Source organism: Podarcis melisellensis, assembly GCF_964234715.1.
Source record: "Podarcis melisellensis genome assembly, chromosome: 6".
In the NCBI taxonomy this organism is placed as follows: Eukaryota; Metazoa; Chordata; class Lepidosauria; order Squamata; family Lacertidae; genus Podarcis; species Podarcis melisellensis.
In genome coordinates, this window is record NC_138538.1 from 28,767,422 (window position 1) to 28,891,403 (window position 123,982).

General features: G+C 43.4%; 4 protein-coding genes and 1 long non-coding RNA gene across 8 annotated transcripts; 3 read left to right on the forward strand and 2 right to left on the reverse strand.

Moving 5' to 3' along the window:
- Nucleotides 1-38,413: 38,413 nt before the first annotated feature.
- On the reverse strand, nt 38,414-49,734 carry CHMP4B (charged multivesicular body protein 4B). The gene is made up of 5 exons (XM_081914527.1): nt 49,135-49,734; nt 41,570-41,747; nt 40,853-40,967; nt 40,388-40,514; nt 38,414-39,222 (listed from the first exon to the last, which is right to left on the reverse strand). Exons 1-5 carry the CDS (start codon nt 49,322-49,324, stop codon nt 39,155-39,157), a joined length of 678 nt encoding a protein of 225 aa, XP_081770653.1. The 5' UTR covers nt 49,325-49,734; the 3' UTR covers nt 38,414-39,154.
- Nucleotides 49,735-52,002: 2,268 nt separating this feature from the next.
- ZNF341 (zinc finger protein 341) lies at nt 52,003-73,810 on the reverse strand. 2 transcript variants are annotated; one of them, XM_081916783.1, is made up of 16 exons: nt 73,658-73,810; nt 70,425-70,535; nt 68,032-68,219; nt 66,399-66,548; nt 65,452-65,688; nt 63,576-63,771; nt 62,434-62,518; nt 61,318-61,508; nt 58,688-58,881; nt 57,460-57,668; nt 56,251-56,347; nt 55,602-55,734; nt 54,680-54,791; nt 53,646-53,716; nt 53,461-53,528; nt 52,895-53,038 (listed from the first exon to the last, which is right to left on the reverse strand). In XM_081916783.1, exons 1-16 carry the CDS (start codon nt 73,686-73,688, stop codon nt 53,033-53,035), a joined length of 2,079 nt encoding a protein of 692 aa, XP_081772909.1. In that variant the 5' UTR covers nt 73,689-73,810; the 3' UTR covers nt 52,895-53,032. The 2 variants fall into 2 exon arrangements, with proteins under 2 accessions (XP_081772908.1, XP_081772909.1); XM_081916782.1 differs by lacking the exon at nt 53,461-53,528 and having other exon boundaries at nt 52,003-53,038.
- Nucleotides 73,811-75,432: 1,622 nt separating this feature from the next.
- Nucleotides 75,433-86,577, forward strand: PXMP4 (peroxisomal membrane protein 4). Of its 3 annotated transcripts, XR_014169563.1 has the most exons (6): nt 75,433-75,716; nt 77,411-77,473; nt 78,194-78,392; nt 79,185-79,375; nt 84,573-84,691; nt 86,387-86,577. XR_014169563.1 is itself a non-coding variant. In XM_081916249.1 (5 exons), the coding sequence occupies exons 1-5, from the start codon at nt 75,604-75,606 to the stop codon at nt 84,592-84,594; spliced, it is 588 nt and encodes a 195-aa protein (XP_081772375.1). In that variant the 5' UTR covers nt 75,433-75,603; the 3' UTR covers nt 84,595-84,918. The 3 variants fall into 3 exon arrangements, 2 of the variants coding, with proteins under 2 accessions (XP_081772375.1, XP_081772374.1); XM_081916249.1 differs by lacking the exon at nt 86,387-86,577 and having other exon boundaries at nt 84,573-84,918; XM_081916248.1 differs by lacking the exons at nt 84,573-84,691; nt 86,387-86,577 and having other exon boundaries at nt 75,436-75,716; nt 79,185-82,157.
- LOC309372577 lies at nt 82,576-84,529 on the forward strand. The gene is made up of 2 exons (XR_014169564.1): nt 82,576-82,803; nt 82,903-84,529. It is a non-coding gene; the product is annotated as an uncharacterized lncRNA (long non-coding RNA).
- Nucleotides 86,578-94,485: 7,908 nt separating the features above from the next.
- Nucleotides 94,486-119,557, forward strand: E2F1 (E2F transcription factor 1). Its single transcript, XM_081916149.1, has 7 exons — nt 94,486-95,403; nt 104,050-104,140; nt 105,980-106,199; nt 107,689-107,841; nt 108,976-109,090; nt 110,163-110,373; nt 113,939-119,557. Exons 1-7 carry the CDS (start codon nt 95,176-95,178, stop codon nt 114,181-114,183), a joined length of 1,263 nt encoding a protein of 420 aa, XP_081772275.1. The 5' UTR covers nt 94,486-95,175; the 3' UTR covers nt 114,184-119,557.
- The last annotated feature ends 4,425 nt before the right edge of the window (nt 119,558-123,982 follow it).

A 123,982-nucleotide genomic window follows, 5' to 3' on the forward strand; every position in this document is an offset into this window, starting at 1 on the left:
TCACCAGTCCCATCCTGTGGGTTACCCTTCCAGCTGAGATTCAGAAGGCATCCTCCCTGCTAATTTTCAGTTGTCTCTAGAAGAAGAAGCTTGTGATAGACATTTGGCTCCCCTTGGTCAGTACAACAGAACTTTGGATTCTTATTTAATTCTCAGAAGATTTCAATTATTTAGAAGCTAGCAGCTTCTATATGTGAACATTCTGTTTGTAGACATATTTTTTAAAGAATCACACTGATTTTCATGACGATGTACATTTTTATTACAGTACTTGCATTTAACTTTAATTTTACATTTTTAAATGGGGAAAATAGGTATAGTAATATATCTGAAGCAAGATTTTGTGTAGTTTTATGCTGCAGTTCCAATTATTTTATGTCTGTACCATCTATGGATACACAATAAATTAAATTTATCTACTAATACTACATGAACTGAGACCTATTTCTTTATTTGGCTGTACGAGACATGGGCTTTGGTGAATGAGTTTTGGGAAGGATTAATTCCCTTGTACAGATAATTTCCTTCACAATTGATGTTGTGCATTAATGTTTTATTAGGGGCTTCCTTTCTGAAGCCAATTTTATAAAACTGATTTATTGCCAGTTCCAGTGATATTCAAGTCAAGGCTTTATGGAGAGGTCAGCATTATCTGATTTAGTTTATGGAGGTTCATAAAAACAATGAGAATCCTTAATGTGGTCTGTGTTAAAACCAAGATGTACTTTATCAAGAGTACAATAATGCTGTGCGCTTATCCCGGGGGCCTGTGTTAGCCCCTGGCATCCTTGGGCAACTGCCAGGTCCTCATTATCTGGAATGGTTCGCTGCTAACACCTGGCCTGGACCCTTTTATTTTAAAAGATGAACATGCCCTGGTCCTATGAGACCACCTGGTGGCTGGGTCTCACTTCGTTCTAATTTCCCAATATGCATTCAATAAAGTACCACATATTAGGGCATTGTGGATAATTTAAATAGTGGTACTCAACAATGCTTGGCGTTCTGCTGCCACCAGGGCCCATGAAATAGATGCGGGAAGTCAACATGTGGCATTTTGTCCTGGTCCAAGAGCAAGAGAAATGTTAGAGGTCTAAGGAAGCCATTCATTAATTTATTTAGAGGCTAGGTCCACCTCCTTAATGACTCTGCAATTACATTATACAAGAAATGGCCCATTTTCATCAGCTGAAGTATTGTGGATGAGGCATTTACCTAAAAATGTGTAGTTAGAAACAAAACACAGGGTATCTGACTGTAGAGGACACCCAAAGGAGTGTTCTGATCATAGATGATTGAGGGGGTTGCTCTGTTCAGAATACAGAATTTGTCACAGGAAGCTAGACCAAAAATATATATATATATATATATATATATATATATATATATATATATATATATTGCTTCTCTCCAACAAGGATAGTAACAGGAAACGCCTCACTCCATCTAAATACGGCTAAGTCTGGTGCCACCTAATGTGTAGCCATGTATTGACACTATCCACAAATCACAGAAGGCACTGATAACCACACCACTACTTAGCTGATTGCATAAAACCCTCTAAAATAGCCCTTTAAGATTGCAGGCTATCCATTTATTTTTTGTGTGCAGTTTTAAGGATTGGGGGTTTAGGAGATATCTCCAATCAGGCCCAACGTCAACACTTGGCTAATGAACAAATCCAAGAGCATGGAGTCGGTTTGTTGTCGCATATCCCTGACTTCACTCCTACAGTCCATGTTCCATTGGTGCTCTGCTTCCCTCTCCCCCTCTCTGTCTCACAGCACAGTGTTTCTTTACTTCTAATTTGCAAAGCAGGAGTCATAGCTTGGATAATTAAATCTGTCTTAATTAGTATGTGCTGCCACACGCCATTGTATTGCCAGAGACGGTTTTCTACGCTGCCACAGAATGCTTGCCACGTACCTAATGCCTCATTTCCATCACTGCAAGCACAATCTGTTGAAAGAAACATTGTAACCCATCTCAATCGGGCTCCTTTCAGTGAGCCGATTAAGTACAGGGGATTTTTATGCAAACATGCATCAATAAATTATCAAGGTAATGTAGCACAACGCATGGTGGAGCTGAGCATGAAATTAACTGTAGGATCGATTTACACTGTAGCCTTAGAGTTATTGGTGAGTCTGGGAAGTGGTGTGGAAAAGAAAGAGAAAGAGAGAGCAGGGGCCAGTGAAAAAAATAATCCAGAGGGTTAGGCATGAATAAATAAATAAATAAATAAATAAATAAATAAATGCTTTTAAAAAAAAACAACTAACATGCACATACTTTGGGCCACACTTCTTCAGCAATAGTTAGATCAACGAACCTCAAAGGAACGGAATTATTTATATATTTCTTCATATGTAAGCAATATATATAATATTTGTCTCCTTCAGGCTGCAAAAAACACACTTTATCAACCTTGGGTTCCCAAATGCTCTTGAACAACAGCTTCCATCATAACTGACCACTGTCCATGCCAGCTAGGAATGATGGGATTTGGGAGCTGTGGTACAAGAACATCTGCGGACCCAAGGTTGAGAAAGACTGGGCTACACATTTACCTAGAAGGATGTCCTATTGTCAAGAGCTGCTGGTTCTGTATGCAGATTCCCCATGTGGTGAATCACAGAACTGCAGGTGGCATCTTTTCTGTGGATAAACTTCTGGACACGGGCTGCCCATCCAGACTGGACATGGGACCTTTCTGGACAGGAAGGGCTACTAAGTTTTGCTTGGACAATATAGTATTCCTGTGCTCTGATGTGTTCCTGGATTTTTGGATAATCTTTAGTCCTGACATGCTCTTCAGACCTGCCTCCTAGTTTGACTGTTGGCTCCCAGGGCACTTGTCGCTCATTCCAAAGTCCACCACCAGGAACTTTGGGAGAAAAATATTTTTTTCAAAATTCAAATATCTATATGGTCCAAGCAAAATACATCACATTAAAATCATACACAAGGTTGCAAATAACACAACCAACTGCTAGTTAGTATATCAAATACAATTTTTAAAGCAAAGTCCAATGCAAACACAGCTGGCTTAAGCTATTGTGATTTTTATTTTTATTTTTTGTCCTTTGTGTTTTGGATAATACTTTTAACAACTGAATGCTCCACTGCCTCTTTGGTCTCTTCTTTCAGAAAATTAGGGTGCTTCAGTAATCTGCAAAGAAAACCATGCCTTCTCTCATTACACCATTAAAAGGACTACTTAGAAAATAATTTCTGTCATAGTTTTGGGTCAGGGGACACGATTCAACAACATTTTTGTATTTCTGGCAATGCATCAATATACTTTCTTCTCAGTTTTTCAGTAGCCTTATCAAATATACCCATGGTTGAAAATGGCAGTTCCTACTTCAACGATCATCTTCACCAAAACCCCAGATCGTCATGGAATAATGCAATGGTTGGAGCATTCTGTGACATAAAACGACGGCCTCCAGAAATGGTCACAGAAGTTAGCTCTATTGATCAGTGCTTGAATAGACATGAATAGACACGAAGAAGAAAAAGAAGAGTTTGGATTTGATATCCCACTTTATCACTACCCTTGGGAGTCTCAAAGTGGCTGACAATCTCCTTTCCTTTCCTCACCCACAACAAACACTCTGTGAGGTGAGTGGGGCTGAGAGACTTCAGAGAAGTGTGACTAGCCCAAGGTCACCCAGCAGCTGCATGTGGAGGAGCGGGGAAGCGAACCCGGTTCACCAGATTATGAGTCCACCGCTCTTACCAATGCACCACACTGGCTCAGACCATTTGTTTCTCTGGATGTTAATTTTGGGCTACAGGGCAATTAAGCTGAATGGGCTACATTCAATTTAGTGTTTTCATTCATTACAAAACAAATACAAAACTAGGTATGACTACAACAGGGTAAGGAAATATTATTTCTTTTTCTTCTGCTCTCATTATGAAGAGCTGTTGGCACATCCACATGTCTATTCCTTGTGGCATCTTGGAGATATAGTTTATGTTTTAGAAAAGAAAATTTAACATTCAGACTCCAGGTCAGCAGCCAATCCCAAACTTAATATGCTGCTAAGAGGCAAGGAATGGATTTCAGCTGCTCTCTAAATATTTGAGACCTGACAGCCTGGAATCCTAATGACAGGATAAGCCTTCTTGGAGGGAAATAATAATGAGATAAAATCTAAATGAAGCCCATAGTGTTTCATTACAGTAAAAAAAGCCTGCCTGCCTGCCTGCAACACACTGAGCTATGACTTGAGCTATACACAGTGTTAATTCCACATCCATCCATTAGGACCAAAACACACCTGATGCAGAAGATCCATGATCAGATCTGCCTTTTTTTAACCAAGGAGCCACAGACATCTCCAAATTTGATAGGAGCAGTAACATTGGTAGTTAGTGTTCAAACCTTTCATCCAAGGCTGTGTTCCTAATTATATCCCCGCTCTCTGAAGCTGCTCTTATTTACAGAGGGTAAAAAAATGCAAAGAAACAGTTTTGAGCCTGTATTTTACCTCCTGGTCACAGCTCCAATCATGCACTCTTGTAGCAATTTTAAAGGCTTATTGTTGTTGCTGTGTGAGAGGGGGGTCAATGGGCTGAGTCAAACGTAACTCTAAATCATGGCTTAGTGTTATGTGAACAAGCCTCAGGCTTATGCAGCCACCCCGCCCCTGTCTCTCTGTCTCTGTCGCTTTCTCTCGGTCAAAAGGCCACATTCACCTTGACCAGCCTTCAATAGGTTGCGCACCAGAGGTAGAAGCACGGGTGGCAGAGCATCTACTTTGCGTACAGAAGGTCCCAGATCCAATCTCTATCATCTCCAGGAGGGCCAAGGAGAGACTCCTGTCTGAAACAATACTGAACTAGATGGGACCAATGGTCTGACTTGGTAGAAAGAAGCATTGTCAGAATTCCTGGTCTATGACTGCAGTCATAGGATTGTTGTCTTCTTTCACATGACGGTATATGTTTTGACTCCACAGAGTGGGAAGTGATGGAAACAGGATGTTTGTGTTATGTGTTCCATGAACTCCCATTGGGGCTAACTTCTAATTAGACAGGTTTACAGTTGTACTGCTAGTTGGTTTCTGCATTTTTTATTTTTTATTTTGCAGCTGGAAGTTTGATATGATTGATGTGGTTTTGTCCTTACCTTTGTTTTTCTTGTTTTGGTTTCGATACTGTTTTTAAACTGTACACTCTGCTAGCTGCTTTGAGTTATTTTACAAAGAAAAGTGGGAAAGGATCTTGTCAAATATTTATTATTATAAGAATGTTCCGAGAGCCACTCATTATTCTACCTTATGATGAACCAAAGTGGAGCCAACCTCAAATAAACAATTTGGTGTTAGGGAGCTCTAGGCTGTAAGGACCCGTCACACCTTTTTGTAGGACAAGTGTACACAGGAAGGCAATGCCAATTCAGCAGCCACTAAGGCTATTTTACCTGCTATTTACACCTCAGGCTCCCAAAGCCATTAACACATTACCCAGCAGATGCCAGCTTCATTCTTAGTGCATTCAAGTTAATGGAACTGTGCACTGAAGTGCCATTGTGGTTATTTGTTTAACTGACAGGAGATGGGGATATTGCTTGAGACAACCGTATAAGAAGCACTCTAATTAAATTAGTGGCAAGGGAGCAGCAGCACAGGTAGAGAGTCCTCAAAGCAGGGTGGGAGAAGACTGTCCCCTTTCACAGGTTCACATGAAAATGTTGCATCACATGGTCCTTTGAGCTGATCCGGCGGGGCTACTTTCATATTCTTATCTTCCATTTATGTAAGAGCAGCATATACTAATTGTCCTTGCTCTCACCCAAGACTGAACCTCAAAGCAAAGAAGTAAACTCTAATGGTACAAACTCGGTGCCTAGGAAAGTGCAGAACTTAGTCCAGGTACTCTTACAAGGCAGCAATAAATCTGGTCTGAGAACAAGGCCAAGGTGCCTGAGTTCAATATTAGTAGCAAGAATTCCAGGACTGTATGGGAGCTGCAAAGCTGTCCCAACAATTGCCCCACCTACCAGCCAAGCTTTTAAGCAGAGAGTCCCTTTCCCTGCGGGAATTCCTGCTCTGAAGATGGGTACTCTTCCTGATGATGGGAGTCTCTTTGCTTGGCGACACCTTTCCCTGGGAGACACCAGCAGGAGTGCTTCTGTCAGGTGTACGTGCAGGAGCCAGTCCCTGTGACCAATAGGACTTTACAGAACTGGGGCCTTCCTAAGTTTGTTCTGAAGAGGCAAGGCGTGGCTTCACAGGTGAGGCTGATTGGTAACTCACAGCACCTGGTGGCAAGAGCTGGGAAGGGATATAAGGTCAGCATTTCCCGTCGGCTCTTTGCCACAGCAACACGTTCCCTGCCCTGCTTTATTTGGCTCCTTGACTCCTTGCTTCTTGATCCTCGCACCCCTGATGTCGTGACTCCTTGCTTCTTGATCCTCAGACTCCTGACATCATGACTCCTTGCTTCTTGATCCTCGGACCCCTGACTTCATGCCTCCTGGCTCTCTGAACCTCAGACTCTTGGCTTCCTGACTCCTGGCTTCTGGACTCCTGTTCCTGCTCCCACCCCGCCATCTTGCCCCCGGTCCCGACGTCCCCAGCTGGGACTTCAATCACCCGTGAACCGGACCATGACAGCTTCCTCTTCTGAACTCTCCTACTCTTCCCCAGCTAGCTGGGCCCATGAGTGTCCCTCATCCTCCACAGGCTGGGAAGGGGCAGCCCCTGGGGCTCCCATCTCATGTCTGGAGGCAGAAGGGGGCCTTAGCAAGAGGGCTCTGCAGCATAGTCTTCCCTCCCCTTCCTACTACTAATTGCCCTCATCCTTAGGTGCCTCCCACACCTAAGGGAGCCCAGGGGAAAAGGGAAACATGATGCTATTACAGGGTTACAGGACTGGGGAGAAATCTCACCTGTGCAATGTTGCCCCTCTTTAGAGAAGAAGCCCTGTTGTAAAAGAAATGTGATGATCTTACTATCAGCCACAAAAATCTGCAAAATCTGTACTGTGCACAACTTCTTCCCCACTCTAAAAACAATTACGCACAGATCAGTGTATTCATAGTCCTCCCATTTCTCTCTCTCTCTCTCTCTCTCTCTCTCTCTCTCTCTCTCTCTCTCTCTCTCTCTGTGTGTGTGTGTGTGTGTGTGTGTGTATATATATATATATATATATATATATATATATTTCTCCCTCTCAGTTGTGGGAAATATTCTTAGTTGCTCCCCATGTCAGAGCCTTGCAGGCTGTAAAATCCAATGAGGGTGCTTTTTAAAAAGAGTGTGAGAGACAATCATTGTTAATGTCTCAAGGAACAGACTAAGGCACTGCCATTTTATTCACAAGCCAGTTAGAGGCAGAGGCAGTGAAACTGATGGAGCTTGTTCAAGCTTTATGGGTTTGACAGGCACTGCAATCATGGCTTTAGACTCAGTGGGAATCCAGAGTGAGAATACCTGCCAAAACAAACTTTTGTGGCTGTTTAAAGCCATTTCAAATAGCAGTACCAACCAACCTATTAAACCTTCAACTTAAAGCAGACTGTTACTTTCATCTTCAAGGCTGTTTGTTACTCGAAGCAACCCAAAAATATGCTCTTCACTTAAGAAATCATTTTTCTCCCAAGAGAACTCCACACATTCAAAAAACCCCAGATACTACTGTGATACATCTGAAACTGCCCCTAGACCTAGCTACAAGCTGCTTGGGTAGCAAAAATGTCTTCCATAACAGCCACTGATTGTTCACTTTGACCTGAATGAGCACCCCAGCAACTTTCCACTTGATTCCTCTACTCTCTTGCCCAAAAGTGACCAAGTCAGTCATTCCATGCTATGCTATGCATGAGCGTGTGGTTGTGACCTTGTAATGACATCTGGGAATGAACCTGACGGAGTGTCTGAAAAAGACTTTGCCTCACCGACTCACATGTTGTTTCCACAGAAGGCAAAGGGATGAGCACATGTTTTGAATAAAGAATGTTCCAGTTCAGTTCTTAGACTCTCTGTGTAAAGGGTCTCAGGTAGCAAGGCCTTGGTGAGTCGTGTTCAAAGTCAAAGATGGCTCAATCGTCTTATTCACTATAAATACAACTTTCCAGGGGGTTAGAGGTCATTGCAATGTGTGGTTGGGAGAATATCTCTTCTGTGGAGCCTGTTTCAGACAGTTGAGCAGCTACATTTGAACTACTTCCACATCCATACTTCCTCAGAGCAAATCTAAAGCTATACAGAGGATGTTAACACATACCATTTTATTGTGCAGAATATGATTTGATGTGTCACGTTTTTATGGAAGCTTTCCATACAGCATGGCCATCACTTTGAACTGCTTTGTATACCTTAAAACACGTGGTGTGCGTTTTATTATTCTTTTGAGGTTTACCTAAATAATCTAAAAAATGCAGAACTCTCCTGTTCCGCAAAAAGATCTGTTTTTCAAACCAAGCTTTCAAGGCCCTTGAGAAATCATACAATAATGGGCGAACATAAAAAAAATACACCCAGCTTATGATCTTCTCTTTATAAAAGGAAGAACCTTCCAATACATTCTTCCCAGAGTTTTTTCCAGGATAGATAGGTAGCAAAAGTACCGTACTGCCATTATAGTAGAATTGCCACACACAAAAAGATGGCATTACTGGAACGATTGTCCTATTTCCTTCCTTTCCCCATGTTTTTGGTAAGTTGCCTGTGGGCCGATGAGGTGAAAACAATCTGTAGAAATCTAATCAATCAAGGATTTTTTTAAAAAACAACAACAACCACCTAGAGGTACTTTAAAACTATCATACCCAGCAAGCACAATATTCAAAAAAGGAGCTAGCAGAATGATACGCACATCTTCTGCTATTTAACATCTTGGATTCCAGGTTTAGCTGGCCATGTTTTCTTCACCCTTGTCCTTATTTCTGCAGAAAGCTTCACTTGCCTTGATCTTTCTGTTGCTCTGCAGGATCCACAGATAAAGGGGATGACATTCCAATAATCACTGAAAAGGTGCAGTCCATGGATGCACAACTCTCATTTTACCTTGAGTGGCAGGCAGCCCGGTCTTGAGTGAGGGTTCAGCCATCTACTGTTCCATCAGAAAGATGCATATAAGATCTACCAGATCTGACTTTTATGCTCTGAAAATACAGAATGGTCTCCACTACCACCACCACCCCAGAAAAGAGAGCCCTGCATAAGACACCCATCATTTGAGCCCCTTATCACTGGTCACTGTACAAAACCTTAGACCCCGGATGTTTGGAGGTTCCTGTCATTATCTTTATATTAAGCATCTTTTTAATAAAAAAACAACAACACACAAAACACCTTTGTTATTGCGTTTTACTCAAATGTCATTTCTTGGAAATGTCAGACATCTTGTTTATTGGTGACATTTCAGAGGTGTCTGTCACAGCTGCTTCAGTGGGTGTCCTGAGGCAATATTTATTACTCTCATATCTATGTAGTTAGGGAATTTCATCCGTAATGCCAGGATTCTCACACCTGCTGCTCCTTTTCAGAGTACATCCTTGCAAATGCTATGCATTCTCCTGGGCCTCAGCCTCTCTGTTCTGGGTGAAGGAGACATTTGCCCATCAGATTATTGAAGGGGTTCTTCATTCTGTTTTGCTTTGATGTGGCTGTTTCTACTCATAGTTCCTTTGGATTTCTCAGGCTGAATGAAGCTCCAGCTCTGGGCTCTGGGTGGCGCTGTGGTCAAAACCACTGAGCCTCTTGGACTTGCCAAACAGAAGGTCAGCAGTTCAAATCCTCACAACTGGGTGAGCTCCCGTTGCTCTGTCCCAGCTCCTGCCAAGCTAGCAGTTCAAAAGCATGCCAGTGCAAGTAGATAAAGAGGTACTACTGCAGCAGGTACTTAAACGGCATTTACGGGCACTCTGGTTTCTGTCACGGTGTCCCGTTGTGCCAGAAGCGGTTTAGTCATGTTGGCCACATGACCCAGAAAGCTGTCTGTGGACAAACGCCAGCTCCCTTAGCCTAAAAGCAAGATGAGTGCCGCACAGGGCCGGATTTAGGTTTGATGAGGCCCTAAGCTACTGAAGATAATGAGGCCCTTTTTATCTCCAGCTGTCCTTTGTCAACAACAAATTGTCACTGTTTTTGTTGTTGAATATATGCTATATTCCTGCCAACCTAGCAGTTCTAAAGCACGTCAAAGTGCAAGTAGATAAATAGGTACCGCTCCAGTGGGAAGGTAAACGACGTTTCCGTGCACTGCTCTGGTTTGTCAGAAGCGGCTTAGTCATGCTGGCCACATGACCCGGAAGCTGTACGCCGGCTCCCATGGCCAATAAAGCGAGATGAGCGCCGCAACCCCAGAGTTGGCCACGACTGGACCTAATGGTCAGGGGTCCCTTTACCCTTTACCTTTATATGCTATATGGTAATTTATGGACCTAATAGGTATCTATTACTTACATCATAGGAGCCTATGCAACAAAGAACACTGTTACTGTATGTAGGTTTTATTTTTATTTTTTTATCTTATATTTTAGGAATGTAAATCCAGGTTTTTTTCCCTTTAAATATTTTGGGCCCCACCAAGAGAGTGGGCCCCCAAGCTATAGCTTGTTTAGCTTGTACATAAATCTGGCACTGGTGCCATATCCCATAGTCGCCTTTGACAAGGCTTAAACGTCCAGGGGTCATTTACCTTTTTACCTTTACCTCTGAATTTTTTCCATTTCCACCCATAAACTTAAGCTATGAAATATATATATATATATATTGAGGAGGTGTTGATGTTGTGCAGGTCAATCAAGTCCTTCAGAATAGTGCTTGATGGTGGCTCTTTGATATCATTTCTGGAATGACTTCATACCTCTTTTACAGTATTTTTCCAATCCATGTGCATTGCAAACCACCCAGGAGCCGCATGCCCAAAGGGGGTGGGACACAAGTTAAAAGTGGGTGGAGTTGTACACACAATATGTGCGTGCATGCATGCACACACACACACTTATATAGACAAACCACGCATATTGCACAAATGCAGTTACCATAAATATAGTGTGTGCACACATCATAGTTCTCTTTAAAGAATGTGAAAGAAGAACTGACAAGAAATATCTCCTAACTATGAATTTTGTGTCAAATAGAACAATATCACTCTTACTGACATTTGAACAATTCCTGGTCAACAGTATCTGTTTGCATAAGAAGTGAAGTTTTCACAGCTAAGCACAGAGCAGTGGCTTCTCCACTTTTATGGAACTGCCTCCCAATGAAGATTTATCAGGCCTAAACTGTCATTTTTTAGGTGCTCAGTGAAAACACCAAGCCTTTTATGGTCCTTGAACTTGCCGTTTTATCTCTTTGTTACTACTAGCAGCTTTAAATTTTGTAGTTTCCAATTGTGCTTGATTAATTGGCTTGTTTTATTTCTTTATATTTATTGATGCCCTGTTTCTCAAGGAAGGCAGCCTTCCCAAAGCAACTTGCAATATAGCCTAATCTAGTATAAAAGCTAGTATAAATAAATTGTAAAGCAATTTTTAAATCATTTTAGAAACAGTTCCTTGGTACTTCCAGATTTCACAGCTGAGAGAGACTGGCCTTGGCAACCTTGAAATTAGTAAGTGTGTGGATATGTGATTGCTTTCAAATGTTTAAAACATGTTTTGTTTTTATGTTAAACTAGTAGGGAGTGCCCAGTGCTTCCTGGTAATTTGTAGACATGCACAGTTTGCAAAGCTCCCTGAGCAGTCAGTGAGGATTTGTTAAGAAAGTGGGATGAGCTGTCTATCCTTGGGAAATACAACCCTTTCCAGTGATCTAGGACTTGGAAAACTCCAGCAGGAACCATGCACAGCCTAGTCCTCGACTGGTCTATACACTAATCCCAGGTAGTTCAACATGTAGCCCTCAAGGACTTTTGGGTGGCCCTCTGCAACGTTTGACACCACCCCCGCCTTCACACTGCCTTCCCAAGCTGGGTAACCAAAGCGCTGGGCTTTGGGAAGGAGTCGTGAGGGCTCTGATAGGGTCCTAGTGGCATCCCGACTCCTTCCCAAATTCTAGTTAGTGCTTTCCCAGCTTTCAGAAAGAGGTAGGAAGGCTCTAGGACCCTGCCAGAGCCTCACACCAGCCAAGTTTAGCTGGCTTTGGAAAGGCAGTGTGAGGGCTGGTGTGTGTGTGTGTGTGTGTGTGTGTGTGTGTGTGTGTCAGATTTTGGCCTCACTCCCTGCTGCCCCCGTGCAGCCCCCCCCACCGCATGACAAGACAATGTGTGGTCCACAGGTACCATGCCAAAGTACTCTTGCAGCCCACTCCACTAATCCAAGCTCTTTGGCAGGACGAGGTCCATATACCGTTCCTCAGGGAAAGGTAGCCCCATGTTGAACACCATGCTCTTGAGTTCCCCCCTGATCATGGCCACCTATGACATCTTAACTGTATTGGTGCTTTACGGCATTTTTTGTTGTTGTTGTAATCAGCTTTGAGGGCCATTTGAGGTGGAAAGACGGTGTATTGATGTATCTGGCATCACATTTGTGGCATTCCACAAGTTTGGTATGCTGATTTCAACACTGTGCTCAGTCCTTTCTTTCATAAATGGTAGCCAGCAAGCAAATCTAAGTAACAGAAATGGTAGACAAAAATCTTGGCTTTACACATTGACCGCATGCATAACTACACACCAACTGCTTCTAACTCTACAATTCTATGATTCTATGTACTTGAACAATGGAGATTGCCTTCATGTGTAGTTTTCTCAGGTCCATGACCATTACTTGTGCAACTGAGTACTGGGTACGTTTTGCTACAACCTTCCCCATAATCACTTGTCAAGATTAGACCAATGAAGAAACAGCTATACCATATGAAAAAGCAAACAAGTATAGGACTAGCCTAACTGCTTGCCTTCAGACAGGTGCCTACAGCTTCTCATAACAAGAGAGAGAGCACAAAAAACAGGAAGTGACAGGAAGTGAAACAGGAAGTAGATACATTGGAAATCTTCTACTCAGTCCTACAGAGTTGTGGTGTGGAATAGGATGTCAAATTGTAATATGCAATCAACGTTCGTTATGAGCCAACAAACCTCCTATGAGAATAATTAGCTGGTAGACAATTTACTCCCTGCCAAAGTCTTCCTGTGGGCTAACAGCTCTGATTAGCTCCTCATCACACGATGGATTTGCACCTGGCAGATGGCTAATATCTCATTGGTGCAAGATTATGAAAATTATTGCAAACATTTTTTGTAAATAATTTGCAAATTTTAAATGAAAATCACATCTAGTTAGCATATCAAAGTTCATTTTAATTAAGAAGATTTGAACGGCAGCTAAAACAAATAAGCAAATGAGCAAATCCTTTCTCCCCCTCCCCCGGCAAAGAAAATGGCACCAAGTTAAAATGCTCCTTGAGAAAAAGATGCCCTTATTTGAATTCTCTGTTTGTAAGCAAACACATTGATTAGACAAAATGAACATTGTCCCTTAAGGCATTTTCCTCATGCATGTTAACAATTTAAAAGTTTAAAGGGCAGAAAACTTGGCAAATAGAGGAGGAAAAGGAGGAAAGGGAGAAAAAGAAACACTGATGTTAACTCTGCTGAGGTGTAAACCTATTAATGGATAAAAAAGCAAGTGTTCAGTCACCCTAAGGGCTATCCTTTCAGGTGCTTCCTGGGACTTTCTTATTCTGACACTCTTGCTGTTCAACGTGTCTCTCCCCAGAGAGATAATGAAACACACCAGATTAACATATCATCAGTGTGGTTTCAGCAAGGTAAAGCTGTGCCACAGTCCCACACAGTTCGTTTGGGGCAGTGATGAACATGATGCATACTTGCTCGCACCATTGGCCTTTCTAGCCCCGAACTGAAAGTTAGGAGGGATCTCAAAGGTCTTCTAATCCAACCCCCTGACCCTGCCAGTGCAGGAAATCCATCACAGCATCTCTGAGCAGTGGTGACTCTGTTTCATCTATCTCCCTCTCTGTACCTGCTCTGAAAGGTAGGTGACTAATCTGTTGTCTACTCTTACTGGCAGCAGTTGTCAGATTTTATAGCATTTGATGATTGGAAGTCACTGTTCTTGGCAACTCTTGAGATCTTGGTTGACACATCAGGTCACCCTGCCCTGAGTTGACCTGGGGACTACCATCCCTGCCCTAGATCCCACCCCCTGAATAAATTTGGGGGCAGGAACAATGTTTAATTGGGGTTTTAAAATGTTAATCAAACATATAGCTGGGAACTGAGACTAGAGGTCCATTCCCTATCCCAGCCAAGACCAAGGGTGCTGAGATGCCTCCTCCTTCTCCCTCATATCAATGCCATTGTTCAGCAGAGGGGTCAATCCTGCAGGATGTGGATGATACTCCATGAGCAGAGGGATCTATCCTGTGTGGGTGATGGGGGTTAATCCTGTGTAGGTGATGCTCCTAAAGCAAAATCATCTGTGGACCATCACCAGCATCCCTGTAGGATCAATTCCTCCACTGAACAGCTCTTGAGTGGAGAGGGTCAATGCTGGAGAAGGAGGCTTCAGGCAGGCTGGGAGTTGGCCCTTCCACTTCCTGGAAGATGCATGAAACAATCAGAGATAGGTCTTGGGCTTTTTTGAAGGATTTTCTGCCCTTCCTATCTCTCTCCCTTCTTTATGCCCTTACCCCTGACAGCTACGGATCAATGTGAACCACCCAACTCATAGCAATCCATGGCTATCTGAACCCAACTCACTGAACACCCTAGTCGCTCTGAATAGGCCTGATTTGGGTTGACACTCAGCCAAATCTGGTGCACAGCCCTAATAATGACTGGTGAGTTTGTTACCCTGGGCGCCTTTGGAAGGAAGAGAGGAATATTAATTGGAAAAAAAGAAGCAAAATAGTCAATTCTCCTCTGCCAATACCCACCTTTCCTGTTTTCATCATTCTCCCAATTTGGGGGGGGGGCAGAGCCTCAGATGCAATGGGTTACTTGGCAGGCACAGCAGGACCAAAGCATCCCTTCCTACTGTCAATTCTTTCTTTCCCACACATTTGAGTTGGTTTGTGACCAGGCATTTTCTGAATTAACACACAAAGGAAGAATACTAGAAAGGAAAGGAGACGATGCATTAACTTGACCTGCTGCATGGGATCCGTGTTAGCTCTGAAACCTCAGGTGAGGGATGACATTGTCTTAGCTCAGATAATGAAAATGACAAATAGACTCAGTTCTCTTGACAGAGCTTCCCACTATTTATTTATGAAGCAGATTTTGGGCTTGCGAAGCAAGGCGACATTTTAAGCCTTTGAGCACACATTGCTTGTTCCAGTTCCTCTCTTAATAGCAGCAAATCTTGGCGCTGAGTTTAAAACTAAGTTACACTGTGGTGGGATGTTCTCCAGATCTAAACCAACATGCCAAGGAGATGTGTGTGAGCTTCTGTGTGTCTAGTTTGTTTAAACCAGTTGTGCAAAAACAATGTATCTTGTGCTTTGTTTCTTAACCATTCTCCACCAACTAACAAGAAAAGAAATGACATTCAAAAATTATCAAGGGGGAGAGAAAATTTCAGTGAAATATTCAGGAATGAGATCCAGGGGTTTTGTCATGCTTACTTTACTCTTGTGATGGCCAAGGGGTATTTCTGGGCGCCCTTGCTTTTATTCTAAAAGTAACCTGGAGAAGAGGAGGTTAAGGGGTGATATGATAGCCATGTTCAAATATATAAAAGGATGTCACATAGAGGAGGGAGAAAGGTTGTTTTCTGCTGCTCCAGAGAAGCGGACACGGAGCAATGGATCCAAACTACAAGAAAGAAGATTCCACCTAAACATTAGGAAGAACTTCCTGACAGTAAGAGCTGTTCGACAGTGGAATTTGCTGCCAAGGAGTGTGGTGGAGTCTCCTTCTTTGGAGGTCTTTAAGCAGAGGCTTGACAACCATATGTCAGGAGTGCTCTGATGGTGTTTCCTGCTTGGCAGGGGGTTGGACTCGATGGCCCTTGTGGTCTCTTCCAACTCTATGATTCTATGATTCTTCTATGATTCTATCTTGCAGCCTTCCTGGCTTCCCACACTTCAATTAAATCCCAGGGGAAGACATCATGAAGTCACTCTGCCCATGGCACTCTCCCCTGACAGAGGCCTTCCCAAGTTTCTCCCACCCTCTGGAGAAGCTGAGTTTTTTCTGTCCTCTCCTTGCTTCCTAGCCACCCTGCTTCCGATTAGCCTGGTTCTTCTAAATGTCTACTCTGCACAAATCCTAGGAGACCTTGTGTGGCCTTGCTTCCTATTTTCCAGGGAGTAATCCAGAGCCGCACTTTAATTGCAAATGTATATCACCTCTTCCTAAGAGCAGCACTTTCTCAGCCCCCTGCAGATTTATTTGCGTTGTTCTTCTGTTTAATAGAGACAAAAGAGGGGTTGCAGTCTGCTTGTTAAAAGAAAGAACCGTACAAGGAAATACAAGGACACAGAGAGCAGCCAGTGTCAGTCCATCAGGAGAACTGTTCAGATTAAATAGCTGTATCTTCAAGTACCAACGCTGGCTCTGAGCCGAGTTTTTAGCTGAAAGAAAAGCAAATTGATGCCTGGCTTGCAGTGGCCTAAAAATAAAATACTTTTATACAGGTCTTCCTTCTTTCCTTTTCTTTGAAAGGGGGACACCGGTGCTCCTGTAACACTTTAGCTGTAATGGATGCAGACATCTTCTTTCCAGATCATGCCAACTTTGCTGTGGACCCAGCACTCCGCCATGATTAAATGTTGGTCAGTAATGGCAACAATCCATTCCCCCCACCCATCCAGCCTTACTTGCCATTAAGCTGTTCTATACACCATGCAGCCTGGCTGGCCCTGAGCTTCATGCAGGCTAGGAAGGTGACTTACATGAAGTCAAACTATCTCATTCGGGATGATCAACACCAGAAATGCAGAGTCTTTCCCAGCCACTTCCACATCTCCCGGTTTCTCATTTTTCCAATCTGAAATCTAGTTCTTGTTACAGCAGTTTGCAATTATTATTATTTAATAAAAATCCTCATGAAGCTTCTATAGCATTTTAGTGTGCATTTTTCCTAATAAATACCTTTTCTGTGTGCATATTTATTTATTTTTGCAAGTGATGCCTCCTAATATAATACATGTTTGTATGTTGTTTTCACTCATGCATTCATTTGTATGCACTTTTTAAAAATTACCTAATATATGCATTTTTGTAAACACTGGAGAATAATCACAAAATCCTGACAGCTCTGAATTTCAAAGGATGGCTGCATATTTGTTCTCATATTGTTTCGGAAGGGGCGAATGATCGATTCACCTTTAAATACCAATTGGTTTGAATTTCTCCCCCATCCCTGGTACAAGGCTGTGTTCTGTTCAGGCTAGTTTTCCAGGGCCTAAAAGCCAGAGGTGGAGGGAGGAGGAAAATGTAATAGCTGCTTTCTATACACACTCGCACATTCTTCTCTTTCCTCCAATGAAACAAGCAAGAAGCATCATGCGAGCTCAAGGTCATATCCCAACCAGGCAAAAACCCTTGAGGAGGGTGAGGGGTGTGGCCTGGGAGTCCCACAAGGGCCAAATAAAGAGGACTGGAGGGCCACATTCAGCTACCAGGCCTGGGGTGCCCCATCCCTGGACTACATAGACAGACAGCAGCTCTCCAAGGTTTCAAGCAGCAGCCTTTCCCAGCCTTCCTTGGAGATGCCCAGATTTGATCCTGGGACCTTCTGCATGTTCTGTGACCCAGAGCTATGGCCCTCAGGGATGTTACCAGCTGGTGCAACACTGCTGCTCCCACTGCAGTCAGGAAACAAAAGGGGACTCCTGTAAAATGGGGATGCGACTCTGTGCCATCTCTTACAGGGCTGTTGCGAGGTCTAATGAGATAACGCATTATGATATGGTGGCCTTGGGAAAAGAGCAGTAGAAATCCTAAGTAATAATATAAGTGGAGGCAGGATTAGCATTAGTCAGGAAAAAGCCAAAGGGAAAGTATCAGGGTTGCTCTTTAGAGCTGAATAGACCAGGAGGCACACAATGCGTTTGCATTTGCGAGTCTATGAGCTTCCTAATTGGGTTTGTGCCCCTGTATTGTCGCCAGAGACAACAGCATCATCTTAGCAGGCAGTGATGAATGGGAATGATCTGTGCTGCCAGCCAGCGCTTTCATTTGCTTCAGCAAAGTGCCGAATGGAAGATGGCAAAGAAGTTAATGCTGATGGAGAGGCAGGGTGTGGGAACAAACATATTGTTTGCTGGCGCCATGGGAGGGGAGGCGGTCTCTCCCCTGCTTGCTTATTAAGTAAAAGCTTCACCTGCAATTTGAATAGCATTAAATTCCGAACCACATAAAGGGGCAATCTGTACATTTGAATCAGGAGGACCCCTGTCCACGCTCTAATCAAATGCATTTTTCTTTCTTTTGCAAGCAGGTGTAGAAATCAAGTTATGGCAAGTGGTAAAGAACAATCAGATTAACACACGTAATAAACTTGATACCAAGATGAAGGGCAAAATTAAAGCCCATTAAATGTGACATAGAATATAGAGGTATATTATATATAAAACCAAAGGGAGCATAGATTTATAGGCTGCCTAACACAAGGGCTCACAGTGAGTTACATATACATTCATATATTAAATGCTGTGCTTTAAGTATCCCCAGAAGGAAAACCAGTATTGGTTCATCTAGCTCAGTATTGTCTGCTGTACAGGCAGTGACACTCCAGGGTTTGGGGCAAGTGACATTTGCAGCCCTACTTGGAGACACCAAGAATTGAACCTGGGACCTTCTGAGTGGAAGACAGATGCTCTACCACTGCACTACAGGTCTTTTGCATACCACAATATCTCTGACACTCCTATCCTGCTTTCCTTTATGCTCAGTCCACTCCATCTCCAGTGACAAGCAGAGCCAATTAATTTTACCATTGTCCCCATGCTCCTCTCTGCAGTGTTCAACAATGGCAGTGCTGAGACTGAGGAGGAGGAAGCAGATGGGGGATGCTGCCCTCTGGGCTGTGTGTGAGAATGAAGGCTGGTGGGAGGCTGGCCAAAGGCAAAAGTGTGGTTGGTGGGGCAATGCCCTATGATCCCTAATGGATCAGCCTGTGTGTTTTGTTTTGGAGTTGGAAGGCTTTTTGTATGAAACAGCACTACTCTCTCATTATGTATGGGATGGCAGTGGTGGTGATGAAGCCTGTTCATCACCACCACTGCCATCCCTCCATGCATTCATATAACATATGAAAAGGGCTTTTTAAAGAACTGTTCCTGGGGCCCCATGTCCAAGTGAAACTATATTCTCAGCTTCTCTAGCAGTTGTGATCAGTTTCCAGAAAGAGGTTTGATCTGGCAAAGAGGTCAGATCAGGTTTGATCTGATCTGAACCAGAGGCTCTCTGGTTTGGTGTCCCATGCAAACTGCTGCCATCTCATTATTGCAATGTAATGAGATGGTTCTGGGCTCCTTTCCCCAATAAGGTCATCCCTTTACTGGACTGATTTCCACAGCGTTGGCTGACCTGGCTCAGCTCTTGCTGCCTTTTGATCATCTCGCATGGGTAAATTGCATGCTGCATTTCTACAGCTTCAGGTTTATCAGTGTTGTGGGGAAGGAGGGAATGGGAAGAGAAAATCCCGCCATACCTGATATCATTGCTCTGCTCAGCCAAAAGGATGAAGCAGCTTCTGCAATGGGTTACAGGGAGCCAGTGCTTGGACAGAGGCCTGATAGGCAAGGCATCTTCTGCCTCTGGTCATGATTTTTTTAATCAATTTTTCGATACAAACATCAACCGCAAAAGACACATACAACAAAAACCATAATAATAGTAATAACACAATTTGACACCTTTTTAAACAATATTTTCCCACCTCTCTCTCCCCCTTCTACTTCCCACCACTATCCACCTTATCACTTAAATATTCATTCCAGATTTCTTCATATTTATCCATTCTTATTTTGCATCAACATGCAATTTGCTCGTATGTAGCTAATCTGTCCATATTATCAATCCATGTGCTCAGTGGAATCTATGTCAAAAGTCACTAGAAAGGTAGCAACAGGTTGGGGAAGCTGCCCAGCTGTGAAGTCAACCCACCAAGGTCTAAAACAGAGATCACCTTCTGCAGCTCTGCTACGTACGGTCATTTAACTATATAGAACCCCCTCTTCAAGTGAACCTGGAACCTCCTGCCTGCAGAGCATGTTTCCTACCACGGAGCTAAGTTCTCTCCCTTGTGTATGTGTACAAAGCTGAGGAAAGAAGATGCATTTCAATTTTCTTACAGTGATCTTGCTAATTAGCCCCATGCAATTTAGCACAGGCTTGCTTTTATCTTTTGCAGGCTTTCTTAATTGAGAGTTTGATCCAACACCCGTTTCTTCCATGGCACAGAATTTTACTGCCCAAAAAACTGACGAAAAACAAAACAAAACCTCCAACCCAACACTAGCAGCAAGGGAAGTTGCATTTTTCATCACATCAATTCCATTTCAAAGCATTTTCCAGTACCAGCTAATCCCCATAGTGATGCCTTGGTTGTCAATAACTTCTCAGCAGGAACCTGGCTGTGTAATTCAGGAACAAATTCCTTGGGCTATCTTTCTTCCTGGGGCGTAAGAGAAGCAGTGTGCGCTTGAATTACAGAGTCTCTGGTTCTCCCCTTCACAGAACAGGAGGGGGGAAACTTCTTGTGCTCCAGGAGGAAGCAAATGGCACAGCTGTAAAGTAGGTATAACATACAGGTTCTGGCAATGGTTCCAGGTCAGGACTGTTAAGCACAATCAGAAGGGCAAAGAGTTTCCTTTTCCCTCAGGGATGGGGTGGTAAACACATGGCTGTCCAGTCTCAGTCAGTATGGCCAGTGGTGAGGGATGATGGGAGTTGTAGTCATACAACATCAACAGACCTACAGGTTAAGTCACACTTGCACTAGGGCAGGGATGAGGAACCTCTGCTTCTCCAACCAGTAGATAAATAACAAGGAATTATGGGAGTTGTAGGCCAACAACATCCGGAAGGCCAGAGGTTCCTGCTCTAAGACACCTCTACCCTGAAATTCAGAAGCTCCAGTTCATTACGGCACAATAATTAACAGCCTATAGACATTAAGTCCTGGACTGCTAACAACTGATGCCTTGATTTGGTACAAATGAGAAATACAGAAGCAGCTGTATTTCAACGGAACTCTACAAAAACTCAGTGGAGAACTTTAAATCTGGATGACGACAGATTTAAGATTTTAAATGCGGAGGTAGTTTGAAAGCACCATTCCTGCTCTGAAAACACGTATACATTTTTTCTGTCTGGGGAAAAAAGTGGTTCTGTAAGTTTTCAGTATGCTGGGGGAAGTGTTGGGAAGCTTATGAAAGGTGCCAGGTTCAAACTGCAGCATCTCTGGGTAGCACCTGTCTGAAACACCTCAGAGTCTCTGTCAGTTAATGTAAACAATACTGAAAGAGATGGACATAAGGCAGCATCCTATGTGGAAAATCTTTTCCAGGAATGTGTAGGGGAGTGCATTTTGAACTCTGTCCCTTGGTTTTCTAAGTGCAGAGACTGCTTTAAAAAGGGGGGGGGGAGGGAGCATTCAAACAAACAAAACATATCAATTAGCTGGAGTTGTACACTTTTAGGGGTCAGGTATTTGGAACACATAATAGCTATTCTGTACCAGAGATGTAGCTCAGTGGTAGGTAAAGGTAAAGGACTCCTGGACGATAAAGTCCAGTCAAAGGTGACTATGGGGTTGCGGCACTCATCTTGCTTTCAGGCCAAGGGAGCCAGCGTTTGTCCACAGACAGCTTTCCGGGTCATGTGTCCAACATACTAAACCACTTCTGGCACAATAGAACACCGTGATGGAAACCAGAGTGCACGGAAATGCTGTTTACACAGCAGTACCTACAGTGGTACCTCAGGTTAAGTACTTAATTCGTTCTGGAGGTCCGTACTTAACCTGAAACTGTTCTTAACCTGAAGCACCACTTTAGCTAATGGGGCCTCCCACTGCCGCCGCGCCGCCGGAGCACGATTTCTGTTCTCATCCTGAAGCAAAGTTCTTAACCTGAAGCACTATTTCTGGGTTAGCGGAGTCTGTAACCTGAAGCGTATGTAACCTGAAGCATATGTAACCTGAGGTACCACTGTATTTATCTATTGCATTGGTGTGCTTTCGAACTGCTAGGTTGGCAGGAGCTGGGACAGAGCAACAGGAGCTCACTCCGTCACAGGGATTCAAACCGCCGACCTTCTGTTTGGCAAGCCCAAGAGGCTCAGTGGTTTAGACCTCAGTGCCACCTGCATCTTTAGCTCAGTGGTAGAACAGTTTCATGGCACACAGAAAGTCCCAGATTCTGTCCCTGGGATCTCCAGGTAGAGCTGGGAGGGATTCCCTGCCTGAAACCCTATGGATCCACTGCCAATCAGTGTAGACAAAACTGAGCTATATGGACTGATATTTTGCCTGACCTTTCCTTTATTTTGCCTGACCAAAGGTGGCAACACTGTGTCTTGGTTTTATTTTTAACTGCTATTATCTCATTTGCCCTTTTTGTTCCACTGCTTGCTCCCTTTCATGTACTTCTACAGCAGCTCCAATGAGATGCAGCAGACACAAAAATAACTCTTCATCAGGGCCTGAATTAAATCTGCTGCAGTGTTCTTGTTTGCTTTCATTTATTAAATGTTTTTATATCCTGCCCTTCCTCCATTCTGAAGCACAGGGTAATTTCAGATAACTAATCATTTAAACACCTGTTTATAACGAGGCAGGCAGTTGACAACTTTCCCTCTTATCGTCTGGAGCAGTCCTCCAGCCCTCTCCCTCCATGGTGTTCTTCCTCAGCAGACTTTATAATAATTTAGGAAGCTGACACACAATCCAAACTTTTCTTCTGGATAATTAGTGAATCAAATGGCCGAAAGACGAAGGTAATTTTCATCCTCCTTGGAGACTTCTTTGCAACAGACATTTTATTGCATGCACAGCTCCAGTCATTACCCAGATGAGCTCTAAAATACCTGAGACAATAACAGACTCGTTGACTTGTAACAGTCTGTCAGTTACCTATAATAAGCCCCTCTGAAGTCGAGTTAAATCCCTGTGCATGAAAATGTTTGCTGATTGTGTTTGTGAATTACAGACTTCTTCCCTGAGTCTGGTCGCATGTTCTACAAAGCTAAGCAGGGAAGAAGAGCTCAGCTGGATGAGGCCAATGGACCATCTAGTCCAGCATCCTGTTATCACACTGGCCAAGCAGATGCCATTATTATTATTATTATTATTATTATTATTATTATTATTATTATTATTATTATTAATACAACTAGTACTACTATTCCCATTTATATACTGCCCTTTTTCAAAAGATCTCAGGTAATAAAAAAGCATCATAATATACATTATCATAATAAAATAATCATAGCAACAGTCTCCCCACCCATAGTTTTAACAGGCCAAAGTTTATTTCATGGCCAAAGGCCTAAGTGAAGAGGAATGTTTTAGCCTGTTGCTTAAAGACCTCTAATGATGGTGCCAGGCAAGCCACTCTGGGGAGAGCATTCCACAGATGGGGAGCCATCACAGAAAAGGTTCATTCTCATCTTGTCACTCTCTGAACCTCTCAGGGATGGGGAACATAGAGAAGGGCCTCAGATGAAAAGCTCAGGGTACGCACGCTCTGGCTTCTGTCACTGTTGCACCAGAAGTGGTTTAGTCATGCTGGCCACATGACCCAGAAAGCTGTCTGTGGACAAACACCAGCTCCCTCGGCCTGAAGTGAGATGAGCGCTGCAACCCCATAGTCACCTTTGACTGGACTCAACCATCCAGGGGTCGTTTACCTTTTTTTTACCTAAGGTATTGACGGAAAACCAAAAGCAGATGCACCATGGCGTTTATGGATACACAACCTGTCTGTCTATCTGTCTGCAGTCATCTGCAAGGGATTCCACAATGAGGGCAATTAAATTTATCTCATTGCCCTCAGGGGGCAGGCAAAATTTAAACACACACCTGTCCTTGTGTGACTGCAAACAGCTTTCAGTTCAGCAGGCTTATGGGCAGGGAAAAGGCTTACCAGTGTGTAGAAGGAGGAGCCAGAAAGTAAAACTGATCCTGTTCATTTCTGCCCAGGTTGCCCAAAGCATCCCAGTCTGAGATCCCTCTAGAAATGACACCCATCCTTCCATCTTCCCAGCCAATGTAGCAGCTTACAGAGAATAACAGAAATGCTAGCAGTCTTGCCACAGCCGAGAAAGGAGGAAAGCAGAGGCCTGCATACAGAAGTCAGTGCTTGGAAGGAGGGTTGCTGCTTCCGATCATTCGCTTGCTGCTTCCCTATTCCACGTCCAACATTCTATTGGCAACACTATGCTGTTTCTTCTTATCGATTGACAGAATTTCTCTGCTGCCTTTTGATACAATTGAGCTCAAGGTAATTGAGCTCAATGGCTTGTTTGGGTTGTTGTTGGGTTTTTTTAGAAAATCAAAGCATGCAATATAATATAGCATGGAGAAGAACGTGACAATTACAAAGGTAATATTGGGGAGGGGGGAATTAAAAATCTACAGAAGAAGCATTAAAAACAACAGCAGCAGCAGCAAGGCTCCAGCCATCAAAGAGGTGACCAATCATGTTTTATAACTATGGCTAGGGGGGAGGGAATATATCCTGAACAGAGCATCATTTAACTCAATGAAAAGATGACACATGGAGCAGGACCTCTAAGGATGCTCTTATAGCATAGGAAATCTAATGGGAAAGTAAACAAACACCTGGCGTTTGGATGAATCTCCAACTAGACTTGACAGGCTCATAGGAGCCACAACAATTTTCATCCCTGTAATAAAAAATGTCACTTGGCCTTTTAGAAAATGTGTGATCTCATGGTCCCTAGGAGGACATCCCAGGGGGCATAGGATATAAAGGAGCAAGCGCTCGCTTTCTCTTTCTCTCTCGTTCTCTTTCTCATCAAAGGGGAGATCTGCTCCCGGATGCCTCCCCAGAGCAATGGGGGAAACGTCTCCTTTGCCATCAGTGATCCAGCACAGAGAGGGGAAAGGGGGTCATTCCACAGGCAGGTTGGGGCAGATCAGGCAAGGCTCTGGATCCACTAGCTGCAAACCTCTTCCTTTGCTGGAACACCCCACCACCACCACTCACACAAAAAAGGGAGAGGGAATTTGCCAGGTCTGAGACTGGCATATGTTACCAATAGAAGGGCAAATACATCCCCCCCCAAAAAAACCCCCACCCAAAGATAAGAATGGGCAGATCAATAAGAAACAGTGGTAGAAAAGTTACAAAGTATTCACACATAATAATAATAATTTAATAATAATTTATTATTTATACCCTGCCCATCTGGCTGGGTTTCCCCAGCCACTCTGGGCGGCTTACAAAAAAATATTAAAATGCTGTAATACATCAAACATTAAAAGCTTCCCTAAAGAGGGCTGCCTTCAGATGTCTTCTAAAAGTCTGGTAGTTTTTGTTCTCTTTGACATCTGATGGGAGGGCGTTCCACAGGGAGGGCGCCACTACCGAGAAGGCCTTCTGCCTGGTTCCCTGTTATTCCCACATAACATTTTTGCCCTGCTAAAGGGAGCCCAGAGACACTTTGCATTTAGCAGTTCTTCTGCTATGGATTTTCCCTCCCCATAGGATTGTTCTGTAAATATGAAGAACTTCCAGAACACCTGGTAGACTCTAATCTGCTCCTTGTACTTGCCAGCAATTCCATGTAAAAGAACTTCAGTATCAGTAGGAACAATCAGAGTGACCACTCAGGTTTAAGATTCTCTTACCAGTATCTCCGTAGGCAGACATTTCTTAAAATGGTGAAAATTTAGCTTACAGCTAAGGAGGGGGGAAATGCCCAGTGAAATTAACACTGGAGCTGTCCCAGCTCTGACTTACTCAATGGGTATAATTAAGTGGTCTGATGAAGACTTGAATTAGCTCATCAGTCTGCACATCCGTGATGAAGTTCAGAAATCATCAGGAAAATCTCTCAGTGGAAAGTCTATCTGCCCTGAGATTTGAAAAAGGTAGAGTCAATAAGGCACCTGATCACCCAGTTTTCCAGGCGGTGGCCTAGGCTGATTAAACTGTCACCTCTCTAAAACTCAGTGATGAATTATTCCATCCGCTCTCAGTATCAATAAAAGAAAGCACCGAAACAGGGAATCCCAAAACCCTGCACTGGGAATAGTTGTGTAGTGGCAAATCCAGAACTGCAGGGTCCCTTTATGACAGTCACAGCCACAATCCTCATAGCCATGCCCTCTTCTAAGATTACCCAACAATTGGATAATCATACAATGATAATAATTAGGGATGCATTGCAGCCATCACTGCATATTGACTCTTTAGAGCTACACCAATGACTGGCAATACCCAGACAGCTTTAGCAATGGAGATGTGGGCATACCCTCATCAGTGAAAAGTCTAAAGGCAGGTCAATTTAAAGCAGAAACTAAAGGGTTTGTCTTTGCCATCCAAAGCTCTGTACTTGCTGCCAGTGAACAATGACAATGGATACAGATACCTGCAGAAAATGCAAATATAAATCAAGAACAATAGAACATGGAGGTGTCTTATCCTGTACATTATATCTTATCAGATATACTGAGGTTGCAAAGCTCATTCCCAATCAACTGGATAGGAAGTACCAATGAATCAGTTCCTTACTATAAATAAACTCTTCAGCCTGTTCTTGAGAAAAATGGTTTCATTGTGTATTTGTAGAAACCTAGCATAACAGATAAAACTATATATTACAATGAACTAGGCATAATTCTAGTGCAAACCCTACCCCCAAATACCCTACCATAATAGATATTGCAATATTTGTCATACATAACATGTGGAGCCAGGAGAATACAGAGATTTTTTTAAAAAAATGAAAATATAACACTGAAGAGAAAGCACACAGAGAAAGACAAGGTAATTCATATACACCTGGAATATTGTATCCAGTTCTGGGTGCCACAACTTAATACCTGTGGGTAAAGGGTGGTATACAAATTTAAGAAGGATAATGACATGCAGAGGAGGTCAACCAAGATGATCACGGATCTAGAAACTAAGCTTTATGAGGAACCATTGATGAGATGGAAAAGAGGTAGCTGAGAGGATATATGATAGCCATTTTCAAATATCTAAAGGGCTGTCACATAGAGACAGGATCAAGTGTGCTTCCTTCTGCTCCGGAGGGCAGGACTTGAACCAATGGATTCAAGATACAAGAAAGGAGATTCTGACTAAACATCAGGAAGAACTTTCTGACAGTAAGAGCTGTTCAACAGTGGAATTGAATCCCTTGGGAGGTTGTGGGTTCTCCTTCCTTGGAGGTTTTTAAGCAGAGGTTGGATGGTCATCTACCTTGGATGCTTTAGCTGAGATTCCTGCATTGCAGGGGGTTGGGCTAAAAGACCCTCGGGGTCCCTTCCAACCCTACAATTCTATGATTCTTAGGGTCCACTCTTGTCACAATGTCCTAAACTGCCACCAGGAGTTAGGCACAGAAGGAAAGGATCCAGCTGAATTCTTCTCTTCCACATTCACAGCAGAGAAGCAGCATCTCTAGAATGCAGAACTCTTGAACAAAGACAACCAAAGAGAGTTCCTCCCAAGCCAGACTCCCCTCCAAGGAACCATGTCTCAGTATCCAAGAAGTGCCTAAAAGGCTCCAGACCAAGGATCACAACTCTTGAGTCATGGGGCTGGGAGGGGGATGTCTTGGAAGAATACAAAGTGCCCTTTGAAGCTTGGATTTCATTTCCGTGCATTCCTTGCCCTCAGTGATCTGTCCATGGTCCTGCAAGCTTGATGACTGATCCACCACTTTAAGTTCTCTTACCTCTTTCCTCCTCCCAAACTACAGGGCAGATTCCCCTGCCTGCCAGGCTATCTGTTGGCCTCACCAACTCAACGCAAATCAATTATAAAGCAGTCATGGAAGCAGAGAATAAATACTTTCCCCGACACCGTTGCAGTGCCTTCCTGCAAAGCTATTCTGAGTGCTCCAGGCCTTTTTCAAGAGGGCATGCAGCTGATCTTAAGGAAACTTCAGTGAACCCATTGTGAATTGTTTGCTAAGCACTGTGACAACACAGTTGCTTGAATCTGTCTTGACTTGCATGCCATCATGTGGGCAGAACAGCCACAGCAAAGTCATATTTCTTTGGATGAATTTCGGTTATTGCAGCCTGAGGATGCAGAAAAGGTGCTTGGAAAGGAATGGCTTATTACTTGCCTGCTTGCCTACCTGACTGATAATATTGAGCAGGAAATAGATGAATAGATGGATCCAGAAAGAGATTAATACTGCATTATGAAACTGAGTAGTCCCAGCTATCTGGAAGGAGGTGATAATGATATTTCTCCTGAAGAAACTCTTCTGGGACCCTAAAGATTTTTCTACTCGCTTATATCCTGTGCTTGTATAAGGTGTTCTAAAACTCTAGGCAATCTTGGGTGACCCTGATTGTATACATCCATTTCAGCCTTTCTTCTGTTCTGGGTTTGGCAATGAACCTATCTTGGTTGCCTGTGTTGGATCACATATATGGGGAGAGTATAATCCTATTTGCTCACTCTCCACCTCTCAGGAGCTTTCAGTACCATTGACAAAGTTATTGTTCTGGACCATCTGTCTCAGATGGGAATTGGGAGGCGTTCAAGTAAGCTTTTCTCAGAGCTGACCCACTGAAATGAATGAACCTACATTAAACAACCTAAATCAACAACTGCCTGACTTTTAGAAGGCAGCCCTCTATTGGGAAATTTTCAATGTCTGATGTTTTACAATTTTTTATATGTGCTGTAAGCTGCCTCGAGTGGCTGGGGAAACCCAGCCACATGGGCGGGGTACAAATATCATCATCATCATCATCATCATCATCATAGGTTTGCTTTGAGTAAAAATTGGCTGAATAACTTCCACTGTGTTCCATGTGAGTTTGGGTATACTGTGTAATGTGAAACAACCAACCATCTTGCTATCCTTCTTTGTTGGTGCTTCAAGCTGCAAGGCCATTTATTCCCCATTCGCCATTTTGTGTAAATAAACATTGTAGATTTGTTAAGATTGGTATTGGTTCTTGCCAATTTCCCCCAAATAAGCAAGGCAATGCTGGTGTTTATAAACTAGTGACCATATCCATTGCAATATCACCTGAGGCACAAATCACTTCCAGCAGTTTCCCCAAATTAGTTCCATGAGCACGTAGGGAAAACACAAGCTCATATGCTTATAGACACACATGCAGATACAGTTGATGCTTTGTTTTATGGCATTGTTTTTGCTGCAGTTTCACTCAGTTTTGATTTGTATCTTGAAAGCTTTTTTAAAATAATAATAATAATAATAATAATAATAATAATAATAATAATAATAATAATAAAAATTGTAAGCCACCTAGGAAGGGGAAAGGAGATAGTGTGGAGCCTATGTTTGTAAAATACATATAATTATAAGGGGTTCTGACTCTCGCAAAACAAAATGGCTGTGTTCAATCCTTTGCATTTGTTAATTCAGTTTAATTCATATGCAGATCTGAAAGAAGTCCCATTGAAGTTAAGTGGGAGGTCAAACAAAACAAATCCCAACTTCACCCAATGCAGCAAGATTCTCTCTGCTGCCCTGGTGATTAGTCAAAAGGCAAGATGGATAAACTAGATAAACAAGCTTGGCAAAACCTTGGTCCCAGAAACTGGAAATAATTGCTACTGGCTGAAAATGTTTCCTAGTGGGGCAGGTTAGCACCCCTCTTTGCCTTTCCCATCACTGCTTTAAGCTTTTCTCTCTTTTCTGAATTTGAGAGAAGGGGAAAAATGGTTTTAATTAACAGAGATGACTGGCGAATTTCTCTCCTGTAATGAGACATGTTTAAAACATTAGCCTCCAATTTATGAAAATTTAATGTGCTTTAGAAGAGACATTGAAAATATTTTACAGTTGCAAACATTGCCAGGAGCTCTCCTCAGTGAGTGGGCTCTTGCCAAAAAAGATGCTGCAACGTTCCAAGTCGCTACCACTAATAGGATTCCACCCAGATGAAAGTGTAAGGGTGGCTGAGCTCACACACTGGGTATTTACTCTGGGATTATCACTCTTTGTTTACTCACTTTCTGAGGGCATCTGTATAACATCATCCCCAAATTATTGCTGGCCTGTGTTTTCCCTGTGGTTCTTCCATATCCTTGAGACTTCTGAATGGGTTTGGGGTACAGAAAGGTTTCGCCACAGGCAAAGATTGCCTTCTTGAAGAGGCATGGTTTCAACATGCACAGTGATGTTTCAGGCAGTTCAGCCTAATGCCTCTTCATATCAGCACAATTTTAGAGGTGTGGGGTTCTGGAAACAATTTTTAAATTTGTGCTGAAATGCTTTTCCACCTTTTTTTTTTTTTTAAAAAAATGCCCTACACCACTTAAAAGAAGTATTTTAAATGCAAAATTTAAAATGGCTATGCTGCTAAAATGACATACTTAGGTGCAGTGACACATGTAGAAATGTGCAAAGAAAATAGCAGGGTGGATGCTCACAATTGTACCTGGAGACACCGGGAACTGAACCTGTAGCCTTTTGCATGCAAAGGACCACTAAGCTACAGCCCTTCCCTGCCTTAATGTGAGGTGTACCTGCAGAAATGCCCTCTTCTGCACAACTCCTAAAGGTGCAGCAGCCCTGCTCTCTTTTGCTTCTGCACCGCCGCCACCCCAGATGAGCCGTAATGTGCTATGGGTGGCATACATAGTGGCTTCTGTATGGATGTGGCTTCTGTATGGATGTCACTCGTACTTATAGAATCATAGAAATGAACAGTTGAGAGGGACCTCAACAGTCAGCTAGTCCACAGCTTCTGAATCCATGCTTGATTGTGATCTAACATCTTACTGAACCCTTTCAAAATAAGGGCTCTCTCTTTCCTCCCGCAGACTGTGGAAAGTCAGGTGCGCAGCCTGGGAGTCATTTGGACTCCCAGCTGTCCATGGAGGCGCAGGTCAATTCTGTGTCCAGGACAGCTGCTTAACAGCTCCATCTGGAACACAGGCTGAGACCCTACCTGCCCATGGACTGTCTCGTCAGAGTGGTGCAAGCTCTAGTTATCTCTCACTAGGATTACTGCACTCTCACTAGGATTATGTGCTCTATGTGGGGCTACCTTTGAAGATGACCTAGAAACTACAACTAATCCAGAATGCGGCAGCTAGACTGGTGACTGGGGGCGGCCGCCAAGACCACATAACACCAGTCTTTCAAGCCCTAAATGACCTCAGCCCAGTATACCTGAAGGAACGTCTCCACCCCCACCTTCTACCCAGACACTGAGGTCCAGCACCAAGGGAGTTCTGGCGGTTCCCTCACTGCGAGAAGCCAAGTTACAGGGAACCAGGCAGAGGGCCTTCTTGGTAGTGGCACCCGCCCTGTGGAACACCTTCCCACCAGATGTCAAAGAGAACCACAACTACCAGACTTTTAGAAGACATCTGAAGGCAGCCCTGTTTAGGGAAGCTTTTAATGCATTACTGTATTTTAATATTTTGTTGAAGGCCGCCCAGAGTGGCTAGGGAAGCCCAGCCAGATGGGCAGGGTATAAATAATAAATTATTATTATTACTACTATTATTATTATTACTATTGTTATTATTATTAAACATGCAGCTTACAGCACAAAAGCAAGGACAGGTTAGCACCAAAGGTTGGCCACTGGAAAGCAGCCTGCAAAAGGAGGTGCTATTCAGCATCTCCAGGCATTGCCTGCAAAGTAAGCAACACAACCCCATGCCCAGGACTTATCACCTATAAATAACCTGAAATATACTCAGAGTCGAGAGTGGATAACTCAGTACATAACATAACCATTGGGCAAAAACAAGTTCAGCGAGGGGAGGGAATGCTAATCACCAAATCTGAAATCTGAATGAGCCAAAGGGAAACGGGAATTACTGTCGGAGCTGACATTCATTTGTCTTTATCTGCTTCACTTATGGCTCTCCCTTCTCCATTTCCACTCATTGCCAGATATGGACATTGATTATATCCTCCTTTTGTCCTCCTTTTATCACCCTGTTGTCCAAGAGAGATTATTCTGAATTGTTCATCGTGAGCACATTAATTCAGCCTAACAGACCACTACAACTCTTCCTCATGTAACTTGCACAGCTGCATGAGAAATCCTTATTTGTTCACGCAGTTCATTCAACAAGTGTACGATCTGTGCACACAGATAGTTGAGCTGTACAGTCCTACAGTTATTCACATGTTAATTCAACAAGTGCATAGTCGGTGTACACAGTGATTGAGTTGTACAAATCAACTAGTCTACACTCTTTCCCACAGATACTTGCGCATGCAAAGTTGCCTGTGTGTTCAATGTAATGTGTGAGCAAGCCTTCTGCTTGCCGCCATGTGCTATGCACAATCCAGGCTGGTGGTTTTCTATTTTTTATTTTATTTATTTAAGATTTCACATGGAGAGGTTGCGTGAATGAACCTGAAACCCCTTCTGCACCTGTCTCATCTGTCAAAATGCTTATGGGGACCAAATTCCACTGCAGTCAATGAGAATTTTGTGCCATTAAAGTCTAAGTTAATTGCTTTTCAACAGCGCTCTACTTACTGTTAAAAGAGGAAACATACCCCCCAAAGGCTACAATATTGTAGGGATGAACTTTCTGCTGACAGAAGCCTTGCTTTCACATCACTGTTCCTATAATTACCTGACTCTTGCAATAACACAACGCTACCCTGTACTGCTGGGAATGTACAGCAGTGTACATAAGACAGAAACCCACTGCTGAAGTGAAGGATGCTGCTATACAGCCAGGACACGAGTGGCATCTACAGGTGGTTTATCAATACTGCACGTGTGCTTGTCATTACAGTAAGCCCACAACCTACAAACATTTAACTCGTGCACATTCTGCTTTACGCACCAGGCAACAATAATTAAAGAGGGGGGCAGAAAGGGAAAAAAAGACCTGCCCAACATTGCACCCAATGTGTTTTGACTATACACAATTTTGGCTTTAGGCGTGGGCTTACCGTATTCTCATTTTGGTACTGCAGCAAGAATGCGAGTTACTACATGGCATGCACATTCAGATTCCATTTGTATCATGCCGACCTCTGAAACCTCCCAACATGGACAAGACCCTATTTTAGTAGGCTGTACCAAAATCCATTAAATAAACCAGCTTCAGTGGGAGTTGATGAGCAAGAAATCTAACATGGAGGAGGATAACAGTCTGTTGGATACAGGTGTCTGGGCCAAAAATGGAGGGGTGGCTCACCTATGCATGTTTATGATTTCAGGAGCAGAGCACCAACTTGCATGTATGAATGATGAAGGTCATACGTATAACACTAACGTAGTAGTTTGAAAATATTTCACTATTAAGCCAGATCTTCTCAGATCCTTCTAAACATAATGCTTTTCACTGGAGTCAGTTCACACAAAAAGCTTCAAGTAATCAAGCGAGGTGTATGACTTTGAGGAGTAGCCTCAGTGCTCATTGATAGACCACACGTTTTGCTATCAGACAGTCCTGGGTTCAATCCTCAGCATATCCAGGTATGGCTAAACCAACTGAAACTCTGGAAAGCCATCACCAGGGACAATAGTAAGCTAGCAAAGGGCAGGATTTGTGAAGCTGCTATTTGCAGAGGAAAGCAAGGAGTTTTACTGGGCACAGACAAGGAGTATCACTGAAACTTCAAGAGCATTCCCAAGCTATGACCTCCAAGAGAAGGGTAACTCCATCCAGAACAGACCAGTATGGTCAAACCTTGGTTGTCAAATGTAATCCATTAAAGAAGACTGTTTGATTTCCAAAACGTTCAACATCCAAAAACTGAAAGCAGAAGCCTCAATACATTAGGGAAACTCAAAATGGAAGCCTTGTAGCATTTTGGCTTCTGGAAATCGTTCAAAAACCAGAGCAATTACTTCCGGGTTTTTGGCATTCAGGAGCCGAAGTGTTTCAAAACGGAGGCATTCAGGAACCGAGGTTTGACTGTAACTAAACTCCATGGACCCAGGAAATGCTCCCCAAGAGTACCTTCGTCTTAGAAGTTACTGCCTTTCATCTGGCCCATTATTGCCTCTAGACCAGTGTTTCCCAACCTTGTGCCTCCAGCTGTTTTCGGACTACAATTCCCATCATCCCTTGCCACTGGTCTTGCTAGTCAGGGATGATGGGAGTTGTAGTTCAAAAACAGCTGGAGGCACAAGGTTGGGAAACACTGCTCTAGACACTGGTTGAGCTCCTAAACAGCCTCTCCTGATTCAGATGGAAGAGAGAAGTTTGGTGTTGTGTTAATGACACTGCATTCCAAAACCCCAATTACTCCCAGTGGCTACATATAGATATCAAACAGCATTGACAACAATATGGTATCCTGCAGGACAAGGAGCAGGGGACTGAGGAACTTCCCAATTCTCTCTGGCATTGATGTTGTAAATAAGAGCAGAACCACCATATTACAGTGCCTCCAACACCCAGTCCACAGAGCCTACTGGTACAGAAAGATCAAGAACCAGCAAGGTTGCACTCCAGCCCACCTTCCTGTAAAGATCATTTGATCAGGGCAACCAAGGGAAGGGATGCAGCTCAGTGGTAGATGCAACCGCTTTGCATGCAGAAGGTCCAAGGTTTGACCCCTGGCATCTCTATATAAGGCTGGGAGAGACTCCTTGTCAAACCATGGAGAGCCATTGTCAGTCACTGTAAGACTATACTGCGCCAGATGAACTAACGGTCTGACTTGGCAGTAAGGCAGCTTCCTACACGCCTAACTATTGCAGAACAGATTGAAAATATGCAATCGGGAGAATTTTAAGACTCCACTGTCAACACTATTTCTTGCACAGGACATAAGCACATATCAATAGCACAGATCATGTGAGTTGGTTGCCCACTGGTACTAGCTCACAGTGCAGTGCAGATCATGGCAGGCAGTTGTACCAGTGCTGCAGAGGATTCAACAGATCTATAAATTACACATCCCACTAGTCACACATTATATTCCAGAGTGTTTCCGTGTGCTCTGGTTTCCTTCATGGTTTTCGTTGCGCCAGAAGCGGTTTAGTCATGCTGGCCACATGACCTGGAAAGCTGTCTGTGGACAAACAGTGGTTCCCTTGGCCTGAAAGCAGAGATGAGCACCACACCCCAGTGTCTCCTTTGACTGGACTTAACCGTCCAGGGGTCCTTTACCTTTACCTATGTTCCTTGATAAAAAATACTCCACTTAATATACAACAGCAAATAACCTGACTGGCCATGTATAGCTAGTTCCCCTAAACTACCTGTACTGAGGAACTACAGGAACATAAAAAGAAAATAATAATATATAAGCTTTCAAAATTCATCTGATTTCCTAAGGAACTACACATTTTACATGGAATGGTGTAAGGTTGCCACCCAGTGTTCAAATACAGGAATTTCATTTCTGTGGCTCAGTTAAGTACTGTATTCCATTGATTTGTGAATGGCCAAGGCTGAAATGCAGATACGTACATGGATCATCCCACTGCATATCTCATGTGAAATCTTAAAGCTTAAGCATTACACAAACCATCAACAAATAAACATCAGTGATTACTCTGAAGGCTAAAATTCCTGATTACCAACCAGCTCTGGTAAGTAAGATAAATCAAACTCTGAAAAGTGGAGAGGCAGAGAAATAAAATGCTTGGAAGAACATACAGTGCCACAACTATATGATCTATTCTGAACAGCCATCAAATTTCAGAGTAAGGAAGGACACTCTCAAATATGAGCATCAAACCAAGAATACTACTTTCCTGACAAAGGCATTGTAAACAGTGATCATGTTTGGGAGAATGATTTTATGAGTATCTAATTATTATTATTAATTAAATTTCTATACTGCCTTCATTCAAGGATCAAAGGGCGGTTTACAATATAAAACACAAAAATACATAACAAAGTAACAAACAAAAGCAATAACCACCCCACACATTTTAAAAGGCCATAGATTGTTTAAATAGCCAAAGGCCTGGGAGAAGAGGAATGTTTTTGCCTGGCGCCTAAAGATATGTAACAAAGGCACCTTAAGATTAGACTACATGCACCTAAACTGTATGATTTGTTTCATACAGCTCTAGATGAAGCTGTTAACAGGATGGATCTATTTTTGAGAAGTACAAAGTCACTGATGTTATAGAGATGTACATTCTAGAAATGCGAAGTTGATTTTATTAAACTGTCTTACATTTGTAATCCAGAGGGAAGGACATGGGATAATTTAATACATTGTGCCATTTCTGTTTTTACTGATGTTTCTCAGGAAAATCAATAAAGTTATAAATTCTTTAAAAATTGATCATATCATGTACTAGGATGAGGAATATAATCATAATGGTTGCCCTTTTACAGTCAGACCTCGGTTGTCGAACATAATGTGTTCCAGAAGCCCGTTCGGCTTTCAAAACACTTGACAACCAGGGCACAGCTTCCAATTGGCTGCAAGAGCTTCCTGCACTCAAGCGGAAGCTGCGTTGGACATTCAGCTTCCAAAAAACGTTTGAAAACCAGAACATTTACTTCCGGGTTTTTGGCATTCAGGAGCCGAAACGTTCCAAAACGGAGCTGTTTGGGAACCGAGGTTTGACTGTAATAAGTTGTCTGCAAGATAATATACGAAGGGAGCTTGTAAACAAGACTTAATTTGAGAAGCCCTTCCAGCCTTTGATTGTACTTTTCCCCATAATTTTTATAATGAATTTTGTATTATTTGTAATTAAAGAGAGAATTCCAGGTGAATACAATAGTATAGGCAGGAAAAAGGGGAAAGGAAAAGGTAGAACAACTGTGAAAGCCATATACAGATGTGACTCTGGGACTTAGTCCACGGAAGCAGAAATAAGGGGTTTAACATATTCATTATATTGATTAGACTTATTACAGCTCTCTGGTTCAGAAGAATCTCATTTAGGCACTCTGGCTAATTTTCTAAACCCTTGCAATCATGGTCCTCAATAGGATGATCAGCTTTAATAACAGAGTGGGGATTACTGCAAGTACAAATCTACAAAAGGGACCGGCAATGTAGCGTGTATCACTGTATTCCAGCCATCTTTGAAAGAGACAAAATTAGACAATTTCCACTGGAAGCCACGTGACAGGGGTTCGAGATGACCAGACAAAATTGTAGCTACTTCAGAACTACATGGAAGGAATATATTTCACATTAAATCATACTGAGATAGACTAATTAAAATCAATGGACTTCAAAGCCCATTCATTTTAATGGGGCTACTCTGATCATAACTAGCATTGGAGATCAGCCCTTGACTTTTGGGGGGGGGGGGGGTTGCACATCCCCTATGGTGCATGGGGGCAGAGGAATGCATGAGAACATTAATTACAATTGCATAATTTACCATTCTTGAGAACATGAGCACACAATCCTGAGGAGGAGAACATCCACGGATATAAGAAACACAAGGACACCATTAATAGGAAACAAGGGTATGCTGAAAGCAGCAGCAACCATAATGCATATCAGACTATAATCTTCAGCTATACCCCAGGGAAATTTTCAAATGAGTTTTTTACCATATTATGGAGAAACTGCCAAGACAGCTGCCTCAGCCAGCACTTGGACTAAGCCTTTCCAAAACCAATACTAAGATAGTTACTGTGGGATGTTGTGTATTTTCAGTAGCGGTTGTCTGTTTTCTTTCTTTTATACAAATACTTGGCGGCAGAGTTCCATATAGAATGCTGAAAGACGTATGATGTACTTATGCAGAATGAAGAGCAAAGGCCCTTCTATTATTAACCAAGGCAATGCTTCTGGCTCTGGCACAGAGTTGTTGTTTGTAGCAAATTAATGAACACCATGTGGCAAATGGATTCAACATCAGATGGGCTGACACAGCAGTAAGCTTTCAAAAATAGGCACGGCTTAGCACTATTCAAACTCTGTTCATTTGGAGGGAGGGGAGAATGTATTAGTATTTCTAGCAGATACTATTCTGAATACAGTGGTACCTCGCAAGACGAATGCCTCGCAAGACGAAAAACATGCAAGACGAAAGGGTTTTTAGTTTTTTTAGTTGCTTCGCAAGACGATTTTCCCTATGGGCTTGCTTCGCAAGGCGAAACGTCTTGCGAGTTTGTTTCCGTTTTCTTAAAACCGTTAATACCAGGGTGCATCCGTGCTTCACAAGACAAAAAATCCGCAAGACAAAGAAACTCGCAGAATGAATTAATTTCGTCTTGCGAGGCACCACTGTATTCAACTTAAGAACCAAAGTGGCACATATGGCACTACTTGGATATCTACACTTCTGCCTCGAAGGAAGACCGAAGTACCAGAGAATGTACAAAATGGGGTGGGGGAAATCCCAACAAGGTTCTCCAAGTTTCTGTTACATACATGCATAGTGAAGACAGCAGGCAGGTACGAAAATCAATCAAGGTATTTAATACAGTGCAAACCATAGATCCTTATTTAAAATAAATGTATGTTTGTGTCTGAATGGGAATTGGATATCACAGATAGCAATCAACATTCCAGGTGCTATGTAGAAAAATGTACAGCTAGTGTCAATTTCACCTATTTCCATCATAGAATTACTTCAACATTCCAAATCCACCTCACCAAATCCAACTGGGAACAGCGACCAAGTGAGTGTAATGCGGAGAGAGGAGTGTCAATGCCACCAATGGATATAAATAGAGACTTTAAAGAACTAAAAGCCTAAGTGATGCATTTGTACATCTAAGCATAATAAGCCAATAACGGCTTATGACTTTTCCTTTTGAAATACTTTACAAGACTTCTAAAAGCGTTTCCATCAAATTAAGTTACAGGCTTCGTATCCCGAGTCAGATTTAGCATGGCCAGTACTCTGAAAGATGGTGATCCAGCAGTGGCATTACCATAGTCCAGAAGGTGAATGTTGGAATTTTGCCAATAAGGTTTATTATTTAAAGTAAGTCAACACCCTAAACTGCAGGCAACTTTCTTTGGAAACTTTGTTTCCCTTGCTCAGACCATGCTATGCAGAATGCAATTCCCACAGCTATGGGATTAAAGAAGTAAAGGCGTTGCGCTTAATGATGTCTCCCACCCATACATGCACCTGTAGCAACAGGTGAGCAGAGTCTCAGTTGTTTCTCCAGCTGGGCAGCTGGTGTAGTTATATGTTTTCAGCCCAGGCTTCTAGCTCTTTCATGTCATCATCCTCTTCTTCTTCTTTCTTCTTAGCTAGAAAAAGACACAACACCACAAGATTAAGCACTGTGTTGTGATTGTCTGCAGTTGCTCAATGTATTTATTTTAGTTTAGGTATTTTACGCACTCTTCATCTGGCCAATACAAGAGCAGTTCATGGCATGTAAACATAATACAATAAAATAAAATAAAACAAAAACTATCATCATCAAATATTTAAAATCACAACAAAATTATGTCAGACAAATACACACCCCCCCCCCCGAAATTATTTTAGCAACCAACAAAATACCTGAGTGAACAAGTACTAAGCATGTTCTGAAAATTCAAGAGTTGCTTGCCTTATTTCAGAAAAGAGGAAGCTCTACAAGGCAGGGGCCACCAAAAACCCTCTCCCAGATTGCTGCATAATGTACATCTGTGACAGTGGCACAACCAGTGACAGCCTCTTCCAATGATCTCAAGAAATGGAGAGGCCTAGATGGGAGCCTAAAAGGGATACTTTCAGGTATCCAAGCCCTAGTTCTCTAGGGATTATGTCAATAGAAGCTCCTTAAATATGGCTTAGTAGCCAAATGGCAGGCAGTGTTTTAAAGTGGTGCTTGCTTCCCTGGGGTGGTATGCCAGGTTATATGGAAAAATGGAGGGCATGTTTAAAAAGCTCCTTGCTGTGTTGTCCACACATGGGCAACATCTGCATGCTGCCATCAGAACTGTGCAATGCTACAACACAATGGGAAAGGGATTTTAACCAGAACCACATCCATTTATTCTCATACCCAAGACAGTGATTCTCAAACTAAAGGTATGGGGGAAGAATTTTGTCACCCAAGTTCCTTTTTTTCAAGAGACAATTGTTCTCATCCCTGGGGGAATAAAAGCAAATGAAATATTCCAACCTGGAAACCATTGATTAGTTGGAATAGGCGATCAGAAAACTGCTTGTGGGGTCTAAGGTGTCAGAAATATACCCTGAGGAAGCCCCCCCCCCCCCAGCTTTGAGAACCATGACTTTAGATCTGTAGATAAAGATAACCAGGGAACTTAACTGGCTTTCCTTCTGTGAAACAGATTAGTATGTGTAAATTGTGCACAGTAGTTGAGAAATAAAATCACAAGAATGGCATATTACAATGCTTTTTTGACAAATAGACTTGTTATAAGATGCTCATGTCTTTAGCATTTGCAAGGCACTCACCTGGTTTTGAAGGTATAGATATTGAGGGCACATTGGGAAGTGGAACTGTTTCAGGACCACTGATCTCCAGCAAGTTTTTATCCAATTCTTCCTGTTCAAGTTCCTCTAGTTCAGCCATCAGTTCATCCTATTATTGAAGGAGAGAGACGCTGCAGTTACAGATGCTAGCACCAGAAATCACTGTTGCCAATTTTGTAACATCATATAATTGTAAGAAACCTTCATGTCCAACTCAACACAACTGGGCATTCTAGGTGTCTCAAAACGTTTACATATCCAAATTATTCTGTTGTTCCTAAGAGCAAGTCAGAGTACTAAACTCACATTTCTGTTGTTATTTAAGATGGAAAATTCATGAGTTTGTTCTCATTACATAATATTTTGAGTCACAAGAAGTATGTTTCGATATCCTTAAGTTTGTATGTGTACAAACGTCATACTTGTCTTAAGCTGTTTGGTACTTACCTCATCAAATTCTTCACCGATTCCCACAGGCTTGGAGATAGCTGTTGAAATTTCTTCTGCTAACTCCTGCTGTTCTGCAATGTCTTGCATTAGTTCATCTACTTTGTCAATATCCCTGTAGGAAAAGGATTTAAGTTATTTGAACCATTCACCTGTTTAGTCTTGGAGATCATTACACGTCTCAATAGCTTCAAGGAAATAATCAGCTAACCACCAGGGCAAACTAATTCAAATCATTAAGAAAACAATAATGCTGATTTAAAACACACTTCTTCCATTGAAATCATTATTTCCTGAGCAAGAATTCAGACTAATTTAAATAAAAATTCTAACAGTAATAACTGGTTGCTCTAATAATTATAACGTGTTTGCATCTATTCAGTTGCATAATCTGGAAGTAAAATCCAAAGACTTTAACCATGAAAGCCACATGCTTTTCAAACTATATGCTGCTTACAGATAAAGCATGTCTACATGTAAAGATACTTGGCATGAGCAGTTACTTGAAAGCTTATACCATGTCTGTGCATACTTTTATAGAAACATGTCCCGCTGCACAATGCAGAATTTGAGTTACTGTGTGCAGACTGGTTTATAGTAACTGTCCAGAACTATCCAAAAAAGAGAGAATATGGGCAAAGATTGAATGTGTCCCTTTGTACTGCACTCAATGAAAAATTGGCCCATTCAATGAACCAATGATGAAGAGCATCTTACATGTTGTCGTGAGCAGCTTTCATTGCTTTGGCAGCAAATCCCATATTCTTGAGCACTTCAGTGTTGGTGTTGGCATTTTCCAGGGCTTCCCTCTGGAATTCGATTGTTGATAATGTGCCATCGATTTGTGCAAGCTGCTTCTCATACCTCTTCTTTCGTTTTAGGGCTTGAAGTGCAGCTGGACAAAAACAAGACAAATGATGATTGATATACAATGTGCATCTAAAACTGTTTCTACAAGCCACTTAAAACTGTTTCTACAAGCCACTTCTACAAGCCACTTCTAAAACCACTTAAAATTTATGCTACCAGTTATGCCTCTCACATCTTTTGTGTTCCCAGTTTAATTAACTTTTGTTACCAATAGGTGTCTTTCTCTAAGCAAATCAATTTTGTTGTTGAGTTGTTTGTCTTCTCAGTATCAAATTGCAGGATCTACAGCCAACAGCCAAGTACTAGAAGCTTAGATGCTTAGCACACAAGGCATGACAGGCTTGTTGACAAATAAACCTTCATTCAATCTTTCTAATATGGTAGACTAGCAGGTAATGAGAGAGAAGGCTCAAAGAATTATTCAAACTACACAAGAATGTAAAGTAAAATGGACACAAGAAATGCATAAAATCTGGATGTTTTGTCTTAGTCACTATGCAAGAAATGGAAACATTTTATATGACCACCATCTAAGATACTTTGGGGGCAGGAAAGAGAAGAGAACACCCTGAGTAAGCAAATACATTTGGTACAGGGCAGGCATAAGTAGATGCAGGAGAGCCACCCCTAGGGCACGTTCTCCTCAAGGAAAAAGTGAGGCAATAAGGATCTCCCATTTCTTGGTGTCAACTAAAACTCAGCTTGGCGGGGGCACTTGTCAGCATTGGAAATTTCACACACCCCTCCATTCCTGCACTTCTTCAGAGGCTGCTATGAAAGGAGATAAGCATATTCAAGTACTGTATTTTCTGGTGTATAAGACTACTTTTTAACCCAGGAAAATCTTCTCAAAAGTCGGGGGTTGTCTTATCCGCTGGCTACAGCAGCAGCTCCTGCAGCAACTCCCCACCAAAGAACAAAACGACAGCAAATTAAATCAGAAGACACCCAGCTCTCTAGATGAAGCAGAAATACACTTGGAAATTGGCCCCAGAAGCCTCCCCAATCACCAGCAACAGAACGACCCTAACCACTCCTGGTATTAGACCATGTGGACCAAAATGGCAGCCTTGCGTTGCCCCAGCAACTAGACATGTGGCCGCTGCCTCACCCAAGCAGCCCCCGCAGTAAAAGAAAAGGAAATGCTCACAACAAAGGCAGGGAACCAACAACAGCATTAAGTGCAGCAGTGCGTGGCACAGCCGAAGGAGTAAGCAAAGGTAGAAAACGGCGGGGGGGGGGGAGCCGATTATGATGCTGCGAGGGCAACAACGAAGGGAGCAGTTTGGGCAGGGGAAGCTAAGAGGGGCAGGTGGCTGGGAACAGAGAAACCCGGAAGCTTTTTTGCCACGAGGGCGGCAAAGTTGTAAAGCGAGAGCGGCAATTGAGGCAGCACTCCCCTCAAATGCCCTGCTCCCCACGCACAGCGATGGACTCACCCACTGCCAATTGATCGGGGCGTCTGACAAAGGCTTTTTTCCAGCCACCCTGGGTTGAAACAGCGCCTGTCAGCTGTTCCACGTCCCAAGCAAATTCCATGAGCGCGGCTCAACAAAAGCAGTAAAAAATCCCCCAAAATGCTTCAGCAGGTCCAACAAAAGCAATAACCGAGTGAAGTTCAGTGACGTCCTAGCGACTGAGGAAGCGAGCCAAAGAGGAAGCCCTCCAGCTCGCTCCTCTCTTTAAATGGACCCGGCCACGCCACCCCACCCCCCCGGGAAGTGGAGTGGATTTCCGAGCCAGACTGGGGACTGGTCTTTCTAATTTTTATTTGGTGTGCATTGGAAGAGGGATAGTCTTATACGGCGAGTATATCCCAAACTCTATATTTTAACTGGAAAAGTTGGGGGTCGTCTTATATGCCCAGTCGTCTTATACACCAGAAAATATGGTAATCAAGCAAGGCATATGACTATGTTTTCTCTTTTTTTGTTTTTATTTAGATTAGTTTCTTTTACTGTATTGTATTATGAAAAACCTTTAATAAAATCTTATATATAAAAAAGGAGGCAATCCTCTGCATGGGTGTGGATTTTCTAGTTCACTCTAGCATGTCATCATAGTGGAGAACTGGAAAATGCAAACAGGAATACTGAACAAGATACAAGAAACTAGGCTGCCTGGTACACATGGAAGCGAATCAGTTTGGGGCAGTTAGAACTGATGTAGTCATTGGTACTCAAGCAGAATTATAGCCAGTTACAAAACTAAAATGGCTATACAAAACTATTCACATTAAATAGTATGCAATCAGGTGTCCGTTTTTAATTTTAAGAGCTAAACATCTATAGCAAAGGAAATTTCATTATACCATTAAAATTAAGATGCAACAGTTACCATTATCCACTGCCCACTGAAAGTTCCTAATTAAATGAATTTATCGTTTAAAACCTTAAACAGGAATTATACTGAGCAGGAATACAGCTCCAGCCATCTGCAGTTTGTAAAACCTTTTCAAGAAATAAACAAAGCCAACATTTAGAAGTTTCCCTCATCTGGCTGCCCTCTATGAATGCTGGAATTTGAGCTGCTTTCCACTGTAAAACATTCAAACTGTAGGTCAAGTGTTATGGTAGAGCCACTGCACTGTTTCTGCCAGGATGAGTTACATTATCTTCTAAAAACCATCTTTTCAAAGAATCCTATGATGCTATTCTACGAATAGCAGTCCAGTTTGTTGCCTAACCCTATGCAACTTTACCTATTTTCAGCAACAACACAAGTTAAATTAATGTATGACGCAGGGCAACACTGAAATAGATCTGTTCATATACCACCTGGGCAGACTGTTGTTTCTGGGCATTTAAGTGTCAGGTGGCAGTAAGTCATTTTGATCATCTGAATCAGGCAATTGTGAGAATAACTATAGTGTTCTGTTACAATGAAGTTTTCAGGCACTGAATTTTTTTACAAGTCATTTCCAAAGCATGTACAGCAAAATTGTTCTTGTTATAAATCCCAACTGAACTAAAAATTAATTGTATTTATTACCAGAGCATTATCTATCCAGAGGTAAAAAGATAACTTCTTAAGAGATGATAATAAAATTTAGCATCTTCTTTGCAATATTATGAATCTGAACATTTCAGTAAGCAGGGAAAACAGAAGCCTCAACATCCCAGTCATATGAAGTTATGCTCCATTATTTACACTGTATGTTACACCAGAGATGACCCTAATCTATTATGCCTCTTAAAAGAGACTTGCAAATTAAGGAATAGCAATTCTCCTTTATAGCAAAAAATTCCTTTTAGCACTCAATAAACTTGAATCACTAACTCGCATCATCAGAAGCACTAAACTTCACTCATTAAGAACTGCATGCAGATTCTTGTGGAACTCTTAAGACTGAACTCAACGTAAACAGCAATCTGCAGTGGAAATTGGGATACTGACAACTTTAGTGCAATTTCATTCATTTTGATGGGACGTAGACAGGTTTCAAATGTGCTACGTTGCTGCTCAACAGATTCTTTCTTGCTATTGTCATTTCTGTGCAAAGGACTGAAATGCAGTTTTAAATGCACTTGTACCAAGATTTATAATCAACTGGTGACCATAGCAGAAGATCAGCTTACAGTTTCAACCTATGTTTTTTGTATCATCCTCTCTAAAAATGCATCTTTATAGTATTTTAAGAATCTTTGGAATAGAGTTGTTGCGGCATCCATCTGTCTCAAGAAACAATGGACTGCACCTCTGGGGGTGAAGTCAAACCAAGCACCAAAGTAACCTCCCCAGGGAACAAGCCTGGGCCGTATGTATGGAGGTCCTGGGCTGCCCAGATGACAAAATCCTCCTCTCTGCCTTGCTGATGTGGCCCAAAGAAAAGCAGAGCAATACATTTTGCATCAGCTTGGCTGCAGGAGTAGCTGACCGGAAGGCGGTGTATAAGGTGCCATCCCACCACCTTAGGGACGCCACTCTGGATTTGTGTAGGGTTTGCTCCTTAGCCTTTTCTTCTCCGAAGATGTCCCACAAGGCAGTGGAGGTTTAGGACCAGAGATTTCCGTCTCTTAGATGGGCTACCTTCCCAGGTTGATGAGCCCCATCTGCCCCTCACTTTCCTCTACAGCACGTGCAGTAACTGCCATCTTGACTGTTGGACACACTATTGGTCTCGTCTGCTCAATCTGCTGCAGCTTTCTTCACATGAAGGGAAAGTCCTTACTCATCGAGAGTTTGAGAGTTGTATACATCAGGGAATAGGTTTTTCAAATTTTAACTTCCTTGACCTCACTGCAAATGTCTTTTTGACTATTAGCAGATAGAGAATAGTGGAGCTCTACTGCTCAAATTTCATAATGGTAGGCACTTGCAACACACAATATTGTACATACACACACCATGACTTCTGCCAAAACTGGCAAGTTTGGGGGGACAACCATAGGAATTTTTCTCTAATTCTATGCACGCTAATCAACATGAATGGATGCAGTAACACTTTAATTTTAAGAAGAATGACAAGACATTGCTGAAATGTACATCTGTGCCTGACATTTTCCTCCTGAAGCTTAGGGGATGATTTAGATCAGGGAAATAGCATGAGATTTTTGTTTGTTTGCTTGCTTGCTCATTTTAAACACCTTTCCTAGTGTTCCTTCCCCATAGCTGTTTTGAGGTTTACAAGCATATAGGAGATTCTGATCTCAGACCTTCAACATGCCCAAGCTAGCCCTCAGTCTAGTCTCAAGGTAGTAAGAACTACTGTCACAAGTAAGCAAGAAGCAAGTATCTTCTCCCACACTGACTAGTGTGGTACTTTAATGAAATATTCCTATTCAGAAATTATTTTGTTGTGATCTTTACAACCATCCTGCAAAGCAGACCAGCATCATTCTACGGCTACCTAATGAACAGTAAGAGTCAAACAGGGGACATCTTGATTTGCAGCTCAATCTCCTCACCACAACACCACATCAGCTGTCAATAAATTGCATTACAGCATAAAGTGCAGCATTCTTTTGTAAATGAAGCATTTGCCATATCAGCAAACTAAGCTTTTCCAACTAGCCAGATGATGAATTAAAGAAGCCTATAGCTTTCTCCCTTTATTTTGGCATTTTTTACAAGTCATGGTTATAAAAGCTGACAACAGAAATAAATGGTAAAGAATGTACATAAATTGTATACACAGAAACATATTCTGCTGTGGAGATAAAAAGTTCCAGTATTACTGTAAGGAGACCCTGTTGCTTCTAAATACAATAAGCATGCACAGCACACTAAATCGCAAATCCATGATAAGAATGAGACAGTGTCAATTAAAGGAAAATAGTCCTGAGCAACATAACATGGAACATATACTGCAGCTTCATAAATGAGATAAGATAAACAGCCTCTTGTTTAATATCTTTTCAATGTGCCTCAGGTTCAACTAAGAAATAAGGAATACTGACCCTGACAAGAGATTAGCTTAGAACTTAGCCTCAATGAGGAAATACAATGTTGGTGCTAGTTTAAAGATTACAGATCACCCTGCACAAAGTGCAGGTTCCTACCTAGGTCTAGGCTTCAAATGGATGCAGCCAGGCCCATGCAGAGCTTGTTTGAGGCCTGAGGGAGAAGTCCTGTTCTTGACATGACAGCATAAGTCTGACAGGCCCCTAGCACACCCCAGCCAACTTAGTCCTCTGAGGCCTGGGGCAAGTGTACCCAGCTGCCTCCCTGCCCTGCACAGGTCTGGATGCAGCCCCAAGGAAGCAACCCAAAACTGAGCAGGGACATAGAAAAGATGCTGTATCTAGAGGCTAACCCTAAGGTACTCCCTCGCAGAATCCCACTCAAACTAACCCAAGATCTGAATGCTACAGCAGAACTAGAAGAGCAAAATTCAAAGAGGGATGGGAAAAGAGTAAGAGCAGGAAAGATGTACAGCAAATTGCTGGCATAAAGAATTAAGTCCAAACTATAGAAACAAGGCATCTGCTACCTTACACTTTTATGTGTATATGGGCCCCAAACCAGGAGAGTTCAAGATGCAAATGCTATTAATGGCCTGAGAAAATGAAAGAGACTTTTACTGTAGGGCAGGCACACTGAAGTCCCAAGACACTGATCTATTCACAGTATAAAAAACTGGCAGTGATCTACATTGTCATTGGAGGGTGGACCTAAGTTGTCCCAAGATTGAACAGGATAATAATAATAATAATTTATTATTTGTACCCCGCCCATCTGGCTGGGTTTCCCCAGCCACTCTGGGCGGCTTCCATAGATATCTTACACTGGTTACAATCCCAGAGCTACATATTGCAGAATGACCTCAATTAAATTCCATGTAAAACTTCACGAACAATCTAGAGATAATGCTTTCTGCATTTCAACCAGGGCCACCCCGCAATTGACCAGTAGATCGCAATTGACCAGTAGATCGCAATTGACCAGTAGATTTTGTGTTCTTAGTAGGCTGAACATTACCCTGGAGCAGGGACGCGGACTTATAAAAAATATTGGGGGGGGGGGGGCCGGGAAAGCTCATGAATAATAAATAAGCTCATGAATATGCAAATAAAGTGGCGCCGCCTCCTCGTGAGCGAATAGGGGAGAGCGTGCTGCGCCTATTAATCAGCTCCAAAGGAAATTGGGTGGAGCTTTTGCTCGGGAGGGAGGGCAGGAGGCATGCAGCCCGCCCCTCCCTGTGCATTTTGGGCTGGGGGAGGGGCGGCGATGGCGCTCTGCTGGAGGGGCGCCGGAGATTATTGGGGGGGCGGAGCCCCCCCAAACGAATTTTTGAGGGGGCTCGGGCCCCCTCAAGCCCCATGGAGTCGGCGCCTATGCCCTGGAGGCTTTTAAGGCAAAAATGCCACTAATACCGCAATCTTAGGCACATTTAAGTGAAAGTAAAAATCTACAGATTGCAAGGTGTCTTATCTCTGAGTGTGATACACAACATTGTGAAGCAAGCTCTCTTCCTACCTATTAGGCTGTGTTTTTACTTTGCTCTAACCGACCCCAGCACCATCCTTTCCTTTAGAAAGGTCCAAGCACCTTTCTGTCTCTACATCCCTCTTGCCACAGGTAGACTTTAGGCTGCTGTGGCCCCTTGGAGTATGTTCAGCACTGGTCCCGTTGGTCAGCTTTCTTTATTTAGGTCTGCAAGCTTTGATTTGTGCTTTGCTTGTTAAGTATCAAACGGAGTAACTATAATACTGAAAGTCTTTTATTTACAGATTTATATCTACCTATCTTATTTTGCCTTACTTGGATGCACTTTAGGTGTTCTGTAAAGTTGCTTCCCCTTCCCCGAAGATGTTACGCATTTTGACAGCGACTCCGCTAGCGGTTATTACGAGGCGCTTTGGGCGCAGTTCACTGTGTGGGTGGGAAATCAGCATATAAATAAAGGGAACTTTGAAAAGAAGTCCCACCCGAGGAGAGAAGCCACCTCTTCCTCCTCCCGCCCCGCTCACCGCGCTTGTTCTTGGTGCCGTGTTTGCGGGCCGCCCCCAGCTCCTGCTCGATCTTCTTCTCCAGGAACTCCTGCTTCTTGCTCAGCATCTCCTCCGTGTCGCGAAGGCGCTGGATGGCCTCCTGGGGGGAAGGCCCCTTGCCGCCGCCCTTCCCCCCCGTCCCGAACAGCTTGCCCAGCAGCCCCGACATGGCTGGGCCGCAGGCGGAGAAAGCGGCAGCGGAGAAACGGCGGCACCCCGCGACCTCCCGGTTACGATAGGAGCAACCGTGAGGGAGGGAAGCGGGGCCGGCCGAAGACCGCCGGTGCTGAGGCAAAACGCCAGGAAAGAGACACCGCCTCCGCCTTCCTCCCGACCGGAGAGGCCCCTCCACCAGCACCAGCGGCGGCGGCGGCGGCTGTAGGGCCTCTCACAGGCCCGAGCCCTCACGGTGACCACTCCCTGACTGACACACAGATGCCACACACGCAAAGCCCCCGCCGGCACGTCAGCCTCGGCTGCCCCTTGACTGACTCACGGCCTCCCGGTAGGACCGCCCGAGATCTCTCTCACGTCACTCCGGGCGCCACGGCAACGGCGGCTCCGCCCACAGCCTTCTTCCCCAGCCCTGGCTACTCAACAGGCTGCGAGTATGTAAATAACACGCAAGGGCTGCCGGTTGCCGTAGTTTTTTCACTCAGAGGATTTCCTCGTTCTCTGAGGGGGTGACGTCACTTGGCGACGCGCGAGGAGCGCTCGCACGAGCCTGGGTGTTTTTTTGTTTTTGTTTTTAACTCTCTCCCTCCCCCCCCTCTCTCTCTGTGTGTGTGTGTGATCAGTTGAACGCTGGGAGATGTAGTCCTGTCCTCCCCCAAAGCATTAGATGATGTCCCATACAGGGCGGGCCCTACCATGAGGGAGAGAGAAGCAGGTGCAGGGAAGGGAGAGTCATAGTGAAGGAAGGTGAGGACAGCTGACCTCACCTAGGCCCGAAGTCACCCCCCACCAAAGCAGGCTCAAAGCTTCTCAAAGCTTTTCAAAGCTTTTCAAAATCATTTTCTCAGCAGCTAAAAGGCATTAGCTAATCATCAGAAGCATTCCGCTTGCTGTAACTAGAAAGATTGCAACAAAGGTAGGGAACACAGTCCATTGTTTCTCAGGCCTTTCTGATGCCTTCTGGCCTTGCTAAAGAACCACATTGCAACTTACTTTCTGTCCGGGAACCATGCCAGAACAAGAGATTGAAACATATCTGAACACTCTGAAACCCCTTTCCTGGGAAGGGTGCCAAGAGTCCCAATAGTCCCAAGACAGCTTTCTGTTCATGCTCAGAGGACTCCTGAGGGAGGAGAAACGAGGAGGGAACTAGAAAGGGGTATATATGCTTGTGCACATGATTGTGAACTTGTGCATGCTTTTTGTGACTTATCACACTTGCTCCTTCTACCAGTTCATGGATGGTAGAAATAAAAGCCTTTTCTTTGAAACTATTCCTTGAGTGTCTTTTGACTCCCACTTCCCTTTCCCAGGCGCAATATTTTTCCCACCCGAGGGCAAAGCCTCATAAGGCTACAATAGTTATGAGAGCCATGTGCTGGGGAAGACACCGTCCATTTCACCAGTATTGTAGTAAGATTCAACCACCAGTTTGTGGCCTTGGGGAAAGGTGCCATCTCATCCTTCACCTCAGGCAGCTGATATCTTGAGCCACCCTTGAGCCCACAGGTTGAACCTTTTTTATATATAAAGGAAATGTTTATATTCTGCCTTTCTGTCCAGAAATGTTAACAAGTGTTTCACCTACAAACTTGAGGTAATGATTGGGTAAGAGGAGCCTCTAATAGCGACTTGCTTGAAAGGTGGGTTTGGATGTGGGCTGATATTAAGTGACCTTGAGCAAGTCAGTTTCTCTTGCTTAACCTACTTCATGGGGTTGTTGTGGGACTAAAATGCAACTCTCAGCTCTTTGGAGGATACACCGTATTGAAAAGTAATAAATGATAACAGCAGCAGAAATAAAACATCATTGTTAAAGATTGTACTTGAAATGCCAGGTGACTCGGGCATGAAGCTTTTCCAAATACAGTACATTTGTTTTTTTGAGGTTCGTGGTCTGAATTTAGATAGCCTGGCTATGGCAAAACTTGAAAATGTAACATCAGTTCTATGGGTGGGTGAGGATGTTGTTTTAGAGAAGATGTTGTTAATTGACACGGGTGGTGCTGTGGGTTAAACCACAGAGCCTAGGACTTGCCGATCAGAATCCCCACAACGGGGTGAGCTCCCGTTGCTCGGTCCCTGCTCCTGCCAACCTAGCAGTTTGAAAGCACGTCAAAATGCAAGTAAATAAAAGGTACCGCTCCAGCGGGAAGGTAAATGGCGTTTCCGTGAACTGCTCTGGTTCGCCAGAAGCGGCTTAGTCATGCTGGCCACATGACCCGGAAGCTGTACGCTGGCTCCCTCAGCCAATAAAGCGAAATGAGTGCCACAACCCCAGAGTCAGTCACGACTGGACCTAATGGTCAGGGGTCCCTTTACCTTTACTGTTAATTGATAAAACTGTTTAGTTCAACTTTCCCTGCTCTCGCCTCTGTCTCTTGCATTCCTTCTCCAATTCTTCATTAGGCATTGTCGATTACACAGAATTGAGCAAGAATTGCTCGTTATTTTTCTCTGCCCTTCTTCACAATGCAGTCACTAGCTGCCTGTACACTTGCAGCACACTTGCATTTCTAAATCATGCATTTAGGCATGTTTCCTTTTATATGAGGTTGCTGTCATCATATGCTAATCCTAGTAAGTGCATGAGGGAAAGCTCAAATTTTAACTGAACCATGGTATTTGTGCAGAACTGCGTCCCTTTTCTACATACATCAGAGTCACAGGATGTTTCTGTTGAGAGCATTTATGAATGACATTCCTAATGGAGAACATAATGGACTTACTCCCAGTACGAAGGATTGTTTGCTTACAGCTGGAAAGACAAATTGTCCAGATACAGGGTATTGCAAATTTCAGAAAATAATTACAGATGGGATGCACTATAATTAAAAATAAATAAATCAGGTTTTGTATGTTATTTCAATGTTCTGTATTGTGTTTCTCACTGGATTCAGGAATCATCATAAATTATGTTAACCAATAAGCATCTTTCTAAGAAAAGCATGCAACCATACCTTTCAGTGCTCCGCATGATTAATTCATCTGGATAAGGGAAGCTACTCTCAGTTTTATCAACGAAATTCTTTATGAATGCTGATCACTGCATCATGGCAGCTGAAACATACACGCACACATACAGTACACATACACATTTCATTCATTTCCAATCCCCTGCAGCAGCATATCTCCATCAAACAGCAGAGGAACTATTTCCCCTATTAAGTCACAGTACTATTCAGTTATTCAGTAGCCTGAATGTAAACAGGGACTGCTAGCATGGCGCATGGACTCTCCGAGCCAGGCTGCAACTCGGCCAGAGCAAGGTTGGATGGAATTCCACTGCATTGGGTAGGGTTGCCAAGATCAGAGTCTGTTGCCGACACGGCCGTTGATCTGCCAACCACAATGGACAGGACTGTGTCAGACACTGGAAACTGTTCTTTATTGGGACCACCTTTCTGAGGGATTCCTCCATCTGTACTGTCTTTCAGTTCTGTCAAGGTCAACTGAGCTGAAACAGGAAGCCCCACTTTCCGCCCACGAGTCCCCCACTTCTTCTGGGATTTTCTGATTGGCAGCTCTTTGTCCTTGGCTGCACTCAGTCTACACTTGTGGTCCTTCATGTACTTCTGGCGTGTAAAGCCTTTGCTGCATGTAGGGCAGCGGTATTTATAGTTTCCAGTGTGAGAGCGCTGGTGTTCCACCATGTGAGCTCGCCGGCTGAAGGCCTTGCTGCAGTATTGGCACTTGTGGATCTTCATGCCTAAATCAAGAAGAACACAACTTAGTTGCAAAAGGGCTCATGGACTAGGAACATAGTCCAGGATCCTGTTTCCCACAATGGCTAATCAGATTCCAATAACCAGGACAAGAGTATGATGGCACCCTTCCACTGTAGTTTCCTAGTGACTGCTATATGGAGGAATGGTACCTCTTATCTTGAAAGTTGTACATAGCCATCATGATTAGTAGGCATTGACAGCCTTATCCTCCATGAATTTACCTAATCCCTTTCTAAAGCTATACAAGTTAGTGGCTATCACCAAGTTCTGTGGAAGCCACTATGTGTTCTGTGAAGTAGTTCTTTATGTCTGTCCTGAAGATCCCATCATTCAACTTTATCTATCAACTCTTTATACACCAAGCATAATTTTATACACCCTTTATTTCCGCTGCCTTATTCACCTCTTTTCTAAACTGAAGAGCCTCAGAAATATTCTTGAGAGCTACACTGTCCCCGCCCTTACCTGCAGCTGAGAAACAAAAAAACAAAAATATAACTGTGGTTCAATAATTAGGTGAGTGAAGAAAATTAAATGAACCTGTTTATCTACAGCATAGGGCAGAGCATGAGCCAGAATTTCATTTACCTGAATGGGAGAGAATATGAGCTTTCAATTTGTCCGGTCTGTTGAACTCTTTATTGCAGCCTGTATGATTTCTGTGACAAAAAATTAAAACAAATATTTAATCAGATGTTGAATGATACAGATAGGAGTCTCAGATGTAGTTCTGTTTCAGCAGTGTGCAAGTAATGCTGGGTGTTTCTTATGATTTAAAATAGCAGAACAACCATCAGCTTTCTGATCTCCTTGCCATGGTACAAAAAGAAGAAGAAGAAAGCCTGCATAACATTGCAGATCAAATTGGCCTGGCAACTGAAAAATGCTTTTTGCTGTTTTTGCCTTTTGCATAGCTTTTGGAAAACTGGACTACTGAAAAAGAAACGCAAGTATTGTGCCAATAAAGAGCTGCAAGTTTATCCTTAACTGAAGAGTTGGAAGGAACCAAAATGACCCATCAGATCTAACCCTCCATCATCCTGCCAATTCATACCAAATATAAATCAAATACACTAAAGCTGCATTCTGTGAAGATGCCTGTGCATCCAATGACTCTAGCAAATAAGCCAAACGAGCGACAAAAGGGAGAGGCAAAACCAAGTAAAAGCCTTTTTGCTGTAAGCAGAAGTATGGATTGCATGATAACAAAGTGGGCACTGGGGAGTTTGTGAATTCATTGAATTGAGTATGGGCCGGGGGGGGTGGTAACCAAAAGTCTGTATCTAAGCACCCTATGCAATGTGTGATGATGCCATCCAGAAGCGCCCTTAGAATTGCAAGGCACCACCATTGTCTGCCTAGCTCTTTCATTTCTAAACTGTCTTCCAATGAAAAGAGAGAATGTGGTTAATCAGAAGAGGTAACTACTGCACAGAGACATAAGATCCCAGAGCCAGTAAAATCAGAAGGCTTTTTCCCCCTCCAAAAAAGGTTATTTCCTTACTTCAAAAGGCCCTATGTTAGCCTATAAACAGAAACTAGTCCAAGATGAATTACACTTTCCATCTAATGGCTGCAAAGCCAGTGCCATTATTGGCTGCTGTTGAAAACGTGATACTTACGAGAAGGGGCATTTATATTTCTTGAAAGGCTCATGGATCAGCATATGCCGTTTGAGTTTATCTTTCCTGTTGAAGGCTGAGTCACACACAGAGCATTTAAAAGGCTTTTCACCTGTGTAGGACAGAGACATAAACTCAGCAAGGGAGTTGCAGGCTAAGCTTGGCTTACAGATATTCTAATATCCCTTGCTTTGGCTGAGCTACAGAAAACAGATGCAGCAGAACCAGTTCCCAAAGATCTCTCATCTAGTTCTCCCTGTTGGCCACAATCCTTGAGTCATATGCCTGGATGTTAACTACTGAGAACTGTGTAGGCAGTTGGATGCATTTTAAACAGTTTCAATACTACATCTGGTGTTAACAGAGACGTCACATTTCTGCATAAAACTTGCCTGTTTGTTCATCCAGGTGATCAGTTGCATATACAGTGACTTCCTAACCCATGGGTAGGCAAACTAAGGCCTGGGGGCCAGATCCTGCCCAATCACCTTCTAAATCTGGCCCACGGACGGTCTGGGAAATCAGCATGTTTTTACATGAGTAGAATGTGTCCTTTTATTTAAAATGCACCTCTGGGTTATTTGTGGGGCATAGGAATTCGTTGTTCTTCCCCCCCCCCCCAAATATAGTCTGGCCCCCCCATAAGGTCTGAGGGACAGTGGACCGGCCCCCTGCTGAAAAAGTTTGCTGACCCCAGTCCTAACCAATAGTTGCTGGCTGCAGCTATTCAAACAGCTAAGTGAAATGCAAACAATAAAATAATGACTATAAGGGGAGGGGGGCAAGCCTGATCTGAATGACTTTAAAATAATGGGCTTACATTACGAAGTAGGTTGCTGATCATCACTAGCAATGGTAGCAGCAGACCCCAAAGAATGAATGGGTTCAACATGCAGGAAAGAAGCGCTGTGCTATTGCCTACCCGAGTGAATGTGAGCGTGTAGTTTGAGGTAGTGTTCTCGGCGGAAGAATTTTTTGCAGATCTGACATTTGAATTTCCCTCCACCCCCATGTGTAGGTAGATGACGTCGTAGGTACCTCTCACAAGGGAACACCTGGAAAAAGAAGGCAACACATGACTAAGAGCACAGCCATCTGGAAGGGCAGCAGCCCTTACTCCTGGGCTAAGGGCACACGTTTTTCTAAATGACGCTCACCATAAAAACGTGCAGTGCAACTCTCATCCGGAGAGAACGATGACTTAACAGATCTCGGAGATGCTCTTTTACTTATAATTGCATGGTCAATTCCTGCAGGTCCAAATATGGGAGGAAGAGTCATAGGACAGAACACACCTTGTTAACCAGGGGCAATGTGGCCCATGCTTAGCTCCTGTGACAGTGCAAATATTGCACAGGTCAACTGGACATTAGCATGCATCCAATATGCAACCTCAACCTTTCAGTAGGCAGTCTTGGATAAATCTATTTTCTCAGCCTAGCAGATCTCACAAAGACAGGGTAGAAAAGAAGTCTGCACAAATAAATAAGAGGTCATAGGGAAAATAGCTAATAAAACCACCAATGGCCCAAAAGAGTAAATTGACTTCGTCAAGGCCATCATCTACCTACCTTCTGACAGTGAGGACAGGGAAAGTTGTGTGTTGCTGTCTGTAAGTGATGCTCCAGGGCTTCTGGAGTAGAATATTTATTTACACACTTGACACACCTGAAGCAGGAGGAAGAAGAAAGAATGCATTGAGTTAGAGGACTAGGGTCCAATTTTAGTATGCATTGATATTTATTATGAATATTATTAAAGAAGAAAATGAGACAATTTATAACCTTGAGTCCCCAGTGTGGCGTAGTGACTAAGAGTGCTTGGCTTAGGCACAGGAGATCTGGGTTAAAATCTCTGCTCAGCCAGACATCAGTCAGTAACTAATTCTCTGCCTAACCTAGTTTACAGAACTGGGAGGTTGATTGCAAGGCTAAAGGAATGGGGAAGGACCATGTGCTTTGCTTTGAAAAGTGCTGGGATTAAAACTGTAATAAACAGATAAATCACTTCCTCCTAATTTTCAATTCAAAGCTGTCCCCTGCTCCTGCATTGCTTAACTGAGGTAATTTAATCTTTAAAACAATGGAGGCAGGTGGAGTGGATTGGGGAATGGAGAGCTTAAAGAAAACTTGTTCTTGTACCCCCAAGTTGATCATTGACACCAGAGCTCCCAAAAATATCTGAGTAAAGCCTAGTCACCTTTTATAATTATCTGAGAACTTTCAAGATCTGAGGGCCACATTTTATTCTCAAAATGTTCTCTAATCTGTGACTAGTGACAATGACTTAATTCACTGGCCTAAAAATCCTTTATTTCATGTGGACAGTGTGCAGTTTCTGTTTCTGAAGCGGTTTTGCTTTGAGAATCTTTTCTAAATCACTTTGAGAGCCTCTTAGAGCAACAAAGTGAGGTGTAAGAATTTTAAATAAAGAAAGATGCAACAGTTTGTCAGTACAGAATTAGTTAAAGCTTCAAACAACAGAGATTAATAGCTTCTGCTTCTAGTTTTTAGAAAACCAGTGTTTTGCCATTTCATCTGAATTGCAACAAACTATAGTTTACTTACTCTCAAACCAGAATCCCAAACCACAGTTTCATCTGATATGTTTCATCTACCTACCTAAATCATTCAATCAAAAATAGTCTCTGTCATCACTTGACTGCCACATACATGTTAACTCTTTGCCCTGACAATAACAAAATTAAGCTTGAAATCAAAAGTTACAATTGCTCCCTCCAAACATAGACGGAAAAAGCACTTTCCCAACAACTACCGTACTTGTAAATGGCAATGTCCTTCTTGGGACTGTGTTGAGGGAGCAAGCTGTGGGAATACTGATGGACACCCAGTTCATAGAGGGAGGGGAAGTCCTTGCTGCAAAGGTGGCAACGGTAGCTCAGCTCCTCCTGATGGTTCTTGATGTGCTCCAAGAAGGAATCCAGCTTCTGGAATGTTTGAGCACAACTTTTCACAACACACTTGTAAACCTGCACATTAATGGTGATAGGAGAATGGTTAGACCTGTAACCCTGACCGCTTATCATCATGAAAACAAGCAAACCCTAGTGTACTGTGAGAAATAAAATAATATATGTAATTAAAGATTATTGTACGCTCCTATAAAGGAGGTTGCCTGCTCCATCTCTGAATGATTTATTATTCTAACCTCTCTTTCCAAGCATGCTATACTGATGGTGGTCAGTGGCTCATTCAGTTATAGAGAGCACAGAATGACCTACCCTTAGAGGGAGGCTACAGGTTGTATCTCTGTACGAGTTACTAGTCTCGATTTGCCTCCTTCAAGTCAGGGGACATAGAAAGATGCCTTCTTCCAAGTCAAACCAGACTGATCTAGATTAGCATTGTCTATACTGACTGAGAGTAGTTCTTTGGGGGTTCAGACAGGGGTATTTCCCAGCAATATCTAGAGATGTCAGGGATTGAACCTGAGATCATCTGCATGCAAAGTATGCATGAGGACACATCCAAGACAGTGGCTCAGGCAGACATAAATGAGATGGACTTTTTTGCAGGCAGGTAATTCTTACACTAAAACAAACCTTTTTGGGGAGGGGTATCAAAAGGTACCTAAGCTATAAGAAATTTAATGAGCAATTGTTTAGCTTTACTGTGCTTTTCCTACCCAGAAGCTTGGATAGGAATAGAGCATACTGTCTGCAGGAGGCCTGCAGATCGGTTGTACAAAAACACATTTCTGTGTGCATAATGTCTCAGGTTCCATCTCTAGCATCTTTGGCTGAAGCATTTCTGAGCCTTTGCCATCCAGGCAAGATTTTACTAGACTAGACTGATCATTGGTCTGACTCAATAAAGAAATCAACATTCCGTGCCATATTAGCCTGCATTTTGCACAAAGAAAAACTGGGTCCTATCACCTTTGTCCTTTATGCACATTTTATGCATCCATTTCTTACTTCTGTAAGTCAGAGATCAGTAAAGAGTTTAGCAGCGCGGGAGGAAGTCATCCTTTGACTTTGGCACCCACCTGTTCATGTTTGTGTTGGGTCATGTGCGATTTCAACTGGAAATATGTGCAGAATTTGTTGGGGCAGAACTGGCACTGGTAAGAACTGTCTATCAAGACCACTTGCTTAGCTTCCAGTTTGCAAGCCTCATGCTCTTCTGCAGGAGGCATGACCTGTGGCTGTGGGGGGCTGCTTCTGGGAACCGCGTTCAAACCTGGAGAAAATAGCCAAGACACATATATATTAGAGGTTCAGCTTAGGGTGTTACTAGAGTTGTTGTTGTTGTTATTCTAATTATAAGAACATACAACCAAGGTCAGCCGTGCATTTTCGTACAATACCCTATCACTCATCTCAAATCACAGCCAGCCAGCTCTCCCTTCCAAAATGCAAAGCTGGGGGTGGGGCACGTCAGCTTCTCTTCGTTTTCCCTTCCCAGGTCTTTTCACTTAATATGAATTATCATTAAGGAGTGAGATCTCCGCTCTGGGTATTTTAGAGTTTGAATGACAGAGGAACTTACTGATCAAAGCTCTAGTTCTTGGCAAGGTTAATGTGGGCCTGGACCATACCGCTTCAAACTGCAGGTGAGAGCTCACAACTGAATGACCCTCAATACAACAAAACCTGATGCCAGGAAGGATTATGGCCTAGCCTTAGCTCTGAAATACCCGTTTTCTATGTGACATATAGAAACTGTAGTTTGAAGTGGGTATAGCCTAGATACACATTTATTGCATCAGTGGTAACTAGGTCAAGATCTATCCTTGGTTGGCGAGAGGCCTTAGGCACTGTGGAGAGGAGATAGTACTGTGGGAAGCACCAAATGTCATTCTCTGCCAGCTAGTCAAATTAAGTTCACTGTAATTTGCAGCCAGTATTCATTCTGCACTTTCAGACTTGTTACACCTCTAGCTGATCTCTTCTGTTTTGGTATACCCATCTATAGCTGGGATGGGAATACCCTTCCCACCCAACTAATTAGCTGACAAGGTGGTAACGAATTGGCTAGGACAGGCTGACAAATTGCCATCCGGTGTCTGGCTCAGGGCAAAGTAACTGGACCATCATGTACAAATGATTTGGAGTGCAAGGCTCAACTAATTCCTTAAGATACCATAACACTGGTTTTACTTTGCGTATGTAAAATAAATTTGATGTATTCTCTAATCTTAATCATAGATCTTTATATGATTTATATCCCACCTTTTGAATCAAAGAGCTCTCAGTTTGTCTGAGAAAGAAAGTCCCACTGTCTTTTGCATTCAAGTTCTAAAAAGTAACTTCAAGTTCTATAAGGCAATCATGAAGTCAGTTGCTAAATGTTTTGACTCGGTTCTGGTTCAAGAGTGTCTGAAGTTGCTCTGGATACTTGGCATTTCTCTGGAATTTGTTCAGTTCCATTTCACATGAGAAAACGTAAATATCCATTGCACTACAGAGCTGTAAAGCAGAGTGGAGTATGGTAATTTGATACAACTAAATGTTAAGTCATAATTCATATGACCTTCACTAGATAATTCCACTTGTGCCTTGCTTTTGACTTCTCAGCCCTTTGAGAGGACTGTGAACAGAAGCTAAGACAACTCACTTCTCTTTCTACACTGCATTTAGGAGGATAACCACATGCTTGAAATTAGACTACACTTCATTTATTTTTAATTATTACATTTACATCCCACATTTCCCCCAAGAAACTCAAAGTAGCATACAGTTTTCTTCCCTTTCTCATTTTACCCCATTTTAGCCCTGTGAGGTAGGTCAGTCTGAGAGATGGTGACGGAACCAAGGTCACCTGTGAGTTTCATGGTTGAGTGAGGATTTGAACCCTGGTTTCCCAGATCCTAGTCTAACACCCAACCATACACCATACTGGATCTAGCATGTTGAACAGAATATTAAATGTTTAGAAGTGGAAACTTCTTTTCAGAGTTGTCAATGTTGTTACTACATTTTCAGCATGTTTTCATCAACAATTTCTATTTTAGGTGCCCAATCAATGTGTGGAAACCCCAGTGTACCCCTCCCCTCCAGTATACAGTTCAGGGAAGCAAGGTTTTAAGTCTAAAAGCCCCAACACTGTTGCTCCCTTGAACAACCATGAAGATCAATCATGGCTAGTAGCAGGGATATTTAGGATGTCAGCTATGCAATACATGAAGTCACTGGCTAAACAGGCTCTGTTCCATGGATAGTTCTCACGTGAATCAACTAAATCTTAGGAATAAACCATGTGCTTCACAAGTACAATATACTGACTAGCATCCCTTCGCCTGCCCCATGTCTGGGGATTCATGATCACTATCTAAACACATCCAAACAAGCTCAGAGACAAAGAATTATGGATTTGTCTCCTACTGCCAGATCCCACTACTGTGCAAAGCTTTCAAATTAGGAAGAGGGCTGGGGCAGGGAAGAGATAACAAGGAGAGTATAAAATAATGGATTGTGACCCAGTTGTGGCTTGAAAACCTGGCCCCTACATTCATGATCCAATAAATTTTGAAGTCGGTAGTACACATAAATCTACTCTCCAATCCTTCCTAGTCATAGGGACCAAGACAGGTAGAAGCAAGTGGAAGTACAATTATTCAGAGGTTTGGGGAGCAGGTCACCAGTCAACTGGCCATCCCACCAGTAAGTAATGCACCTGCATTCTCCTCATCCTCCTGCTGGTTGGGGTTGAGTGCCATGACTTGCACAGTGACAGAGCTCCGAGAGATGGTACACCCAATTCCTGGTGGCCACACCTTATGCGTCTGCATATGCTTCTTCACATTGGACTTTTGGGCAAAGGCACGACCACATACGATGCACTGGAATGGCTTCTCCCCTGTGTGACTGAAGGAAAAGAGGAGACTGCATAAGGGAGGGTAAGGCAGAATCTCTCCACAGGGGAATAGCCACACTGCTCCAGCTCCTTTTCGGCAAAAGTAACAGGTTTGATTTCCAAAATACAGTAAAGAGCTTTTTTTAAAAAGTGTCAAAATGAAGTGGAATTCCTGCCACTAAGAAGTCTATCCAGGGAAGCAGGAAGTGGTACTGGGAAGCAGGAACTACTAAATGGCTACTGGCAAGAGGAGCAGAAACTTTGGCTTGGAAGCACAAAGCAAAAACTGGCAAATTCTTATTATTTAATTGCTTTGTTCATAAAAACATCTCAACGCACTTACAGACACAATAGAAAATACTAAAATGAATTACAAGAAACATAATAAAAACCTAACAAAGAAGCAAATTGATACAAATAAAAAGGACAGGTCCAGCAAATCCTGCTCTACCAAATACGTAAAAACCCTTCAAACCAAGAATGAAAAGCCCAGGTAAAATAGAGCATGTGGACAGACTGTTTCTAAGTGTTGGGATGCAAAACGGGAGGTGAATGTGGCAGCCTAGAAGCTACTGTTCCCAGCAGGATCACTTATGACTAGTCAGGAGAGTGACTGGCAGGCCCAGTTTGGCAGGCTGGCAACAGGTTGTGGTGTAGCCCTGCAAGACCTGGTGGCTTTATCAGCTGAGAGCTGTGGCTGAATTTAGGTTTCACATACTACACTCATTTACCCACTCAGGCTATTCTGAGGCCAATGTTGAACTTTTTGGGGACCACACGGACCTAGCAGCAAGATAGTATTGATTTTCAAAGTCTTATCCAGCATGGAAGAATGGCTCAAAGGGAAGTGGCCTGTTGCTCAGAGGTGTCCAGCCAATCCCTCATCCTATCCAATTAGCCATAATCTGTATGCCTCATTTAGAATGCCAACGTTACCTTCTGATATGCTGCTGCAGGTCAAAGTTCTTGGTGAATGCCTTATCGCAGTATGTGCATTTCAGTTTTGGTGACTTGGGTTTCCCTGAAATAAAGCGGTAGGAAATAATCATGAGCTCAAATTGGGGAGGCCACTGTTGTGGATTCTTACTCCCTCGCTCTCCATTGTGCTAGAACTGTATTTGGGGGCAATGTCTAACATTGGGATGAAAGTGAAGCATGGAAACAGTTATGGTGGCCAATAATCTCAGCTAAGAAGTAGGCTCCTTAGTGGGCAAAATAAGCTACTTAGGCCCAGTAATCGCATTGCCCCTTGTGCTTATGGAGCTGCTTCAACACTTCAAACTCTGCATTACTGGGGTGAGAAACCTCAAACCAGGAATTCCTACTCTGGATTTTCCCCATATGTGTTAATAATCTGGGAGCTGGGATAACACTGGCATGGGCTCCTCCTGTGTAGTCAGAGCTTCTCACATCATCTGGTAGCACAGGAAGGAACAGCACCGCAGCAGCTCCTCTACCACCAAAGTAACAAAAATAACAAGCTTTAATGGACTATAACAAACATCATAATTTCCTGAAAATACTGATGAGGAAAACAGACATTCTGATTTTCTGTAGTGGGATGTATCAGCACTTGCTTAGGCAACGGCTCTGAGTTCCCACTGTGTAAATATGCACAAATCCCACCCACCACCTACCCCCGCAGGACAAGTAATAGCGACAGCAGACAATCCACAAGCAGACTGCAAGCTAATTCCAGCGAGGAAGGGCTTTCTGTGTAGGAATTCCACAATGTGTGAAGCACACCTGAAAAAACACTCAGCTGCAAAAACACTCATAGCAGTCCATTAAACCCACACAAGTATTTTAATTCATTTGTCTGCATCATCTAAAATATTGATTTGTATCTTCTATCCCCCTGCACTGTGGAGATATGAACAAGCTCCCAACATGGGAAAATTGCAGATGCATCACCTTAGAGGTAAAAACGTGAAAATTCTATTTCAAATGTTCTATAGAGAAGTGTGGAAAAGGAAGCGTGAGGCATTTAACATCCATTTACAAATAGACAGATTCTCAGATTCTGATGCCCACCTGTGGAAAAGGTTACAGCAAGCACTGGTGGCAAGAAGCCTTACCTTCTAGCAGGCTGCTGTCTGCCTTAAGACGACGGTTCTTGGCAGCTGAAGCCGGATCAAAATTGGTCACATTTCCTCCGCAGGCATTGCTCAAGGGAGCAACAGTGTTGGGGCTTTTAGACTTAAAACCTTGCTTCCCTGGACTGTATACTGGAGGGGAGGGGTACACTGGGGTTTCCACACATTGATTGGGCACCTAAAATAGAAATTGTTGATGAAAACATGCTGAAAATGTAGTAACAACATTGACAACTCTGAAAAGAAGTTTCCACTTCTAAACATTTAATATTCTGCTCAACATGCTAGATCCAGTATGGTGTATGGTTGGGTGTTAGACTAGGATCTGGGAAACCAGGGTTCAAATCCTCACTCAACCACGAAACTCACAGGTGACCTTGGTTCCGTCACCATCTCTCAGACTGACCTACCTCACAGGGCTAAAATGGGGTAAAATGAGAAAGGGAAGAAAACTGTATGCTACTTTGAGCTTCTTGGGGGAAATGTGGGATATAAATGTAATAATTAAAAATAAATGAAGTGTAGTCTAATTTCAAACATGTGGTTATCATCCTAAACGCAGTGTAGAAAGAGAAGTGAGTTGTCTTAGCTTCTGTTCACAGTCCTCTCAAAGGGCTGAGAAGTCAAAAGCAAGGCACAAGTGGAATTATCTAGTGAAGGTCATATGAATTATGACTTAACATTTAGTTGTATCAAATTACCATACTCCACCCTGCTTTACAGCTCTGTAGTGCAATGGATATTTACGTTTTCTCATGTGAAATGGAACTGAACAAATTCCAGAGAAATGCCAAGTATCCAGAGCAACTTCAGACACTCTAGAACCAGAACCGAGTCAAAACATTTAACAACTGACTTCATGATTGCCTTATAGAACTTGAAGTTACTTTTTAGAACTTGAATGCAGAAGACAGTGGGACTTTCTTTCTCAGACAAACTGAGAGCTCTTTGATTCAAAAGGTGGGATATAAATCATATAAAGATCTATGATTAAGATTAGAGAATACATCAAATTTATTTTACATACGCAAAGTAAAACCAGTGTTATGGTATCAGATGCATACGTAATTTAGTGCAACGGGGTGACAGTGCTTTCTAGAGAGCCAGTCCTCTTCACTGTGGCCCCTGCTTTATCTGAGGGTATGAACTCAACAAAAACAAAATTAGGCAAAGGGTCTTACTACATTTCTTTTTTTCTGTGTAACATCTGATTATGCTTTCTCTATCTGCAAGATTTTCATTTTACTCCCAAATTAACAGTTATGTCAAAAAGAAAATGTCTTGAAAAGAGCTTCAGCAGTGTGTGCTCTTCAAAGATGCAATTCAGTCTTGGACTATTGTCTTAATACTCCGGCTAGGTTACTTACTAGGCTTTCCTGGCTTTGTCCTGTTACTTCATGAACTCCATCCCTTAGTAGCTTTCTAAACAAACCCTCTGCCTCCTGGTTTAGCGTTGACATTCTTCTACTTGTTGACAACTATATGATGTTCCCTCTTAATCACATTGGGCCAGCGACACACGTTTCATTCTAGTGACCTCTCCACATCCATCGATTTCTGTTGCCCATAAATCGTTTTCCTTGTTCCCTCAACTCCCTGCAGCTGGCTGACATCTTTCTGATCACTATTTTGCTCACAGAGAAAATAATCACTGATTAGAAGACAAGCTTGTTCATCTTGCTGCACCTCTAATTTCTTTGATAAATAGTATTTTGAGGCTAAGTGAATCACAGTCTTTTTATCACAGTCTTCTTGTAGCCAGAGGCCATGCGCCCTTCGGGGGGAAAGGCAGTAAACAACACTTGGAACCATACTGCACTATGTGGGTCAAAAAATAAATAAATAAAATAAGCTTTACCTCCATAGGTGGGTAGGGTTGCATTCCCAGATTCTGTATCTCTACTGTGCTATTCCCAGCCATGGGGGTTGATGCACTGTACACTTCCACCACTCCATTGCTGCCTGAGTTGGCCTGACCTGGTGCTCCAAGAGACTGAGGTGCGGGAGGAGGAGGCTGAGGTGGAGGTGGTGGGGGTGGAGGAGGAGGCGGTGGTTGAGAAAGGTAGCCAGCTCCAGTATGCATATTCAGGCTGCTCTAAAAAGATAGGATGAGAAATTAGCAAGCTTTGGAAGAGAGCATCAGATTTCCCAGACTCAATGACTCCCATTCATAAACGAAGATCACTTTTGTGGGTAAAACTACCTGTAGCACTCTTTCCACATTGAGTATGGTTGACATGTGATGGGGAAAAATGTTATCTGTGTTGGTATCTGCAATGAGCCTGTTGCAATTGTAACATCAGAGTTAAAATGTTGTAATAAATTTGGATTTCCTTCTTCGTGCCTTAAATGTTGTGCTTGGTGATGTGGGCTCTGACACACAAAAGCTTGTACTGTCTCTATTCTCCAGCTTTATTTTATTTTATTTTATTTCTTAAACGGAATCACTAGAATCACACATACTTGTGCTATTTGCACACCATGGATTTCTACAATCATTATTTCTCATGCTTTTTACAATGCTTCATCATATTCTTCTTGCCTTTTTTACCACTGACATACACGAAGTTTACTATGCAATGGCAATAACGTATCTTACCTGCTTCAACAGTTACCACTAATTTAGTACTCCACGCTATGTAGATTTTGCCGTCAGTGCAGAGATGTTCTGATAAGGATGAGTCTGAAGCCAAAATCTTACTTTTTGTGTGTCATTGTCCCCACAAAATTATCTCTAACCTCTTATATACTTTAATTTGCTAGAGCATGTATGCATCTTAAAGGACATAAAAACATTCTGCTTACCTGCACAGAGGGTTGTACTGTGGACATTGGTTGGTCCAGGGTTGTAAAAGCAGACATAGCTGACATCAAGACCTCATCACTCACTAAGATATTCCCCTGGACTAACGTCTGGATCAATGGAGAGGGTGGGACGGTAATATAGGTAGAGATCTGTTAGGAGGAAGAGATTCTTTAAAATCCTTTATGTTGGATCTCAGCTCAGAAAGAATAGCTTAGTTCTTGTGAACTGCATTAAAACAGGCAAGGAAAAAATCCATTAATCAATGCAATCTTTCTCTCTCTGCTAGAAAGAGTGTAAGAAGAATGGTCTAAAAACCTTGTCAGGGAAAGCAACACTTGACATTTATACTACAATATGAGCATACAAAGCACTTCACAAACATTGTACCATTAAACTCTTGCGACACCTCTGTCTCATAATGTGGATATTTTACTGTATTCAGATTATATGGCTCTACTGTGACATTCATACTCTGACTTGAAATGTCTCCAGGAGAAATTTAACAGAGAACAGACAAATTTAATTAATCCAAGCCCAAAGCCGTGATATTTGTAGTCAAACCAAAGTGATATGTCTGGATCCTCAACAGGCAACAGCTCATCTAGAACCCAAGTTTCCCTTCTCCGGGGTTGTTTTTGTTTGTCTGTTGGCTTTTTTTTTGCTTTTTTCGAGAGAGAAAGAAATGGAATAATCATCTGCTTTCAGTTAAATTAAAAGGCTATATATATATATATATATATATGCAGGTTTTGGTGTCCTCGGGTGTCTTCCCGTGTAAAAGTTGGGGTGTCTAGGCCTGAAGATGACGAGTGAGACCTCGTCGAAACGTCGCCTAGACACCCCAACTTTTACACGGGAAGACACCCGAGGACACCAACCTGCATATATATATATATATATATATATATATATATATATATATATATATATATAATTTTGCAAGAACTTAAACTGTGCATTCTATCAAGTCCACATTTCAAGGAATATACAGAGAAGGTGCTGCCACAAAACACAAACAGGGAAGATATCTGGGGCTTACTCAAGTAGAGACAATTGGATAAAATACTGGAAGAAAGAGAGTTAAAACTAACTACAATGAATTCATAAATTCATTTTAAAACTTTCATGTAGGGATAGAATGCAGGTGTTTGATATTAATGCATTTCTACTGAGATCTGGAAGCTTGTCTCAAATTCACAAGATCACAGAAGCAGATGGAAAATTCTTCAAAGGTAATCTAGTCCAAGTCCACTGCTGATGCAGTTATTATCTGCCACTACTACAACATCCAAGGTGTGTTTCACCGTTTGAGGTGCAATAGGAAGTGCCACCCTGCCCTGCTGCCTCTGCCATAAGTGATTTCAGCTGAGATCTCAAGCCATTTGGGGGACGCTCCATCTGAGGCAGTGGCCTCACCTTGCCTAATGGCTGGGCCAGCCTTGATCCAAGGTAGGATACAAAAGTTTATGCCATTGCTACACAACTGGAAGTCAGAAATCCTTGCAAATCTCCCGGTAGTTCCAAATATACTTTGTACCCTCATCTCTTCTGGACTGCTAGTGCTGGTTTAGGGTTTTATCATGCAGTTCACTGTTAATGGCACAGAGATCTCAGAGAGTTCAACATCTATACCTGACGATTTGTGGTCTGAGCCTGCTGCACTGAGGTAATGGCTGGTGTGTAGACGCTGTTAGTAGCCAGTGAAACTGTAGCCAACGAGGGTGTACTGCCTTGACACTGCTCTCTTTTGTGGGTCATGAATGCAGGCAGAGAGTTGAATTGCTTCTTACATTTCCCACAAAGAAACACATCTTCATCATCTGCAGTCAAAAAGAGAGAGAAGTTATTGATCCAACTCCAGAGTCCTTTTCAATTGCTGCACTCAAATAATAAAATAGAGTTTCAACATGAGGAAGTAAATTTGCCTTTTAGGCCAGAACAGAAGCTCTTAGTCAGAGGCAAGTGAATTGCCAAACAGTGGGATTTCTCTTCAAGGTTAGCTTTCTAAAAGAAGTTTCTACCTCAAGAAAAGTCACCTGTTTATACAGCAAATCACATTTTTCTGCCTATACAAATGAAAGAGCTGCATATCGTCAAATACTAGGAAATATTGAGTGGACAAGCACTTGGAAAGCAGAGGTGGCATGCCCACTGCACATTTGGAAACAACTATTCCCATTTACACTTTGTGCACAGGAAGCAAAACACAAATGCTACATAAAGTGCTACCTGAGGCAGGTGAGCTTCCCAATTGTGCTATTACTCTGATGTAAGAGATGAAACGACGAAAGCACAGGAAAATGCTCAAAATGGCACTGTAAAGTTTATTCATATATAAATTGTTGGTCAAATATTGCTGATTACGTGCTGTGTAGCACATGCTCATGTAAGTTTACTTGTTTTGTTACTGTTTCAATTTTTTAAAAAAGCCTCTAAGCCTTGATGCAATATCATACAAGAGCAGTAGGAAAGCCAGATCTCACGTTTCTAATTCTAATCTAAACTATTTTAATATTATTCTAATTCTAAATTCCACCTTTATAAATTATGATGCAGCTGCAATGCAGATTTACTTGGAAGCAAGAGCCAATGATGTTTAGGACCAAATTGTACATCACCAATCTAGAGTGAGAGGAAGAAAGCAAATCAAATTCTATCACCATTTGTAGGAGAAATTTAAAACAAGCAAACAAACCCTAATATAGTCCAAGGGCATCTAGCACCACAGCCAACCCAATAAGCAGCAATATGCAAATCCAGACTTCATATCACACCCTGCAGGTTAATCTCTGTAGTCCTGGCAATTGCAGGATTCGATCAATGGGATGAAACCACAAAGGGAGAGAAGGGAAACAGGGCTAGTCCATCAGCTCTGCTGATAGACTTTAGTTTATCTTCTCCCTCAACAATCACCTAGCAATGGCTGCATCATGCTGAACTGTTTCCATCCCAGCTGGTCATCTTAACATCAGTAACTTTAAAAATTGGTGCCTAAGTTTGCTTTTCCCCTCCTCCCTTTCCATCTCCCTTTCAGTTGGTGGTATGTCTTTTTCATTAAGGCACTATAAGAGCCCATTCCATTGAAGTGAGGAGTAAAAATGCTTTAAATAAACAAACAAACCAAAAATGCATGCCAGCCTAAACAACAACCCTGCATCCCATATGCAAAAATGACCAGATAAAATTAATATCCTGGAAATGCCTGCTGAAATAAAAATGCCTTCACAGCACCACAAAATCCATACAAATGTTGTCGTTTAGCTATCCAGAACAATTTAAAACCAACAGCTTAAAACCAGCAGCTTTGTGTGGAGACAATACTCATATTTTTGTAAACCAAGAACATGTTTAAGAATTTTTTTAGAAAAACAACAGCTATATAAAACTTGAAAAAGTACAGCATCTTAATTAAATGCAGAACAGAATTAATGGGTGTTTGTCAATGTAAGTTGAGCTGTCTATGTTTTTATGTATTACATGTTTCGTTTTTCTTTTTTTCGTTTTTCCTTTTTTTCTTGGCTGTGTAAGTATGTTTGTGATATGTATGTATGTTAAAAAGCAATAAAAATATTTTAAAAAAAACATTAAAAAGTACAGCATCTTAATTAAATGCAGAACAGAATTAATGGGTTTACAAAATCCATTTAAAAGTCAGCACGGAATGGAACAAGAATATGTACCCTAGGAGGGAGATATGGGGCTCCCACCCAAAAGTGCCAGTCTAGCACATAGGGTGGCCAATCAAAACTGGGAGCATTACAGGCGCTCCCCACCCCCATGCCAGGGTTCATAGTAACAAAATCAAGATCCAAGAGCCTGCAGTTTGCAATTTTCCATGCTGGCTAGGGTGCAAGGGAAGTCAGCAAAGAAGCTGAGGAGGCAGCTGGGGCTGAGGAGGAGTTGCCCTTGTGCATGGACACTGTCCAAGGCCAGAGATTCTTCATCCTTGCAATAAACCTATAGTGGGAGATTGGACCTCTGATTCTTTTCTTTCCATCTCATTTGGTATGCAGCGAAGGGCTCACCCATGGACTGGATGGTGGTGGATGTGTTGACGGTTTGTCCTGATGGATCTGTTACTGCTCCCTGGCCATCTAGCAAAGACTGAACAGCCAGAACCGTCTGATTATCCATACCTGGAGAAACAGGAATGGTGGTTAGAGGGACTGTATTCAGAAACACTGGATTTGAATTATTTTAACTATCAAGCATATCATGCATTCTGCTGCAGGACCCCCATGTCCCAACCAGATTATAATATAACCTTTTCCCTTCTCCTCTACTTTTCTTTAACCTTTTGATTTACAGCCACCTATGATATCAATGACACGGGTGGCGCAGTGGTTTAACCACTGAGCCTCTTGGGCTTGCCAACCAGGTGGTCGGCAGTTCGAATCCCCGCAACAGGGTGAGCTCCCGTTGCTCGGTCCCAGCTCCTGCCAACCTAACAGTTCAAAAGCACACCAAAAAGTGCAAGAAGATAAACAGGTACCGCTCCGGAGGGAAGGTAAATGGCATTTCCATGCGCTGCCCTGGTTTCGGTGTTCTGTTGCACCAGAAGTGACTTAGTCATGCTGGCCACATGACCCGGAAAAACTGTCTGCGGACAAATGCCGGCTCCCTCGGCCTGTAAAGCGAGAAGAGCGCCACAACCCCAGAGTCGTCTGTGACTGGACTTAACTGTCAGGGGTCCTTTACCTTTTATGATATCAATACCCCACAATTTTAAAAACCTAACATGTTTTATTACTCTATTAAAGCAACAAGATTGACAATATTGCTAAGGCTTTCTTTCTAAGATTCTACCAGTAAAAGCAGAATGATTATTTCTAGTACACAAGTGTAGGAATAAGTGGGTTAAAAGGCTCGTCACTAAAAAGTACTAAAACGGGTGGGGAACTGAAGCAAGCCTGCTCACTTGACAATCATCTGACAACACCATACACAGTGCTTTGAGACCTCAACAATCCGCTGATCGTCAGTGCATGAAAAAAGCCTGGTGTGGCATTGACATCCCAACAATGTTGACTGTCAGGGCTACAAAATACCACAATCTGCTCTATGTAGCCACCAATCAGCTGCTTGTCAGGGCTTCAACAACCTGTGCATGGCTATATGCAAGACCCAGTGATTGGCTGATTGTTGGGACTTCAAAGCACTGTATATGGGTATTTGCAAGTGCCATTGATCAACTGTGTTTGCATCCCCCTTTTTAGCCCAGCTGCATCTTTATGACATCAGGTGTCAATCTCACACGGGGGGGGGGGGGTGTTACCAAAAAGAAATGTTAGAAATGCATCACCTATACTCTTGCACACATTTAGATTGCAAAGCTAAACACACTCACTAGGTAGTGAGCCCCACTTCTAAAGAAATACGCATATCAATCAAGGCCAGCTAAGTTTTCTGCAGGTTCATGGAAGTATTTTACTGAATCTGAAACACGGATTAAATCTAGCAAATGAACTGTACTGGGGAAACTTCCAAAAAATCACCATAAGATCTATGTTATGGTCAACAACCACACTATTATATTTGAAAGGGAAGGATGGATTTTAGGGCTAACTAAACCAATACAGATTCTGTGTCCAGACAGGATAGGATACTGCACAGAGAAGGAAGGGGATCACTGTTTTTAAATGGTTACCAATTAATCATCCAATTAAATTGATCAGGAAGAGAGTTTGGGCAGAAAAGAACTGATTTGCATAGTGCACAATTAATTTATAGAAATCAATGCCACAAGATGTGATGGCTACTTGTTCAGGAGGCTTAGAATTAGACAAATCCACTGAAAATAATGGCTACAAATCATGATCCTATATGCACTCTTCAGGTTCAGTGGCAATTGGTGGGGGGGGGGGAAGAGTAGTTAGAATTATTCCTTCAGGTCTTGGATAGGCAGCTGTCATGGACAGTTTGCAGAGGTTGGGCTAGATGTCCTCAGGGTCCCTTCCAACTCTACAATTCTATGCAGTGTTTGAAACTCCCATTGTTCTAGGCATATTTTGCGACAGGGAATTGCATTAGTATGAGCAGCTTCTGAGCTCTGAGAGCAGCACTGCACCTAAGATTTCAGATTAAAACTGCAGAGTGGAAGGAAAGGATGAACCTTTTTCTGCTTCCCCACTTCCAGCGACTATCTGAAAACTGAAGAAAAGACCCTCTTAAGAATATTAGCGGGGTGGGCAAGGGAAGGACTAGACCATGTGAAAAATGAACATAATATTTTAGCGGCAGTTCATTCATTTTCAGCTTTGTATTCTTGTTATAAAAAAGTGAAGCTAACCTAGGCTTAAGGTGCCATTTAGCCCCTTGCTTTCATATCTCTGTTTCTAACACTGATTCTATGATTCTCCGTGAGATTTCCTGAAACATCTGGCCATGGTAGAAAACCAAGGTGCTGGGTGAGTCGGATGGTGTATCTGATCCAGCATGTTCTTAAAGAAGACATTTTGGCCAAGATGAAGGTATGTGAATTAAGACAGTGGGAACGTGAAAAACCAATTTTAAGCACCATTTGTGTAGGAACAATCCCTAATTTACAACTGATTAACAGGCAGCCATCCACTCTGGGGGCAACCTTTCCAAAAGCGCAAGAAGCTCAACTAAGTTTTGAAGTCGCAGATGTTGAAGGAATTCAATGTCTCTGGGAATGGTGGCTGACATGTCCCCCAAACCACAATAAGCTCTGCATCCTGGAAGCAAGGGAGAAACCCTTAAAACTGGGTTTCCCAAACTTGACCCTCCAGCTGTTTTTGGACTACAATCCCCATCATCTGTGACCACTAGTCCTGCCAGCTAGGGATGATGGAAGTTGTAGTCCAGCAACAGCTTGGAAAAGCCTGCTTTGGAAGGAAGGGGAAACTGAGGTATCGTTGAGGGGTGTAGGAATGTCTTTTTGCTTAGATTCCCGCAGTACAAAATCCCACCCAGAAGGACATCCGTCGCCTCCCTGCGCCCCCCGAGTCCGGCTGGCGGCGCCTGCTGCAGCTGCTGCTCCTCCGCGGGAAAGAGGCGCAGCGGGGCCGCCAGAGCGGCTGTTCCGTGAACCCTCCCTCGGCCCCCGCGCTGCCCGGAGGCGGCCCCGCGTCGTCCTCCTCTCAGCCCCTGCCCCGTCCGCAGCGGCGGGAGGGGAGGCGCCCGGCGTGGAACAGCCGCGTCTGTCCTTGCGGCGCCTCCCCAACCAGCGCTAGGCCTCAGCCCGACTACACGCACGCACACACACACCCCCACCCCGATATCGAGATGTAGATACCTTCCAGCGCCTCGAATATCGCCTGCGCCATCTTGGAGCCGAGGCAGAGCAGCCTAAACGGGCATTGTGGGAAGGAAGAGGGAGGCTCGCTTTGCCGCCAGGGGGAGCAAGAGGGGGCGGGGAGGGGAGGCCGGCTGAGGGAAGAGCCGCTCCGCGCATGCTGAGGGCGCTGCTTTATGGATGCGGGTGGGGGGCAACGTCCAAGCGCGGGGGTGGGGGGGGGGGGAGGAAGAGCTGCGCCTACATGATGTAAATAAATGGAAATACTTAACTCAGAGTAGCCATAAGGCTTATTTGCTCCTTTTACTACAGTACTAACTAAAAGTAGAAAGATTTGATAGATTTTTCTGAGTCAACAGAAAGTAATTCGAAACAATTCTGTTTTTTAATTGTTTTCTTGGGTTACAGAAGTACACGCATTGCCTCTGTTTTCAGGTCCTTTCAGTCCTTTCTACAGATCGGTTGTATCCGATGGGAAACTTTAATAATGTTGAGATGTGTCATTCCAAATCTGCTAGACAGAGCCAGACACAGGGTGATGGCAGGTGGGTGTCCATACATAAATCCTGGCTACTATGCCCATGGTCAGAAGCGGCACCTGCTGCTTAAGAAAAATTTTGCACGACACACAGCAGGACAGAGTCTCAAACAGAGATGTGCTCTTCCAAGCCCACATTCCTAAGCATGTTCACACTCCTGTCTTATCAATGGCTGGCTTAGTCATTTTCACAGAATGGAAGATGCGGGATCCTTAAGGATGTGCTCTATATGGGAACCTGATTTCAGCCACTAGGCCTGTTGGCAGACCAACTCTGTATTACAAAGATATCTGGAAATGTGTTTAAGTGCAGCAGCATAACCAGACACCTTCATTTGCCTCAGCTGCAACAAAACATGTCTCTCTCCCATATTGGTCTCTACAGCCACCGAAGGCTCTGTAACCTTCCAACAGTTTGATTTCACCCCCAAAGTCGCAGTCCTCCATTGTCTCCTGAGACAGACGGATACCAAACGGGGGAGATTCATGAAGTTGGTCCTCCTGATGGCTGTGCTGGTGCAGGTCGATGCTTTTGTGTGCATGCACACTTCTTCAGATATGCACACGAAAGTTTATACCAAGAACAAACTTAGTTGGTCTCTAAGGTGTTACTGGACAATTATTTCATTTTTATTTTATATATTTTGACTGCGTCAGACCAACACGGCTACCTACCTGAATCTAGATGCATTGTAATGTGATTTGGCTCCACACCCTCTACATCTTTTTTTTATTATTATTGCAGGAGCAAAATCAAGAGTTTATGCTCTTTCAAAAGCAGTAGTCTTACTGTGTGTGTAAGAAGGTAGTTATTGAAGTTTTTGAAAATGTGCTGCAAGTGAAAATATAGTTCAGAGTTATTCTATCACCAGATGTGGGGCAGATTAGGCTGGGAGTCACTTACGACAAGCTTGTACACAGAATCGTTTCCCACTAGCTCTGTGTAAAATAGAACAAAAAAGAAACACAGTGGGGGCTGATGCCCATTTGGGATTGGTAAGGGAGAAGGCAGAGAAGACTCAACAGTAGGTGGAGCCAGAGGCGACGAGAAGCAAAGCCGTCCCCTGACAGGTTGTAAGCAAGAAGACAAACGAAGGTTGTCTGAGGGCAAAGTGAGGCTGGTGTGGCACCGCCCCGTTCGCCCTAATCGGCCCAGTGACTGAACGGAGAGAAGCCCATAAAACTTTTTTTCCCCTAGCTGCTTGCGCCTGCTATCGTTTCTCGTTGCCCTTCCCTTGGTTGGGCGGAACTGTAGTGCGTGGGTTGAGTTTTCCACACCGACGCTCTTTGCTCAAGCTCCATTTCCATGCATTCGGTGCTCTAAGCAAGTCGTCCCCTCGGGTTGCGAAAGTGCCGGGGTCGGTGTGCGAGCGCGAGAGAGAAGGAGAGCGCGAGAGATTCTTCGGCCATGGGGGGCGAGACGATGTTGCGGACCCTGCTCTACACCGTCAACTCCCTGCTGCAGCAGCGCAGATACCAGGCGGCGTTGGCCGTCGTCAAGGGCTTCCGTAACGGAGCAGTGTAAGCTCTGGCTGGAGAGGGACGGTCTCTCCTTTCCCCCACCCACCGCATCCTTAGTCCGGGAATGGAGGCTGAGGGGCTCCCGTGTCGGCCGGGGGCGGAGCCTTTGGGCGGGCGCCGCTCCAGCGAGGAGCTCTGAGGGAAGACTCGAGCCCCGGCCGGGCGGGAAAGCCTCCCGGGTAGTTTGCAAACCACCAGCTGGGGGCAAAGGACTCTCTCCAAAAAGCCCTTTCCACGGGGAATGCCGTCTCCGTCAGTGTTAAACAAACACGATTCGTGTGTGTGTGGTGGTGGGAATGAAGGCTCGCTTTCTTTCTGGCGCAGGGCCGCCTTTGAATCGCCGAGGGTTTGTGCTAAGCAAAATTAACTACAATACCTCATAGTGGACGAGTCTTTCCCTGAGAGGATTGACAGCCACGTCTTTGACGAGGTGGCAATAGACAAGCGTGCCAACTTGAATTAAAATATTGGGAAGAAGGGGCAAGCAAGCCCCGCCCCACATAATCGATTACAAGGGCGAGGCGCCCGCACACCGTTTGAATGGCATTGACCATCAACTTTGGGAGGCGGCCCTCTCAAATATTTCAAGCGGGGGTAAAAGGATCCCTTCGGTCCCTAGGAGATAGCTCCTATGGCAGTAGATATGACTGCCAGGTATTTGTTTATTTTATTACGGTTCCCATTAAATGTATACACCGCTTGATTGTAGGGTGGAACCTTGAAGTGGTTTATAAAAAAGTTAAAACAATAATAGGAAAAGTCCACAACAGTAGTAAATAAATAAGTTTACCACGTCTCTTTAATTTTCTGCGTGCACTTCAGTTGAAGCCAAAACCTGGATTTATGGTTGTTTTTCCAGTGACCTGAAATCAAGGTTGAGTTATTATATATTAAATCCATGATGCCTCCTGTTGTAGAAATCGTATGGATTAGTATGTGTAAACCACACCCTTGCTATGTTCTTTTTCTTAAATGTCAGGGTGTGGCTTAAACATGCTAATCCAAAACTATTTCTACAAGAGGCAAACCCTATCAACATAAGCCATAGCCAATAAACTAATACTGTCGAAATATATTTAATACCTCAAAAGTGATTTGTTGCCGAATCATGTTGCTTTCTACTTTACACACATTTCTAAAATCAGGTTTACATGCAAAGTGGAGTTACGTGTAAAGCGAGGGAGGGGGACTGGGGTCTTTGAGGTATTGTTGAACTCCAACTGCCATCAGCCTCAGCCTGCATGGATAGCCAGGAATTACAAGATGACAAGAGAGTTTTAGGCCAGCAACTTCTGGAAGGCTAAAGGTTACCTATCCCCACTGTAAAGTGAATTGAGCTGCCGTTAGTGTAATCTGCATACCTGCGCATATCATACAGGCGTAAATAAACGGTTCTCTCTGAAAAATTGATTACTTTATGGCTAATGAGACAAATGCAGTGCTTTTTTCGGGGGGGGGGGGGGAGCAGGGGTACGCATACCCCTAAACATTTTGTGAATCTTTGTACTTTTGGCCATTTACTGTATTTATTTTTCCTGATTTGAACTATAAAATGGTGGTTTTCTTGAGTCTAAATGAGAGTACCCCTAAACATTTTTAAAGGAAAAAAGCACTGGACAAATGAATCAATAACTTGATTCAAAACAACATTTGTACATGTGTGCAGAGTATATTATCTTCTTTCCTTTTGCCAGGTATGGAGCAAAAATACGTGCCCCCCATGCTTTAGTGATGACATTTCTCTTCAGGAGTGGAAGGTATATTTATCAGTCCCTTTCTTTTTCATATATATGTGTGTGTGATTATTTCTTTATAAGACTATGTGATTTGATAAGGTTCAGTACTGTACAGCTATTGTCCTCTGTGCATATTGAACCCAGTGAAACAGGATCCTCCTTATTTATTTATAAGATTTATTCACCGTAAGGTCCCAGAATCAATTATAACTGTACAATCTTACAATTATAAAAAAAAACTAAAAACCATTCCAACAAAAAACAGAACATGCTTTCTCTCTCTGCATTTCTTTGGAATAGAGCAACTAGATTAGAATACAAGGAGACTTGTATTGTATGTCTTCTTGGTGTTAATGAATAGTCATTTTCTTTATTTTTAATTAAAGGCTACAAATGACATGTTTAGTGTTGTCCTATGAATATGCACTCAGAAGGCAGGTTTAGAATGGCAGCCCAACAGCACAGCATGTTTACTGGGAAGAAAGTCCTGGTTGTGTCCATTGGGGCTTAGGCTGCCATTATGTCACATTTATGTGACATGTCATGCCTATTTTAATTTAATTATTAATAGATTGGCTAATCTGTCTTTAGATTTTATTGCTTTCTGAAACTGGGATAAATTATCACGGTGACTTTCTGAAGTAGATCATAGGTTGCAACTTAGTAGTTAATTTTTATTCACTTCTCTTTTAGTTGAAGAGTGTACTATCTGTAATAACAGGTTTTCATTTTTTCTCTTAGTTTAAGGGAGAAATTGAAAGCAATTGTTCGTGCCACTTACACTCATTCCAGAAACCTGGCATACTTTGTATTCACATACAAGGGCCTGTTGGCCCTACAGTCGCGAATGCAGGGAAAGAAGATCCCATTTCACTCTTTCCTCGCAGCCTGCATTGGAGGCTGGTTGGTGTTTGGAGAAAATAACAATATTAACAGCCAGGTAAATGATGGTGTTGTGTGCTTCTGGGTTTATACTGCTGCCAATTTGATGCAAAGTGAAAATCAAGTGATGTTAGTGATCCAGGTTGCTTCATATTTAACTGCCCTTCAAGTTAAAACTTGAGGACAATAAAATAACAGTGACCCAATACTTCTGCATCTTTCACTCTCCAAGGTGCTCTATAGAATGGGGGAAAGGGTTGTTTTAGCTCAGAATTCTATTAATTCGGTCCCATCACCAGTTTCTGCTTCTCTCAGCTGCCTGTTTTGATCAGGTTTTTAATTAAATATAAGCATTGCTTTAACTGGTGCACTAGTGACCCATCTAGCTCAACATATTGCTTCTTCCTGGAGAAATGGTTTGCCTTTGAAAGCTGCAGTTAGTGGTATTTTTTAATGTTTCACAGAGTTAGAAGGCTGCAGTGGGAAGAAGTTCTACAGAAAGCTGCAGTGGGAAGAGGACTCTCCCCCCCCCCCAATTTGAAAAGACTAGGGTCTCTAGGTATATTTTTGTTTCTCCCTAGGTTTACTCTGCATCAGCTTTGAAAATAGTAATCTTTCAACTGAGCACACAAATTACTTTTTCAAGCAACTAATTTTGCAATGCTCGATCATACGCTGTTGCTAAAAAGACAAACAGCCCAGCTGAGAGACTACAAAAGCATTATAATGTTTTTAAAAAATGATTTGACATAAAACCAACTTGGTGGTTGCCTAAATTGAGGACTGTTGGAAATAATCACTTTCTAGATATGTTCCTTGCCTAATATTTGTTTACAATTTCCCCCTACAGATAAACATGTACCTATTGTCTCGTATCCTGTTTGGCTTGTCCCGACTGGCAGTGGAGAAAGGTTACATCCCAGAGCCAAAACAAGATCCCTTTCCACTCTTTGCTGCTCTGGTTTGGGGGATTGTTCTCTGGCTCTTTGAGTACCACCGACACACTCTACAGCCATCATTGCAATCATCCATGACTTACCTGTATGATGACAGTAATGTCTGGCATGATGTTTCTGACTTTCTTGTATATAACAAAAGACCTGCTACCAATCAGTCTTGAAAGATCTTTTAGTAATGGCACATTCCAACAGCAGGGCTTTTATGCTTTTATTTGACCACACTTCACTGAAAATCGTTAACATTGGATGTTGATCTCTACATGGGTCTGGCCACGTTGTTCTGTGTAGGCTTCTGGTTTCTCTGGTTAGAGCTTGAAAAGGCCATATTTCAAGCAAACCATTTTGTAATCTTTTGTAAGGTGATCGTCTTGTCTGTAAGAGGCTGTTTCCTTTTCAGCTGTGGGTGGAAAAAATGCACTATAAATGCACTGATCTTAAAATTTGAGAAAATAGGGTGAAAATATTTTCTTTAATACTGAAATACCAGGTGCCATAGGTAACTTTCAGCCTACATATATGCAATACAACCTTCGCTGCTTCCTCAATTAGCCATAGAAGAAATAGGTTCATTCTCATCATAGTAAATACTACATAAAGCTCAAGTTTAGCATCTTTGTGTGCAGATATGGTACTGGGAAACTTTACTTCCTATATGCATGTTTGTTAATTAACCACCTATTACAACATAAAACCAGTAAAAGTGCATTTAAAAAAAGAAGATGACTAAAAGGGGGGGGGAGTTAACCAACTAAGAGAGGCTTTACTGCAAGCACGGTACGTACTCTGCAGTGCAAAGGGCCTGTTTTAAAATTTCATCATCAACGACTTAGATAAATGCCAAGATAAATGCCAAAGAGTTGAGGTTCATTCCTCTAGACTTACAGTCTAGAGAAAGCTATGAAACAAAAGAAAAAATGGAGTAGATGAATTGGTGAAAGGGTAGATACAGTGGCAAATGAGTGATTTGCTTCTATTTTGACGTCTTCACTGTTAGTCGTATAAATACCTGAATAGTTTTCTTTGGCCCTAGCCTCTTCTAGTTGGAACAGAGGATGCAACTATACATTCTTACAACTGTTGTTGCAGTTGGGAAAATATGGTAGCGCTATGTAAATAGACCTTTGAAAAAATGTATCTGATCAAGCATCTGCTGTCATAGAAGCAAAGATGCCAATTGTTGAGGGTGTTGCTTTTATGACACTGCCTTATCAGAAAATGTTAAATATAAGGTAAGCCACTGATTATAGCACAATTATAGGAAAGTGACATAAAGTCTTGCAGCCTAATCCTCTGGGCTTGCAATGGCAGCTCTTTTTGTGCTAATTTTGCACAGGATGGGGGGGGGGGAGCACTTGAGTTACAAATTAAATATACATAGGCAATGGGCAAATGCTGGGTAAAGAACATGGTTTTGTTTTGTTTTTTCACTTCTTGGGGTATTGTCATTGATTTTTTATTTTATCATTGTTTGGTAACTTGTGGTGGTTTATTATTTAGTCCTGTCAGTTGGAGAAGTTTTTTAAAAGAAAAACTTATAGGGCCACAACACTGGTGTATGCTTCTTGTTCTTTTGTCACATCTTTCAGTGGTTTGCTTGTTTGGTACCAATGTATCAGCTTGTATCTGTGAGCATCTGTCTTGATCTGGCGTGTGAGCTGCCGCCTTCTTTCTCCTGAATCTTTACTACCATATGTAAAATATCCTGCAAACACCCCCCTCAAATTCCCTGTCCCATCAAGTCAGATATATGAAAGAAAAAACCTACCAAACACCTTCAGAACATTATTGATATTTTAAGCAGTAACTATGTTTTGAGCTTTTCTGGTCTCTCCCCAACATTTGGTTGCTTCCATGCAAAGGCACTATCTTCTACCCCCCACCCCCACCCCAAACAACAGACAGTACAGTAGCTGTTGCGAACTACAGTGTCAGCATAATCGGAACAGTGCCTGCAATATATTTCCTTAATTTACATATAACTTCTGCTGCCCTCCTGTCCCCAGAACGCTAATACTAAGCTCTTCTAGCAAACTGTCTGAGTCTCTTATCTGTCTGCAGTTCAGAGCACAAAACTGCCATAAAACACATCAAACTCTGGTCCCACCACAGCAGCACCCTTTACATATCTGTCCGTGGCAATTAACTGTGCTTTTTAAAGATTGCTCTCCTGCTGTGTAAGGATAGAATGCTATGCTACAAAGTCAGTCAATTTCCCAGGGAGGTAGCTGGAATAATTTTAAACAGCATTTAACATCCACCACTGTTCCTATAGCTCGATTGGTGAGGTCGAATCCCTTCTGCCACTAATGTGATTGAACAATGCCAGTGTGTGCTGGGGAAGTGAACTAGAAGTAATGGGTCTGTCTGAAGACTCTTGGATACATAGGTTCCATTCCTCACCCTTCCAGATCGTATTGTTCGGCAAGCTAAGTGTTCTGTTTGGTTTTCATGCTAATAAGAAAGAAACACAAACAGGAATAAGGAGACGGTTTGAAAATCCACCTCCCAAGCAGCCCGTCACATCAAAATTAAGCAAGTCCCAACCATCCCCACTCTGAAGATCAAAACAGACATGCATATGTGTTTACAACAGCTCAATTGTGGCTTCTCATTGAAGGCTCAGCTCTTTTGTGTTTTGTTCAAGAGGAGATCTTGGTTCCCAATGCCGGGGAAATGTCTATCCCTATCTGATTTGCCATAACTGTTGCTTGAATAACACTGCTTCCACAGCATAATGAAATAGTGCAAGGAACATCTACAAATGCCATGCAGACTACTTAATTATTTCAAGGAGGAAATTGAAATAAGTAAATAGCTGCACCATTCTAAAAGTTTAGGAAATATAATGTTGAGCTCAAATTACACACACACAAAATTTAAAACCCCATGTATTTATGGTCCTGTATTTATTCTTAATTCAAGTCCTCTAAAAACCTGGATCTTCAATAAGGTATTGTTTCTCCTCCATTAATAACACCATTGGCTTGTTTTATAAAAGTTATTTACAATAGGCTTCCTAACATATATTTGGAGGTCTTGATTTGTAGACATCTGCAACAGATATTTACAATTACAGATAGGTAGCCGTGTTGGTCTGCCATAGTCAAAACAAAAAAAATTCCTTCCAGTAGCACCTTAAAGACCAACTAAGTTAGTTCTTGGTATGAGCTTTTGTGTGCATGCACACTTCTTCAGATACTTTATCTGAAGAAGTGTGCATGCACATGAAAGCTCATACCAAGAACTAACTTAGTTGGTCTTTAAGGTGCTACTGGAAGATATTTACAAGAACAACAAATAGAACCAGTGACCCCTTGACAATGTCAAGAGCCTGTTTTGTTGTTTACTTTGTTTGCTATTTTTAGTGCCTACTGCTCTGATTTCCTTAGGCAGGATTAGTGGGAAATAAGTGCCTTTTTGTGAAATACATATACACACCTTCATGTGGGTGAATGTGCTTCCCCGCACCTTACTGCTGTTTTCCGAATCATTTAGATTTGTTGTTGTTTAGTCATTTAGTCGTGTCCGACTCTTCGTGACCCCATGGACCAGAGCACACCAGGCACTTCTGCCTCGTGCAGTTTGGTCAAACTCATGCGTAAACAGCAGAAAGCCACTTCACACCTGCAACTTTGTCTTTGTCAGAGGGAAATGTGTGCCAACATTTACTGTTGCATTTAGTTTGCCAGCTCGAATGACCCCTCTCTCTTCCCACACACTCCGTTCTGTGGTTTCTCCTGACACCCCCAGTGGGGTGTCAGGGGTGGGGAAACCGCTTTGCACAAGCGAATCATTGTGCAGGTTTCTATTGACAGGGCTCCTTAGGTGAATCCTGACCTATGCTCTCTTCCTCTACACTCATGTAGGTGTTGTGTTTGATAGGAAAGCTTGTGGTGCTGTGGTCTAAACCACCAAGCGTCTTGGGCTTTCCAATCGTAAGGTCAGCAGTTCAAATCTGTGCGACAGAGTGAGCTCCCATTGCTCTGTCCCAGCTCCTGCCAACCTAGCAGTTTGAAAGCATACCAGTCCGAGTAGATAAATCAGTACCATTGTGACGGGAAGGTAAATGGCGTTTCTTTGCACTCTGGCTTTTATCATAGTGTTTTGTTGCTCTAGAAGTGATTTAGTCATGCTGGCCACATGACCCACAAAGCTGTCTGTGAACAAATGCCAGCTCCCTCAGCCTGAAAGCAGAGATAAGCGCCACACCCCATAGTCAAATTTGACTGGACTTAACCGTCCAGGGGTCCTTTTACCTGTGTTTGATATGCTTTGTAAAAACTAGATCTTTTGGCTACATAATTGCAGGCTTTGCTTTTCAAGAATGTGGTGACTAATTGCACATTTCTACTTTTGCCTTGTAAAAATATTAATTGCTGTAACTACCTTTACCTGGCACAGACTATCTTCCTATTCGTGGTGCTACATATTTCAATAATTCTCTTCCTGCCTTCTGGTAAAGCAGCCTGATGCTGTTCTCTGTGTTAAGTTTTTAACAGCAAACGTAAGATCAGAAGACATCCAGAGATGATATATTCCAACTACACTTCATTCTATGAAGCCAAAACTGCTGAAAACCTTAGGAATCATTCCACATATAAGTGATTCTTCCTGGCGAGTTATGCCAGTAGTTCTCATACAAGCAACATATAAAAATGGGCATGGCATTCAGTTTGGCTTGCTGAGTTCATAAATTAACGAAGAAAGCCTTAAATCCTATTATTTGAAAATGTGTGGGTTCATACCAGGGCTTTTTTTACAGCTGGAACTCACCAGAACTCAGTTCAGGCACCTCTCAGGTGGGTGCCACTGCCATTAAAAGAGAACAAAGGAGGTGAGTTCATGGTGAGTTCCAGCACCCCCTTTTCTAGAAAAATAGCACTGACTCTGATTACACAAAGAGATCTGTTGAGTGTTTGGAGACTTAGGTGTGCAATACAGTATTTGGCAGCGACAATGCAGAATTTCCTAAGAGATAACAGAATGTACATTTGTAACAGACTGAAACGTTGACTTGAGTTTTTTCAGGCAATAGTGGATGCATTGAAACATACAGTAAAGTAGCAGATTGGCCAGACTGTTTCAAATAAACTGCTATGTACTTTAACAAAATGTAGTAGAAAATTAACTTGTTAATTAGTAAGGTCTAGCTGCCAACACAGCTTTGCCACACCTTTGGTTTGATCCTGAAGTATATGGAAACATATTAAACGCAAAATATCTGCTTTAAGATGCACTTCTGTATAATGTGTTTTTTCTCATTTTAACCTTTTTTTTAGGGATCCGACACGCAGCTTGTGAGAACACCTTACATTCTGACTAGATGTTTCTGTTCCTTAAGAATGTAAAGCTAAGTTTGCAATTGTGATGGAGATCACTAAGATACAGGGCAGAAAAGGTGATTTTAAAAATAAGCCTACATGCATATATTTCTAGAATCCTTAGTCTGTAATATCAAAATATTACGAAGTTTACTTAAGCTTTTCACGCTAAAAGAAATAATAATTTCAGTATAAGGATCTTGTACAAGTGTAACATGCCTGTCAACTGTAATTTGGCATCTGCCAGCTTCATTAAAATGATATGCAAATTATGGGGAGCAATTAAATATGCATATTAGCTGCAGCTGTCCAAGTCATGGCTACGTTGGCAGTGTGGCCTTCACACTGACCAAGTTGTCTACCTCTGCTCTAAATGATTTATACTGTTAATTAAACTGCAGCTTAATTAAATTCATCTTCCTAACAACATGGAAATGATTAATTATAAACAAGTAATGTTGCTATTATCCAGTATCTCATATTATCAGAGAAAATACAGTCATGGGTTAAACATATAGATGTTGAAAGTATACTGGTGTCTACCCTGGTATTTTTGACTACCTTGGTTCTAGGGGCAAGGGTGGCACTTAAAAGTATTGTGAATAGAAGTATTATTATTATTATTTAATTTTATTTTAAAGACCATTAAATAATTTAGAATTTTGTCGTTCACAAAGCTGGCCAGCTAATCCTAGCCAAACCAGTTGCTGAAACATATTGTCACAGCTATCACAAAAAGGCCACAATGGAATAAGATCTTGAGGGCTAATGACATGTTACACGTTGCCATTTTAAGGAGCTGTGCCACACTATGGAACCATGTTGGGTACTGATTAATACAGCATCTTCTTTCATCTTGTCTATATGTCAGAAACACATTAGGGGAATCCCTGACTTGCCCCAGCTCCCCAGCACATGTTTTTTGCATTGTAGAAAAGATAAGAGAGAAGTCAAATATGTACTTCAAACATTAACCTGTGGAGAGATCTCTTTGATCTCCAAAGAATTCTTTTAAGAGCTGTACTAAGCATTATATACAGATGTATGTAACATTCCCCTGTGTGCGTTTTCTTCCTACTGAAGTAAGAAGCAGCTTCAGGAGGCTGCACTTGAGTGTGCCTCTTTCCCATACTTGCTGTATTTCTCCTCTGCACACACACCGCAACCATGACAGAAAATATTTTGACATCCATGTGGGGAAGGAGCCAGAAAAAGCAGCCAGCACACAGAAGGGTTAAACAGCCTCCCTACTCAACATTACATCATTCCTATACTATCTTTCTCTCTATATATGATGGGAAGTTACCTGTATCTGTGTACATAACATCCAGTTTGTCCTTAATGGTTTCTAACCAGTTTGTTTCACTTCTGCTTGCAGAGAGATAGAGAAATAAAAATGAGATGGTGACAGACATTAGGTCATGCTGCTCTTGAATTGTTGATTTGGTAAAGAAAACAGAGAGGCCTTTCCCAATATCCATTTAGGAGATACAGAGTAATGTCCAGCCTGAACACACAGCACTAAATTGAAATTAGTTAACTGGTTATGACTCTGTAGGTGCAGATAGGAGCCCTCCATGCCTTGTGTAGGCTATTCAGAGTCATGATGACTGGTTCGATTTTGTACAAGAAGTGCCAATAAGCATTGGGAACCCTGGCTTTCTGCAAGTTACTTCTCGAATGAGATGTCTTGGGGAAAGAGGTGTATATGTGAACTGGGGGAGTTGCTGTACTGAAGCTGAGTCTTGTCTTCTTCTTTTTTTCTTTTTTAGAAGTACATTCTTGAACAGCACAAAAGTAAAGGCAGTTAGTTCTGAAGAAGCCCCTCTCCCCAGAAGTACCTAGCAAGGATTGGCTTTGTTCATGTATATGTCACTTCTGTCGTTGTCCCCACCCCCAACCTTTAACAGAAGGTACATCATCTTGTTAGATTGAAATACAGATTAATATTGAAAGTTGCAAATCCAGGCCTGAATGTTCCCTTTTGGGTGTGCAGATATCCTTTCCAGTGTCTGCATCATTTGCACTGGACTCTTAAACTAAGGTTACCAGATTTTTTTCAATGAATCCGGGGACACTTTTCAACTTCCTACTAAATAGATGGATTTTCTCAGGGGGCTGATTTGTAAATCTGGGGACGTCTGGTAACCTTATCTTAAACACCATTTTTAACCACCTTTGAGGCAACAGAGCTGTGTGATGTTAAAGAGGAACAACCTCCGTTCCCCTGAAGTGGACAGGCTGGTGGACGGTCTGGCTACCCTTAGGGATGGAGGTGGGGGGGTTAAGCGGATCTGTTCACCCTGAATAAACTTACTCCACGGATTTGAAATTAAACTTTTTAATTCCATTTGGCATTTCTGAGCTCCCTGCCAATGGGGATCATCGCCTTGCTAAAAAAAAAAAAAATCTTTTGTGACAGTAGGAGGAACAGCTGGTGCAGCAGCTGTGTCCAAAAACTGCACACTAAGAGAGCTGCAGAGTCTCCATGGGGGAAGGGGGGAGCAGATCTACCACAAAACTCTGCCCTACTTTCTCACAGATTGGGGGTGGGGTGGTGTGGCGCGTGAATCAAACCACAGACTGCTTCCATCTGGTCTAACTGTTGCTCAGTTTGCAATGTTACAGTAACGCTAGGATTCGATTTGGCATTTGTTAAAGTACTGTATAGCAACCTTCCACTAAAGGAAGGTAAATATCCATCTCAAACTATAGTTTCCCAGAACCATGAAACCCACCAAGCTTTTATCTCTCTGCAATTTTAACATAGTATATATATATTAGCACCAACAGTACAGGGGTAGAATACAGAAACAAAAGGATCTCTGCCAGGTATTGGTAAGACTGAGCCTTTCACATCAGGACACAGTGGCACAGGAGCTTTTTCTCTGCTGCATACATATCGTGCATATAAAGCACATGGCTTCCCCTGAAAGAATCCTGGGAGCTGTAGTTTACCTCTCACAGAGCCAATTCCCAGCACATTTACAAGCTACAGTTCCCAGGATTCACTGGAGGAAGTCATGCTTTAAGTGTATGGGGTGTACACAGTCTTTGTGATGTGAATCCATAGTGCTGTAGGCTATGTGAGAGTAACAGAACCCTGTAAATTTGGGGGTGGGGGGATTACACAGCCCCATCCATGCGCTGTCTCATTTGTACGCACCTGAAAGCCATGCGGGATCGCACTACAATGATGCATCTCCTATGCTGCTGCAGCTAAGTGTGGATGAGGGTCTGGCACAGCAAATGCAAAGAGGGAGCAGATGATGCAACAGAGGAGTGAAAAGAACATGGTTGGGGGATGTAAATGTTTCCTTTACTAATACGGACAAGCAGTTTTATCTGAAAGTAGTTGCTTCTTGTTAAAAATGGATTGTTTACTCAATAGACCCCACGCAGTCACTACAGGGGAAAGAAATGCACAGTAGTTGCCCCAGAAGCTAACAGAGATGGTGCTTCATCTTCATGGAGATGCCAGCACTTTCTGACTTCATGAAATTGCCCAAAGCTCACTCTGCGAATTGAAAGAGGGTTGTCAACACAGACACAGGGAAGTAGTTTTCGACATCATTTTGAGATAAGCTGCTTTACCCGTATGACAATGCAAAAACATCTGCCATGGTAAAGGTGGGAATCCTAAGTGGTATCCCCAAGACTGCAAAAAGAGGGTGGAATAACCAGGGTTAGCACTCATGACTGCACCATGATTAACCCACTCTACCACCAGCATTACCTTTCAAATACTGTCCTCCTTACTGATCACAAAACTTTAAGTGAGGATGGGGAAGACATTCAATTCAGTTCACACTTAAAGGGAAACCTACCTAATTAAAACTTTCCAAAACAAAACACAAGCATCCTTAGAAATTGGCACTTCTCCCAATTTTGCAGTGCAGTAATTATACTGCTGCGGGGTGCGCTCCCGCTGCTCGGTCCCAGCGCCTGCCAACCTAGCAGTTCGAAAGCACCTCCGGGTGCAAGTAGATAAATAGGGACCGCTTACCAGCGGGGAGGTAAACGGCGTTTCCGTGTGCAGCTCTGGCTTGCCAGAGCAGCGATGTCACACTGGCCATGTGACCCGGAAGTGTCTCCGGACAGCGCTGGCCCCTGGCCTCTTAAGTGAGATGGGCGCACAACCCCAGAGTCTGTCAAGACTGGCCCGTACGGGCAAGGGTACCTTTACCTTTAATTATACAAAAATGCACATACAAGGGTAAAGTGCACAGTAATGCATATATTCGTGAAAATTGTATATAAAAATGCATTGTATTAGGAGAAATCGCTTTATAAAAATGTGTATTCGACAAAATCATGTACTAAAATGTGTATATTGGGAGAAATTTGTACTAAAATGCTAATTAATTTTTTTGAGGATATTGGGGGTTTTTTAAACAAAAACAGGTAGAAATTCCAGCTGAACATTGGAAGAATGAGAAACTGAAACTGACATATTAACTCATCCCTAGCTTTAAAGCATTATATTTATCATAAAGCAAAAGTGCCCCGTGAAGTGCATTTGCAAGCAAAGAGTTACTCAATACTTAGCACATTCTCTAACTATCTTTTCAAATGTATGAAAATATTGATGTTGAAATTTTGCCTAGGGTTCCTCCTTTGGCTAAGGACTGAGAGTAATTATTCTCTTGCTATTCCCAGTCTGCAGGAGTAAAGGAATGGTTCTAACTTAGCTTCTTCTGGCTGGCAGAGTGACCCCAAGCAGTCTAGGCTTCCAACCACAGTTCCAACCTTTATGTGGCAACCATGAGGCTGTACTAGAGAAGCCGAAATACAGGTTTCGTTTTAAACCTAATTAGTGTGTGCAAAACCTGTTTTATGAATGCAACCATTTCACCTATTAGGCTCTCTTATCGAGATCTGACTAACATATACATAGATCCTCATCCATTCTTAATGCAAACAAAATTGCCCCGCATAATATATAAACACACCACACAAACACAGAGAGAGAGACTCAATATATTTGACTGAATCTCATGAAGCCTCTTGTTTAATCTGATTGGCTTTCTGTTTGTAGGCTTGTGCGTTTGAACAATTCTAGTGACTACTCTTCTGTTATAACCTATGGTTAAAACATTAAAGACTGACTGACTCATTTGGCAGCTACTTTTATATTAATGAAGTCATAAATCACATTGGCTTTTTTGCAGTCACAATACACTGCTAATTTATGTTTAGCCTGGGTCATAAAGTTGTAGAGTCTGAAGGGTCTGAGGGTCATCTAATGCAGTCCCCTGCAATGCAGGAATCTCAATTAGAGCATTCTTGACAGGCAGCCATCTAACCTATCTTCTTCTTCTTCTTCTTCTTCTTCCCTCTGCTTGCACCTTCCAGGGGAGTCCAGTCCACCATCAAACAGTTCTTACCATCAGAAAAATCTTCCTTGGATTCTCTTTCCTTGGAACTTGAAGCCATTGGTTTGGTTCCTACCCTCCAGAGAGGAGAAAACAAGCTTGCTCCCTCTTCCATGTGACAGCCCTTTAGATATTTGAAGGTGGCTATCATATTTTCTTTTGGAAGAAAAGAAATGATGGCCTGTAAAATCTCCCCTGCAGTTTCATAAGGAAATTCCTAACAAGTGCTAACAAAGGGGATAGTTAATAAAGCTGCTTCCCGAGCACCTCCAAGCAGGGCTTTTGTGCCTATAACACGCAGAAATCCATCAGTCAAAACAAAAAAAAAATTCCTTCCAGTAGCACCTTAAAGACCAACTAAGTTAGTTCTTGGTATGAGAGTGTATCTGAAGAAGTGTGCATGCACACGAAAGCTCATACCAAGAACTAACTTAGTTGGTCTTTAAGGTGCTACTGGAAGGATTTTTTTTTTTTTTTTACTATGGCAGACCAACACGGCTACCTATCTGTAACAGAAATCCATCAGGTGAAGCTTTTCCTTTCCTGTCTCCATCCTGGGAAAAGCTCTTTGGTTGGCACTTGTGTTCACCATAAAGCTGTAAAAAGCACAAGAGCCCTACCTCTAAAAACCTACCATGTACCACATTTCAGAATAAGCCAAACCATTTCAGGCATGAGTTGTATGGCAAGTTGTATTTGATGTTGAAAGCCTTGGTTTGGTGGGAAGGAAAACTCCCTTGACATTTAGGGCTTACATAACACAAAAGTGATCCAGACTGATTCCCTTCAGCAATGCAGGATGCCACCATGTCTAACACATTTGCATTTTATTTTATCTAGTACACTAGTTTATCACGTGCAAGAAAAAAGACGAAACAAAGTATGCAACACTATGTAACTTTTGCTGCCTGAATTAAAAGCAAGATGGCACCTACGGAAACCAATGAAAGTGGCAGTTGAACTTTAGTTTAGCACTGGCAATGGAACAGCGCCCTCCTCTGCATGTGAAGGTAACAGGCAGGTATAGGGCAGGCAGCACGGCACACCTAGCTCTTTTCTTGGAACAGTTTGCTTCCACCCCCCCTCCTCTCTGTTACCCGAAACAGCTGCCTCACTCTGCCTAATGGCAGGATGGGCCCCAGCACTACAGGGCAATCAGGCCTTATGCACGAAAGCAGAACCAGTTCACCATCAGACATATACTCTACCATTTATTATACCAGAGTCTATATTTCATTTTTTGCGAGAATCTTGTGTGGCATATCATCACAATGCACATGGAAGGGACTCCACAATCTAGACCATATTTTGCGGGTGTTCCACTGTTATCTTCTACTGTTTTATCTTTTAAATGCTGGCTTGCTTCTTTTTCTTTTTGTCCTGTGTAGCAGGAGCCTAGCATGTTTACTCAGGGCCACCCTTTTCAACAAGGTTTAACCCAAAGTGAGTGTGCACAAGGGTTCTAGCTGTGGTGACTATTTCATGGAAATAAAAGCATAGTGCATGCTGTACAGTGGTGATCCCAGAAATAACATTCAAGGGGGACAATAATAGAAACAGAAACAGGTATTAATATAATACATCAATGAGGCCCATTATTTTCACTGTTGCAATAGTAATACTGTACAATGCAATTACAAAGAAAATATTACAGTCTTATATTTAACAACTACTTGTGTTGCATAAGCCACCTTATCTTACAGTCCTACCTAGGTGGCCAACACTTACACCATTGCTTGTGCTACTCATGAATTTGTAGTTGTTTAATTACTCATTCCCATCCACCCAGAATTACGGTTTTATGAATGTGTATCTAAACATGTATTTTAAAAACTTGAATCTGGTGCACTCAAACATGCTTTACTTGATTTTTCTACACAGTGTCTATTGTTTCCCTCCTATTTTTGTATGTTCCATGTTGTTTTCTCTCTACCCCATGCTAAGCAAATAATGGTTTCAATGGCGATTCCACTGGCAGTGGCAGCATATATCTGGATTTGACAAAATATAAATATAGAATCACTCATCCCTGAATGTTTTCAGGTTTCTCATTTAATGTGCTTCACTTGAGCAGGATCATGTCCTAAATAAAAACTGAATGTATGCATGTGGTGAACACACTTATTATGCAGATTCACTTGCCAGGGCTACAAGATTGACTTCAGTTTCTTTCTGCATGTAGATGTAGGGGCAAACATACATCTCACACTGCTTAATAAATGAAGATCCTGAACTTTTATCTGTAAGTTGGCATGAGTTCCATCAGGGAAAAAGGCGGGGTATAAATTTTATTATTATTATTATTATCATTATTATTTCAAAGACTATGGGAAATATCCAGTGGAATTTCTACAAACATGGAGCAAATACCCCAAGTACTCCTCTCAGGGTGCTTTAAACAGTATTTTCACATTTAGTAGAAGGCAACACCTGCAGGGTATACTAACTTTTGGAGGGTCCAGAAAACCAAGCTCTGGTGCAAACCTTAATCCATCCTCTAAGCCACTGTTCCAGTGTTCGTGAAATCATTGGGTTGTGTGGATTGAAGATAACAGAATCACCCATGTCATCATGTTTTGTTGGGGAAAGGACAACTGTCTTAAGTCCAATGCTCTATTGCAAAGGAAGGGAACGTGTGGACCTCCAGTTGTTGTTGGACACCAACCTACTCCATCAGCCTCAGTCAACATGAGCAATAATCAGAGATGGTGGAATTTAAAGTCCAGCAAGATCTGGAGGACAACAGGTTCTTCACTGCTGCCTAACTGCATCCAGACGATGGTTCCAATGCAAGCATGCCACTCATAACAGAAGCGGTTCTTGAGGGCACAAGGAAGTGGTAGGGAAAACGGATTGTGAAAGTTAGCAAGAAATGGCGGGATGAGGGAAAGAGGCATATTTCCTGAAGGCCAACAAACATCACTATTAATCTTATTATTAATGTAACTATTCTTCAGTATCATTAATGCAGACTTCTTTACAAAGTTACAGTACAAAGATAGAAAAGAAATTATCCTGTAGTACCTTACCAACTCGAGGGACGCGGGTGGTGCTGTGGGTGCCTAGTGCCTCAGTGCCTAGGACTTGCCGATCGTATGGTCGGCGGTTCGAATCCCCGCGGCAGGGTGAGCTCCCGTCTTTCGGTCCCAGCTCCTGCCCACCTAGCAGTTCGAAAGCACCCCTAAGTGCAAGTAGATAAATAGGTACCGTTTTATAGCGGGAAGGTAAACAGCGTTTCCGTGTGCTGCGCTGGTGCTGGCTCGCCAGAGCAGCTTCATCACGCTGGCCACGTGACCCGGAAGTTCTCCGGACAGCGCTGGCCCCCGGCCTCTTAAGTGAGATGAGCGCACAACCCTAGAGTCGGACACGACTGGCCCGTACGGGCAGGGTACAGTTACCTTACCAACTAACACATCACAGTATACACTACCAAGCACCAAAGCTTCAGATTTGTTGGATATGGTTACCCTTCTGGAATATGATCCCTTCCCCAAGGAGTTTGCAAACTAATATTTGGAACAGAAGAGACAAAAGTGGAAGAGGAGGGAATGGGGGTTAGAATATGTGTTTGGCCTCAGTGGGGGATGAGTACTAAGATCCTTTCAGTAGAGCTTGAAGCTGCTTTCAGCAGCAGGACTAACTCGGTTCGTGTGAATTAGTCCTAGCAGGAACAAAGTTCCTTTTCATCTTTGCCAAGGCTCAGCAATCACAACCAGCCCCCACAAGCCTGAGATTCCGAGATAAAAGGCTTGTAGGCCAGAGGGCCTGACTCTGCATGCATCCTTGAAGCTCTGCCCCAGCTCCCGCCAACGGAGAAATTAATGGTGCAGACCACAGCTTGGGAATCTCGCTGCACGCAGGAAAGCAGCGTAGCCACGCCATGCATCCTTAGATTAAGTGAGAGTAAAATCCCATTTACCGTGTGTGTGTGCGTGCCTTACTTCCGAGTAAATGTGCCTAGAACCGACCTGAGCGTTCAGAGAAAAGTCGGAGGAGCTACGCTGCGAAATGAGAAGAAAGTCGGAACAACGCAGGGCACTTGGGGTGCAGGAAAGCGGGAGAAACTAGCGAAGGATGCGCCTTCAGAAAACAAGCACTTATGCTGCAGCAGCAGCGAGCGCCACTGATGCGCCTTGCGCGGTTGCCGAGGTTCCCCTCACAACTCGCTGGGCAACACCGCCTCCTCTCCCACGTGCCCCGCCGCAGCGTCTCCCATCCCTTCCCCCGCTCTGATTGGCTGAGCCCCGTTCCCCCTTCCGCAACCCAGGCCCTCGCCATTGGGCGGCTGTCAGAACGTTCGGGCCGTCACGACGGCGCTCCGGCGTCCTCCCTCTTGCAGCCAACGAGGCGGCGGCGTGGCGTATCAATCGCGGCGCGGCGTCCAATGGGGAGACGGCGTCGGCTCTTTCCCCCGCCCCCTCGCCCACCCGGAGCCGAATGTTGATGCGGGCCGGCCGACCAATGGGAGCGACGGCGCCCTGCTCGTGCTGCTTTCGCGGCAAAAAGGATTTGGCGCGCAAACGTGTGCGGGGCCGGGACCAGCTGGGAACAATAACAGTGCCTGGAGCGGAGCGGACGGGTCCGGCCGAGCGCGGGAGAGAAGGGCGAGAGGAGCCCGGCTCCGCGCGGGGCCACCACACAGCCGAGCGGGGCAGGGCAGGGCGGCTGGGAAGTCGGCGCTGACCGGCCGAGCGTAGGCGGAAGGGAGCCCTGCTGTGCGCCGTAGCGCCCTGCCCTTCCCCGCGGAGACCCGCGCCTTCGTGGGGGCCTCGCAGATGACCCGGGAAGCAGCCTCGGCGCCCTCCGCTCTCGGCCTGGCCGCCGCCGCCGCCTCCTCTCCGCTCGCGGCCCTGGCCGGCTGCACCTCCGCGGGACACCATTTCCCGGGCCTCTGCCCTTAAAGGAGGATGGGGCGTGTTCCTGGCTCCCGGCCCCTGCCATCCGGCGTCTCCCTGCACCCCCGCGGCCAGGACGGTGGCCCCGGCCCGCTGACACGGCTCTGATTCCCGGGAAGGGGGAATCAAGACGGCGGGGTGGGGTGGGGGTGGGGGAAGAGGGATCCTCCGGATTTCCTGCGGTGCGTGGGGGAAGGGAGGCGGAGGAGCGGGCAGGATCAGGCCTTTCCCTCACCCCTACCCACCCCACCCAGGCTGCTCCGAGGCATGTGAGTGCCAGCGTTTTGTACCATGTCTCTGGAGGGCCTGGGGGTGACCCAGAATGTGGCGGACCTGGAAGCCCTCTTGAGGGGCGCGGAAGCCATCCATGTGATGGAGCAGCAGATCGTGATCATTTCCACCCCAGACCAGCTCTCCGCGCCCGGAGGAGAGAGCGATGCCGAGCTGCTGCTGTTCGCCACTCCGCAGCCCGCCAGATTGGAAACGGCGACGCAGAGGCCTGCTCTGGAGCGCCCGCCGGTAATGCCACCCGCTTACCCGCTGCTGCTGCTGCTGCTGGCTCCTAGGAGAGCAGCAAGCTTTGCCAGCAATGAAATGTTTTGAAGCGTAACTTGTGTATAACGTTTATATATATATTGCACGGTGATGGGCATATAATATAGATGCCCTTTGTTTACCACTGAATCGTGCTCCATCCTCCACCGGGGGCATGGTACAAAAATGTAAAAATTCTTGTGACCAACAGCAATGTGGCAATCTTTAGACTTTACACTCAGGGTAATGGAACAAGTTGCAATCTCCATAAGACCTTGTAGTTGGTTTTGACCATATGTTGGGGAATAAGTGGTTAACTTCTCAGATTGCCTCTCGGCCACCAAATATATATATTTGGAATATACATATATACTTTCAACTTGTTGCTTCTGTCCAGGATCAGCTACCTAGCAAATTCCAGCACTGCTAAATAATATGGGAGCCATTGTGTTAGAGGCCTTTCCGATCCTTTTCTAGGTTGCTTATTTCAGTAGAAGGACACAGTTATATCTGTGAGTTGATAGTTTTCTTTTAATCCCATGTGGCTTTGTAAAGGATTTCCCTGTGCCTGTAATTACAGGAGAGTTTCAAGACTGTGACTGAAATAGTGCCTCTTAAACGTGGCATATGTAGCAATCTCGTAGGAAGGGCAGAGTGCTCATGAAGGCATGCAGAGAAATCATTAACTAGAAGGTCTAGGCTTCAAAATGTTACATTGTCGAACTTAACGCAGCAAGGTTGTCCTGTCTGACCTAGATAGATAGACACCCGGTTGTTGTTGTTTTCTGAGCCTGGCTGCAGAACTTGCTGGATTGTGTCGAGTCTCTTCTTTCAGTGCAAGCAGCCTGCAAATGTTGTTAGTGAAGCAGCTTAACTTCCTGTTACAGGATGTCAAGGCCCAGAGTTCTGTGCAACTTGTTCTTAACAAAGACAAATGTTTGGCTTCGGCTTTGCAGTTGCTTTCTTTAGAGCTACATACTCTGAGGTATTCAGTGCCCAGCCTGATGTTAAACAAAAGGAAGACCTACCAAAGGGAAATCGATTGGTAATAGATTTGCCACCGCATTGCAAAGGAAGGAAGTGGCAGGAACTGTGCAACTTTGCTTTCTGTTCTATCAGGCTGGTGTCTTTAAATGTGTGTGAGAGAAGGCGACGTATGTTGTGCCCCTAAGGATGGGCAGACCAGTCTATTTCCAGTCCATGTCAATTGGGCATGAATTAACATGTAAGTCTGTCTCTGCATTCATCATTGCATTTCTTTTTCTTAAAAAATATGCACGAGTTTTTAAATGCATATTTTATCACAAAATAAGCTACTTAAGTAATGTTTCTATTTCAATGTAGGCATTTGCAAACCTATGTTATAATAAAATACAGTTCTAATGCATTTCTGTACATTGTTTGAGCCAATAAGTATTGCAGAAGTGTGCAATCTGAGGGATAATTATGCTCTGATCCACACATTAATCCAAGAGGTTTGGATCAAATTAGTTTGCACAGGAATTCATAGAATATCTCAAGCATTTCTATATGTCCCTTTATTTATGTTAGGGAGCATATGCATTTACATATATACATGAACCAATCTTAAATTAGTTTGTGGCTAACAGTTTTAGCACTGACTGACTATGCTATGTTTTCTTACTATTGTGTATACTGGAAAAAGAGGCATGAACGCTGCAATAAAATGACACAGTTTAGGAATACTGGGACATAGTGTGTACAGAGAAATAGGCAGATCTTCAAATTGTACTGGAGAAGCTGTTGTGTGAATCAGTGTATACACTCTATAGTAAGGAGCGTCTTTCCATGTGCTGCATTGTTTATAGTATGACTATTGACTATAGGACTTAGAGGGTTAGTGATGAAGCATGTCTAACTAGTTGGAAGTGACAAGTACAGTAGATTATTTTGTCTCTGTGTTTCTAACATATAGCATAATATATAGTTGTAGCATGCACTAAGATGTTGATAAGAAGCTAGAGGTCCTGTTGGTTAACTGAAGGGAAAAAAACCCTTCAAGAATGCTGAATTTGTCAGTATTTTATATAAACATATTTGGTTTAGAATAAATTGCTGGATCCTTAGATCCAAAACACGGGACAAACACATTCTCTAGTAGAGAGAGTGTCAACAGAAGTTTTTAAAAGGAACAAAACATTCAGCAAAGTGAAGCATGGGAATGTAAGCTGCTAGACCCTTTTAAGATCATGTTTAGTCTGCTTACAGCACTCTTCCCACCCTCTCGCAGTGAACAGACCACACCATTAGTAAGTTTAAATGCTTTACCTACAAACTCCAAAGGTTAGATTATTCCATGTAGCAGCACAAAGAACAGAGGTAGAAAATTATTTGGTTTAAAAAATACTTCTGAGCACACAGCCTGGGCTTGAAGCGAGCAAGCTCAGATGCGCTGCCTGGTCTGCTTCAGATGGTGGAAGAGAGTGAACAAAGACACTTCACTTCACCAGACTCAGGCCTAACTGAGTCTAGGCATACAATTCTGTGGTCTTAACCCCTTCATGTGTTAACTACCCCAAGCTTGCTAGTTACATTTGATTGCAGTTTCCCACAGGATTCACTCTTCCAGTTTGGTTCGCTTACATTCTAGGTGTAGGAGCAGCATTTGGCAAAGAGAGGAACCTTCTTCAGGCCTTCTCCTCTGCACCTATACTTCTGCATCGAAGAGAGGATGGGCAGAGCCTGCTGGCCCTGTCCCAACAGCCACATGTTCAATGTGACATATGAAAAGGATAGCCTACACACCTGTGTTTGTTATCAATTGAATGGAGGTGCAACTGTGTATACGTAGGCTCCCCTTTGCAGACATTGCTTTGAACCCATAGGTGTTTGGGGGTGGGGTACCAAATGTTGTGGGCAAAACCAGCAGTCACTGTCCCACTTCTTCTTGTGCTAGTATACATTTAGAGCATAAGTGCTTAACGTAACCCTAATAAAAGTAGCTTACTAATGTGTATCTGTCCGCCCAAACGCTTTCAGTGCATGTTTGTTACTTATTTTCTCTCTCTCCTTGGAGCTTCTTGTGAACCAGCATAGTAACAATTCAACAAGCTGAGTTTCTCCATCAACGCATCTCCATGGTGCGGGAAAATGCTGATCAAGGAACCACATCTGTAAGGGCAAGGGGAAGGTGACAGTGTAGAAAGTAGGAGAAGCCTGCACAAGGAGTTTGACTAGGGTAATACTGCTTTCCCCCTATGGTAAAGGTAAAGGGACCCCTGACCATTAGGTCCAGTTGTGACCGACGCTGGGGTTGCAGCGCTCATCTCGCTTTATTGGCCGAGGGAGCCGGCATACAGCTTCCGGGTCATGTGGCCAGCATGATTAAGCCGCTTCTGGCGAACCAGAGCAGCACACGGAAATGCCGTTTACCTTCCCGCCGGAGCAGTACTTATTTATCTACTTGCACTTTGACGTGCTTTCGAACTGCTAGGTTGGCAGGAGCAGGGACCGAGCAATGGGAGCTCGCCCCGTTGCGGGGATTCTAACCGCTGACCTTCTGATTGGCAAGTCCTAGGCTCTGTGGTTCAACCCACAGCACCACCCGTGTCCCCCGTGGTAGTTGGGGTCAAAACAACCCCCAGAACAACATACAGGGAGGAGAACAGGGGTGTTGGTTCTTTCTGGCCAGCTGAAATGCTTGTGCAGATGCAACGATTGCCATAGCACTTTGTTGAATTCCTACCATATACTGGTGCTTATACAAATAAACACACAGGGGAGCAGGGACTACCTGCCCCTCCAACCCCAGTTGAAAGACATGAGCTTGCAAACCTGGTCTCTTTCCCTGCCTTCTCAGTTGGGTTGGCTTGTCAGAGATTAAGTGAATGGAGCCAGATGCTTAAGGGACTTACTGTCCTCTGTAATGAGACAGCTGGCAACAAAACATGGAGCCATGGTTGCCCTTGGCTATATTGTGTGGGATCATCCTCCTCCTACAACTGCCTGCTCCTGGAGAACTGAAGCTGTTGCTGGAGTTGGCCAGTGCAAGGGAGTTGATGGTTGCAATTCCCGTTGCTCTTTCCCAGCAGGCAGAGCAAGGGAGGTGATGCTCACAAAAGCTGCCTGCATCCTCCTCCCACAGAGGCCCTTTTCTGTTGAGAGGGGCCTGCAGTGGGCGGCCGCTTTACAGTCGGTTCTTTGTTTTAAATGTTTGGGTCGGGAATCTGTAATGAGCCTTCACTTTGTGTTGTCTCATTGGGGTGCCTGTTGTTCAGGGCAGGACTGAAGATGTCTGGTTTCCCCGCCCTGTTGGTGCTGCTGTATTCAAGCCATGTAGTAGGTTTGAGGGCATGACCTTTGTGGGTGCATGGAGGACGCCAGCACCCCCAGAACCTGGATTTGCTCAATTTGCAGGGATCTGTCATTTTGGAATGGAAGCAAGAAAGGAAAGGCTATTTTTTAAAGGCTATTCCAAGTCAAATCTTGAAAAATATTTCAAATCACAAGGTGTCCAGCTTTTCAGTTTTGGAGAACCAACATTAGGCTTTCTAGGCCCTCAGATTTGTTCAGGGTTTTTAGATGCCACACCTTCTAAGTTTGCAGAAACTCAGATATAATAGGCACCAGAGGCTTTTCAGCTTTGCTAGGCTGGAATCTCATGGACACTTTGACTTTAATGCCTCTCTTTACAGTGGGCAGAGACAAATGGGTTGTATACAACACTAGACCTACTCAGAGTGGACCTGTTGAGGTTAATGAAGCTAAACTAGCTGTGTCCTTTAATGTCAGTTGGTCTACTCTAAGTCAGACTAGAATTGGCTGCAACCCATGGCCTTGTAATTGATTTGTGTCACCTTGAGGTTATTTTTCTGGGTTGCCTACTATATGTCATTGCTGATGTCATTGTTTGATTTGAACCCTAAATTTGTGTCTCTTAAAAAAAAAGCCCAACATCATACAAAATTATTTATTTCTTATTAATAGTCTCTTGCTACAAAAAAGTGTCAAAGTAACATACTCCCCCCCCCCAAAGCACACAATATCAAATTTAAAATAAACTGGAAAATAAAAAGAACATTAGTAACTAAAAGTGCAAATCCTGGAACAAATTCCTTGGCAAAAAAGCCAGCGCTATAAAACATTTTCTAGCAATGCAGTTAATGATCAATACAAAATCTTTAACGTTATATATTGGTAGGCAACCAGGGGATAATAAACCCACATTTTAGCACAAAATGCACACTTATGCCCACCCTCCAGTAACTGATATACAAAGCCATGTGGATGTGACATAAAGGATGGCAAATCCACCACAGAGTCAGCATAAGCCAAGAGAAGAACTAACCATTTCCATTTCATACGGTAATAGCAAAGGATATATTACAAAAAAATGCCACAGTGCACCAAGACCTGCTTATGGCCACACTGTTGATGTTAATGCAGTAGCAAAAAAAGGGGGAGACAGCCTACACTGCTCTCTCATCAAACTGCCAGTGGTTGTGGCTTTGTAATGCATCCTGAAGCACACTCACCTGGCAACAATGACGCAACACACTAAATCCTCTGGGTTGTGCAGCACCACAGTCTCAGCTACTCACTAGGCTTGATGTTTCAGGCATCTTCTCCAAGTGGTTGGAGAAGATGTTCCTCTACTGCCCTTTCTCTCCAGCTGTTCTCCCATCTCTGCCCTGCGCACTGGTGATGAACTAACCTGGGCTGTATGTGTTAGTAGTAGTAATAACAACAACAACAAGTTTAGTAATATGTTTCCTGTTGACATAAAAATACTATGGAAATGGCAATCTAGAAAGGGGAATGCCTGGGTGCAAGATTTCATGATGACATAAATGTGCCTCAGGTTGACAGGAACAGGAAAGCACTTTCCCAAGACCAACCAGGTCATGCACATTAAACAGAGTATTCTTTGGGACAGAATTAAAAATTAAGCTCCCTTGCTGAAAGCACAAGTTCCAACTCTCACCCCATTTAAAAGGTATTCTTGGCATCACATGTGAAGGCATCCACAGGGCATGTCTACTCTGCAGACCTAAACTGGTTTAATTGCTATAGCTTCCCACCCAGGGCCCCTAGAAATTCTGGTTTTGCAACGAGACAAAAGAATTTCTAATTCATGCCGGATTCATGCTTCCATTTAAAGTGCCTGTACCTGAGGGATTCATTCAGGTATGGCCAACGTTTACTCCTTAAAGCATTTTTAGCATGCTGTGAGTACTTCTGCAGTTAACTGTAAATGACTCTATAGAAAGTATTTTCTTGCAGGATGCATGAAAATATACTTCCTTTAGTAAGTAACACCTTCACCCCCACCTTCGTCTCGTCATTTTGTCTTAGCTGCTGGGAAAGAAGCAGTCTCTTTCTTTTATCAGTAGTTGGACAAGTGGAAGCAGTGGAATTTGACCTTCAGAACCTGGAATTGCCAGGTGAGATCTCTCAGCATTGCTGCTCCCCGTAGCCAAGAAGCAAGCTGCTCACAAGTGTTTCAGGCCTTCATCAGAGACAGAATAGTGCTGGGGTGAACCTCGATCCCGTTACTAGCCTCCCATGTTAAAGGGAAGAGAGCATAGACACCATTCCTGGACAGTAAAATGGAACAATTAATAAACTGAAGCCTTCAGCCGGAGTTCAGTTTGGAAAAGAATTATATCTCTCTTCCCATAGGGTGGTTCTCAGCAAACACCAGTACCGGAAAACAAAAGAAAAAACTAGATGGTAGGGTTATGTTTGCGGCTATGCCTAGTGTATTTCAGTCATTGGCAAAAAAATGCAGATGGTATTTTGTATTTAAAACTTCGTCTATCAAGCCTGTCTTGTTAACTGTCCACAGGCATTGCGGATTTCCCAATGCTTACTTTCAGAAGAAGCAAATAGGCTTCCAGAAAGCGGAATGTCCAGGCTTGCATTTGCTTTGCTCTCCAGCTTTTGTAATCTCTGGGAATGGATAGGCCTGAGGATGCAATCTTGTTGTGTGGGGACCTATGAGCTGTGCGGAAATTGTACCCACAGAATAAACTAAAAGATGGGCTGAAAGGAATGGAGAAACCATTCTGTCCTTATGGTTGCAGACTGGCAACCCATTTCAATCTAATGTACCAATTTATCATCTTGATAGTTACTCTTCTTAATCTTTTATCTACGTATACTTGCTGCAGTCAAGCTTTTCTTTGTAGTGGTCATCCTTTGTAGTTTCTCTGCTACCTCCTAACTAATTTCCATCTACCTCCTTACTAATTTCCATCTATGTCAGCAATCATTTAATAAGGTTGAGTTGGAAAAACAGGATAATGTTGTGGGATGTTCTCTTAACTTAATGATAACTTAATTTGTTGAAGCTTTGTGTCTGAATCACCGATTAAAGAGAATATGACTTTTTGCTTCTGCCACTTTTGGGGTTAGCTGTGGAATTGTCTGCTACTTCTACTAAGGGACTGAGGAGCTTTTGGCCCTCCAGATGGACTGTAACTCCCAATAGTCTCATCCAGTATGTACAATGGAGTGTCAAAAGGTTTCCAGCCCTGCTCTACTAGTATGACTTCTGGTCTTCTTCTTCTTCAACACATCAGGTTGGAGCAACTTCTCTCTCCCTCATTGAAACATCCTAACCAAGTTGGTTGCTCTGTAAATAGTAACTAAAGTGGGATTCTCAAACCAACATATTGCAATTGTGCTGTCCTTATTGGGTTTTTGTTTATATAAAAAGTCCTGCATCTTTTGCTCATTGCTAGGCAACCTCATGGAGATTTGTTGTTTGTGGAACTCTAAGTGGATTATGTGAGCGACTTCTATTAGGTCAACACTTCAGGTCTCTGTGGCCCAAGATCTTGCCATCTCTTACTCTTCTGTTTCAGGCAAGAGGTATGGAGTTACGAGAGCGTAAAGGTTTATCAGTTGTTGGTGTTGATGACTGGAATATCATTGATGCTTAGGTTCATTGAAATAATACCTGGGACTTGCAGAATATAAGCTCTCCTTACTCCACACTTTGAAAAGCAGCTGCACAGAAGAAAAACTAAAAATACGCCATGACCAGAAGGCCCTATGTTGCTGAGGTGTTGATCATGATCAGTGAATAGTTTGGACAGCTTCCTAAGCTTTTCGTTATTCTGGGCAATAGTAGCTAGAGTGCTTGTGGATGGTTCTTGGTAAGCAAGCTTCTTGTCTATGAAAAAAATAGCAATTCCAATTGCACAATTTCTTCACACATTACTTTCTGCTATGGTTTTTGACAGTTTTGGTGATATCTTAGGGCTCTGACTACAGTTGCAGAGAAACTATATGATACAGCCTTTGCTGTACCACTTCTGTTTGGAAGTGGGAGACTCTCATAATAAGAGCCCAGCTGGATCAGGCCAAAGGACTAAGTAGCCCAGCATCCTTTTTCCCACAGTGATCAGCCAGATGTCCCTGGGAAGCTCACAGGGAGGACAGGAAGTCAGTCACTCTCCACAAAACAACTGATAATTCAGATTGGTAATTCATCGTGCCTTTGAACATGGAGATAGCACATAGCCATGTAGATTTTAGTCCTGTTTTTCAAAGTACACTTGGGCTCTTTCTGCTTCACAAACTCTTCCTTGTTTCACTGCATGGCTGAAATGAAATTATAGCTATCCACCAACCTATTGCAAATCTCTCTCTCTTCTGTTCCAGGTAAAACGGAAGCTGAACTTGGAGACTGACCACCAGTACATTGCAGAGAGCGTTCATGCAGCCCGAGGAAAAGCGAAAAACCCTGTCAAAGGTGCTAGTGGCCAGAAGGGAACCCTGTTGCTTTTAATCAATCCACAGATTTTTCAAGATTCCTTGTCCCAGTAGCTAAACAGGGCAGGACTTCCTGTTAACAGAGCAGCCTGAGCCTAAAAGGCAGCTGTGGTGCTTTTGGTTGGAAAAACAAGCAGTTACAAGCCTTGTACATCATGGGGGGGGGGGGAGTTGGGGGGGTAGCCATTGGAAACAAAAATCAAGTGATTTCCCCCCCCCCCTTAAAAAATAGTTATTTTTATTTTGGCAACTTACATACCCCTTATTTACAATCTTCTCTAAGCAATGTACAGGTAACCCAGCCATACATTAACGATAGAGACATCAATTACAACTATACAATCAGATTTCGGTTAAAATGGTACAGAAATAAGTGCAAGGAGACAAATGGCTGAAAGACAGAAGTGAAAGAACCACTACAAAAGAGACAAATGGAGTCAGGGGAAAATAGGAAACCAACTACGTCGCTGTAAAAATCTTAAAATACTAATAATAGTAAGTGCTAAAGCTGATGTTTGGCACTAGATTTGGAATCCTAGAAATCTGAGCATTCTTGTTTTTTTTAAAAAAAAAAAGTTTCTCACAGAACTGCAGTTCTGGAAGGGACCCTATTCCAACCCCCTGCAATGCAGAAATCTTAACTAGATCTTATATGGCAGGTGGCCATCCAATCTCTGCTTCAATACCTCCAAGGAAGTAGATTCCACCACCTTCCCAGAGAGTCTGTTCCACTGTTAAACAGTTCTTACTGTGAGAACCTGATGTTTAGTCAGAATCTCCTTCCTTGTAACTTGAAGCCATTGGTTTGGTTCCTAGCCTCCAGAGCAGGAGAAAACAAGCTTGCTCCATCTTCCATGTGGCAGCCCTTGAGATATTTGAAGATGGCTATCATAGCTCCTCTTTTTCAGGCTAAACATATCCAGTTCCCTCAATTGTTCCTCATAAGGCTTGCTTTCCAGACCTTTGACCATCTTGGTCTTCCTCCTCAGCACACACAACAGCTTGTCAACATCCTGATTAGACTGTGGTGCCCAGAACTGGACACAGTATTCCAGGTGTGTTCTGACCAAGGCAGAATAGAGTGGTACTATTACATCCCTTGACCTGGACCCTGTGCTTCTGTTGATGCAGCCTAGAAGATCATTCACTTTTTTTTGCTGCTGCATTACCCTGTTGAATGATGTTAAGCTTGTGGTCCACAAGACCCCTAGATCCTTTTCTTGTACTGTACCTAAAAAGCTGTGAAGATAGACATGAAACTATGTTGGCCTTGGCATCTGACGTCGCTGAAGCTGAAGGGGAACTGGGTAGGATGCTACAGGGGACTGCAAAACTCTTTGCTTGCCTTACCTAAGAAAGTTTTCTGCTCCTGCTAGCAAGAGACAAATACTTGTACAAATCAACCGGAAGACATGGCCAGTTCCTCTTTTGGTTGCAGTGTAATTGGTGGATGGATATCTTTCAGACTGTAGACTGATTTTTATAATGCACCTTAATGGGTCTGCAAATCTTTGCTTTTCACCACGAGCCTCCCGCCTCCTCTGCAAAACCCTTCCTACTTGCTTGGGTAAGTGGGGAGGTCTTGCTGGAGCCCTCTTTGAGAAGCCACGATCTTTATATTTTATCTGGTGCCTCGGATAGCAGAATTCAAGGCATTGGGGGTTTAAATTCTGAGCCAAACAGCACTAACTTGGGGAAATGCTGCTTGATTTGCGGTGCAGCCAAGCATCATGAGCTGGACAAGTTTGCATTCCAAGCCATGCAGTGGCAAACCTTCAACAACGTTGCTAGTTGTAATGAAGTCATCATTGATCCTCAGGGGTGAAGTCTCCTGGAGAGAAATCCCGCTATGAAACCTCCCTGAATCTGACCACAAAACGTTTCCTGGAGCTGCTGAGCCAATCGCCTGATGGTGTTGTGGATCTCAACTGGGCTGCAGAGGTGTTGAAGGTGCAGAAGAGGCGGATCTATGACATCACAAATGTCCTGGAAGGTATCCAGCTGATCACCAAGAAGTCCAAGAACCATATCCAGTGGTTGTAAGTAGAACGTCACCTGTTCTTTTGGGTTGCCCTATTCTGATTGTATTGGTTTTCCGAATTTCTCCTGGCCTTAGGAAGCAACCAACCTCTTGCATTTGCTGTAGGAGACTTGCCTGGTTGTACTTTTGGAATGTGTCTCTTAGGAGAAAAGCCTTTGTCTTCATTTCTTTTGTATGAAATGAAATTTGGCATGGATAAGGCTTTCTGTATTGCACAAAGTTAATAGGGTAACACTTGAAGATGAGAGTGATAACTGTACTGGACTTAATACAGCTCCTTTTGTTAATAGTTCTCATTTACAAGCATTCTTCTGTGAGTGAATGTCATCACAAGGACTATATATGCAGTCAAAGGCTTAAAGAAACAAAAGACTACATCAAGAAAACTTGAACACGGTGCCAGAAAAACTGAATTCAGCTATCTATGTAAACTACAAAATGAAATGTACATACTTTATGGAATGTGCGTAAAATGTGCTGCTTGTCCTAGGGATGGGCAAGCAGCTTTGCAGGGCAGTGAAATCCCATCTCCTGAACCACACGGAGTCCTGCTGTAGAGTGTACTTGCACTTCTGCTCCATCCGTGCTTTTGAAGCTGCACCAGTATTTTTTTTTTTTTATTTGAATAAAATGTGCTTTCCTAGGTATGTTTATTAAGAACCTAGCCTCTCACTACAGAAAGGTCCTAGCTCAATAGTGGAGCATCTGCTTTGCATGCAGAAAACCCCAGGTTCAATCTGTGACATCTCTAGGTAGCACTGGAAGAGGTGTCTGTCTGGAGAACCACTGCCAGACATTGTAGACAAAACCGAGCAAGATGGACTAATGGTCTGACGATATAAGGCAGCTTCCTATGATCTTATGACAAAATGAAATGAGGCTTAACTCCAAAGGAAGTGTGCATAGGATTGCAGCAAACCCCATGGAATAAAATGAGACTACCTTATGAGTAAATGTGCCTAAGATAATGCTGTTAAGCCTGACTTAAGCTAAAAAAACTGCTCTTCTGTCCTTTTGAATATGTTTATTCCCGGAAGAGATATGCACGGAAGAGATGATCTTACAAAAAAGCCTGCGTATATAATGTAATGCATGAAGTGTGGCATGAATGTGTTCATCTGCAATGTATGCTTGATCCATGCCATGCTGTAGAAAAAATGTGCACTACATCCCATCCTGATGTGAGGATTATTTGAATGTGTAGAGATGGTTGTATATAAACATTCACCAACATCAAATGAATAGCAGATGAAAAGTTGTATCGGATAGAGTTGACCAACTTTCAGAGTTGGCCCAATGTGACTTCCATGTTGCTGCACCATAAAACTTCTAATATAAGTATTCACTAACCCTGCGCTGGATCAGTTTTGACCATGTGGGACCTTAGAACATGCTGTCTGTTCCTCTTTTTAATATGCCCCCTGGTGTTGGGAGACAGCAGGTCGCTGATGAGACCGTTCCATCTTGACTTGCCCTGTTTCCTTTAGGGGAAGCCGGACTGCTGTGGGGAGCGCCAGCAAGAGCCAGGGGTTGGTGAAGGAACTCCAGGATCTTCAGGCAGCAGAACAGCAACTGGACAGCCTCATCCAGATGTGTACTACTCAGTTCAAGCACCTCACGGAGGACCCAGAAAACAAGCAATATCCTTGTGTGGAAGGGGGAGGGGGAGGTTGGGTGCTTTTGGCAGACCGGAAGATGCAGAGTTGGGCTCCTAGCAAGCAGGTCCTAAGCATTCGCCAGGTGCAGCAAGAGTGCCTTCTTCCAAAGAGGTAGTTGCACCCCTGACATTCCAGGACTGGGTGTTGGTGTTTTAATTTGTACTTCCCCACCCTGTGAGCTAATGGAAAATCCCTACCTGGCTGCTGGTTAAGACTGTGCATTGTCAGTGGAACGGAGAGCTGTGTGAGAGCGAGAGAAGGGTGGCGTTGAGTCAGTCAGATGTTGCTAGTTGATTTTTGCCTGGCAGCTCTGTAGCCGAGCCTGTTCCTGATAATGCGACTTGGATCCCACCCTCTGTGACGGGTGCAGTGCTGCAAATGTGTCACAACTGTCCCATTTAACTCAGTTTCAACGTATTCCTTTGCAATCCATTCAAGTTTGACCGGGAGGCACACAGCTCATCACCAACACAGCCCACACTTTATATATAAGCAAGTGGCTTTTCTTCAGGCTGTCTGGTGGAAGTAGCTGAATTGATTATCTTCATGGTCCTAAGGATTAGGCTGATGGGCTTGTTGTCCATTTTGAATCATCCAGGTGATATCAGAGAACAATGTGGAGCAGAAAATTGCCCCTCACTGTCTCCCAAAGTGTTAGCATTCTTCTCCAAGAATGTATACAGTTAACAAGGAATTGATTGTAATGGAGGCTGACACCTGTGCGAAGCCATTATAGTGCAGAATCCGCTGGGAAATTGCACAGGCGGACTCCGTGAAGCTGATCCATGGATGTACAATGTCCGTGTTTGGGAGGAAGAGGAAAATGTGCCCAAATGTTAATGATGCTTTTTAAAAATAATAATAATGCAGTTTTACTGGGGGGCGTTCCTATTGCAATAACAAATGATTTCTTGCTGTGTGGAAAAGCTATACGTGCCATCCTACACTAAAGCAATTCTTTCATTTCGTATCTTCCCTACAATGTTTGGTAGCTGAAGAATACAAGCATATTATGCTGCATTCAGAAGAACGGTGGTAGTCTTTGTTTCCCAAAAGCTAGTGATTTGGGCTTGGTAGTCTGTCATCCTTCTCCTGGCAAAACTTAACTGGGCACACCTCAGCTTACGTGACATGCCAAGATCTGCGCAGCATTGCAGACCCTTCTGAGCAACTGGTGATGGTGATCAAAGCACCCCAGGAGACGCAGATGCAAGTCTCTGATCCGGCAGAGGTAACTCTTCCTGGTCACTACAGGGCCATTGTGCACAGAATGCTTTCTGCACCAGCTCCTTCCAGCTGAACCGGTCACTCCCTTTGCAGGAGTCTGTGGTGACTGATCCAGCTGTAGCCAACCCTGAACCAATGGTATGGCTAAGAAATCCAGACTTCAAGAATCATAGGCCAATAAGGATCCTTTCCCGCTTGCCTATCCAAGGCAGGATTCTCCATGCATCATACTGATCCAAATCATGTCATCTCCAGTAGACAGATCTGGAGGCAAGAATTAGAAATACATTAGACAGTTCATGAAGCTACAAACTGTATGGAAGGGTGGAGAGGGGGTAGCCAGTAGCTTCCCTTTAACTGGATTAGCTGATAATGGTGAGTAAGAATCAACATTCATTCACTCACGGAGCCTTGTTAATACAGTGGTACCTTGGGTTACGAACTTAATTCGTTCCAGAGGTCCATTCTTAACCCAAAACCACCTTAACCTGAGGCGCTCTTTCATTTCCGGGGCCTCCCACACCACCAGTGCATGATTTCCCTTCTCATCCTGGGGCAAAGTTCGCAACCCGAGGTACTACTTCCGGGTTTGCGGAGTTTGTAACCCAAAGTGTTTGTTACCCAAAGCGTTTGTAACCCAAGGTACCACTGTAATAAATAGTTGACCTTCAAAAAAAGTCAGGCAATGTTTTCTCTGTCCTTCCAAATACAATTGGTGAGCTAGGGGAAAATTCCCATGGACGTAGTAGACAATGTGAAGCTAATGCTGCACATTTGGGGGGTAGTCCTTCTTGGAAAAAGTTACTGCTCTGTTATTTAGCCCCTGTTAGTTAGAGCCAAGAGTGGCAAGACTGTGCATAGCCCCCCCCCATCCAATCCAGGTTTTGTAAAGCCCTAATTAATCCTAATGTCCACCTGTTAATCCCCACGTCACTGGAATATAGGTTAAGTTCCCACCATGTTTTGACCATAATCTCTTCTCCAGGGGAACAAGCTGGTAGGGAGATTTTCCACTACAGAAAACTATTCAGTTGTGTAAATGTCTCCTCAGATGTCCACCTCTTCTTCTTTTCCAGGCTTTCCAAATTGCTGTGAAGAGCACCCAGGGCCCAATAGATGTGTTCCTGTGCCCAGAAGAGAGCTCTGGAGTCTGCAGCCCCACCAAGAGTCCATTGAAGGTGGCTTCCGAGGAACCTTCCCCAGGGTCTTCGCAAGCAGCAGCAGCAGCTCCTGCACTTCTGCGTCCCTCCCAGGAAATGAACTCGCCATTGCTGAGTGCAGACCAAGGTATGTGGATGGGGGAACAGGGCACCCGAAGGTCCTTTTGGAGCATGTTGTGATTGGAGGCTGTATCAAAGCAGGTCAGGATCTGAGCCTATAACGTCTCCTATAAGAGCGTGAGAATTGCCTTGTTAGGTCTGACCATGGCCCATCTAGTCTGGGTTTCTGTGTACAGCTGGGCCCAACCAGGTACATTGAGAAGCTTGCAAGAAATACATAGTTGTGCTGGCTGTCCCTTTATTTTGTCTGCAGCAGCTGATACGCCAGCCCCATCACACCATAGGTCATAGAACAGGATGCAGAGTGGAGCATGGGAGCCGTTTGGGGGCTTGGAAGGGCAGGCTTGGTTTGTGGACTGGGGACAGGTCGTTGGTACACAAACACAGAGGATATTGTATTTTCTCCCATTGGCTCCCAGTACGTTTCCGAGCACAATTCAAAGTGTTGGTGCTGACCTTTAAAGCCCTAAACGGCCTCGGTCCAGTATATCTGAAGGAGCGTCTCCTCCCCCATCGTTCTGCCCGGACACTGAGGTCCAGCTCCGAGGGCCTTCTGGCGGTTCCCTCGCTGCGAGAGGCCAAGTTACAGGGAACCAGGCAGAGGGCCTTCTCGGTAGTGGCGCCCGCCCTGTGGAACGCCTCCCATCAGATGTCAAAGAAATAAACATCTACCTGACATTCAGAAGACATCTGAAGGCAGCCTTGTTCAGGGAAGTTTTTAATACGTGACATTTTAGTGTATCTTTCATCTTTGTTGGAAGCCACCCAGAGTGGCTGGGGAAACCCAGCCAGATGGGCGGGGTACAAATAATAAATTATTATTATTATTATTATTATTATTATTATTATTATTATTATTATTTATTATTATCATCCATATGAACTGACCTAGACCCTGCGGCCATCATCTTCTTCATGTGCTTCCTCCACAAGAGGTCCAGAGGCTGGCAACTTATGAATGGGACTTTTCTGCAATGGCTCTCTGCTTGTGGAATGCTCTCCCCAGGGAAGCTTGCCTATCACCTTGGTTACATATCTTTAGGTGCCAGTCAAAAACATTCCTCCCCTCTCAGGCCTTTGGCTAATTAAACAAGACCATAAACTGGTGTGGGTGGGTGTGTAATTGTTTTTGTTTGTTACTGTTATGTATTTTTGTGTTTTTATGCTGTGATCCTTGGATGAAGGGTAGTATAGAAGCTTCTTATTATTATAATTATTATTATTAGTCTCCCTCCCCCCATGATTAGATACATCTTCATGTTGAAAGCTGTAATAGGACGTAAGATTTAATTAAAAGGAATATATTTCCAGACCTCCAGTAAAAGCAGCCTAGCTCTCCACCAGGGATAGGAAACCAGTAGCTCTCCAGATGTCGCTGGACTCACAACTCACACCAGCTCCATCTAGCAATGATCAAAGGTCAGGGATGATGGGATTTGTAGTCTAGAAACATCAGGAGGGCCACAGGTTCCCCTTCCCTTATCTAGACTGAAAGCCATCCGCTTGAGAACGATATGCTAGCATCAGAAGCATCATTTTTGTGTGGACTTTCATCTTTCTGTGCTGTGTGTTGTAAGCCAGTGTGGGGGAATTGATTCCTTTGCTCTCCATCTTAGCATTCCCTTCTCATAACTTAATAGATTTCAGCCACTCTGTTTTTCTGATGAAAAAAACCCAGAAGGGTCTGTGTAGTGTAAACTCTTGTAGCAGCAAGAGATCCAAGAATTCCTCTCTGTCCAGTTGTTTAATCTAAAACCTGCTCACCCCAACTTAATGGGTGGAGTTGCGTGGAAAATATGTATTTTGTGCCTACTGAAGTCTCCATATAATCAGATCAGGAATGTTAGGTAGGGCTTCAAGTGGTCAAAGGGGAAACATTCTGTTCTCCCTCTTTCCCTCCTGGCCCTACCCAAGCATTACTGCACACACTCCTAATGCTGGGCTTTCCTTTCCATCACCCAGATATAGGAAGCTGCCTTATACCAAATCTAACTCTGTACTTTCTACACCAACTGGAAGCATATCCCCAGGGTTTCAGGCAGGGGTTTCTTCCTAGCACACCTGGAGAAGCTGGGCATTGAGCTCTGGCCGTTCCCTATGAGAGGCTAATCTCAGCAGGTTCCTTGTGCTTTAGGCCTGATGGTTCGCTGTGGCTCCTAGTGATGGTTGACAGGCACTACTAGGGCAGCTGTGCTTAAAGGAGGAAGTATCCACCCTAACCTTTCTTCTAAACCTGGCTTTTGCCCACACTTTCCCTACTTTTCCTTGCCTGAACTGACCTGTGGCATTTTGGAAGAGATTTCTGCCTGGAAAGAACAGAACACAGTCTTAAACATGCCCTTTTCTGTCACGGTGGCCTCTCTTAAGAAGCTACCATAATCTCATTGGCTTTGTTGCTGGGCTCCAGGTTTCCTTTTTCCTTTTCTTTTTTTGCTGAGCCACCTGCCTTCCCGATGGCGGTGACAAAGCACAATACTTAGCCTTCCTTGGGATGCTGCATGCAGCAGCCTGGGCTGGGGTTCCCTGCTTATGGGCTGAGTAGAAGAAAAGACAGCAGGCTGAATTTCTGGAAAGGCACATGGACAGACAGTGTGGCAAGGAGGTCGGTGTCGTGACTCAGCAGTTGTGCCTGGTGCCTTTGTTTCATGCGTTGCCTCTGCTCGGGAGGGCTAGATAAGGAGTCTATAGGCATGTTAGGCGTATCAGAAAGGTACTGACAAGTTTTGGAGTGAAGGTTGTTCCTCTTTTGCAAGTCTCTGACAGGGGAGACTGCAAGTTAATGTGGCTGCACACACACACACACACACACACGGAAAGGGGTGGAAGATGCACTGCCAAACCTGAGTACCAGATGATCAATGGCCACAATGGTTGTGTTCTGTCTCCACTGAATACCAGTGACTGGGGCGAATGTTATGGCACTCAGGTTTTGCTTACAGGCTTCCCATAGGCATTTCCATGGGAAATGAGCATCATTGGCAAGAGTAAAAGCTTTTAATTTACTCAGGCCTTTGGGATATAGGGAGCATTATCACTGACTCTGCTGCTGCCAGGTGTTCAAACTACTGCTGCTGGTGTTCAATTCAGTTCTTGTTTTATTATTGCATTTATGCTGTTAGCCGCCTTGTGCTCCTTCAGGAGGAAGGGCAGGCTATAAAACTGATGAGCAGGAGTCCAGTAAGTTGCTGCATGCACGGAACGAGTTCTGTTCATGCAGTGACACTCTCCATGCCCCTAAATATTCTCTGGAGGGTTGGAGGAACCCTAGAACAGGTTTAGGGTGAATGCAAGAAGTGCACGGCGAGGGAGGAAAAGAGTGGGGTAGGAAACATCCCACTGCATGAGCAAACTTTGTTCCTCACACACATAACCCACTTAGCGCTATATTGAATTTCGTTCAGTGTAATGAAATGAAATAAACGGTGGGCAGTCGCCATGTGTTGCCTGAACTGACCTGTGGCATTTTAAATGCACGCTTTAAAAGTTCATTGTTCATTACCCAGAGAAGTTGATTGTGGCGTGATTAAAAAATAGAAGTAATGAATGAAACCCATGTGTTTTGTCTTCTGCAGAGCCCCTGTTGTCTAGGGAGAGCGCGCTGCCACTGAAGTGCCCTGCAGATGACGTGAACCTCTCGCCACTGGCGTCCGTGGATGCTTTGCTCCAGCAGGGCAAGGAGGACTTCTCAAGCTTCCTACCTGCCGAATTCATTGCGCTTTCGCCGACCCAGGACTATCACTTTGGGCTCGAGGAGGGCGAGGGCATCAGCGAGCTCTTTGACTGTGATTTTGGAGACTTGACTTCCTTGGATTTCTGAGCATCCTCAGGTGGGGTGGGGTGGGTTGGGGAGCGCCACTCAGCTGGCCCTGCCCCACCACGGGGCATCCTCTCAGAGCTGACGTCTGAATGTAATCGCAAGGCCAGCTGCAGCGTCCTTGGCTGATATGCTGCAGAGAGGACTCCAGGGGAGGAAACAGAAGGCAGCAGTGGCCGGGGTGTGATTCAGTTCTTGGCTTCCTGTCGCCATCCGCCTCGCTGCGGCTGAAGAAGGTGGCTGTGAAGCTAATGGCTGCTGTGAATGTTGCAGGCCCCTTTCTGTGGCCTTTCAGTGGGCCTGCTGCATCCAGGCCCATAGTAGTAGTGTCCAGGGCCATCTTGATTCTCTGGTGCCATGTTTTGACTCTATAGGGGCAGTCCTAGTAGTTAATGCTGTTGCCTAGCAACAGCTAACTTAACTCTCCCTCAACCACTCATTTCCCCATGTCCTCACTTTAAACTGAATTTTTCTGTGGGCAAACCACCCCACCTCGTGTCAGCTGTTTATTGCTCCTTACTGTGAGCAATTTCTTCTCTTCCCTTGGAAACTGTGACAGTCAGAAGAGTTTCTGAGAACACGAGCTCCTCCCTCCCTTCTGTCAGCGAAGCCTCTGGGGTGTAGGGCAGTAATGGTCTGGATATTCATTGCGAGGGGGGCACCTCTCTCTGCCAGCCAGCTGTGCAAGAAAAAAAGGCAAGAACAGTACTTCTAAGTAATAATTGGTGATAACCTGACACCCCATTGTCCTACAGACCAGGTCATTCTGGTTGGCTGGCATTGAAACACCAACAATTTGCAGTTTGAGGATCAGAGGTGATTTGGGGGGGGGGGAGTTCTTTTTGCCGGCAAGGTGTAAACCTGAGATTTGTAATCCTGTAGTGAAATAATGGCCATTTTGAGGAAAGGAAGCCAAGTGTGTAGAATTGTGCAGGATGGCGCTGAGGGAACCTTTCAGTAATTTTTTGGGGGGCGGGGGGGAGCTGCTCAAAGCTAGTGAAACAAAATAGATAATCAGATGTGCCTGAAGAGTTGCTTCTCCCCCATAGTTGTTTATATATATATATATACTGGTTGCGAAAGAGAAGCGAATATAAGGAAGCCAGGAATGATGGGCTGAGTTGTTTCTGGATATTAGCCTGGGGCATGAGGTCCTACTCATGATAAAGCTTTAAGGAGGATTCTATATAGATTATTTATTTATTTTGGGCTCCCCTCACCTCACCTTTTTTTTTTTTTTTTTTTTGGAAGGCCTCTGAGTCTCCCCACCTTTGTGTGTAGAAGAAGTTCATTTCTGGGGATGGGTTCGGTGCTTCTTTTTTTAAAAAAAGAAGAAGTAGGCTAGATGGCCATTGAATTTAGCTGTCGCTTCTCTTTTGATGAGCAGAAGGCAGGAGGGGACGGTGATTAAGGTGAAGTCAGCCAAGAACGTTTTGCTTCATCAGGAGGGAAGCAAAATGTGGCTCGCTAGTCTCCAGAAAGGCAAGGAATTCTGTTTTCTGGCTGTGGTGCAGATAATAATGTAAAGCCGTATATGACAAATGCCTTTTTTCCCCCCTTGGAGACCTGTTTGACCCTCCCCTGCGAAGCAAAAGGCATGAATACTGACTGCCTTCAGTATGTGCACTGCCCGTACAACCCCCCTCCCCCTGTGCTAAGCACTATGGGGTTTTCTCCAGAAATCATGAATTCATACTATTTATTTATTATTTATGTGGGCTCCATCCAGTGTTTCTGGAAGGTTAAAGGGCAAGTAAAGAGGAGACTGCATGAAGTGGAACTCTGCATGTCCAGGCATGCAGGGAAAGAGGCCATATTGTATCCTGGTAGAATAGCTAGCCTAGCAAAATGAGGAACGGAGGAAGAGAGTTTGAGAAATGAGTAGCCGGCATGTTGTAGATGAGCTGTTGGGGTCTGGTAGGAGACGAGGTTGCTCTTGTGTCCCATCTGTGTGGTGGGAGGTGTGGCTGGTCAATATTGTTGTGCTGAAATGCTATTTATTGGTAGAAAAATGAACGGCAGGTTCATCTTGTACAGGAATACTCCGTGTTGAGGAGGAAGGGAAGGGAGAGAGACACATACAGCGTTAGTTACAGGAGTCTGAGGAAGGGCAAGTATCGTCCTGGGCTTGTCCGTTTTGGTAAGTACCTTCAGTTGTTGGGAAGCAAGGATAAATCGAGTGAAACCTTAAAAAGGGTGTGAATGTTGCCGGCTGGATAGCATATGACAAGGCAGCTCTGGGTGCTGTCCCCTAGGTGCCTTCCTTTTTCATTAGCCTAGCAAATTTCAATTACTAGGACTCACCAAAGTGTTCCCCTGCTTTGGAAGAGCCTCTTGCTTCACAAAAAAGGCAGCTGGGTGGGTGGGTGTGTTTGTGTGCAAAGCTTTATTACTCAGCAACGTGGTACCTGTAGGCAGCCTTTGTGGTGTCAGTACATTTGTGGAACAGCCCTATCCATTTGGGCTAGTTTTATAAGAAAAAGAAACTCTGTATGCCTGTTAGAATGAGAGGGCTACAGACCCCGGAATGCATCGTGGCACTGGGTCGCACATAGCCTAAAACCATGCTGGAAGTTCTTCTTTCTGAGGAGGAAAGTAAGAACAATGCCTTTTTGAATTAGGCTTTTCCTGGTTGTCATAAACAGAAAGGTTCTTTAGCCCTCCTTAGGTGTTTGGATGGGAGTATTTAGGTCACATTCATGCCATGTTTTTAAAGTACCATGATACTACTTTGCATAGTCATGGCTTCCCGCAAAGAATTCTGGGAGCTGTTTAAAGTTACTGAGGAGACCCTCCATATTCCCCTCCCACGACTACAATTCACAGAGTCCCCTGCGAAGAGGGTTTGAGTGTTAAACCCCACTCTGAGAACTGTAGCTGTGTGAGGAGAATAGGGGTCGCCTAGCAACTCTCAGCACCCGTAACAAACTGCAGCTCCCAGAATTCCTTGGGGGAAGCCATGACGGTTTAAAGTGGTATCATACTGCATGAAATGTATGGTGTGAATCTGGCATTAAGCTCTGTAGGGGCTGTGAGAGTTGCCCTCTCCTCTTCCAGCCGTTGTGCATTCAGAGTGAAGGTGTGCAGGGATTCTAACAGTGGGATGCAGTTCAAATACCTTCCATTGGTATCTCTGATTGCCCAGGGTTCCCAGTTGCCTGGAGGGTTGTAGCTGTGTCATACTGAACATGATTAGAATCCCCTCTCAGGCCCTCTGTGCAAAAATGCACAAAGAATAGATGAGGAAAGGGCAGAGGCTACATGTACATACCTCTGCAGAGTATGAGCTCTTGGACGTTCATCCACGTGCCTGAAGATCCCTTTGCTGGAATTGGACAGCCCATAAAGGTGGAGACACATACTGCCAGTCAGGCAAATACTATGCCTGCAACATGTGTTCTTCCCTCCTACTGTGTAGGTCACAGTAAAGCTGAACCAACCAATACTTCAGAGTAACCATCCTGTGCCTAGGCTCTGTAGTCATTGCAAAAGGAGAAGCAGCTAACTCTCCTAGCTGTCTGGTCACCTGCAAGTAGTCTGTCTTGAAGCAAATGTTAGGAGTTATATTTTCCATGGAAAATACACACGCACACAAACACACAGACGTGGGTGCCATGGTGTTTTATTTTAAATATCTACCCTAGGCTGGCCTTATTTTCTAGTTCAGATCAGAACTAGCATTGTAGGACTTGGATCGCTTTCGCTTGAGCTACTTTCCTGTGCTACAGCTGTCCACAACCTTCTAGACACTTTTGGACTACAACTCCCATCATCCATGGCTATGAGGATGGTGGGAGTTGTAGTCCAAAATGTCCCCAAGGCAACAGGTTGTGGGAAGGCTGCTCTATTAGGTTAGGTGCAGAAGACTCAGGTCTGATTATCTCTCTTCATTAAGATGTGGGTACCTTCTAGGGAATTCTGTTCCTCCTCAGCAAAGGCCAGTGCTTAGAGCAACAAGCTGTTGCCATAATGTGCCACTGCTTCCAAATGGCTTGTTGAGATGAGCTGTTCCTCTTGGTGTGCCTGTTCCATGTGCTGCTTTGCTGTTCTTGGTGGGGACAGTCATTTTCCGAGGGTTTGCTCTGTTCCTGACTCAGAGCATGTTCCTTGATTCCTACAAAGTGCCTGATGTCTCCATACCATAGCACGTTTCAGAGGCTTTTTGAGGTTTTGATACACTTAATAAACTTTTCCCTGAACCGGTGATTGCAAAAGCCAGGAACAAATCAGTATCATAAAGCATCCTTCTGTTTTATTTATTAACCTTACATCCACTCTTCCGCCCAACATTTGCCTTGTTGACACTTCTTGGTTTTGCTGATGGAACCCATTTGTTGTCGCCTGGCAAAAAGCTACAATGAGTAGCACAAAGGAACAGCACCTCACAGCCTGTGAGATGTTGGTGTGTGCCGTGCAAGTTGATCTTGCATGGTGGAAGAGTCACACTGTGTGTGTGTGTGTGTGTGTGTGTGTGTGTGTGTAATAGTTGCATAAAGTTCAGCAGAGCCTCTTTGGTTGAAATGGTGGCCTATAGGCCTACAGAACTTTCAAGGAGTTGACAAGGGGGAAACCAGCCACTTAATTGTAGTGCTTAATATGTATTTTGGGGGATTCAGGTAAACTCACGAATGAAAGAACTAATGAATCAGGGCGCTGTTTTGAGAAAAGCCCTATATCTGATATTCCAGGTATCTTGAATTTAAGCATGGATGTCTAGCTACAGAAAGTTCTACTGGTATTGACCCGCGAACCTGTTGTGAGAAGTGGCAGCAGATTGGGGGGGGGGGAGAGGATGGGAGCAGGCTCTCTCCCTCCCTGTTTTTTTTCTAACCCAGATGAGAGCACTTATAGAACACATATACCAATAGCTTTGAAAAGCCTTTATTTACTGGAGCAAAGAAGTAAAAGCCTAGATTGTGTATGATTCTTCTTCTCCTTCCAGTACGTCTCAGTTACTACTTCCAGTGAAAAGTATGGGCAAATTCAAGTAGAGATTGGCTTTTGTCATGTTGTTTTATTAAAATTGGAAGCACAGCAGAAGAGAGAGGGTGTCTTCTGCCTCGGCAAGGAGGTGCGTGTAGTCTGTCTTGGAGGTGGGTGCTTAATGCATGGGGCTACGTAACCCCAAGCAATTTCAGAACGCAATGGCATTCAGTTTGGGCAGCTAAAGGTTGCTGGGATATTGTGGTGGTTCTTAAGGATTGCACCTTTTCCTGTAAGTGCCAAGCCAGGAACCTCTGGGTCCTTCAGCAGCCAAGCACCTAAGTGCATTGCAAAAACTCCAGCAAATCCCAGTGCCTGAACATTGAGGGCAATGCACCTCTGTGTGCCTTGTTCATTATCTGTGCTTTTAGTTTTAATAAATACTTCTACTTCATTTTCTCTTTCTGCAGTGTCTCTTGTGATTTTTAGAACACTTGGTGACCTCTGTGGGGGTATTTTAAATAAAGCCTTTTGTCTCAAGAGAGGGCTCCACTGTTCTGAACACCTCTGGGTTCTCTGCTGCATTCAAAAGTTCATCTGTGGAGTGGGATGTTCAAACACAGATTCAAAAGATGCGCACCTGGAAAGCCCACAAGCAAGTTCTTTTAGGACTGTTTTCAGCAGGAGAAAGGTTTTGCAATTTCACATACGTTCATTTGCCCAATATTGTGATAGTCATGGAGTTGGGTAAAGAGCATTGCAGAATCCTGAAACTATATCACTAGCAATCATATTCTGGGGCCCTTGCTTCTGTCTCCTGAACTTTTCACCAGTCATCCCCCTCATATTTTCAAGTTCTCCTCACAGACTTAACAGCTAGATGCTTGCTCTCCCCCCCCCCCTTTCTTTTTTTAAAGCCTGACATTTCGGGGATATTTCCTGTCTTCTGCTTTGTTCTGTAAAACTCAACATTTTAACTGCTGCCGTCTTCCACTCCGGGTCACCCCCTTTAATTGCTAATGTTCATGCTGACTTAATCAATGTTCCTAACTTAAATATCCCAGCTGGGAATGAGCCACTAACGATGCTGGGGAGCTTCATAGCAGAGTGGATTATTTTCAGAATCTTGTATGTACAGTTTTGTTGGCTTAATTCCTCTTGGAAAGTAAGCATTCGGTTGATCACGTAGGTACTCAGAAACACTCTTGCCGCTGCTTGATAGCTTTCTGCTAAGTCTGTGACAACGCTGATGCTACGAGGAATAATCTACATTTCACCTTTCAGTTCATGAGCATGTGATACTGCCTTATAATAATTCAGAGCTGTGCTTCATCTTTCCCAGAGGTATACACCTCAAACCACTCTGAAGGCCTGTCAGGGATGCCAGTTCCCTCAGCCTCCCATGGGCAACCACAAGTTTAGGTAACACTGCTTTAAATTTTTTGCTCCCACCAATTTACCGGTACTCAGAATGTTTTAAAGGCCTTCTAGCAGCTGATACAGGAGGCTTAGGTGGGAGATGAACACAAGCCGTAGAGACGGGATGAATTTTAAGATGGTAGATTTATTAAAGAGTTGCTGTGCACATAGGGACTTATACTGAGGTCTGAAAGGTTGACGGTTTCTGAAGTTTCAAGTGACATTGTCGCTGGCCCTATCCTCTAAGTGGCTTTTACCTCAGGCCAAATTCCCCAAACTTCCATCCCAACCACAGCTCAGTTCATCTAGTGGGAACAATCTGCCTCTTTACCTCAAAGCTCCTCTAGTTGTACCAGGGGTGAGAAACAGGAGTCTGGTATCTTTGGTCAAATATGAAATAGAGTAAGCAGCTGAATGGAAGAATGCCGTAGCTGTTATATTTACTGTACATAAATGCTTGCATAGTTCCTGTTATGCACGCATCTCAAGGCGATGTGCAAAAGATCATAACATACAGGTCAAATAATCAAATACAGTAAATAAAATGAAGTGGTTAAAAACAAAACACTGAAAGTTCTACAATGGCAGACTATCCATAGCCAGCAAAAGCATTCAAGTACAGTAGACGTGCAACTTGCACCAGGGTTACGTACTGGGGGATTTCACTTAAAGTGTAGAGTCAGAATTGCCTCCCTGTGACCATCCCTACCTTTCCAAAGATAATTTCAGCTGGCCAGCCGTTAAGTTACGATCCCACAAGTTTCAGGTCGGCTGTTCTTACTCGTTCTGTCCTCCTAATGTAATTAATGCACTTTGCAGGGGGGCTTGCATCTTACTCAATATAACTTCATACAAACTAGAAAAACAGTTACACAAATGCAAGAGAGTGAGATGCAGGCACATTTTCAGGCTGACCACGGATGACTAGGCAACACAAGTTTTCCCCAGGGATCAACCAGGTTCTTAAATAACAGTTGCCTACTATACAAACGCAAGATACAATTCTTTCTAATGAAACGAAGGTGCAGTATGTGTGCAGCTCCAGCAGATGTCAGCATTTGGAAGCGAGGGAAATCAGCAAAGGGGAGAAATGGGTTTAAAGTACTGTGGCGAGCCTAAACCACAGCATTCGTTGAATGTCTTCTAATGCTTTGTGGACTCAAAGCTGTGCTTTTTGTGGGCTCTGTGCTTTTAATTTGATTCCCGAGTGCCAGTTTCTGGTGGGAGTTTTCCGAACCACAGGTCAAAATACAGACTTGTAAATCGAAGCTGTAAGATTCCTAAAAGACCTGCCCTAAGCATTTTTGAAATTTAAGAAGTGCCCTTTGTCAGACCGTTTGCCCATCTATTTCAGTATTGTCTATTTTGACTGGCAACAACTGCTGAGGAGGTCTGGGACACTCAGAGGTCTTTCCCATTGGAAGGGCCTTAGCTCAGTGGCTGAGCAGCTGTTTTAAACACAGAAGGTTCCATGTTCAATCCCTGGCGTCTCCTTGTAAGGCTGGAAGAAACCAAGGAGAGCAGCTGCCGGTCAGTGTAGATAATACTGAGCTGTATGTAGGGCTGGGCATTATCTGGTTTTCAACATTGCGATATATCACCAGCTAAACATTGCAATATATTGATATATCACAAAAGGATGGAGCTATGTAGCACACACACACACACACACACACACACACACCATGACTGGCAATATATTGCCAGGTCAAAAATTATGAAACCGATATTACGATATGTACTTCAAACTGGTTTTGGATTATATATTGATACATCGCCTAGCCCTAGCTCTATGCACTACTTGTCTGAGTCAAGCTGTGTACATGCCAGAATGTTAATGTGCACATGGGTCACACTAAACAGATTGTTCCATGTTTTATTTTGTGCACACATGTGTATCTCAATGTTTCCAATCCACACTAGTAATGGTGCTTTATGAGATGCATTTGCACTTTGTGGTGCTGTCCCCTCATCTCAGGTACAGTCATACCTTGGAAGTCGAACAGAGTCCATTCCGGAAGTTCATTCAACTTCCAAAATGTTCAGAAACCAAAGCGTGGCTTCTGATTGGCTGCACCATGGACTGCACCAAAGCCACTTTAAACTGTCATGTGTACACAACCGCTATAAGGCAGTTCCCTCTGTTCAGCACCTGCTAGTTGAGCCTTTTAACTAGAGATGCCAAAGATTAAACCTGGAACCTTCTGCAAGCAAAGTGCATGTTCTACCAGCAACCCCTCCTTTTCTACATTTGCATTCATGAATTTTCAACTATGCACCTTTAGGTAGGAGGAAAAAAGACAGAAATTCACTGGTGCATCTTTTTAGTTTAGGGATACTGGAACGGGGAAAGCTTCATTCTACGTTTTTTGGCAGGGCTAAAACCTAAAGCCTTACCCTATCTGAATACAATTCAACAGGTGTTCTACCATTTTTTTTTTTATTATTACAATTTATTGCCCACCCTTTACCTCAAGGTGTCAGGGTGGGTTACAACAATTAAAACAGCTTAATGCAAGCATTCTCCATTGTATAGCTGACCTGCAGGATCTCCAAACCAGACCGGTGCTTAGATTTGACAGCAAGGTTTGCAGTAACAGTTGAATTTTTGGACTGAATATTTGCGATTCCAGAACTTCTGAATCTTGCCCTGATGCCTGTCAATCAATCTGAAAGACACTGTACTTTTAATTAATCTACTACGCATTCATTGTGAGCCAGGATGTGTTTATTGCTGTCAAGGCTTGCGCTAATGAGCACAATTCATCTGTATTCAAGTGTTTTCATGCCAAATCATCTTCTTTAATCAGTGAAGCTTAAAGCAAAATATACATGTGCAAGATTGAGGCTGAACTTCAAAGCACGCTTCGGAGGAAGCCCTGAGGTGGGCTTGCTGCTTAGTAAACATGGTCAGTTAGGGTCACAGTGTAAACTAGGTTAGGATTGGAACCTTAAAAGTACAAATGCAAAGGTGTATCATGTCTGCAAAAAAAAAAAAAGCATGCATATGCATGAAGATGCTGGGGCATTCAGCTGGTGTGGACAACTGATGTATTGATGGCCTGGCAATGCAAACAGAACCAGCAGAAGTTGATATTAGAAGGTTAATTGCTGTGGTGGAGGAGCCCTCATGTTGCTTCTGTTGAAAATATGGCAACTGCATCAATGTGCAGCAAATGAAGATAATAGAGGGGAAATCCAGTTTTATTTTTTGCCTGGAAAAAGCGTGTCACTCCAATATAGGGGGATGTGGGTAATAAAACCATGGCTTTTGCAGTAAGAAGAGCCCTACTGGATGAGACCAAAGGCCAATCCACTTAAGTATTCTTTTCTCACAGTGGCCAACCAGATGCCCATGGGAAGCCAGCAAACATGACATGAGCACTGCAGCACTCCATGTTTGTGCTCCCCAGCTCCAGAGTATATCAGGCAATTGTCTCACCTGGCAGAATTTGAATAT

Excerpts from the sequence above, each read along its gene's own strand:
- E2F1 (XM_081916149.1), top strand. The coding sequence starts at position 95,176 with ATGTCTCTGGAGGGCCTGGGGGTGACCCAGAATGTGGCGGACCTGGAA. Across the intron at positions 95,404-104,049 it reads CTGCTCTGGAGCGCCCGCCG|GTAAAACGGAAGCTGAACTT; the intron begins GTAATGCCACCC and ends CTTCTGTTCCAG. Across the intron at positions 110,374-113,938 it reads ATTGCTGAGTGCAGACCAAG|AGCCCCTGTTGTCTAGGGAG; the intron begins GTATGTGGATGG and ends TGTCTTCTGCAG.
- CHMP4B (XM_081914527.1), bottom strand. The coding sequence starts at position 49,324 with ATGTCGGGGCTGCTGGGCAAGCTGTTCGGGACGGGGGGGAAGGGCGGC. Across the intron at positions 41,748-49,134 it reads CGGCACCAAGAACAAGCGCG|CTGCACTTCAAGCCCTAAAA; the intron begins GTGAGCGGGGCG and ends GTTTTTGTCCAG. Across the intron at positions 40,515-40,852 it reads TCGGTGAAGAATTTGATGAG|GATGAACTGATGGCTGAACT; the intron begins GTAAGTACCAAA and ends CTTCAATAATAG.
- PXMP4 (XM_081916248.1), top strand. The coding sequence starts at position 75,604 with ATGGGGGGCGAGACGATGTTGCGGACCCTGCTCTACACCGTCAACTCC. Across the intron at positions 77,474-78,193 it reads TTTCTCTTCAGGAGTGGAAG|TTTAAGGGAGAAATTGAAAG; the intron begins GTATATTTATCA and ends TTTTTCTCTTAG. Across the intron at positions 78,393-79,184 it reads ATAACAATATTAACAGCCAG|ATAAACATGTACCTATTGTC; the intron begins GTAAATGATGGT and ends TTCCCCCTACAG.
- ZNF341 (XM_081916782.1), bottom strand. The coding sequence starts at position 73,688 with ATGGCGCAGGCGATATTCGAGGCGCTGGAAG. Across the intron at positions 63,772-65,451 it reads AACCCTACCCACCTATGGAG|GTGCCCAATCAATGTGTGGA; the intron begins GTAAAGCTTATT and ends TTTCTATTTTAG. Across the intron at positions 57,669-58,687 it reads CCCAACACAAACATGAACAG|GTTTACAAGTGTGTTGTGAA; the intron begins GTGGGTGCCAAA and ends ATTAATGTGCAG.